At 34.3% G+C, this 144,179-nt stretch overlaps 2 protein-coding genes and 1 long non-coding RNA gene across 5 annotated transcripts; 1 reads left to right on the top strand and 2 right to left on the bottom strand.

The window, feature by feature from the left end:
* Window positions 1-64,708: 64,708 nt before the first annotated feature.
* Window positions 64,709-66,980, bottom strand: LOC144254477 (uncharacterized). 2 transcript variants are annotated; one of them, XR_013343494.1, is made up of 3 exons: window positions 66,594-66,980; window positions 65,481-65,553; window positions 64,709-65,108 (listed from the first exon to the last, which is right to left on the bottom strand). It is a non-coding gene; the product is annotated as an uncharacterized LOC144254477 (long non-coding RNA). The 2 variants fall into 2 exon arrangements; XR_013343495.1 differs by having other exon boundaries at window positions 66,872-66,980.
* Window positions 66,981-67,059: 79 nt separating this feature from the next.
* Window positions 67,060-83,838, top strand: Chordc1 (cysteine and histidine rich domain containing 1). Its single transcript, XM_026413882.2, has 11 exons — window positions 67,060-67,256; window positions 70,704-70,753; window positions 72,872-72,928; window positions 73,565-73,722; window positions 75,357-75,460; window positions 75,973-76,031; window positions 78,901-78,971; window positions 79,872-79,977; window positions 81,181-81,300; window positions 81,797-81,859; window positions 82,102-83,838. The coding sequence occupies exons 1-11, from the start codon at window positions 67,193-67,195 to the stop codon at window positions 82,246-82,248; spliced, it is 999 nt and encodes a 332-aa protein (XP_026269667.2). The 5' UTR covers window positions 67,060-67,192; the 3' UTR covers window positions 82,249-83,838.
* An 11,500-nt stretch (window positions 83,839-95,338) lies between these two features.
* Naalad2 (N-acetylated alpha-linked acidic dipeptidase 2) lies at window positions 95,339-138,481 on the bottom strand. 2 transcript variants are annotated; one of them, XM_077797681.1, is made up of 19 exons: window positions 138,206-138,481; window positions 137,233-137,344; window positions 131,703-131,889; window positions 129,571-129,672; window positions 128,638-128,763; window positions 125,965-126,151; window positions 121,405-121,498; window positions 120,316-120,414; window positions 115,401-115,486; window positions 115,038-115,157; window positions 114,869-114,951; window positions 112,700-112,763; window positions 111,703-111,770; window positions 110,746-110,837; window positions 105,459-105,549; window positions 102,495-102,759; window positions 99,179-99,260; window positions 97,789-97,881; window positions 95,339-95,528 (listed from the first exon to the last, which is right to left on the bottom strand). In XM_077797681.1, the coding sequence occupies exons 1-19, from the start codon at window positions 138,291-138,293 to the stop codon at window positions 95,339-95,341; spliced, it is 2,229 nt and encodes a 742-aa protein (XP_077653807.1). In that variant the 5' UTR covers window positions 138,294-138,481. The 2 variants fall into 2 exon arrangements, with proteins under 2 accessions (XP_077653807.1, XP_077653808.1); XM_077797682.1 differs by lacking the exon at window positions 120,316-120,414.
* Window positions 138,482-144,179: the final 5,698 nt, after the last annotated feature.

Here is a 144,179-nt window from a genome sequence, read left to right as displayed (position 1 = left end):
AAGTCGCCCACTCCCCGGGGTACCATTCCGTCCCTGGATTGCCCCATACACCTAGGCTTCCGGGGCCCGGGTCGGGCCCCTGTTTCCGTTTTGAGGGCAGCGGCCAGAACCTGTCCTGTAATATGAGCTCCATCAATATCCTTACAAGCTCGAATCATGTCATCAACACTCTTTGCTCTGGTAGATTTAATGGCATTTTGGCAATAGGAATTTGCATATTTAAGAGCCAATTGCTTAATGACCGGCATGGCTTGTTCCAAGTTAGGGAATATTTTTTCTGCTACCTGTATCAATCAGGCAAGGAAGTCAGAATAAGGCTCAGAGGGTCCTTGAGCAATTTTTGAAATTTTTGTTTTAGCATTTGAAATAAGTAGAGCCTTCCAAGCCTAAATGGCTGCTGTAGCTATCTGAGCATAGACCCCAGGATTATAATTAATTTGTTGATTTATGATAGCATATAGTCCCAAGCCTGTTAACATTTCAAGGTTATGCCGTGGGAAGCCGGCGTCCTGATTGACTCGGGCTAGCTCGCGACACCTCTCTTGATTTTCACTTTTCCACAACAAAAAATCCCCTCCGGACAACACAGCCATGCAAAGCTGTTGCCAGTCACTAGGTGTCGGCTGATTGGCAGGGGTCTGTAATTAGTAACTGCCTCCTTTAGTTGTTTAATATCCTTAAAGGCTAAAGGAACATGTATTCTGGCCGGCTGTCCATCGGCATCCAAGTTTTCAATTACTGGGAAGTTTGGGCCGTCTTAGGCTGCCACTGAACACCCCCCAGCCTTCTGGGGTTGTCCTTGTCCCAATCGGGGTTATAAGGAGGGAGCGTGACAGCGATCGGGGCTGTAGGTGCTTTAAATCTTGACTTTTACAATCGACCCTCCAGTTCCTCTATCTCCCTTTCCAATTCTTCCTCCTGCCAGCTGTTACCATGGAGCCCAGTTAGTAACTCCCTTATCTTAAAAATGTAGTCAGCACTGTGAAGCCCAGCTCAAGGCCAGAGGCCTTGTTACATATTTTTGTGAAAAACTAGTAAGGGAGTGTCCAGTGCCTGGAATGCTGATTTTTTCAGACAGTAGCCAAATAAAACAGGGCAACATGAAAATAGGAAGTTTATCTACATTAAACCTTTTTGTAGAGATTCTTTTGCTGAAAGTCCTAAAATAAGCCATGGTGAATATTCTGGAGAAGGTCAAATAAGACTTTTCTGTGGGCCTGATAGGGAGGGGGAAGATGAGAAGGCGGGGTTGAGAGCGGCTAGGGTGGATCCAATTCCTCAGAACTCTCTGAGCTACTTGTGTCCTTGGGAGTTTTTAACTCAGTCAAGTCCGGATAGAGCCTTCTCCTCTGTTTAACATTCCGTACATTCCCATCCTTCTGAGATATCTCACTTCTTGCCGGAGACAGCCGCCTCCTCCCCTGTTTCATGCTCCGCACACTCCCATCCTCCTGAGATACCTCACTTTCTGCCGTCTCTGACTTCTCCTCATGTAATTGCTCTAAAACTTCCTGTCCTTTAGTAAGTGCTTCCTGACATCTGCCATCTGTGAGGCAACTACGGACCATCTTCCAAAGGGGTATCACCCCACCCTCTAATATGCCCTGCTCAGAAGCAAAGTCAAGGTCTTTGCCTAATTTATCCCAGCTAGGTATAGTAAGGCTGCCCGAGAATGCAAACCACGGTGCAGCAATATCTATCTTCTGTAAAAATCTCTCTAAAGTACTACGTTTCACTTCCAGGCCCTTGGAACGTAACAGGTCATCTAGGGCCAGGAGGAGCGGATTTGAAGACGCAGCACCCATGACACAACAACAAAAGACGCACAAAAAACAACAAGAGATACCACAAAAAACAAAAACGAGATGACACAACAAAAGAAACACAGAAAACAAAAGTGAAAGTACACAGTGCAGCTGCAATAAATATGAGGCTCTCTCTTTCTTTGTAGAGGAGCTGACCCCGCTTTGGACGCGGATCCCACTTACTGGGACTATCCCTGCTTTCATCGCAGATCCCACTTACCTGGGACTAACCGGTGCACCACCCCTGACTGACTGAAAGTTCTGGTTCCCGGGTTTCGGCACCACTTGTCGCGACCCCTTGCCCGCAAGGAAGACGCAACTCGGGAATCTTCTCTCAGCAGTTTATTCAGGTCCTTGATACTTTTTCTTCTCTCTCCTGGATGCCCCTCCCAGCCTTAATAAATCACCTCAAGCCCCAATGCGAAGCTGCCACGTGGACTTTTCTCACAGGGTGCCAAGTCACAGCGTGCCAACTCATTCTGATAAGGAGTTGTTTGTCACAGACTACAGGGGAAACCAGCGCCATCTTGTAATGGCGGCCACAGTTCACAGAAACGGCTCACCACAGTTTTTATCTCCTGGAGAATAATAGGAACATTCTCAATATTTCAAAACTCAAAGCTTCCTAGTTACTTCAGAGATAGAGTTCCATGAGAGAAATACTTCTTTTCATTTTTCAGCACATTCAGAATTGATTGCATAATCTCTGACATTTCAAATAATATCAACATTTTATCTATATTCCCTATTTATTTAAATTCACAGTTTCCTTTTCTCCTTACAGGACTTATGGATCCCTGGATGTTAACAGTGTCACTTGGAAGTCAGCAGGAGGCCTTTGAAAGTTACATGCTCAGCATCTGAGAGATAGATTTTCATGATGTATGAATCATCACACCAACCTTTTCTAGTTTTGAAAATTCTCTGATCTGTTCCAAGAGATTTGGCAGTTCATTCAATCTTTGATTGGGTTGCCTGGAGTGTTACCAGAATTCCTTTTTCAAATATCTCTATAACAAAATGAAACTCAGCTTTATCTTCTGAGGTATTTTCTTCTCCAATTAGTAGTATAAATCACTTGTTTGCTGCTTTAAAGCTGCACATATAATGTTCCAGTAACAAAATATTTGCTCCATTTGTAATAACTTTTCATCTTATAAATCTACTTTATGCTCCTCTGCACGCAATACTTTTTCAAAGTTGCATCCTAATGTAATAATTTTTATAAAGTTTGGGCTGAAATTAAAATTTCAAATTAAATTAAAATTTAATATTTTCTTTGATTACCAATTTGCAAGTTATTCAGCTGAGATAACAATTAGATAAACATGCACTTACACATATTTAAGTTAGTATGCAATGAGGACTTGCCAGTAAATCATTGCTTTACCAAAGTTTTGGCAATGCGTTTGCAAATTTAACATGAATTAAACTACATACTTTAATTTTAACATGTTAAAAAGTTGAGACAACACATTTCTGGACCAAATAAATTGTAGTAGGCCTCATTCAAATTTGCTGATTAAATTAATAAAATTGCAAGGAATTATAGATTTTTAGCAACTTCTTATTTAAGCTATGTAACTTAAAACAATTTTATTATAAATAGCATATTTTTGCTTTTTATACATATATATAATTAAAATTTGTTATACACAAATATGTATTACATGCATATACATGAATAATACTGCATGTGTTATTGAAACTCACCCCATTTTCCTCTGATTTCATTGCTATGATTATTCCTAAATTCCCCTGGAATGCCTTTATTTCTGGTTTTAAAACTACTAAATTACACTGCTTATTTAAAAGATAAAATCTCTGTCATTATGACCCTCAGAATTATGACCAAACATATATTTGTATAACTTTACCATTACATTAATAGTTAAACAGACACAAAAAAATCAATGAGACCATAAAATTTGCATTAGAGTAATTAAGATATTAATCTATAAACATTTGAACTCCGTAGCATTAGTTTTAATGGGGACAAGCACTTATTGAAACACGATAATAATATCAATCTAGTGACTTGAACTTGTAGAAACAGTCTAAATTTCCAAGCAATCACTGAAAAAAAGGTAACAAATTTTATTTTGGAAAATTTTACTCTATAAGTATAAATGGATTTTTTGAAAAACAATAAGATCAATTTAAGCCCTGTTAATTTTAATACTAAACACATAATCAAATTTGGGCACTATAATGGCCAGACATTTTCCCCAAAATTACATAATAAGACAAAAACAGTATGTCAATTTACTGAGCATATTGACAATGGAGTATAAGATGATAAGATACAGCTTATAGAATCAATGACTCAAAGGTGAGCTCTGAAAAGCCAAACCAATGATATAACTTCCCTTCGGAAAAAAAATTATATTGAGAAAGGATAAAAGGAACAGGCTACTGGGTTCAATTGCCTGCTTTGAATTATATTCAGTTTATTAGCCATGAGATAGCAGGAAAATTACTTAAATTTTCTGTACTTTAGTTATTTCTTCTATTAAAAGGGACAAATAATAGTACCTACCCTATAAAGTTTTTTCTATGACTATATGATGTAGTATTTGTGAAGAACCCAGAATAGAACCTGGAAACTAGTAAGAATTTGATAAATGTTAACCACTGATAGTACTTAATGTAAATATCTAATTTCTTAAACTGGAAAAAAAATCTGTTCCAAGTCAAGGAGAAAGCATTCAATTTATTTTTAATTCCAATACTTTAAATGTAATATTTATTCAGGAAAAAGTTATTATATAATAATGCAAAAATACATTGTAATAGATTAGAAGAACATCATATTACTAATTAGATTCTGACAAGAATTCTATGAGAATTCTTCAGAATAATTATACCAAACAATACCTATAGGTTAATTATATACAGTATTCTCATTTTTGTTAATACTCTAGAGTTATGTTTGGGCAGATATTATTATCATAAGAGACTGTGTTGTTACCTTTTAAAAAGAAAAAGATCAAGATTAACATGTTGGTCCATGGACATATTTATGGGCACTATTGTTAACAAAATACTTTTTAGAATGAAACAGACATTATTATTACTGTGTATATATATATGACTGCATGACCAATGTGATGCTGCAACCTGTATACTCAGAAAAATGAGAAATTATATCCCATCTGATTCAAATGTATGATATGTCAAGATCACTGTATTGTCATATGTAACTAAGTAAAACAAATTAAAAAGAATAAATAAATAAATAAAATTCTGTGTTCTCATTTATAAGATAAAATATTTAATATAAAATATAAATTATATATTTACATAAATAAAAATATAAATTATATATATTAGGTCTTCTAAAAGCATCTCAAGTATAAGAATTACTTCATAAATTCAGTACCCATGTTGTGTTTATGAAAATAGTACGAGAGGAAAAAATCAAAGTGATAGAGTGCCAGGGATCCCAGCAGCCTGCAGCAGGGCCCGGAGAGCCAGGCCAACTGATTCGCGTGGCCTGCCCTGCGGCTACAGAAGGCGTGGCGCCTCAGTGAAGCCATTAATTGGCAAGCAGGGAGGTTAGGGAAGGCCATTAGGTGGAATCCCACCAGCCAAGCCCACACGGACCCTTGGGCCGAGCACGGGTTCTCAGAAGGGGAAGGAAGCGGTACAGTCCCATCCCCCACAGCGGACACTCCGCCGAGCCAGTCAGCGGCCACCATCCGGGAAAGCTGAAGGATACACCGCCACTCTCCTTCAGAGTGCGACATCAAAACAGGTCGGTGTCATTCAGCTCACCCCCCAGACAGCGGGAATTCGCATAAAATCTCTCCTAGGCTTGCCGGGAGAGGGAGTATCAAGCTGAGCCTCCATACAGGCTAGGGGGAAACCAGAGACACCTGACCTCCAACCCCTCCTCCCAGTAGCAGCCAAAAAGAAACCTGGCTAGCCAGCGCTGGGGGAGGGGCAAGCAGAAAAAATCAAAGTGATAGAGTGCCAGGGATCCCAGCAGCCTGCAGCAGGGCCCGGAGAGCCAGGCCAACTGATTCGCGTGGCCTGCCCTGCGGCTACAGAAGGCGTGGCGCCTCAGTGAAGCCATTAATTGGCAAGCAGGGAGGTTAGGGAAGGCCATTAGGTGGAATCCCACCAGCCAAGCCCACACGGACCCTTGGGCCGAGCACGGGTTCTCAGAAGGGGAAGGAAGCGGTACAGTCCCATCCCCCACAGCGGACACTCCGCCGAGCCAGTCAGCGGCCACCATCCGGGAAAGCTGAAGGATACACCGCCACTCTCCTTCAGAGTGCGACATCAAAACAGGTCGGTGTCATTCAGCTCACCCCCCAGACAGCGGGAATTCGCATAAAATCTCTCCTAGGCTTGCCGGGAGAGGGAGTATCAAGCTGAGCCTCCATACAGGCTAGGGGGAAACCAGAGACACCTGACCTCCAACCCCTCCTCCCAGTAGCAGCCAAAAGGAAACCTGGCTAGCCAGCGCTGGGGGAGGGGCAAGCAGAAAGAATCAAAGTGATAGAGTGCCAGGGATCCCAGCAGCCTGCAACAGGGCCCGGAGAGCCAGGCCAACTGATTCGCGTGGCCTGCCCTGCGGCTACAGAAGGCGTGGCGCCTCAGTGAAGCCATTAATTGGCAAGCAGGGAGGTTAGGGAAGGCCATTAGGTGGAATCCCACCAGCCAAGCCCACACGGACCCTTGGGCCGAGCTCGGGTTCTCAGAAGGGGAAGAAAGCGGTACAGTCCCATCCCCCACAGCGGACACTCCACCGAGGCAGTCAGCGGCCACCATCCGGGAAAGCTGAAGGATACACCGCCACTCTCCTTCAGAGTGCGACATCAAAACAGGTCGGTGTCATTCAGCTCACCCCCCAGACAGCGGGAATTCGCATAAAATCTCTCCTAGGCTTGCCGGGAGAGGGAGTATCAAGCTGAGCCTCCATACAGGCTAGGGGGAAACCAGAGACACCTGACCTCCAACCCCTCCTCCCAGTAGCAGCCAAAAAGAAACCTGGCTAGCCAGCGCTGGGGGAGGGGCAAGCAGAAAAAATCAAAGTGATAGAGTGCCAGGGATCCCAGCAGCCTGCAGCAGGGCCCGGAGAGCCAGGCCAACTGATTCGCGTGGCCTGCCCTGCGGCTACAGAAGGCGTGGCGCCTCAGTGAAGCCATTAATTGGCAAGCAGGGAGGTTAGGGAAGGCCATTAGGTGGAATCCCACCAGCCAAGCCCACACGGTCCCTTGGGCCGAGCACGGGTTCTCAGAAGGGGAAGGAAGCGGTACAGTCCCATCCCCCACAGCGGACACTCCGCCGAGCCAGTCAGCGGCCACCATCCGGGAAAGCTGAAGGATACACCGCCACTCTCCTTCAGAGTGCGACATCAAAACAGGTCGGTGTCATTCAGCTCACCCCCCAGACAGCGGGAATTCGCATAAAATCTCTCCTAGGCTTGCCGGGAGAGGGAGTATCAAGCTGAGCCTCCATACAGGCTAGGGGGAAACCAGAGACACCTGACCTCCAACCCCTCCTCCCAGTAGCAGCCAAAAGGAAACCTGGCTAGCCAGCGCTGGGGGAGGGGCAAGCAGAAAGAATCAAAGTGATAGAGTGCCAGGGATCCCAGCAGCCTGCAACAGGGCCCGGAGAGCCAGGCCAACTGATTCGCGTGGCCTGCCCTGCGGCTACAGAAGGCGTGGCGCCTCAGTGAAGCCATTAATTGGCAAGCAGGGAGGTTAGGGAAGGCCATTAGGTGGAATCCCACCAGCCAAGCCCACACGGACCCTTGGGCCGAGCTCGGGTTCTCAGAAGGGGAAGAAAGCGGTACAGTCCCATCCCCCACAGCGGACACTCCACCGAGGCAGTCAGCGGCCACCATCCGGGAAAGCTGAAGGATACACCGCCACTCTCCTTCAGAGTGCAACATCAAAACAGCGGACACTCCATCCAGGCAGTCAGTGGCCACCATCCGGGAAAGCTGAAGAATACACCACCACTCTCCAACAGCTTGTAACATCAAAACAGCCAGCAGCAGGACCCCGGAGATCCAGGCCAACTGATTCGCGCGGCCTGCCCCGCAGCTACAGAAGGCGTGGCGCCTCAGAGAAGCCATTAATTAGCAAGCAGGGAGGTTAGGGACTGCCATTAGGTGGAATCCCACCAGCCAAGCCCACCGCCCACGCCCGGAAGAGGCCCAGCGATCTGCCAGCATTGTAGTCACGACACCCCAATTGGAATAGGGACAGAGCAGAGCCGCCTTCCACTCCCGGAACAGGCCCAGAGAGCCGCCAGCGTGATAGACACGTCACCCCAATTGGAGTAGGGGCACAGCCGCCGCCCGCACCTGCAAGGGAGACTTTTCAAGTATACAAGAGCAACATAAATAAATAGGGGGTAAATTTCAAAACACAACAGTTGCACCAAGCAGAAAGAAACGCGGGCAGTATGAAAAGACAAGGAAAGAAAGGACCACAAGCAATGCAGGTCAACTCAACTTTAGAAGAGGTAATAGCTGCAACAGATGGAATATCAGATAAAGAGTTCAGGATATATATGCTTCAGATGATCTGGAGTCTCAAGGAAGACATGAGACAGCAAAATCAGACAATGAAAGATCACATTGACAAACAAATCCAGGAAGTCAAAGATCAATTTCACAGGGAGATAGAGGTAATAAAAAACAAACAAATTGAAATTCTAGAAATGCAGGAAACAATAAACCAACTTAAAAACTCAATTGAGAATACTACCAGCAGAGTAGATCACTTAGAAGAGAGAACATCAGACAATGAAGACAAAGTATTTCAACTGGAAAAGAACATAGACAGCTCAGCAAGTCTGCTAAGAAACCATGAGCAGAACATCCAAGAATTATGGGACAATATCAAAAGACCAAATTTAAGAGTCATTGGGATACAGGAAGGCACAGAGCTCCATTCCAAAGGAATAAACAGTCTATTCAGTGAAATAATACGAGAAAACTTCCCAGAATTGAAGATTGAGACAGAATCCCAAATCCTAGAAGCCTACAGGACGCCGAATGTGCAAAATCATAAGAGATCCACACCTAGACACATTATAATGAAGATGTCCAACATACAGAATAAGGAGAGAATTTTAAAAGCTGCAAGAGAAAGAAAGCAGATTACATTTAGGGGTAAACCAATCAGGATAACAGCTGATCTCTCAACACAGATTCTGAAAGCTAGAAGATCCTGGAATAACATATTTCAGACACTGAAAGACAATGGGCTCCAACCAAGAATCGTGTATCCGGCGAAATTAAGCTTCAGGTTAGAAGATGAAATTAAAACCTTCCACAATAAACAAAAGTTAAAAGAATTCGCAGCTAGAAAACCATCTCTTCAAAAAATCCTTGGCAAAACATTACAGGAAGAGGAAATGGAAAACAACATTGAAAACCAACAATGGGAGGTAGGACAGTAAAGGGGGGAAAGTAGTCATAGAGGATAACAAATCAGGTTTAGTAACATCAATAAACAAATATGGATAGAAGAACAAACCATATCTCAATAATAACCCTAAATGTTAATGGCTTAAACTCACCAATTAAGAGACACAGGCTAGTAGAATGGATCAAAAAACAAGACCCAACAATATGCTGTCTACAGGAGACGCATTTGATAGGAAAAGATATACATAGACTGAAGGTGAAAGGTTGGGAAAAATCATATCACTCATATGGACCGCGGAAACAAGCAAGAGTGTCCATACTCATATCTAATAAAATAGATTTCAAGCCAAAGCTAATCAAAAGGGATATAGAAGGACACTTCATACTGCTCAAGGGAACCATACACCAACAAGACATAACAATCATAAATATATATGCCCCAAATAATGGTGCAGCTGTATTCATCAAGCAAACTCTTCTCAAGTTCAAGAGTCTAATAGACCAACATACAATAATCATGGGAGACTTCAACACACCTCTCTCACCACTGGACAGATCTTCCAAACAAAAGTTAAATAAGGAAACTATAGAACTCAATAACACAATTAACAACCTAGACTTAATTGACATATATAGACTATACCACCCAACATCAAGTAGCTACACTTTTTTCTCAGCAGCACATGGAACCTTCTCAAAAATAGACCATATACTATGTCACAGGGCAACTCTTAGACAATACAAAGGGGTAGAGATAATACCATGCATCTTATCTGATCATAATGGAATGAAACTGAAAATCAATGATAAAAGAAGAAAGGAAAAAGCAAGCATCACCTGGAGAATGAACAATAGGTTGCTGAGTGATCAATGGGTTTTAGAAGACATCAAGGAGGAAATTAAAAAATTCCTAGAGTTAAATGAAAACACAGACACAACATATCGGAATCTATGGGACACATTGAAAGCAGTTCTAAGAGGAAAATTCATTGCTTGGAGTTCATTCCTCAAAAAAAGAAAAAACCAACAAATAAATGATCTCATACTTCATCTCAAAATCCTAGAAAAAGAAGAGCAAAACAACAGCAAAAGAAGTAGAAGGCAAGAAATAATTAAAATCAGAGCTGAAATTAATGAAATTGAAACAAAAGAAACAATTGAAAAAATTGACAAAACTAAAAGCTGGTTCTTTGAAAAAATAAATAAAATTGACAGACCCTTAGCCATGCTAACGAAGAGAAGAAGAGAGAGAACCCAAATTACTAGCATACGGGATGAAAAAGGCAATATCACAACAGACACTTCAGAAATACAGAAGATAATCAGAAATTACCTTGAATCCTTATACTCCAATAAAATAGAAGATAGTGAAGGCATAGATAAATTCCTTGAGTCCTATGATCTGCCCAGATTGAGCCAGGAGGATATAGACAACCTAAACAGACCAATAACAATAGAGGAAATAGAAGAAACCATCAAAAGACTACCAACTAAGAAAAGCCCAGGACCGGATGGGTATACAGCAGAGTTTTACAAAACCTTTAAAGAGGAACTAACACCAATACTTTTCAAGCTATTTCAGGAAATAGAAAAAGAGGGAGAACTTCCAAATTCATTCTACGACGCCAACATCACCCTGATTCCGAAACCAGACAAAGACACATCAAAGAAGGAAAACTACAGACCAATATCTCTAATGAACCTTGACGCAAAAATCCTCAATAAAATTCTGGCGAATCGGATTCAAATACATATCAAAAAAATTATACATCATGATCAAGTAGGATTCATCCCTGGGATGCAAGGCTGGTTTAATATACGGAAATCAATAAATGTTATTCACCACATCAATAGACTTAAAAATAAGAACCATATGATCATCTCAATAGATGCAGAAAAAGCATTCGACAAAGTACAGCATCCCTTTATGTTCAAAACGCTAGAAAAATTAGGGATAACAGGATCATACCTCAACATTGTAAAAGCAATCTATGATAAGCCACAGGCCAGCATCATTCTGAATGGAGAAAAATTGAAGGCATTCCCTCTAAGATCTGGTACAAGACAGGGATGCCCTCTCTCACCACTTCTGTTCAACATAGTCCTCGAAACACTGGCCAGAGCAATTAGACAGTCAAAAGAAATTAAAGGCATAAAAATAGGAAAAGAAGAACTTAAATTATCACTATTTGCAGATGATATGATTCTATACCTAGCAGACCCAAAAGGGTCTACAAAGAAGCTATTAGAGCTAATAAATGAATTCAGCAAAGTGGAAGGATATAAGATCAACACGCATAAATCAAAGGCGTTCCTGTATATGAGCGACAAATCCTCTGAAACGGAAATGAGGACAACTACTCCATTCACAATATCCCCCCAAAAAATAAAATACTTGGGAATCAACCTAACAAAAGAGGTGAAAGATTTATACAATGAAAATTACAGAACCCTAAAGAAAGACATAGAAGAAGACCTTAGAAGATGGAAAAACATACCCTGCTCATGGATAGGCAGAACTAACATCATCAAAATGGCGATATTACCAAAAGTTCTCTATAAGTTCAATGCAATGCCAATCAAAATCCCAACAGCATATCTTGTAGAAATAGATAAAAGAATCATGAAATTCATATGGAATAATAAAAGACCCAGAATAGCAAAAACAATACTAAGCAGGAAGTGTGAATCAGGCGGTATAGCGATACCAGACTTCAAGCTATACTACAGAGCAATAGTAACAAAAACAGCATGGTACTGGTACCAAAACAGGCGGGTGGACCAATGGTACAGAATAGAGGACACAGTAACTAATCCACAAAACTACAACTATCTTATTTTTGATAAAGGGGCTAAAAGCATGCAATGGAGGAAGGATAGCATCTTCAACAAATGGTGCTGGGAAAACTGGAAATCCATTTGCACCAAAATGAATCTGAATCCCTATCTCTCGCCGTGCACAAAAGTTAACTCAAAATGGATCAAGGAGCTTGATATTAAATCAGAGACACGGCATCTGATAGAAGAAAAAGTTGGTTATGATCTACACGCTGTGGGATCGGGCTCCAAATTCCTCAATAGGACACCCATAGCGCTAGAGTTAACAAATAGAATCAACAAATGGGACTTACTCAAACTAAAAAGTTTTTTCTCAGCAAAAGAAACAATAAGAGAGATAAATAGGGAGCCTACATCCTGGGAACAAATCTTTACTCCACACACTTCAGATAGAGCCCTAATAACCAGAATATACAAAGAACTCAAAAAATTAGACAATAAGATAACAAATAACCCAATCAATAAATGGGCCAAGGACCTGAACAGACACTTCTCAGAGGAGGACATACAATCAATCAACAAGTACATGAAAAAATGCTCACCATCGCTAGCAGTCAGAGAAATGCAAATCAAAACTACCCTAAGATACCATCTCACTCCAGTAAGACTGGCAGCCATTAGGAAGTCAAACAACAATAAGTGCTGGAGAGGATGCGGGGAAAAGGGCACTCTTGTTCATTGCTGGTGGGACTGCAAATTGGTGCAGCCAATTTGGAAAGCAGTATGGAGATTTCTCGGAAAGCTGGGAATGGAACCACCATTTGACCCAGCTATTCCCCTTCTCGGTCTATTCCCTAAAGCCCTAACAAGAGCATGCTACAGGGACACTGCTACATCGATGTTCATAGCAGCTCAATACACGATAGCAAGACTGTGGAACCAGCCTAGATGCCCTTCAATAGATGAATGGATAAAAAAAATGTGGCATTTATACACAATGGAGTATTACTCTGCATTAAAAAATGACAAAATTATAGAATTTGGAGGGAAATGGATGGCATTAGAGCAGATTATGCTAAGTGAAGCTAGTCAATCTTTAAAAAACAAATACCAAATGACTCCTTTGATATAAGGGGTGTAAACAAGGACAGGGTAGGGACGAAGAGCTTGAGAAGAATATTTACAGTAAACAGGGATGAGAGGTGGGAGGGAAAGGGAGTGAGAAGGGAAATTGCATGGAAATGGAAGGCGATCCTCAGGGTTATACAAAATGTCATATAAGAGGTAAGGAGGGGTAAGTCAAGAGAATACAAATGGAAGACATGATTTACAGTAGAAGGGGTAGAGAGAGAAAAGGGGAGGGGAGGGGAGGGGAGGGGAGGGGGGATAGTAGACAATAGGACAGACAGCAGAATACATCAGACACTAGAAAGGCAATATGTCAATCAATGGAAGGGTAACTGATGTGATACAGCAATTTGTATATGGGGTAAAAGCGGGAGTTCATAATCCACTTGAATCAAACCGTGTAATATGATGTATTAAGAACTATGTAATGTTATGAACGACCAATAAAAAAAAAAAAAAAAAAGAAAATAGTACGAGAAATGTTACAGGATAAGAAGAAAAGAAAATTGTATGTAACTAATGAATTTGCAAAATTAACTCCAAATCATTATCAATATGTTCAATGAGTAATGAATTCAAAGGAGTCCAAGCAGCAAAAAGTATAGAGAATTCAGTCATCACACAGTCATATCAAATCAGTCTGATCATTTTCATCTTAACAAAGTAATTTATTTTTATTGACACAAAATAAATTTCATCAGATTAATATTATAAAATTAATTTTACTTGTATTATAGTTTCACTCACAAAAATTTATATATTATATATAAAAGAAAATTATACCAATATTTGTTTTTACATATTTAAGTAGCACTATAGTAAAAGTAATTTAAATAAATAACCCTAAGAATATAAAATCGTGCTTTCCCTTTAAAATGGTTTTATATATTATTCAGTTGAGAAATAATGACTAAAATGATAGCAAAGTCATTAGCATGTTAAATACTACAATGCTAGAAGGAATTTAGTAGTATTTCCTAAATATCTAATATTTTCTTGATAATGAAATTTTACCTTAATTCTTACTCTTTTCTTCAGAGGAGGGATTTGGAAACTGCAGCCTATAGTACATTTACAAATAAAGTGTAATTGGAGTACAATAACACCCTTTCATTTAAGTATGGGTATGACTGGTTTTAACAGAATTGTGACAGAGACCACAAAGGCAAAAAATATTGGCTATCTGAACCCATGCAGAAAAAGTTTACTGACTTCTGTTCTATAATTCTACCTTTCTTTTCTTTAACATACCTATATCTTGCTGGGCACTGTGGTGCACACCTGTAATCTCAGCGGCTCAGGAGGCTGGGGTGGGAGGGTCTTGAGTTCAGAGCCAGCCTCAGAAACTTAAGGCTCCCTAAGCAACTCAGTGTGACGTTGTGTCTAAATAAAATACAAAAAAGGGCTGGGAGTGTGTCTCAGTGGTTAAACACCCCTAGGTTCAATCCCTGGTACCAGTAACAACAACAACTATATCTTAAAATATCTTTACATAGATAAATGGGACATAAATACACATAAGTATGTACAACTGTTTTTTTTTTTTTGACAAATATATAGATGAAATTCGGTGGAGAAAGGACAGTCTTTCCAACCAATGATAATAGAGCAATTAAACATACATAGGCAACCCCCCCCAATAAAGCAAATTCAATCTAGACCTCTTCTTTTCATACAAAACCATTCAGAATAAATCACAACTTAAAGGTAAACAGAAAACTATAGACTTTGGTGAGAAAATAGAAAATATATATATATTTAAGATGTAGAGCTAGGGGAAGAATAGTTAATGTTGACACCAAAGGTAAAACCTATACAAATTGCTAAATTGTACTTCATCAAAATTAAAAGTTTGTCTTCTGCAAAACACTCTACATTAGTCCATTTTCTGTTATTATGGGAAAATATCTGAGAAACCAAATAATGAGGAGGAAAGGGTTATCTCAGATCATGGTTTCAGAGGTCTCAGTACATAGCAGGTTGGCCTGTTGCTTTTGTTCCTGTGACAAGACTCTACATTGCAATAGAAGCACACGGTAGACAAAGGTGTTCAACTCGTGGCAGCTGGTAAGCAAAAAGAGAGATAGAAAGGGCTCAAGTCTCAATACCCCCGCTTCAATTGCATACCCCCACAAAGGCTATAATTTCTCCCACTAGGCCCCGTTTCTTAAAGGTTCTACCACCTCCCAGTGGTATCTTTAATGCATAGACCTTAGGGGGACATTTATCCAAACCATGGCAGTCCCTCTAAGAGTACTAAACAACAAACTGCAGATTAGGAGAAAATATTTACAAAACATGTGAAGTACTAGTATCTAGAATTATATAATGGACAAATATCTGGGACATGTAAAGATTTCTCAAAATTCAATAGCATAGAACTATCTAATTAGAAAAATGAGTAGAAGATATGAATAGACATTTCAAAAAAGGTAATATATAAATGGCATCCGAAAAGATGTTCAGCAGCACTTGCCATGGAGAAATGAAAGCTAAAACCACAATAAGATATTACTACACACTACCAGAATGGTGAAACTTAAAATTAATTACAACATCAAATGCTGATATAGTTGTATAGAAACATTCACTTATACATTGCTGGTGGAAATGCAAAACCAAAGAGCCACTGCAAACCAATGTGGCAGTTGTACAATTACCATGTACCCTATCATTTGTACTTTGAAACATTTGTCACAGAGAAATAATCCTTGTGCTCATGTAAAAACATATAGACAGATGTTCATAGCAGCTTTATTTCTGATAGCTAAAAACTGGAAACAACTCAGATGCCCTTCACTGAGTAAAACTTTGGACAAATGGACATATCCATACCATAGAATACTGCTCAACAATACAAAGAAAGTAATGAAATATCAACAACCTGGATACATTTCCAGGAAATTAGGCTGAGTGAAAAAAAAAGGTAATTCTAAAAGGCTACTATTATTCTATTTATATAACATTCAAAAATGGCAAATTTTAGAGATGAAGAACAGATTAGTTATTGTGAAGTGTTATGGAAGTAGGGTTGAAGTGTGCAGGGAGATGGTTAGGGTGCAAAAAGTGCAAGAATAGGGACCCTTTTGGTGATATTATTGTTTTACATCTTGGCTATGATAGTTATATGAATTTACATAAGTGAAAAAATTGCATGGAACTAAATAAATAAGTACACCACATAATCATTTCAGTCCATGATGTAACACCAGACAGTGGTCCCACAAAAATAATAATGGAATTGAAAATTTCTCATTTGGAAGTGATGTCATTGCCACAGTAATGTTGTAGCACAACATATTATTCATGGGTTCTGTGGTGATGCTGTTATAAACAAACCTGCTGTGCTGCCATTTATATAAAAGAATAGCACATGCAAAAATTATGACATACATAACACTTGGTAATAAATGCTACTGATTTGTGTGTTTATTATACTATACTTTCATCATTATTTTAGAGTGAATTTTTCTTTTTTTAAAAACGAAGTTTACTATAGAAGATTATGTTGTGTTATGCCAGAAGCAGCTTCATGCATCTCATGTTTACTGTGTTTCCTGATTGCATCATTTTTCTTGTGCTGAATTTAATCTCATGTTGTTTGAATATTTTGGCCCCAGGATCAACAGGCAGTTTTAGATAAAGATATAGATATTTTGATATAGATATGTGTATATCATTTATTGAATAGCCTAGGTGTGTAGTAGGTTATACCATCTTGGCTTGTGTAAGTACACTCTATGATGTTCTTACAATTAAAAAATAGCTAAACAACACATTTCTCAGAACATGTCCACATCATTAAACAACTCATGACTGAACGTGTAAAACTGGGGAAGTATGACTATAATGAGTGCATTGAATTAATGTCAATTTCCTCATTATGGTAATTATACTGTAATCTAGCAAGAAGTTACCTTTGGGAAAAATCATGCAAATGATAGACCGAATTATTATTACAGTTTCTTCAGAATTGCATATGACTCTTTAACTACCCTAAACTGAAAGTTCAATTAATTTTTTAAAAAATATACTCCATGAAATAAAAGTAATTTTTCAAATACTACACCCACTTTTTTAGACAAGTTTCTCATATGTACTAGATATCCACCATATAATATAATGGTATCACCAGTAGTATAATTATAATATAATGGTGTTAGTATAATTATACCAGTCACTTAAAAATGAAAGACTAAACTTTGGCTACTATAAGACACATAATGAGTAGATCATATTAACACATTTCCACCAGAAAGCATCTTTAAGTTCATTATGCAAGTTACTATAAAATGCACTAGAACTCTTTGGGGCTAATTCTATAATTCTCCAAATATTTGATAATAAGCATATTTAAAATGCTTTGATCACTCCTCATTAAGTACATGAGCAATGAATTTAGAATGCCTATTTGAATCAAGTCTTTATGATCAACCAACTATGATAACTTATTTGAAACCCTTATGCCTCATCTTCCTTACCTAAAATAACTGGAATAATTAGGTATTCATGTAAGTTTTTATGAAAATTTAAATGCAAAGAACCTGGAAACGAGAAAGCACTGAATTGTTCTTGTCACATATAATACAAAACAACAGAATGATCCCAAGTTCTCAGCTATTATTAACAATACTGTAAGTAATATGGTTATATATTATTTCTATAATATATAATAATATAATTAAAAGATAATTCCAGATGGATAGTGAATATAAAATTAGACATTTTAGCTGACTTTTTAAAGCATCCTGAACTATTTAATATTTTTAAAAAGAATGAAATCATATAATTTTATAGTAACCTATATTGATTAAACTACTCTTTATTTTTTTGGAGTTATTGTTTACATCATTATCTTTTGTATATATTTATCTATTTCAATGACAAAAAGGTGAACAAATAATGACAGAGGTATTCAAAAGTTCAACCAATGAACTATTCATTGTGTGAGATCTTAAAACTTACAATGCTACCAACATTTAGAAAAATAGAAAGTAAATTTTATGCTTCTTTAACTCTAAAAGAGTTAAAGACAAAACATCTGGCATTTCCCTTTATTTTGTGTGAACAAATACTCATGAACTGGTCCTATTAGAGCCTGATGCCCTTTAAAGTATTTAGCAGATGTTTTCTGCTTTCCCTCTTATTTGTATTTTTTCTTTCTGTTATATACACCCTCTTTCTTTCCCACTTTTCATTTTATAGAATTGCTTTCCCAGAGAAGTAATATGTGTGAATAAAAAATGTAATAGAACCTAACAACACTTCATAACACTTTTTATTTTCAAAATTCTTTGAAAGTCATCATTACTTCTATTATTTGATAGGTTAGTAAAATGTGGCTGTATTTTATTAAAGAATCATATTAGCTGCACTAGTCACATCATTTTTTAATTTCTACTTTCTAATGGCAAATACTACATAAAATTGGCATTGTATTTCAGTCATACAAAGCAGATATGGTAAAAGCCTATTAGGCTCCTGGTCAACTCAACCACTACGTTATATTACTCCCAAGAGCATATTCTTAATGCTGATCCCAGGCTGCTCTGGAATAACAAGTTTTCACACTTCCCATGGGAGAACATTTCATAGCAAAATTTTAGTATTAGAACATTGTCCTGGAAAATATTTAATTTAAATTTTTTCTTTCATTGTGATATTATATCTATTCATTCCTTTAAACTACTCTACTTTTGTTTTCATAAATCCTTCATTCAGTTACCTTATGACTAACCAATAAGCATTCTATCAATACAATTTCCCACAAATAATTTATATTAACTCAGCAATTCAAAAAAATGGAAAAAAGCCTAAGTATGTATTATTCAGAACCACAGAAAAGTGACCAAATACATGATAATTAAAATTTATTTACATGATATGTATTAAGCAGACTTATTTTGCATGGTTCTAAAAAAGAAGAGGTACATTACAAGTAAAGTAAAACAAAAATTAAATTGAATCTGAAGCATTTCTATGAAACATTGTGTTTGAAAAAATTGAAAAATTGACTTATTCATACAACAAACCAGCCCTTCTTAACACAATCTTAAACTATCTGAAGGCAATTGTTATATATTTTCCCTAAGATTAGCTAAGAAATAAATATAAGTTTTCATTATTTAAATTGATGAATATGACAAACAAGCAAGGGGAAATAAATTGGCAAACAGTTGAAATGTAACATCTAATATTAAAATAAATAAAATTTCATCCGACTACACTGGATTTAGTAGAAATAGTAGTCATCAAAAAAAATTTGCAATACTAGCAGTTATAAATGACAACATTCTATAGAGACAAAGTGATCAATATATTAAATTTTCTTAGCTAAAAATTTTCAAGAAAAAATTGTATATTGATGTAAATAATTTTAAAAATAAAAAGGAAAAATTGTGAATTGATAACTGAAGAGAGAAATGATCAAAACATTAAACTGACACAATGACATTTATGCTCCCAAATTTTTTTCACAAAAGAAAATCAATAATGTCATGTTTATAATTAAATATATAATATTCCTGAGCAAAAAAGAAACATGATCCTAAAATTTAAAGTTAAATACCCATTAGCTCAAGATGCTCAGGTCAAAATAATCTCTTTCTATATTTAAAACATGTAATAAAGACCCTATGATGTTTGAAATTAAAATAAATTATTTTGAAATGTTCTATTATTCACAATTCATTTATTTAGCAAACATTTACTGAGGGATTACTTTGTATGGGGTGGAGGCATTACTAGGGAATTGAATCCAGGGCCTTGCATAAGCCAAGCAAGTTCCCTAACACTGAGCTTCATCCCCAGTCCCTTCTATTTTTTATTTTGAAATATAATCTCACTAAGTTGCCCAGGCTGGCCTCCAACGTGTGACCCTCCTACATCAGCCTCCTAAGTAGCTGGGATTACAAGCATTTATCAACAAGTGGATATTGAGGGACATTTAATTTTCAAATTGGGATTACTCATGTGGAGCAGATTCCTGTGTAGGTGGAATTTAACATCTGTGAAACTTGTAGAGAATTGCATATTGTAATTATAATGACACTTTTTAAATAAAAAGCAAGATATAGTTTAATTAAAATGCTTTTAAAAAGTTTACTAGTATTTTTATAACTGTGGTTTACAACATATTTCGCACAAAAAGAAAAAGGGGGAAAAAACAACAACTTTTTCAATGGACACACCTCACAATGTTAGAAAGCATGTGAGCCAGAGAGGTACGTATATTCTCAAAACTATACACTTGTATTCATTGGTAGGTTGTAAAATAAATTATACCTCTTCTCATTTTCCTTTTTATAGTAATATATGAATGCTTTTATTATGTTTTCTAATTTTATTTTTTATATTGATAAAAAGTCATATACTTCAGCATTACCATTGGGAAACTTAAACAAAAACAAAAATTAAATAAACATTTCCTCAACGACAAAACAAAGCTATTATACATTTTCCTTTTAATTGTAAGAGAGAAGGCATCAGCAAGGTGAAGAAGTAAGACAAACTAACCTTCATCCCCTTTTCCAGTAACAATAATCAGACAGCTGTCCATCAATGAAAATAAGAAAATTGCTTTAAGAAAATTTAGGAGCCCCATTAACAAACTGCAGCAACATAAAGGAGAGACAGAGAGATAGGGTAGCAAAAAAAATAGTTTTATTTGTGTGCTTCAACCCATTTCCCAGGTGTGCACAATTCAGCACCAAGAGAAATCTGGACACCTGAATTTTCCATATGGGCAAAGTAAGTGCGTAGCTTCCCCATGCTTTCAGAGCACTACTGAGGGGTGACTTCATTCATAACACCAAGATTGCTGCAGAGATAACAATTTCCATCAAATCTGGAGCTAGGAACCATAAAACCATAAGAAGTACAATGTCATTGGCAAAGGCAAATAGGTAATAAAATACATAATAATATAACTATGCAATTAAGTTGCACAACTTAGTCTTAATGTAAAAGATAACAACATTAACTACAACCACAGACATATGGTAATCAACTTATAATATATACAAGATTTTAAAATGAATAGAGTGGAGTAGAAGTTAAAAGTGTAGAGGTTTTATGTACAACTAAGATTGTCATCAAATTAAAATAGACCATTATGAACAGGAGAGTCTAGAAGTAATCCCACACATCACATGAGAACACACATTAAAGAAAGGGTAATCTTCAATAAATGGTGCTGGGAATACTGGATACATGTAGAAGAATGAGACTAGCCCTCTCTCTGTCCAGTAACAAAAATCAACTAAAAATGAGTAAAAGATCTAATGTAAACCTAAAATATATTTTTATCTAAAAGCACAGGAATGCTTCAGGATATTGGAATAGGTAAGGATATTTTGACTAAGACCCAAAAGCACAGGAAACAAAAGCAAAAATAGACTTATGGGACTACATCAAACAAAAAATTTCTGTACAGTAAATAGATTATCAATAGTGTAAAAGGACTTGAGAAAATGAGAGCAGTTATATATCTGACAAAGGGTTAGTATTTAAAATGCCTAATGAATTCAAACAAATCAAAAACAAAGAAGAACAAAACAGGGGCTGGGGATGTGGCTCAAGCAGTAGTGCACTCGCCTAGCATGCGTGCGGCCCGGGTTCGATCCTCAGCACCACATACCAACAAAGATGTTGTGTCCGCCGAGAACTAAAAAATAAATATTAAAAATTCTCTCTCTCTCTCTCTCTCTCTCTCTCTCTCTCTCTCTCTCTCCCCTCTCTCACTCTCTCTTTAAAAAAAAAAAGAAAAGAAAAAAAAAGAAGAACAAAACAGAAATAATATTAAAAGTAATCTGATTTTAAATGGGCAACAGATATAAGTAGACAATTTCTAAAGGAAGACATAAATATGAAAACAAGTATATCAAAAAATGTTCAACATCACCAATCATCAGGGAAATACAAGTAAAAATCACAATGATGTGTAATCTCAAGTAAGAATGTCTATTATCAAAAAGAATAAAGATAATAAAGAAAAGGGAACTCTTGCACACATGGGTAATTAATTCATCTTCTTATGGTGAATTAATATAGCCATTATGAAAAACAGCATGGAGGTTCCTCAAAAAATTAAAATTAGAAATACTATATGATCCAGCAATTCCACTCCTGGATATATGTGTAAAGGAAATGAAATGAGTATGTCAAAGAGACATCTGCACTTCCATTTTCATTGTATCACCATTCACAATAATCAAGAAATGGAAAAAAAAAAACTAAATGTCCATCAACTGATGAATAAACAAGGAAAATCTGGTACATAAACACAATGGAATACTATATAGCTATAAGAAGAATAAAATCCTATCATTTGCAATAAAAAGGATAAAATAAGATCATTTTATTAAGTGAAGTAAGGCACAGAAATTTTAGTGATATATGAATTTACTCATATGTAGAATTTCTAAAAGTTTATCTAATAGGAGTTGAGAGAAGAATAGTGGTTGTCAGAGGCTGAGGGTGAAGGTTAGGGAAAGATTGATTATCAAGTATTAAGTTATAGGTAGAAAAGATAAAGAATTTCTATTCTATTGCACAGTAGGATAGGTATAGGTAATAATATTGTACTATAGTTCTTTTAAAAACTAACAAATTATTTTGAGTGATTTCATCACAAAGACATGGTAAATATTTAGGGAGATAGATATGTTTACCTAATTTGAACCTCACACAATGTATGTACACATCAAAACATCACAGGAGGGGCTGGGGATGTGGCTCAAGCGATAGCGCACTCGCCTGGAATGCGCGAGGCACTGGGTTGGATCCTCAGCACCACATAAAAATAAAATAAAAAGATGTTGTGTCCACCAAAAACTGAAAAATAAATATTAAAAAATTCTCTCTCTCTCTCTCTCTCTCTCTCTCTCTCTCTCTCTATCTCTCTCTCTCTCTTTAAAAAAATCACAGGATATCTAAATATATACAATTTTATGTCAGTTTAAAAAATACTAAGATAGACCATTATAAGTACAGAAAAATGTATACAATTTTCATGGTAGCCATAAAGGAAAGGTACACAAAAGATAAAGTGAAAAGAATCAAACCAAATCATTCCTAAAAAAATCATGAAATACCAAAAGAAAAGAGCAAGAGAGAGAGTAAAATAAAATAGCAAGACAGACAGAAAATAATGAAATGGCAATAGTAAGTCCTTATCTATCAATAATCATAACAAAATGGAAATAGTTGTGCTTATATAATAATCACTTTGCATTACAATGAATTAAACTACCAATCAAAAAACATACAGTGCCCAAATGGATTAAAAAAATATCCAGCAATATGAGGCATATAAGAGACTTACTGTAAATATAAAGATATTCATAGTCTTAAAGTAAATGATACCTAAGAGATCAGAATGGACATACTTATATAAAAAAATAGAATTATTCAAGTGAAAAGCATAGTCACTAGAGAAAAAAAAATTATATAATGGTAAAAGTTTTGACTTAACAGAAAGATATACCAATGATAATACATATCCATAGAACATTAAAACACTAAAATATACAAAACATGGACAGAGCTACAGGGTGAAATTGATAGCAATGAAATAATAGGAGACTTCAATATTACACTTAAAATAATGGATGAAAGAGTAAGAAGAATTTTGAAAGGAAAGAGCTAACTTAAACTAAGCTCTAGACTTAACAGACCTAACAAACACATACAGAACTGCTCCCCAACAACAGCACAATACAAATTTTTCTCGAACACAGTGGAACATTTTCCTGGATAGGACACATGTTAGTTCACAGCATAAAACTTAATAGTTTTAAGAAGATTGGAATTATGCCAAGCATAATCTCAGATCACAATGTAATGAAAGTAAAAATAACAAAATCACAACTGGGAAATTCACAAACATGTAAATTAAACAACATGTACTTGAATAACCACTGAAATAAAGAGGAAATCAAAAGGGAATTTTAAAAGTTCTTCAAACAAGTTTGAAAATCCCAAACTTGGTGATTCAGTGAAGGCAGTACTAAGAGGGAAGTTTATTGGGTTAAATTCCTACAACTAATAATAAAGATCTCAAGTAAATTACCTACATTTATAACTCAAGGAACTTTTAGAAGAAGAATAAACCATACCCAAAGCTAGCAAAAAGAAGGAAATAATAAAATTCACAGCAGAAATAGAGAATAGAAAAATAGAAAAAAAAACAATAAAACTGAGTTGATTTTTTGAAAAGATAAAGTTGACAGGCCATTAGCAAGACTAAGGGGAAAAATACCTCAAATTATAAAATAAGAACTGTTAGAAAAGACAAAGCATGGATTTTAAAAAGATGATAAAGGACTATTATGAATAACTATTCACAAAAATTTAGTAACCTAGAAAACAGATGTTTTCCTAGAAACATAGGACCTACCAAGGCTGTATTAGAAAGTAATAGAAAGCCTGAATAGACCAAGGAGGATATTGAATCAGTAATCAAAAGCTTCCAACAAGAAAAAGCTCAAGATCTTATGGCTCCCTGGATAGATTCTAACAAATGTCCAAAAATTAGAAGAGACAATACTTCTAAATTCATATTATAAGGTCTGCATCACTGACCCCAAGCCAGCCAAAAATACTTCAAGAAAACTACAGGCCAATACCTCTGGATGAACATACACATGAAAAGCCTCAATAAAATATTAGTTAAAGGGCAGAAATGATCATGCACCACAGTCAAGTGGAATTTATCTCTGAGATGCCAGGATAATTCAACATGAGAATCAGTCAAAGTGATATACAACATTAATAGAATGAAAGGAAAATTAAAACCCATGATCATCTCACTAGATGCAAAAAAATTGTTTGACAATTCAACATCTTTTCATGATTAAAAACTCATTATATATATATATATATATATATATATATATATATATATATAAACTGAGTTTATACTTGGCATAAAACAGATATAAGAGAAACTTACCTTTACACAATAAATTCCATATATGAAAAACATATACTTAACATCATAATCAATGAAGAAAATCCATTTTTTTCCCTCTGGAACAAAGCAAGAATGCCAACTCTCATCATTCCTATTCAGCATAGCACTAGAAATCCTAGCCAGAACCATCAGTCATGAAAATAAATAAATAAATAAATAAGCAAGCACCTAAATTCAAAGGAAAGAGGTAAGATTACCTCTGTTTGCAGATCACATGATTTACTTGCAAAATCCTAAAGACTATACAAAATTGCAAGTATTAATAAAACAAATTTAGTCAAATTACAAGACGCAAAACCAACATACAAAAAAATCAGTGGTGCTTTCTTACATAAACAGTAAAATATCTAAAAGAGAAATTAAGAAACAATACCATTTATATTAGCAACAACAAATGTACTTACAAATAAATTAAGAAGATGAAAGATTTATACACTGAAAACTATAAATCATTGATGAAAGAAATTTTTAAAAGGCAAATTAATGGAAAGCCATCCTGTGTTCATGAATTTAAAGAATTTGCATTATTAAAATGTCCATATTACCCAAAGCAATCTGCAAAGTCAATTTGATACATATCAAAACTCCAATGGCATTTTTTACAAAAGTAGAAAAAAATCCCTAAAAATCATAATGAATCACAAAGACCCTGAATAATCAAAGCAATATTGAGAAAAAAGAAAGCTACTTTATAATACAGTTATAATACAGACTAGAGAACCCAGAAATAAACATATATATTTTGTGGTGTGAGGGATACCAGGGATTGAACTCAGGCACTCAGCCACATCCCCAGCCCTATTTTGTATTTTATTTAGAAACAGGGTCTCACTGAGTTCCTTAGTGCCTTGCTTTTGCTGAGGCTGGCTTTGAACTCATAATCCTCCTGCCTCAGCCTCCTGAGCCATTGGGAATATAGGCGGCAACCCATCTATTTTTGGTCAACCAATGTTTTACAAGGATATCAAGAAAACACATGTGAAAATGATAGTCTCTTCAACTAATAGTGCTAGAAAAACTGTATATGATGTGATGGAAAAAAAAAAAGAAAGAAAAGCTGGGCACTGTGGCACATGCCTGTAATCTCAGCAGTTTAGGAGGCTGAAATAGGAGCATCTTGAGTTCTAAACCAGCCTCAGCAAAAGCGAGGTGCTAAGCAACTCAGTGAGAATCTGTCTCTAAATAAAATACAAAATAGAGCTGTGGGTGTGACTCAGTTGTGAAGTGGCCCTGAGTTCAATTCCCAGTATCCCTCAGAGAGAAAGAGAGAGAGAGATAAAAAATATAAAGGAAAGAAAAAAAAGAAGAAGAAGAAGAAATTGAACCACTATCACATATCATACACAAAAATTAACTTGAAATGGATTAGAGAATTCAACATAAAACTTGTAACTGTATAAGTCCTAAAGGAAAAACTTTTTGGCAGTGATCTTGGCCATATATTTTTTGTATGACACAAATAGCACAGACCACTAAACCAAAAATCAGTAAATGGTATTACATCAGACTAAAAACTTTGGTATAGCAAAGAAACAAACAATAAAATAAAAAGGCAACCTAATTGATGAGAGAAAGCATTCGGAAACCATGAACCCGGTACAAGATTAATACCCAAAAATACAAAACCAAATACTTGATGCCAAAAACACAAGTAGTTGGATTGGAAAATGGGCAAAGAACATAAATAGACATCTCAAATGAATATAAATTCAGATGGCAAATAGACATATAAAAAATTGCTCAACATCTCTAATCATCAGGAAAATAAAAATCAAAACCACACAGATATATACCTCATACTCTGTTAAAATGACTATTATAAAAAAGAAGTGGTGAGAATGTGGGAAAAGGAAACTCTTCTGCACTATTTTCAAAAGAACCTTCCCAGTTCACTAGTCCTTTCTCTGCTTCCCATTGTTTTAATCTATGTCAGATTTCCACCTACTTGAGACCACTAAAATTGCTCAGGTCACTATCTAGGATACTAATTGCCAAATTCAACTGGATATTCTTACTTCTTTTATCAGTCAATAACTCTGCAGCATTTGATTATATTTTTTAAAGTTTTTCAGTTTTTATTATATATGGCTATTTTCTCCTGATTCTAATTCAAATTACTGACAATTCCTTTTCAATCTCATTTGTTGCTCTCATCACATCTTTCTTCCTGATTTATTGTCAAGTGAAACATAATTGCAAAAACAGGATGCATATTATTGACTCATTTCTGATCTGTAGAAGGATATATATTAATCTATTTGGTACTGGGAATTGAACCCAGGCTCTTTTTACCACTGAGTTATATCCCAGCCCTTTAAATATTTTATTTTGAGACAGAGTCTCACTAAATTGCTGAGGCTGGCCTCTAACTCACCATCCTCCTTGCCTCAGCCTCCCGAGTTGGTGGGATTACAGGCATGTGCCACTGCACCCAGCTATTAGGTATGCATTGATAGACATAAATATTCAAAGTATACTCATGTAAATTGTATTATAAGTTTGAAAAAGATTATGAATATCAAAATATATTAGGAAGCAGTAGCGATGTTCTGGGTGAATTTAGTTCAATTCTATAGTTTCTAAATGTTCTCTTATCTGCCACATATGACTTTTAAAACTAGAGAATCAATATATTAAACAATTATGCTTATATATTTCTCAAATAGACTTACATATTAATTCCCAAACTGCTCTTCAAGCCCAGTTCTTTTCCATGACATGGATGTCCCAGAGTCAAATTCACTCCTCACTACCATTCCTCTTTTAATCTCCGAATCATACTTTTCCCTAGATAAGTACTTTGTTACTGCTATGTCTTTACAAATGTAGAGTTCCCAAGTGGAATGCTTCATAAATTATTCATGTTTCTATCCCTGGCATAAAGCATGCATTATGTCTTATAAAAAAGTTACTGATATTATTTGAGTGAATAAACTAAAGGCATTAATTTTTATTCCTTATGTTTTAAAGAATTATTAAAGTTTTTTAATTGGATAGTAACATGCTTGGATTTATAATTTAAGTTTAATCTCCATGTATAGTCATATTCTGTTTAACAATGCAGATACATTCTGAGAAATGTGACATTAAGTGATTTTCTTTCTGTATAAATATCATAGAGTAAGCTTACAAAGATCTAGATGGCATAGGGTAATCACTTGAAGTGGCCTCTGAGTGGAAACAAGAGACATAATAAGAAATATGTGAAGCGGCAGCTAGTATAAAATGGCATGAGTTTTATAGTAAACATGTTTACAAGTAGAAATATCCTGTAAAACAACAAAAAGTAGAACAGTGAAGACATAAATCAATAGCATAGCTACTTATTGTCAGTAAGTTCTGTACATAATTGTATGTGCTACACATTCATTCAACTGGCAGAACAGAATCGTTTGTATCACCACCATAAACACATGAACAATGCATTGCACTAAAATGATAGGGGTAGAATCTTTTCAGCTTCACTGTAATCTTGGTGAACCACTGGAGTATTTGTTGTCATTGACCAAAACATTGTTATGTAGTCATTATTTTAAAAATGAAATGAAAACACAGAGTTTAGAAGACAGAAGTATAAAAAGTCACAAAAATTAGCATCAATGGTAGACACTTTCTGATGCAGTTGGTTCCTTAAGGAATAGCAAAACAAAAACCCACATTCTTTATACACTTGCTTTTTTTAAAAAAAAAATATTTATTTTAGCTTTATTTTATTTATTTGCTGAGGATCAAATCCAGGGTCTCACACATGCTAGGTGAGCACTCTACCACCAAGCCACAAACCCAGCCTTATACTTCTTTATTTTTTTTTAATTAGTTACACATGATAGTACAATGTTCTTGACATATCATACATTTGAATCAAATTGGGTATAATTTCTCATTTTTCTGAGTGTACAGGTTGCAGAATCACATTAGTTATACAGCCATATATATACATACAGCAATACTAGTGTCTATTTTATTCTGTTGCCCTTCCTTTACCCCATTCCCCTCCCCTCCCATCACTTCTCCACATTATTTAGTATGACTGGTTTTTAGTGATTCTAAAATGAATCTTTGCTGCCATCTTGTGGAAAGAAAACAATATTTAGATTTTTATATCACCGGGTTTTTCTGGGTTTTTTTTCTTTTCTTTTTTTTTTTCTTTTCTTTTTTTTTTTTTATTGTTGGTTGTTCAAAACATTACATAGTTCTTGATATATCATATTTCACACTTTGATTCAAGTGGGTTATGAACTCCCATTTTTACCCCATATACTCAAGAGTTACAGTCTATAGTTATCTCTATTATTTATGTTCTTCATTATTTAAAAAGAAATTTGAAAATTAACACAAACATCTAAGAGCATTCCTTCTGCTGCTTTCATGATAACTCAGTACTTTTCTACAAAGCCTTTTTATTTATATCCTTTTGAACGAATATTATTTTATAATTTTAACATAAATATTTCTAAGCTCATTTTTGTTCAGTTTTGCTCCAAATGCTACAGGTTAAAGAAAAACTTCGATTATATTTGTGAATTTACTTATCAAACTCCTTTATTATTGAATACATATAAATTCATTTATTCAATATATATTTATTAAATGCCTATTTTATGCCTGTCTTTGCTATAAGCACTCAAGATATAAAAATCTAATAATAGCAAAAATAGAGAGAAAAATACATGTCTTTTAGAACTAATAATTTAGTGAGACATATGAGGTAGATTTCCATGACCTTATATGCTTTTAGAACTTTCTTGTTTGGGACTGGAGCTGTGGCTCAGTGGTAGAGCATTTACCTTGCATGTATGAGGCGCTGGGTTTGATTCTTAGCACCATATAAAAATTATAATAAAGGTCCACCAACAACTAGTAAAATATTTTTTTAAAAAAAACTTGCTTTTTCCCACAATAACAAATTGCACAAGTTCCTAGTATAGAATAAAAATATAGAAAAAATGCCTATAAAATAGGACTTTTTTGAGACAATATAGTTTAGAATTCTCAAAAACCAACATAAAATATTGCAGAAAATACAAGTGTTAGTGATTTTCAGTATTGACAGGACTATAGAAAATATAGTATAACTAAATGAATCAGCAATAAATTTCAATAATTTGGCTCATTATTTCAATCTAAAGAAAACAGGCCTTTGACATTCATATGTACCATCTGAAGAACTATGGCATAATGAAGATTGAAATGGTTTAGAATAACCAGGAACACTAACTTGGCAGAGGATTGTACCATTTTATGTTTACTTCTCCTCCTCTCACTTCCAGTGTGATAATTATTAGAAAGATTTGAGAGAAGACGGCGGGCTAGAGGGAGACAGCATTCTGTGTTACTCCATGATCCAGATCTCACCTAGACGAAATACTGCATCTCTGAGAGTGTTAGAGGACCCCTATACAGCTGCTTTCAGGAGATATCACAAGCGCTATGACCCCTGTGCAGGGCTCTGAGCCTCAGCATTCAAGTAGGACTCTGGAACTCCTGGCTCCAAAAACCCAAAGCCCGAAGTTCTAGCTCACACAGGACTCACGAGCATCTTAGCAGAATCACCTATCAGAACCTCTACAGAACTCTCTGACTTCACTCCACTCCTACACAGGTCACTCAGCTGCTACTTACCCACAGCATAATGCCTCCATCTGGGATCACTTTTCTTGCCATATTTGGTGGGGGCAGCTCCAAGATCGGATCTCCATCTGGCCAGGTACCAGTTTTCCAATTCCCCCTCTCCCCAGCAGCGATAACTCAACACACTAACTACCCAACACAAAACAGCTCTCAGTTGGACAGGTGTGCAGTGCAGTGCGACCAGGGCACTGGCCACCTGGTGTGAGCTATGGTGTGAGAGGTCCCGCAATTGCAATTGGGAACTGCTAAGGGAGAGGGAGACGGGGCTAAAATTTGGAGCACAACAGAGAGACCAGGAACTGGGCAATCACCAGGCAAGATAGGGAGACAGTACCAGGCACCCCAGTCACACAAGCAGTCCCAAAAAGAATGCCATGAGGTGCAGTGTCCCTGCAGGGACTGGCAGATGCCACTCCTCACTTCTAGAAGCCCTACACTAGGACCAGTCTTCCTACCATTGTTACCTCCACCATCCTGAGGGCAGAGACACCAGCTTACAACAGAAAACACCACCTACTGGATGAGAAGAGAAACAGAAAAGATACATATCTCCAAAACTAGCAACAACCCTGATTTCTTCCTTTGAGTATTTTTTTTTTCCTCTTTCTCTTCTACACCTCTATCCTCCGGCCGTCACATCCCCAACATCCCAACATATGTGAAACTGAGAACTTTGCATGAAATATGACTTTGAGGACTGAGTCATCTGAATAACAGAACATAGAGGTGTTGAATATGCCCTTTTTTTCTTCTTTTATTTTTTCTTCTTTCATTTTTCTTTCCCCCTCTAAATTTTACTATTTTAACATCCTGCATTTTTCTAAATACATATGTGTGTTTGTTTTATGTACTCTATTGTCTTCCCATGTACTTGTCTATCCCAAATTACTTCCTGTCAATTCTCTTGCTACTAACCCTCTTCATCAGATTTCTCTTTTACACTTCCTAAGATATATTAACTCTATATCCTATCATTCTACCTTCTCAGCATATCATCCTATATCCCACCCCTAGTTCATTGTCAACCATCAGAAACTGTAAACATTTTTACAAAACTACTGATTATATTTTAGATAATAATTTAATCCAATATTTCTGTACATTAAGACTAAAGTGTAAATGTCTTAATAGCAACAGATTGTTCATAGGTGGTATATTGTTGATATTGGGAACTGTTAACATTGTCCTCCCCAAAAAGGAGGGATCTTGGCACCCTACAATAGCACTAAAATCTATAGGATAAAACCAATAACATCCCAGACCCACAGAGCTTGAAAGGAAGACACATGAGCAACATGAAAAGAAAAGGGAACAAAGTGTCCAAAACAAATCAAGACAACACATCATTACAGTCATTGGCAGACACAGCAGAAGAAATGACAGAGAAAGGTTTCAGGATATACACAGTTAAAATGTTCTGTGAACTCAAAGAAGATACAAGAGAGCAAATACAGGCAGTGAAAGATCACCTCAACAAGACGCTACAAAAATTACAGGAAGCAAAAGATGACCTCAACAGGGAGATTAAAAAAAAATCACAAGCTCAAATGAAAGCATCACCAACAGACTAGACCATTTGGAAGATAGGACATCAGACAATGAAGACAAAATATATAATCTTGAAAAAAAACATAGACCACAGACTGGTAATGGTAAGAAACCACAAGCAGAACATTCAAGAAATATGGGAGAGCATAAAGAGACCAAATTTAAGAGTTATTGGGATAGAGGAAGTCATAGAGGTCCAAACCAAAGGAATGAACAATCTATTCAATGAAATAATATCAGAAAACTTTCCAAACATGAAGAATGAATTGGAAATACAAATTCAAGAAGCCTACAGGGTGTTGAATGTACAAAATCACAACAGATCCACACCAAGGCATATTATAACAAAAATGCACAACACACAAATAAGGAGAGAATTTTAAAAGTCACGAGAAAGGAATCAGTTTACATATAGGGGAAAACCAATTAGGATAATGGCAGATTTTTCAACACAGACCCTAAAAGACTAGAAGATCTTGGAACAACATTTATCAAGCTCTGAAAGAAAATGGGTGCCAACCAAGAATTTTGTATCCAGCAAAATTAAGCTTTAGATTTGAAGATGAAATAAAAACCTTTCATGATAAACAAAAGGTAAAAGAATTTATAACTAGAAAACCAGCACTACAAAACATCCTTGCAAAAATATTCCATGAAGAGGAAACAAAAAACAACAATGAAAAATCAGCAGAGGGAGGTAGTACCCTATAGGAAAAATTAATCAAAGAAAAAAATCAAGTGAAGTTAAATAACAAAAATAAACAAATATTGCTGGGAATACAAACCATGTCTCAATAATAACTCTGAATGTTAATGGCTTAAACTCACCACTCAAAATACATAGACTAACAGATTGGATTAAAAAATACCCAACAATATGTTGCCTCCATGATATTCATATGATAGGAAAACACATACAAAAACTGAAGGTGAAAGGTTGGGAAAAATCATAGCACAGACATGGACTGCAGAAGCAAACAGGGGTTTCCATCCTCATATCAAATAAAGTAGACTGCAAGCCAAAGTTGATAAAAAAAATAAATAAAGATGGAAATTACATACTGCTCAAGGGAATCTTACACCAATAAGACATAACAATCATAAATCTATATGCCCCAAACCATGGTGCAGCTACATTCATCAAACAAACTCTTCTCAAGTTTAAGAGTCAAATTGACCACAACACAATAATCTTGGTGACTTTAACACACCTCTCTCACCACTGGATAGATCTTCCAAACAAAAGTTGAATAAAGAAACTATAGATCTCAATAATACAATCAATAACTTAGACTTAACTGACATATATAGAGTATTTCAACCTGCATCAAGCTGATACACTTTCTTCTTAGGAGCACATGGATCCTTCTCTAAAATAGAACATACAATATGCCGCAAAGCAACTCTTGGTGCTTTGAAAAAATAAATAAAATTAACAGACCTTTAGCTATGCTAACAAAGAGAAAGAGAGAAAAAACTCAAATTACCAGCATACATGATGAAAAAGGTAATATCACAACAGACACTACAGAAATACAGAGGATAATTAGAAATTATTTTGAAAACTTGTACTCCAATAAAATAGAAGACATTCTTAAGTCGTCATTTGCCAGGTTTGAATCAGGAAGATATACACAATTTAAACAAATCAATATCAAGTAATGAAATAGAAGACACCATCAGAAGCCTACCAACCAAGAAAAGTCCAGGACTGGATGGATACACAGCCAAGTTCTACAAGACCTTTAAAGAAAAACTAATACCAATACTCTTCAACTTATTTCAGGAAATAGAAAAAGAGGGAGCACTTCAAAACTCATTCTATGAGGCCAATATCACCCTGATTCCAAAACCAGGCAAAGTCACATCAAAGAAAGAAAACTTTAGACCAATATCTCTAATGAACATAGATGTGAAAATTTTCAATAAAATTCTGGCAAATCCAATAAGAAACATATCAAAAAGATCATGCACCATGATCAAGTGGGATTCATCCCAGAGATGCAAGTTTGGTTCAACATACAGAAATAAATATAATTCATCTCATCAATAGACTTAAAGATAAGAATCATATGATCATCTCAATAGATGCAGAAAAAGCTTTTGAAAAAATATAGAATCACTTCATTTTCAAAACACTAGAAAGACTAGGGATAACAGGAACATATCTCAACATTGTAAAGGCTACCTATGCTAAGCCCCAGACCAACATCATTCTCGATGGAGAAAAATTGAAGGCATTCCCTCTAAAAACTGGAACAAGACAGGGATTTCCTCTTTCACCACTTCTATTTAGATCTTGAAACACTGGCCAGAGCAATTAGACAAAAGAAATTAAAGGGAAATGTATAGGAAAAAATAACTTAAATTAGCACTATTTGCTGACCATATGATTCTATACCTAGAAGACCCAAAAACTCCACCAAAAAACTTCCAGAACTAGAAAATTAAATCAGCATAGTAGGAGGATATAAAATCAAGACCCATAAATCAAAGACATTTCTGAATATTAGTGACAAATCCTCTGAGAGAGAAATGAGGAAAACTACCCCATTTACAAAAGCCTCAAATAAAATAAAATACTTGGAAATCAACTTAATGAAAGAGGTGAAAGATCTATGCAATGAAAACTATAGAACCCTAAAGAAAGAAATCAAAGAAGACCTTAGAAGATAGAAAGATCTATCTTGCTCTTGGATGGGCAGAATTTGTATTATCAAAGTGACCATACTACCAAAAGCACTATACAAATTTAATGCAATTCCAATCAAAATCCCAATAGCATTCCTCATAGAAAGAGAAAAAGCAATCAGGAAATTTATCTGGAAAAATAAGAGACCCAGAATAGCTAAAGCAATCCTTAGCAGGAAGAGTAAAGTAGGTGGCATCACTATACCAGAACTTAAACAATACTACAGAACAATAGTAACAAAAACAGTATGGTATTGGAACCAAAACAAACTGGTAGATCAATGCACAGAATAGAGGACACAGAGACTAACCCACATAATTACAACTACCTTATATTATACAAAGGTGCCAAGAACATGCTTTGGAGAAAATGGTGCAACAAATAGTGCCGGGAAAACTGGAAATCCATATGCACCAAATGAAATTAAACCCCGTCTCTCACCATGTACACAACTCAACTCAAAGTGGATCAAAGACCCAGGAAGTAAACCAGAGTCTATATGTCTAATAGAAGAAAAAGTAGGCCCTAGTCTTCATCATGTGGGATTAGGCTCCAACTTCCTTAATAAGACTCCTTTGGCATAATAATTAAAATTAAGAATCAATAAACAGGATGAACTCAAACTAAAAAGTTCCTTCTCAGCAAAAGAAACAATCTGTGAAGTGAATAGAGAGCCTACATCTTGGGAGCAAGTATTTATCCCCTCACACATCAGGTAGAGCACTAATCTCTACGGTCTATAAAGAACCCAAAAAGCTAAGCACCAAAAAAATAAATAACCCAATCAATACGTAGGCCAACGACCTGAACAGACACCTCTCAGAAGATGATGTATAATCAATCAACAAATATATGAAAAAAGTGTTCATCATCTCTAGCAATTAGAGAAATGCAAATCAAAACTACTCTAAGACTTCATCTCACTCCAGTTAGAATGGCAGCTATTAAGAATGCAAATAACAATAAGTGTTAGGATGTTGGGAAAAAGGCACACTCATACATTGCTGGTAGGACTGTAAATTGGTACAGCCAATATGAGAAGCAGTACGGAAATTCCTTGGAAAACTGGAAATGGAAGCAACCACAACTTGACCCAGCTATCCCTCTCCTCAGTCTATATTCAAAGAACTTAAAAACAGCATACTAATGGGACACAGCCACATCAATGTTTATAGCGGCACAATTCACAATAGCTAAACTGTGGAACCAACATAGATGCCCTTTAGTAGATGAATGGATTTTAAAAATGTGGCATTTATATACAATAGAATATTACTCAGTAATAAAAGAGAATAAAATCATGGCATTTGCAGGTACATGGATGGCGTTGGAGAAGATAATACTAAGTGAAGTTAGAAAATCCCCCAAAAACAAATGCTAAATGTTTTCTCTGATATAAGGAGGCTGATTCATAGTGTGGTGGGGGCGGGGAGCATGGGAGGAATAGACGAACTCTAGATAAGGCAGAGGAGTGGGAAGGTAAGGGAGGGGTCAATGGGTTAGCAAGGATGGTGGAATGTGATGGACCCATTATCCAAAGTGCATGAATGAAGACACAATTGGGGTGAACATAATTTATATACAACCAGAGATATGAAAAATCGTGTTGTATATGTGTAATAAGAATTGTAATGCTTTCTGCTATCATTTATTTTTAAAAAATCAATTAAAATTGTTTAAGTTTAAAAAAAAGAAAGAAAGATTAGATGTACCAGGCATTTAACATGTTGATACCTGAAAAGCCTGGGAGTAGAAGGAGAAATGTACATAATACAGATAAAAAGAGACAGTGTCACATACACTACACACTTACTATTGGAAAATAGTGACCAAGAGCATATGGGGCAAAAATTCTGTATGATCCTCACTTCTTTTGTGGAGCTATTAAAATAAGAAGATCATCTTAGATGGAAAATAAAATTTTAAAAAAGCAAAAAATGAGACTTTTATCATAAGAAAATATTTTACAATTTTAATATGATATTTTAATGAATTATTTCTGTAAGTATTTCTGACTGTTGAGTAAGTTCATATATGGATAATGTGGACTCTATGGGTAAAATTGTACTATGCAAATAACTGCCTATATATGCTTATATGTGTGTACATGTACATGTACTAAAAAGCAAAAATATACATATGTGTTTTTTAAATATAGTTTATTGTTACCAGTATTTATTTTTACTGTTTATGATTTAGTTTTTTTCTTGGTTTCTAGGGAAGTGTTTAAATGCATTGTTTGTATTTTTTTATTTTTTTAAAATTGAAAGTCTAAATATTTCAAAAGCTAAGGCAATCCAAGTTTCTTAATAACTTTGTTTCAAGATATTGATTTTTTTTAATATGAAAATTTTGGTAGAACAATTTACAAGATACACAAGAATACTAATAGCCCAAGAAACAAAGGACCTAAATCCACATTTCTCAAAGGAAGACAAACAAATGCCCAGCGGATGCAAAAAGCACAATAATTAAAATCAGCCTTACTCTCATCAGGAAATGCAAATTGAAACCACAATGTGGATGTGGTATCACCTCACATTTGTTAGAATAAGTACACTTGTACACACTTGTAGACAACAACAAAGGATAACAAGTGTTGATATGGTTTTGAAAAAAGTAGAACCGTTGTATACTATTAGTGGGTATGCAAACTGGTATAACCACTGTGAAAAACAATATGGAGATTCCTCAAAAAATTAAAAATAGGCCAGGCCCAGTGACTGATGGCCAGTAATCCTAGCAGCTCAGGAGGCTAAAGCAGGAGGATGATGAATTTGAAGCCAGCCTTAGCAACATAGCGTGACCATGTCTCAAAATAAAAAATAATAAATGAGTTAGGGATGTAGCTCAGCAGCTAAGCACCCCTGAGTTCAAGTCCCGGTTCAAAAGCAAAAACAAAAAATTTAAAAAAGAACTATCATACTATCCATAAACCCTTCTGCTGGGTATATATACAAAGAAAATAAAATTAAGCATATATACACTACCATATTAATTGTAGCAAAATTCACAATAGCCAAAATATGAAAACAAGTTGTGCCCTCATCAACAAATGAACACAAACAATGTTTGAGATTTATATATACACACACATTAAACTATTATTTAGTCTTTAAAAAGAAGAAAATCTTACTACTTGAGACCACATAAATGAATTTATAGACTATTATGCTAAGGGAAATAAAGAAGTCAAAAAGACAAACACTGGTGCTGGGAATGTTGCTCAGTGTAGAACATGTGTCTAACATGTGCAAGACCATAATAGGTTCAATCTTCAGCACTGGGAAAAAAAATAATTACTGCATAATTTCACATGTAGAATCTGAAATAGTGGAACTCTTAGTAGCAGAAAGAAATAGAATGGTAGATATCAGGGTGAAGAAATGGCCAAACAGTACAGTTCAAATATGCAAAATTAATATCTTCTGGAGAACTAATATATAACATGGTAACTATATTTAAAAATACTTTATTAAATAATTGAAATTTGCTAAAAGAGTAGATCCTCATTGTTCTCACACACACCCAAAAGGTAATTATGTGAAGTGATGATAGATATGATAATTAGCTTGATTATGGAAAGTACTTCTCAGTGTAGTGATAGAACCTTTCTGATGCAGTTGGTTACTTAAGGAACAGCAAATAACAAAACAGAGAAGAAAACCCAAATGTATATTGATATATACATTTGACATGTATTGAAAATAGATGTATATTGGAACATCATGTTGTTCACTTTGAATATATGCAATTTTTGTTAGTTAATTATGCCTTAATGAAGGTGGGGAAAATCTTACAAAGTAAACTTCAGACCCAGAAGGCTCCACTAGAAATTTTACAAAACATCTAAGAAAGAGTCAAGGGCACTGTGCTATGGGTTCCTCTCTTACCCTTGCAAGAGTTCTGTTTCTATCTTCACACTTGAATAAATCATATTCCTTTCACTCTTGCAAAAAAAAGAAAAAGAGTCATTTTTTATTAACTTTTCCAAAATTGAAGATAAATGAATACCCATTTAGAAAAACAAGAGACATTATAAGAAAACTACAGATCAATCTCCCTCATGAACACAAATACAACAATTCCTCAGAGTATGTGAGCAAATCAAATTCAGCTATATATAAAAAGGTAATATCATGACCAAGTGGAGTTTATCCTAAGAATATAAGGTTGGTACAACATTCAAAAATCAACATTTAATTCATAACTAATGAATTTGAAAAGAAAATCCATATGATCATCTCAATATATGTAAAAAAGCATTTTACAAAATCCAATATACATTCATGATAAAATGTACTGCCAAATAAGAACTGATGAGAAATTCTTCAGCTGGATAAAGTACTAAAATCTTAAGAGTAAAAATGATAGTTAATAGTGAAAGACTAAATGTTTTCCCTACAAAGCAAGTATATCAGCCCTCACTACTTCTATTTAATGTTATGATAGAGATTCTAGCTAGTGCAACACTAAGAAAAGAAATAAGACATCCATATTGGAAAGAAAGATGTTAAACTCTCTCTGATCTCAGAGAGCATGATTATCTATGAAGAAAACCAAACACAATCTACATAAAGTACTTGCCACTGATGGGTGAAATGAGGTTTGGGGATAGGAGATCAAAACACAAAACTCAATTGCATTTCTGATGCTAGCAACAAATAGAAATTACAAAAATTGTATCTTTATAATCACATTCAAAAATTGGGATATTCAGGAATAAACTTTACAAAAGATACACAAGATTTGTAAAGTGAAAGCTTCAAGATGTTTCTGAGAGTAATTAAAGATCACCTAAATAAGAGGAGAAATATAGTATATCTGGTGGGAAATTCTCAATGTTTTTATGGTTTTAATTCACCCCAAATTACACCAAGATTCAACACAATGCCAATCAAAAATCTTAGCAAGCTATCTTTTAGGCACTAAAAATCAGATTCTAAAAACCCATGTGAAAATGCAATGAGTGTAGAATAGACAAAACAACTTGATAAAGAATATTAAAGAAAAAATAAAGGATTCAAAATTTATTATAACTGCATATCTATCAGAATGACTAAAATTTTAAAAGTATTTTGAGAATATAAAATGCTGACAAGGATTTGAAGAAATAAAATCACCAACTCATTGCTGGTGGGAATATAAAATGGTATAGCACTCTACAAAAGAGTGTGGCACTATCCTACTTAACTAAAACATGCTAACCATTTGATCCAGTAACTGCTTTCCAGGCCATGTATCCTGGAGAAATGAAATCTTATGCTCACACAAACACCTGTCTGTGAATGTTCATAGCAATTTTACTTATAATTCAAAAACCTGAAACCAGCCCAGATATTTTTCTACGGATAAAACAAAACTGGAGTTTGTATTTAGTATAAGATATACACTTAGAAATAAAAATACACAGACACACAAGTTGGGTCTACTCCAGGGAATTAAGTTGAATGAAAAAAATCAGTTCCAAAAGGTTAACAACTGCATAATTGCAAACATTTTGAACTCCATTTTAGAACATTAAATTTTAAAATTTTAATAGTGGAGAATAGTGATTGCCAGGGACTGGAAACCGGGTGTAGTGTGGGGAAGTAGTTAATGGAGTCACTCAGTATTTTGACTATAGTAGTAAAACTGGATAAAACTTAATAAACTTACATACACATGTATAAGTAAAACTGGGAGAGATCAAATAGCATCAATTTACCATGCTAAAATCAAAATCCTAATTATAATATTATAGTTAGCAAAAATGTTGCCATGGGAAAAAACTGAAAAGTATACAAAAGATTGCCCTGTTTGTTTCTTTTAATTGCATGCAAATTTATAATTTTTCAATACAAATTCAATTACAAAAAAGTCACTTGGTTATAGTAATAGTGTATACTTCATTTTATATGCCTGTCTAAATGTAGACAAAAATAAATCAATAGAGTTCTTAAAATACAGCATATATTTTATCTATAGTTAATTGAATTAGTGGTATAACTTTTACAGCTTTAATTACTCTTTATAATAGTAATTAAATAGTTTCTATTTGCCTCACCCAGTCTAGATTTTATTTTCTTCTTTTTCTTGCATTCTTCTGATTTTTTAAAATTATTTGGTTTTCCCTCTCTTAGTTTAGAAGTTATATATTATACTTCTGTTAGTGGTCACCCTAGAACCTTTATTCCCAACGTTTCAATCTCAAACTAATAAGTGCTTTCTGTATATCCGGAGAATGCAATGACCTGAGAAGATTATAATTCCCTTCCAGTGTATATTTTATTGCTATCTCTAATATGAATTCAACCAACATAGTTACTTTATTCTCCACAAGATCATATTATTATTTATTTATAGGTCAATACTCATTTTTATTTACTCACATAATTATAATTTTTATTGTTCTTCCTTCTTGATGCAGCTCTGACCTTCCTCTGGGAATATATTTTGTATGAAGAACCTCCTTTTCTTTTATTTTCTTTGATAAAGATCTGTTTTGGGGAACACATATTTGTAGGACACTAATAACATTTGTTACATATCCTATGGATATAATTTTATATTTTCAGGTTTTTCTGAGGAACACTAGATATGGAGTTGCTCTGTGGTACTGTGTCTTCACCTTCAACATAATTACAATGTCAAATACTTTTGAAAAGTTCTTATATGAATTTCACTCCTGCCAATATCATGTTGTTGATACATATTCTCATTATATCCTACCTAATAATACTATAAGTTTTAAAAATTGTTTTTAATCACATAGGTGCAAATCAAATTAATGTGGTTACAATTTCTCTCTCTCCCTTCCTCTCTCTCTTTCCCCAAACCCCCTTCTCCCTCTGTATCTCTTTGTGGAAATAGAGATAGAACCCAGGGTGCTCTCCCACTAAGCTAACAACCCCAGCAACCCCCTTTTTTGATACAAGATTCTCTTAAGTTGCTTAGTGCCTCGATAAATTGCTGAGACGGACCTCCAACTGTGATCCTCCTGCCACAGCCTCCAGAGTTACTGGGATAACAGTTATGTACCACCATGCACAGCACAATTTCTCTTGCTATAGATGAAGTGAACAACATTTACTTGACTAACTTTTGGCACTCGTTATTATGAATCACTACTCATAGGTAGACAATCTGCTCTTTCAAGGTGCTTACAGTCCCTTCCCCCTTTCTGACTTAGGGAATTTTTCTGGGATTATAGTTTTCAGCTTTACTTCTATTCCCCCGTTTGGGTTTTAATCTCCAGGAACATTGTGCTTAACTTTAAACGTTCAATCTCAAAATCCTTTGAATCTTTTCATTCCTTTCTGATATTTTAATTGCATCTTATCACCTTCTATTTCTATTCAGGCATTATTGGTTGTGCTTATTTGCTTATGAATTCCTTATCTTTAATGTATTTTGTTATTGTTGTTATTTTGGGCTTTTTTGAGGTACTAGGGACTGAACCCAGGATTTTATGCAGGCTAGGAAAGCATTATATCATTAAGTTACAACAACACCTCTCATTAAGTGTCTTTTTAAAAAATTCTCTTCTATCAAATTGGCATATTTTTACTAGTGCATTATAGTTACACATAATATTTGGTTCATTTTTGGCACAATAATACAAGCAGGAAATATAATCTGCTCCATTTCAGCCCCAAATACTTCCCTTTTCTCTCTCCTCTTCCCTCTCCCTGTTTCCTTTTCTCTGCTGAACTTTCTTCTATTTATTTATGTTTTTTAAAAGTAGTATATTATGGGTATATAAAAAGATGAAAATTCACTGTGGTTTATTCATATTAGGACACTGGAAAGTTTGATCTGATTCATTCCAAGTTTCTCCCTTTGCCTATCTCTCCTCCCTCTCTCTCAATCCTCTTCCTTTACTACACTAATGTGTCTCCTATTTTCATGGGATTCCCCCTCCACACACACACTTTTTTTTTCTTTTTCCTTTTTATTTTCCCATTATCTTTATCTAGCTATCACATATAAGAAAAAACATTCAGCCTTTGGCTTTGAGTCTGGCTTATTTCACTTAGCATTAAGTTCTCTAGTTCCATCCATTTACCATCAAATCCTATAATTTCATTCTTCTGTGTGGCTTAGTAATATGTATGTATACCACATTTTGTATTGTGTATGTATACCACATACACAATACCATTGTGTATGTATACCACATTTTCTTTATTCATTTATCTGTTGATGGGCACCTATACTTGTTCCACTATATATATTGATATGGCTACATCACTGTAGTATGCTGAGTTTAGATCACTTGGATATACACCGAGGAGTAGGATAGCTGGGTCACATGCTGATTCCATTCCTAATTTTCTGAGAAATATCCATACTGCTTTCCAGAGTGGTTGTGCTAATTTTCAGCCCCACCAACAATGTATGAGTATACCACTTTCCCCACATATTTATCAACATTTATTATTATTTATAAGTTTTAATAATTGCTTTTCTGACTAGAATGAGATGAAGTGTCAATTAGTTTGATTTGGATTTCTCTGATTTCTAGAGATATTAAACATTTTTATACAATTATTGGCTGTTTATATTTCATTGAGAAGTGCCTGTTCAGTTCTTTTAAACATATATCGATTAGATTATTTGGGTTTTCTGGTGTTAAGTTTTTGAATTCTTTATATATTGTGGATATTAATCCCCTAATAGGTGATAAATATCTTCTCCCATTCTATAGGCTTTCTCTTCAGGCTCGTTTCCTTTGCTGTGCAGAAGCTTCTTAATTCAATGCCATCCCATTTACTGATTGTTGGTTTAATTTCTTGTGCTTTAGGAGTCTTGTTGAAGCAGCTGATGCATGTGCCAATGTGTTGGAATGTTGAAGCTACATTTTCTTCTAGCAGTTAAAGTTTCTAGGTCTGTTTCTAGTTTAAATTCTAGGTATTTGATCCACTTTGTATTGATTTTGTGCAGAATGAGATCATATTTCATTTTTTTATGTATAGACATAAAATTTCCAATTTTCCCAGCACCATTTGTTTAAAAGGCTATATTTTCTCCAATGTATGCATTTGACAATATCTGTGTGGGTTTCTGTGTCTTCTCTTCTGCTCAACTGGTCTTCAGGTCTGTTTTTGATGCCAGTACCATGCCATTTTTGTTAATATAGCTTTGTAGTATAATTTAAAGTCTGGTATTGTGATGCCTCCAAGCATTGCTATTCTCAGTATTGCTTTGTCTAGGGTTTCTTGTTTTTCCAAATGAATTTTAGAACAAATTTTTCTAGTACTGTGAAGAATGTCATTAGTATTTTGCTGAGGATTGCATTGAATCTGTATAACACTTCTGGCAGTATGGTCATTTTGATAATATCAATTCTCTTTATGCAAGAACATAGGCCTTTCCATATTCTAAGGTTTTCTTCAACGTCTTTCTTCAATGTTCTATAATTTTTATTATAGAGATCCTTCACGTCCCCTGATTAGTTCCCAAAGGTTTTTTCTTTTTGGTTTTTATAAATGGGACAGTTTTCCTAATTTCTTTTTCAGCAGATTTATTATTGGAGTATAGGAAAGGAATTGATTTATGTATTTTGCACTTGTGTCCTGCTATTTTACAAAATTTGTGTCAGCTCTAGAATTCTTCTGGTGGAACTTTTGCATCTTCTAAATATAGGATCATGTCATCAGCAAACAGATAAAATTTCACCTTTTCATTTCCTATTTGTACCCCTTTAATTTTCTTCTCTTGCCTGATTCCTCTGGCTAGTGTTTCAAGGATTATGTTAAATATGAGTGGTGAGAATGGGCATCCTTGTCTTGTTCCTATTTTTAGAGGAAAGTTTTTCATTTTTCTCTGTTAACTATGATGTTGGAATTGGGTTTGGCATATATAGTTTTTACAATGTTGAGGTAAGTTCCTACTATCCCTAGTTTCTCTAGTGTTCTAAACATAAATGGGTGCTATTCTTTGTCAAATGCTTTTTCTTCATTTATCTATTGATTTATCAATAGATTCTTGACTTTAACTCTATTTATGTGGTGAATTACATTTATTGATTTGCATATGTTGAACAAGACTTGCATCCCTGGGAGGAAACTCACTTGATCATGGCCCACTATACTCTCACAGTATTTCTGAATGCAGTTTGCCAATAATTCATTAAGAATTTTTCCATCTATATTCATCAGGATTCAGCTGGTTCCCCTGGGTTCTATTTTCCACTGCACAAGATTGTGAACCTTGAGTGCTATTCCCCTCTGCTGACTGGAAAAGAGATAACATCATGCCTGTCAAAGCTCCCACTGGCTACTTCCATGAATCATAGGAAATGCCCCCATCCACTGCTGGACAGATATAGCCATCCTGCCCATAAACAAACTCCTGTTGGCTATGGACATGAATCCAGTTGCCATCCCTCCTTGCTGCCCTAGAGAGAGACTGCCTTTCTGTCTGGTTCTGTCTTGTTTCCTGTGGCCATGAATCATGGGATTCTTTTCTATCTCTGCTTGGACTCCTATGTTGTGTGGAGTACTGGGTTAGGCTAGCACTTCCAAGGATGGGTCTATTCCACCCCATTACCCTTGTTCATGGTGAGGGTGAGAGGATTTTAGCAAATTTTGGCTAATAGCAATCCCTCTACCAGTTCCTTCTAAAAATATTTTTGAGATATCCCACAACAGTGGTAATTCCTCTGGTTTAATTTGGTGCTATCTGGAGGCAGAGAGATCCTATATTGATTTAATTTCTTCTAGAGCAGCTGGCCAATTGTGGGCTCTACAAAATGATTCCATTCACAGCATGGCTTTCTGCCAAATTTGGGTTAAACTGATCTTCAATGACCCTACTGTTCCTGTTGCATTTTAATTTGGTCTGCTTTTCTTTCTACCTGTTCAAGGCATAAGCTTGTGTGCTTTTCCTTTCCCTCTTTCTCTCTGTTGCCTCCCCCTCCCTTACCCCAACCTGGGTTTGGGATTAAGGAACTCTGTCTTTATTTTCTGCTCCAGTAACCAAACTTCAAGTCTTTCTGAGTCTCAGACTAATATTAAAGCATTTATTCTGTCATTCACCTCTCTGATGAGTTGTTCTTTCAGGGATCACCAAGCTCTGCTCTGCCATATTCCCTTCTTTTTTTGTATATTATTTTCATTTGTTAAGTTATGCTACTTAATTTTTTTGTATGGATTCTGATTTTTGTTGTATTTTGTGTCTTGAATGTGTTATTTTTTAACCCATTTTAAGTATTATATTCAAGTTTTATTTATTTTTTCCATTTCTCAAGTATATTTTATTTCTATTACTCCATAGACATATTTTGTTTCTTATTTATTTTTTTCCTTCATAGTAACTTCATATGGGATTTGACCTTGACAGTTTGAGTATCTCATTTTAATATAAAATTAGTGTTCCTGAACTGTGAGCATTGATTTAGAAAATTTTTGTAACTTTATTATTTAGTTTCTTCCATTATTTTTCTATTACTGAAAAACTGACAGTTTAGTATTTGGAATTCCCCACCTCTAACACTTTTATCTGGACCATCTTCTTCCTCTGTTCTATCATTCTTGCATTCAATTTTGATTCCACTCCAAGCAGTCTTCCTCAAATTTGTGCCATGACCTGGAAGGAGAATTCTTGGTTCTGTTTTAAAAACTAATAGAGAATAAACAGCCTTAAGCCCAGTGCCACCTATGGTGCATGCCTGTACTCCCAGTGGCTCCGGAGGCTGAAGCAGGAGAATCATGAGTTCAAAGCCAGCTTCAGCAAAAGCAAGGTGCTAAGCAACTCAGTGAGACCCTGTCTCTAAATAAAATACAAAATAGGGCTGGGGATGTGGCTCAGTGGCCAAGTGACCCTGAGTTCACTCCCCAGTACAAAAAGAATAAATAAAATAAAATAATGAGAATAAACAGCTTTAACTCCTTAAGGTCTTATTATACAGGTCCCTTGCACTCAGTCACCAATAAGTTGTAGTTCTACATTAGTATACCAGGTTTTTCAACAAATTCATGCTACCATTCTTGGAGTTCTCCCACTGCCCTGTATCCATGTGGTGATTTAGAAAGACCCAAAATCCATCCTGCAACTGATGCTATCATATTCTGCTAATCCCTCTATTCTTCATTTTTGAAAGGTTTCCCATTTCCTTTGACTACTTTAAAGATATCATCATATTATTTTCTGACTTACATTATTCTGTTGAAAAACTACACTGAACACCAAATTGCAAAGAGTTAACTACTGTAATCCAATTGTGTATTTAGCAGGTTCAGGGATATAAGTAGACAACTGACAAATATTTCAAGAATACATCTTGATTTGTGTTTCTAGTTTATTTGCTTTCATGACCTTTCTAGTTATAGGACTTTGAGTCACAAACATTGTAAGATTTAGGGAACTCTTTACTCAGCCTTTCTGGTATAGTTCCAAGATTCTTATGCCACCTTATCTTGTGCACCTTAGGAAAAATTGGATGTTTACCTTTTTCTTCTCGCCATTCCAATTTTCATACCATACAGAAGCTTTTAAGAATTCTGCTTATTCATTTATTCGCTTATTTATACCTAGTAGAGTCTCTCTGCTGCACCCAAAGGGAAAAAAAGATTAATAACTCAACAAGGAAGAGTTCTTCTGTCTTAAAATTTTAATTTATATAGGCTCATTTGATTCCACACCTTTCCATTGTTTTTTAAAAATATAATCATATTACTTATTCCTTTTTATATTTGTTGAAATAGAAGAAATATCTTGCCACTATTATATCTACTACAAAATAAGCAATTTCTATGACTATCTTTTTGGAAATGTTATATTTTTCTCATTAGTGTGTATCAACTTACATAAAAATGGTGCTTAGTGTGAGATTTCAATGAATGTATACAAGATTCTCTCATCAACTTACCTTCGTCCAACATTTTAATGCCCCCACCCTCTAGTAATCACCATCCTACTATTTATTTATGTAGTAGTACTGGAGATTGAACCTAGAGACTCCCTACCACTAACCTATATCCAGCACTTTTTATTTTTTATTTTGAGATATGGTCTTGCTAAGTTGCTCAGGCTGGCCTCAAATTTTAAATCCTCCTGTCTCAGTCCTCCAGGGAACTGGACTTGGAAGCATGTGCCACTATCCTAGGTACCATTCTACCTGCCTGCAATGACACTTCCACCAGTGAGACACACACTCCAGCCACACCACTGATCTCCAACACAAATAAACTTTATATGCAAGTAGCTTTTGTAAATTTCTCACCTTTTTTTCTTTTTTTCTTACTTTTTTTGGGGGGTGGGTGGGTAGGGAGACCTAATAAAAATTTTTCCTTGCCTAAATATCCTTGAATACATCTATAGCTTACTATGACACATATATTTCCACTGAAATGCTCTGTTATTCCCAAATAGACTTATTAATCATGGGAGACTCTCTCTGAATGTTATTTAGATTGACACAATGGTTATTATAGTCTTAATGAGGGATAAGGAGGAAAGAAAAGGAAGGGCAATATACACTTATTTTTATTGAGTTTTATATTTTTAAAAAAAGTATTTTGTTTTTCCCATTTAACAAAGGAAGGGAGAAAAAACTGTCTCAAAAATTCCACCTTGAGCAAACCCTGGAATTTTTCTTTTTTTTGGAAGGGTAGCATAACTTTTATTTATTTATTTATTTTTTTATATTTATTTTTATTTTATTTTTTTATTGGTTGTTCACAACATTACAAAGCTCTTGACATATTTCATACATTAGATTGAAGTGGGTTATGAACTCCCAATTTTACCCCAAATGCAGATTGCAGAATCTCGTCGGTTACACATCCACATTTTTACATACCCTTTCCTATCCCCTACTATCCCCCCTGCCCTCCCCTCCCATCTTCTCTCATGTATTGTAATTCATTTCTCTCCTTATTTATTTTCCCATTCCCCTCACAACCTTTTATATGTAATTTTGTATAGCAATGAGGGTCTCCCTTCATTTCCATGCAATTTCCTTTTCTCTCCCTTTCCCTCCCATCTCATGTCTCTGTTTAATGTTAATCTTTTCTTCCTGCTCTTCCTCCCTGCTCTGTTCATAGTTGCTCTCATTATATCAAAGAAGACATTTGGTATTTGTTTTTTAGGGATTGGCTAGCTTCACTAAGCATAATCTGCTCTAGTGCCATCCATTTCCCTGCAAATTCTATGATTTTGTCATTTTTTATTGCTGCATAGTACTCCATTGTGTATAGATGCCACATTTTTTTTTCCATTCATCTATTGAAGGGCATCTGGGTTGGTTCCACAGTCTTGCTATTGTGAATTGTGCTGCTATGAACATCGATGTGGCAGTATCCCTGTAGCATGCTCTTTTAAGGTCTTCAAGGAATAGTCTGAGAAGGGCAATAGCGGGGTCAAATGGTGGTTCCATTCCCAGATTTCCCAAGAAATCTCCATACTGCTTTCCAAATTGGCTGCACCAATTTGCAGTCCCACCAGCAATGTACAAGTGTACCCTTTTCTCCACATCCTCGCCAGCACTTGTTGTTGTTTGACTTCATAGTGGCTGCCAATCTTACTGGAGTGAGATGGTATCTTAGGGTGGTTTTGATTTGCATTTCTCTGATTGCTAGAGATGGTGAGCATTTTTTCATGTACTTGTTGATTGATTGTATGTCCTCCTCTGAGAAGTGTCTGTTCAGGTCCTTGGCCCATTTGTTGATTGGGTTATTTGTTATCTTATTGTCTAATTTTTTGAGTTCTTTGTATACTCTGGATATTAGGGCTCTATCTGAAGTGTGAGGAGTAAAAATTTGTTCCCAGGATGTAGGCTCCCTATTTACCTCTCTTATTGTTTCTCTTGCTGAGAAAAAACTTTTTAGTTTAAGTAAGTCCCATTTGTTGATTCTTGTTATTAACTCTTGTGCTATGGGTGTTCTATTAAGGAATTTGGAGCCCGACCCCACAATATGTAGATTGGAGCCAATTTTTTCTTCTATCAGACGCAGAGTCTCTGATTTGATATCAAGCTCCTTGATCCATTTTGAGTTAACTTTTGTGCATGGTGAGAGAAAGGGATTCAGTTTCATTTTGTTGCATATGGATTTCCAGTTTTCCCAGCACCATTTGTTGAAGATGCTATCCTTCCTCCATTGCATGCTTTTAGCCCCTTTATCAAATATAAGATAGTTGTAACTTTGTGGATTAGTCTCTGTGTCCTCTATTCTATACCATTGGTCCACCTGCCTGTTTTGGTACCAGTACCATGCTGTTTTTGTCACTATTGCTCTGTAATATAGTTTGAAATCTGGTATCGCTATACCGCCTGATTCACACTTCCTGCTTAGAATTGCTTTTGCTATTCTGAAACCCTGGAATTTTTCACTTTTTTCCTGCTCACTGTGAAAACTGAAGCTCATGATCATCTCAAGCAAAGATCATTCCCAGCTCTGGAAATGCGATTTTGTATTTTCACATAGATTTTGTCCTATTGGTATTTCTGATGATATTGCATTTATGATAAGTTTTAAAGAATTGTATCCTGTGTTTATAATTGTTTTCCATGAGAAGGTTGGCCAGCATACCTAATCCAAAAAGAAGGTTATGATAGGAAAGTTAGTAACATCTTTAACAGAATTATTTAGAAAAACTCTACATGCATTCAGAGAAAAAAAAATCTACAGAGAAAAATTAGTCTAGGTTCTAACTTCTCTTTTGCAAGAGCAAATAACAGGAAATACTAGAGTTATAACTATGAGAAAAACTTAGGAAAGGGTGTTTGGCTCCAAAATTTAAGACCCAGGTGAGTTGTCATCCCAAAAAAGACATCATAGAACTTTCAGAATTCAGATCCAGGTGCAGTGGTGCAAGCCTGTAATCCTAGTGACTTGGCTGAGGCAGGAGTATTGCAAGTTCAAGGCCAGCCTCATCATCTAAGCAAAGACCTCTGTAATTTAGTGAGACCTTGTCTCAAAATGAAAAATAAAAAGGTCTGGGGAGGTATCTCAGTGGTACAACACCCCTGGGTTCAATCCCTAGTACCAAGAAAAAATAAAAAGAATTAAGAAAATATATTACTTTAGATAAAATTAAGAAACTAAAACTTGGTAAAAGTATGACAGGATTATCAGAGTAAAACATTCAGAATATTATGTAGAAATAATGCAAACATGGTCATAAACTGAAGATAAATTTCAAAAAATATGACTGGAAGAGATATATGACATGAAAACTAAAGGTTTAATACTAATACTGTGGTTTTTAATTCTCCTCTTTATATTATTAACATCTGAGAAGTAAAAGAGATATCAGAGAAAACATGAATTTCTATTATTTAAGTTCTCACTGGCTGAAAATATTACATATATACATTAATTTATTCTTCATGACATCCCATTAAGTAAGCATATTGATTTTTTTCTTCTTACTCCAAGAAATTACCTCAATCACAGTGGCTTGAAAACACACAAATTTATTACCTTACTAGAGCTCCATATTACTAGAGCTCCATGGTCCAGCACTCACTAACATTGATCTCATTGGGCTCAATTCAATGTGTCAGAGAAACACACTGAATTCTGTGAACACACTGTGTTCTTTTTTTGAAGTCTCTAGAGGAAAATGTTTCCTTCCCTTCTTAACTTACAGAAACTGCCCACAGTCCTCAGATTATAGACTCCTTTCTCCATACTCAAAGTCAGCAATATCAGGTAAAATTCTTTTGACATAACATCATTAATTTCTGGCTCTTCCACTTTTTAGGAAATTTGGGATGACATTAAACCTATCTTGCTATCCCATGTAATATCTATTTTTCTTTTTTATGCTTTTATTAGTACATTATAGTTCTAGATTATGACCTAATCGTACATTCATGGAATTTTACTTTATTTCAGTTTCATGTCCCACTTTTCCCTCTCCTCTCTCCACTCCCATTTGCCTTGCTAGTCTTCCTTTCATTCACTAATTTTTAATTTGTGCTTTATAGATATATATATAAAGGTGGAATTCATTGTGGTGTATTTATACATGCACATAGTATAATTTTGCCAAATTCATTCTACATTTTTTTCCTTTTCCTATCCTTCCCCCTTCCCTCTCAATTTCCTTCTATAGCTCCACTGATATTCCCTATATCTTTATGGGTAACCTCTATTTTAAGGTCAGCTGATTAAAAATTTTAAGTCCAGAGAAACCATAGAAAAGGAGAAAATCTTTGTCACATGCAACTCAGATTGAGCATTAGTCTCCAAGATATATAAAGAACTCAAAAAACTTAATATCAACAAAACAAATAACAATAAATGAGCAAAGGAACTGAACAGATACTTCACAGAATAAGAAATATGAATATTCAACAAATATATGAAAACATGTTCAACGTCACTAGCAATTAGAGCAATGCAAATTAAAACTACAATGAGATTTCATCTCACTCCAGTCAGAATGGCAATTTTCAAGAATACAAGTAAGGGGGGCTGGGGATGTGGCTCAAGTGGTAGCGCGCTCGCCTGGCATGTGTGCGGCCCGGGTTCAATCCTCAGCACCACATACCAACAAAGATGTTGTATATGCCAAAAACTGAAAAATAAATATTGAAACACTCTCTCTCTCTCTCTCTCTCTCTCTCTCCCTCTCCCTCTCCCTCTCCCTCTCCCTCTCCCCTTCTCTCTCAAAAAAATATTTTAAAAAAAAGAATGCAAGTAAGGGCTGGGGATGTGGCTCAAGCGGTAGCATGCTCGCCTGGCATATTAAAAATTCTCTCTCTTTAAAAAAAAAGAATACAAGTAATGGGGCTGGGGTTGTGGCTAAGTGGCAAAGTACTTGCCTAGCATGTATAAAGCACTGGGTTCAGATTCTCAGCACCACATATAAATAAATAAAGGTCTATCAACAAGTAATAAAATAAGAAAAAATAAAGAATGCATGTAACAGTAAATGTTGCCAAGGATGTGGGGAAGAAGGTATACTCATACTTTGCTGGTGGGACTGCAAATTGATGCAAATACTCTGGAAAGTAGTATGTAGATTATTTAGAAAACTTGGAAAGGAACCACCATTTGACCAAGTAATCTTACTCCTTGGCATATACCAGAAGAACTTAAATCAGCACTATATTGATGGAGAGGTAGCTCAGTGGTACAGCACCCCTGGGTTCAATCCCTAGTACCAAGAAAAAAAAGAATTAAGAAAATATATCACTGTTCATAACAGCTCAATTCACAATAGCTAAGCTGTGGAACTAACCTAGGTTCACTTCAATAGATGAATGGATAAAGAAAATGTGATACATATGCACAATGGAATATCAGCAATAAAGGAGAATGAAATTAATGCATTTGCCAGTAAAGGGATAGAAGTGGGAACTATCATGCTAAGTGAAATAAACCAATCCCAGAAACCAAAGACAGAATGTTCTCTATGATGTGCAGATACTGACTCACAAGTCAGGGCTGGGGAATAGAGGTTCACCAGATTGGACAAGGGGGATGGGGAGAATGGATGGGGGAATGGGAATGGAAGAGACAGTACAATGAATCAGACATAACTTTTCTAAGTTATTATATAAATACACGACCTTTATAACTCCACATCATGTATAACGACAAGAATGGGACATAATATCATACTATGACATGTCAAAATATATCTATATTCACATAAAACTAAAAGAACAAATAAAAAAGAAGGAAAAAAAGATTTTAAGTCCATCTGCAACCTTAGTTCCCATTTAACATGTAACTAACATACTAATAGTTCCAGGAATTAAGATGTGAAAACCTTTAAAAATGATTATACTGTCAAAGACTATCCTCTGTCCTCCTAAAATTCATGTCACTCAATGTTTACACCATCTTACAGTCCTCAAAATTCTGTCCACATTACAACATTAACTTAGAGTTCAAAATCTCATCTAAATCCTATTCATTAGCAAACATAAATTTCCTAAATTCCTTATTTTATAATTAAAATCTCAAAAGTACTTATTTTGTAGGGAAATAGATCAAATAAAGAGAAAGGCTTTAAATATTTATATTTATATTTATATTTATATGATCCCAAAGTATATTAAGCCAAGAACAGATCTGGGTAAAAACAATCTGATGGGACACATTTTCAACTCCATCAGACAATCATAATAGTGATATTACAGTATGCAAAACAATGCTCTGCCTTTTTAAGATGCCTACATACTTGAAAATTGTAAAAATTATTTTCTAATTCTTTGAAGAATTATGCAAAATATAAACTTTTTGGTTGATAATGGTTTTCATTCATTACTTTGTTTTTTTTTTTTTTTTTTTTTAGAAAACAGAGATAGTGTATTTGACAATTCACCAAAGGACTTCATTGCTGGAATAGACAAATACCAGTGACCTTTTATTTGTTTCTTAAAAAAAAACCAAAAAAACAAAAACATGATCCAGGGGATGGAACGAAGACAGGTGAGCTGACTCTCTTCAGGCAGTAGCTGGCTGCAACTGGATTATTCCCTCTCTCTTATTATTATTCTCTCTTCCTTTCTGCTCTCTTTTTTTTGCAACTACATTTCCTTTTATGCATGTCCTAGTTGTCTTCTGCATTTTCCATTTTAGAGGTCTTTTATTGGGTGCCTGTAAGACCTTAGATTTCTTCCACTCCTTTAACCAATTCTATTTGATAAAGATGCCCTTCTGTCTAATGTTGCTTTTTCTTTCAGACAATGAAAATAGCACGAGCTTTGAAATTTTATTAACCTAAGTTTGAACCACAATTCTGTTGCCAGCTGTGTGACCTCAGGCATGTTCAAAATCTCTCTCAAGCAGACAAGTAGATAAATGAGAACTCACTCCATTGAGTTACCATGAGGATTTTAATGATGAGCTGCTATATGCATTAGCATGTAATCCAGTAAAGTCATTCATTACTTTGAAAGTGTCCAACTATTAATTGTTGGCCTCCATATTTATCTGCCACTCTTAAGACTTCTTTGTACATGATGAGTCATTTCATTCTTGTCTGCTTCTAAGATTTTCTTATTGATTTTTGCTTTTGACACTTTTATTATGTATATCTGTTAATACCTGAGTTCATCCTAATTAGAGTTCAATGAGTTTCTCAGATGTGTAAATTAATGTTTTCACCAAATCTGAGAAACTTTCAGACATTTATCTTCAAATGTTCTTCTCCCTTTTGTCCTCTCTCCTTTTCCTCTGGAATTCTTGTTATATGTATGCTGGTAAGGTGTGATAATGTTCTACACATTTGAGATTCTGGTTATTTTTCTTCATTTTTTTACCTTTTCTATTCCATAGTCTGGATAATGTCAATTGACCAATATTAAAATTCCCTGATTCTTCTTGTGTAAGGCCTACTCTGTTGTTGAACTTCTGTAGTTAATCTTTCATTTGACACTGTACTTCTCCATTCCCTAAGTCTTTTTAATTGCACTCAGGGGCACTCAACCACTGAGCCACATCTCCAACCCTATTTTGTATCTTTTTTAGAGACAAGGTCTCACTGAGTGCTTAGCACCTCATTTTTGCTGAGGCTGGCTTTGAACTCAAGATCCTCTTGTTTCAGCTTCCCAAGCTGCTGTGATTACAGGCATGCGCCACTATGCCTGGTCCAGTCTCATATTTTCTTTTTATTGTTTAGACATAGTGTTATGGTTTGAATCTGTAATGTCCCCCAATGGCTCATGTGTTGAAGCCTTGGTCCCCAGTGCAGCAAAGGTTCAGAAGTGAGCTCTTGGTAAGTGATTGAATCATGAAAGCTCTGACCTCATCAATGGATTAAACTATTAATAGGTTCATAACTGAAGTGTAGATTACTGGAGGTTGGTATGCATGATATATAGAAATCTTCATTTAACCAGTAGCTAAACACAAAGCTAACAGCAGGACCTACATATAATAGGGATTGAAGAATTTGCAGAATTAGTCAAGGAAATAAAATTTTTTTATTTTTATTTACTATTATTCATTTACTGAATAGCTTATTCTTCATATGCACAAAATCCTGTTCATGCCATGTGGCTTTTTTAGAGTTCCTTAAGACTTTCTGTGGTTTTGACTCAGCAATTTCACAGTTCAGGTCTTCTGTTAAAGTTTTTATTCTTATATGCTGCAACTGGTACCACCTCCTCAGGCAGCTGCCATATAAAACTATCATTGCTGATTATTTTCAGCAAATATTTTGAAGACAAGATTTTTCCCAACAAGTAAATTTTGAATAGGTCACATAATCCATAACCCATGAAAATGGAGCTCTTTCAAGGAGCTGCCAGAAAGATCAGTAGTGCCATCAAACTGATAATGGGGATTTTTTTAAAATTCCAAAATGATGCTGCCCTCTGCAGTTTTAGACTGCTGGATTTCATAGCAACCATTTAGCCAGTGAGAATGAAAATAGAGCAAATTAAAATGCCACACAGCTTGATGTTCTAAGCAACATTTAGCTCTTTTATAGAACAACTACTTTTTGGATTATTGCAAGGCTGGCTAATTTCAAGAGTTCTAAAAAAGTTTACTTAGTAAATTTTGTCATTGTTTTCATGGATGAGATCATTATTTTTTTTTTGGGGGGGGGGGTCCTTACTCTACCATTCTGGAGTCCTAACATACATGGTAAAATATTTTGTTATTCCTCAGTGCTCAAGGTTAGAGGTCCAAACTCTATCAGTCTCCAAAGTTTCCATATGGTTTGGTCAGAGAAATGCTGAGAGCTTTTAGCTTTTCTTTTGTGTAGATAAGTGGCAAAATGTTTTTATGTTTCACAATATTACCTTTAAATGGATTAGATTCTCATTATCTTTTAAAAATGCATTTAAATTCCAATTTCAGTATGAAGAGTAACACAAAATTGTATATATAACTTACTGACAACAGCTTACTTTATCTAGCTATCTAACATTAAATAATTGCTGCCTATGGCTTTTTAACCCTATTTTCCCCTGTTAGGCCAGGTTTGGATACAGGAAATTATGAAACATTATCTAGCTATAAAACATTAAATAACATGAATAAATATCAACTTAATTTGTTATTTCTATATAAATCTGAGACTTACAATTTAGGATTCAGGGTGTACAGTAACAATAATTATGGGTCTGCATGGGTTAACAAAATTAAAGAATAGCCTTAAATCTCTTACACATTTAGAAAACAGTGTTAATGATCAGAAATTGACTTAGTCTAAGTAAATAAATATAAGAGAGATCTTTAAAATAACAATGTGGCCTTTGAATGACCATACACAAAAGAGAGCACTTACTGGTTATCTTGCTAGTAAATTTACATAAACTTTAATTTTATAAATTTTATATAACACTTATATAAGCCTTAGATGGATATAGTAATCAGATGTACACATATACCTAGTCACTTATGTTTCTGGTGTCAACTATACCTATACCATTATAATCTAAATGACAACTATTTGTTTAGCCAGTTATAAATTAATCATTTAAGACTTTAAAACAGGTGCAAACACTAAATTCTTTAAGACTTAGTTTCACTAAGTAATGAGACCAAACAAATGCATATATAATGAAATTATCTTCATAGATAAGAGTGAACCAATGTTTTAGATTTTTACTTCATGTCAGTACACCAAAGTTGAAATAACTGACTGTGCTAACAAAAGACCCAGGAGGAACACAAACTTCAAAATCCAGCTCAGGTCTTTTCCCTGGTTTGCGAAGTTTGCTGAGTACGTATCCAATTTATGTTAAAATTGATTTACTCATTTTTAATTTAGGTTACCTATGAAAACCAAGTTTAGTTAACATTATAAGTCATTTTTTTCTGTTGAAGAAAAATCCTAGAAGCAGCAATGAACATTAGAAGCAATGGACATTGTACTTAAAATATTTAATAGAAAAGGACATTTCCCATTATCTGATCATCTGGAAAAACAATGTGGATTAGTGATTTTAATGGCTTCATTATCTTTCTTTACCCAATTTAAATTGAAGTTTTAAATCACATGAATCAAAGTTATTTGGATCAATATTTTTGAATTTTGAGCACTTTATATGTTGATTCTGATATACATGTGTAAACAAGACAGTACTCAGAACAAATAAGTAAAGGCCTTATAAGTTTTAAAACTTATTAAAAGTTAACCCTTGTAAATTTTCCTCTGAATAAAGCACAGTGTAAAAAACTTTTAGGGCTAAGGATGTGGCTCAAGCGGTAATGCGCTCTCCTGGCATTCTCGGGGTGCTGGGTTGGATACTCAGCACCACATAAAAGTAAAATAAAAAATGTTATGTCCACCAAAACCTAAAAAAAACAAATATTAAAAAATTCTCTCTCTCTCTCTCTCCTTAAAAAAAATTAAAAAAAAAAACTTTTGTAGTTGGATAAAATAGGTCTGATCAGAAATTTTAACTTAGGTGCAAAGAATAAAACTCATGAGCTCAGAATTTTAAAAACAAGAGTCCTAGAAAAAAATGATATGGCCATGAATTATTTTAGTAAAGCAACATGAGAGAAAGAGGAGAAAGAGAGAAAGAAAAAGAAAGAGAGAAAAAAAGCTCTAAAGTTAAAGAGACATCTTTTTTTTTTTTTTTTAGTCTTAGGCCCCCTGTTGAGTCTGCCATTTTGCATTCCTGTGCTAGCTTCCTCTTGGCCTTGGCCTGGGAAATTGCTGCCTAGGGCTTTTTAGCCCTTAGGCCAGGTTTGGATACAGAAAATTATGAAGATGGCAGGGTCAAAGAACAATTGGGCCTTAGAATTGGTGGTACTGACAAGTTAAAGGAGAGAGGTATTGGAGTTGTTTTGTGTGTGTATATATATATATAAAGGCCATAGAGGAGGAGAGGGTTCTCTCCTAGTTGGGGACATCCCAGCATTTAGGAAGTATGGAGAGACAGAGAAGTGAGGAGGCCCAGAGAACCTGAGGGTTCTGAGAAGTCTGCTTGGGGTTTTGGACATTGTTGAAAAGCAAAGGGTTGAGACCTTGGTGAGGTCTAGGTGTGTGAGGAGAGGTCCAGTGATTGGTGGAGTCTTTGTAGAACAAGAGGTTAGCGTGATATTTGTAGGTATGATGAAAGTCTGAAAGTAGGGATTAAGTGGCTGTATATGTGTAAGGAAGTGCTTGCATCAGGCCATAAGGTGCACAGGTAATGATCCAGCACAGCTAGTCATTTTTAGTAGTGAGAAGCATAGCCAGCAGATGGTTTTATTTTGTTTCAGATATGTTTGGTTAAGGAGTTTGTAAGTAAGGTTGAGAGTGTGGTACAGGTGGTCAATGTTAAGTATAGTGAAATCAGAAGATCCAGAGGGAATAAAGAAGAGTGACATCATTGGGAGAGCAAGGGGGAACAGGAGCAGGCTGGGAAGATTGGGAGACTGTCCATGAGAGCAGGTATGTGGAGGACTAGGAACGTCCAGATTGGGAGAGCTATGGGGTGCCGGAGGTGCTGGGGGTAGATGTGGGGCATGAGCTGGGATGAAAAATAGGGAGGAGACTCATTTGCTGGATAAAAACGTGGGAAGCCTTGGGATCATGGAGTTAAGAATGGTCCATAGAGGGCTTAGTGGCCAGGAAGAGTTGAGCAGGTAAACAGGAAGAGCAGAGGGAGGATCTGGAGCAAAAGAACGAAAAGGGCTGAATATAGATAAGTTCCCTCCATTTTCTGGAGCGCTCACAGAAGTTATGTAAGTCCCCAAGAATGGTTAGTCAACCAATTAGCACCATTGTCTAAATCATATTGAGGCCTTGCTTGATTGGAGAGAAAAATGAGTTTTGTACCTTCTTGTCCAGGGCCAAATGGAGAGGCCTAAGCTGAGTTAATAAACATCCCAAAGAGAAGTGGGACAGGTATTGAATGGACTTATTACCATGGTGAGTTTACTAGAGAAGGCAAAGAGGCAAGTGTCTTTGAGTCTCAGGCTCCCAGTAGAAATTAGAGGAAGAAGCCCAGGGAGGGTCATCACCCCATCGCTGGGAGTTCCAGACTAACCCCAGAGGAAGAGGGTTCCAGAGGGATAACCGACATGGAGGTCTAAACTTGGTGCCAAGAGAGAGGAGAGAGAGAGAAAACAAAACAAACAACAACAACAAAAAAATTAGACTCCATACCCAGGGGGAGAATCACCAGGGGATAGTCCATCTGGGGATCAATTGGCCCATATTCAATGAATGGCTGAGGTGCTCCAATTAAAAAGGAAGATTCCTTGAGAGATTTGAATGTTCCATTTTGATTGAGGGTTCACCAAAGCATGTCAGATCCCTAGAGGGAGAGCAGGGTCGATGGTGAAATGTCCCCCATCTGAGTCACATAATGTTAGGACAGAATGCTCAAAGAATCTCTCGAGACAGAGTTCATGTTTAGAAAAAAAGTTTATTGACAGGTAAAACATGCCAGGTTGTCCATAGAGTGGTACAACAGCCAGAGTTATTTGAATCAGGTTTTTATATCTTTTTTTTTTTACCAAGGAAAAAGAGCAAGCTGGAAATGGCCTTGAGTGTAATAAGCTAGAATTGGCCTTGGGTATAGGTGGTCTGGTAAAGTTAATTCCTGTATTTAGTAACCTTGGGTGGGGGCGGGACATGGAAACAGGGCATCCCAAGTTTCTTTTTCTTGGCAGCTCAGGACCCTGTCCCAGGCAAAGATGTTGTTCCAGAACCAAAATGGAGTCACTATTGTCCAGGATATCCCATTAATTAATCTTCACAATATTATTAACAATCACTATTTTTAATAGATAAGAAAACTAAGGACTATAGATGTTAAATAACTTACAAAGTCATTAATATGTTCTGGGCCGCTGTGGGTACTGAACTTTCTCAATTAGTAATCAGAAAGGAAAAGATTAAACTTCTTTACAAAATTTAAAAAAAAAAAAGATTCTTGGATTGGAGTCAATAAAACAATAACAAGAAGCAATCTATCTGCTGTTTATTAAAGAAACAACCAAAACAAAATGACTGAGGTTAAATAAGAATGAATGAATGACCTGAGGTTTATTAGGCAAAAACAAAGAAAAACAACAAAAGCTAAAGCATTAACATCAAGGCAGATTTTAAGGCAAAAATGCTAAATGATACAAAGAAGCATTTCTTATACTAAAAGCATAAAATAAATTAGGTAGATTTTATAAAAAGACATGTACCTTTTCAGGATGAATAATACAAATTCAAAATGCACAAAATCCTCAAAATATAATTATAATAAAATTACACATTTTTCTGAGTATTAGGTAGATCAAATAAAATGTCATAGAAAAGTCTGTTCTTCACATTAGTTATATCAAAGATATACACATACTTTAAAAAACATATCTACGAATAGAATAAAAACCAAAATATTATAAATCTTTGTCTTTATAGTCACTCTTTTCAATGATTAATGCATCATATTTTCTTCATAGCAAAAGTTATTTTCAATGATAAATAATTATCCTCAATGACAAAATTAAAAAGCAGCCTAACTTGTGTAATCCTAAATGAAGGTACTGTGTGGTTGGTCCTTCCTACTGAAGTACAAGTAAAGCAAACGCATTTGTGAAGGGACTATTTCTCGGCCTTTCTTTCTGTGATTTTTAATGTATATTCACTAAATATAACACTCAACAATGAAAAATTTAATCCTCTAAACTGTTTTTAGCTAACATTAGGCCAGTATTCAGACTAAGTTAATATCCTCATAAAAGGAGGAAAGGGGGAAAGATGAGTTAATGGTGATGCTTCTTTTTTTTAAATAGAAAGAATTTTTTAATATTTTTTTTTTTTTAGTTTTTGGTGGACATAACATCTTTATTTTATTTTTATGTGGTGCTGAGGATCAAACTCAGCGCCCCGCACATGCCAGGAGCTCTTGAGCCACATCCCCAGACTAAATTGTGATACTTTTATACTTCTTCCTAGATGAAGCCATAAGAGAAGGACCATTAAGTAGGAGGGGTGTGTGTGTAGATGTGGGTATGTGTGTGGAAATTTCAAATTTTCTTTTTTAAAATAATGGTTTGCTGCACAATTCAGTTAACCCTAAATCTCCCAGACTTGTTCCTAGTGGAATTTCCTCTGTTACAGGGTCTGGCCAACGTGGATGGCCCAGGGGGGAGGTTGTTCAGTTGATCAGATCTTCATTTGTCTTTTCTACTTTCTGTGATTCTGTCTGTCCCCTTCATCTTTCAGTTTTGAACATGGTGAGAGAGATGCTGCTGATGGTGGTGTTCTGTTTTCTGAAGGTTTCAAGAAAAAGCAACATCAAACAAATAAGCAAACAGTTTCTGCTTCCCAACTCTGTAGGACTAGGGGAGATCCCAAAGCTGTTTTGAATGATACAGATGCTGATGTCTCTGACACTATTTTAGGTGTGGGATTGGCAGTGGGTGACAGAAGTAAATGAAAGGCAAGAAGAAGAGCCAAGCAAAGGGATCTTGGGTCGCTGTTCCTTCTACCATAGTTGTTTTAGAAATCCCAGCTTCTAGCCAGACAATCCCATAATAACTCTATCAGTCTCAGTAGTTACCTTGGGCCAAATGTGGGAAAAGATGCTGAGAAAGGTAATGTCTTTTTATTGGGTCTGACACACAGTAGAATCAACAGGTAGGGAGAAGTACATCATGACAGAGTACAGGAGATCCAAAAGGTTGTTTTCAAGGTCAGAAATCCAACACAGATCTCACTGGGTTCAAATCAAGGTTTTGGCAGTGGTGCATTCCTGTCTGGAGGCTCTAGTGGATCATCTGCTTCCTTTCTTTTCCAGTTTCTAAACACAGTCCATTTCCCTTGGTTGTGGCTCTTCCTCCCTCACCCCCTTTTTTATTTATTTTTAATTTTGAGACAGGGTCTAAGTTACCCAAGCTGGCCTCAGACTCAAAATCCTCCTGGTATTATAAACATCTACCAGCATGTATACTGAGCAATATTTTGGCCCTCTCAGAAATCTTGATCTCCTGCTTGATTTCAAATCTCAATTTCTCTCTCTCTCTCTCTCTCTCTCTCTCACACACACACACACACACACACACACACACTATATTCATAATTGCTTTTGTACCTATCTTCCCAGGTTAATCAACCTTTCTCCAATAGTATCACATAGTGTTCTAAAGGCTTATCGAAATTTATTCACTCAATTACTATAAAATACTTTCTGAATAGATAACGAATGGAAGGATATTTCTGTCTAATTCAGTATCCATTAGCAACTTGTAATTATTGAGAAACTGAAATATGGCTAGGCACATGCCTATAATCCCAGTGACTATAGAGGTTGAGACAGAAGGATGACAAGTTTGAGGCTAGACTCAGCAACTTGTTGAGACTCTGTCTTGACATAAGAAATTTAAAAAGGCTCGGGTGTAGCTAAGTAGCAGAGCATTCTTGGGTTTAATCTTTAGTATTGGGAAAGAAAGAAAAAGGAAGAAAAAAAAAGAATGATAGAACTGGATAAGATGGCACATGCCCGTAATCCCAAAGACTTGGGAGGTTGAGGCAGAAGAAATACCAAGTTCAAGTCCAGTCTCAACAATTTAGTGATGACCTCAGCAACTTAGCAAGACTCTTGTCTCAAAATAAAAATAAAAAAGGGCTGTGGCTTTGTGTTAAAGTACCCCTGGGTTCAATTCCCAGGCTGGGTCAAGCTGAGAAATGTTCTAAATTCAAAAAAACAGACACTTTGGACACTGCAAAAAAAAAAAAAATTCTCAATAATAAACTTTATATTGAGTATATGTTGAAATGATAATATTTTAGATACACTGGGATAAACATAATTGAAGTTAATTTCATCTGTTATTTTACTTTCTTTAGTGTGGCTATTATTAAATATAAAATTACATTAATGTGATGTCATCATTATACAAAATACATGTATGAAGATTTGAATTTGGTATCAATATACTTTATATACAAACAGAGATATGAAAAATTGTGGTATATATGTGTATTAAGAATTGTAATACAAAAAAGAGAGTTCATGTATAATGGCATAATTTGGTGTGAACATACTTTATAGAGAGTTATGAAAAACTGTGCTGTAAATGGGTAATAATGAGTGTAATGCATTCCACTATTGTCATGTATGTATATTTAAAAAAGGATGGATCAAAAATATATAAATAAACCCTAATTTTTTGTATTTTGAAAAGGAAGATTATAAGAAAAAAAAGAAAATTTAAAATGTCCTCACGTTTCTGGCTCATACTATATTTCTATTGAACAGTACTGTTCTAGGGATAACTACATGAACGTGAACAAGCAGTCCTATCTTTCAAACTGATTTTAGTCTGGTTAATAAAAACAACAAACAAAATCATATACATAAACATACAGACACACATGAACATACTCATACATGAATATTGTATATAAACCTAGGGAAGAAGAGTAGTGTAAATCTTAATTCAAAATTATTATTTCCATATTGATGAAAACTTTGCTTATAAAATACTGCCACAAAATTTAAATGAGGTTGAATGATTTTTACAGATATATACAACTTTTTCCCTTACCAAAAATTATTTGAGAAATATTTCAAAATGTAGAAAAGTAATCAAGAGTATTAAAATAATAGTTATTTTCCACCAAAAAGAACTGATGGTAGTTTTATATTAACTTATTTAAGTCTTTTATTAATAATAAGATAGTTTAAGTTAAGGTAACTTTGTATATGTTTAGGACTGGGGAGAGGGGAAAGCTGGATGGATATAGGAAGGTTTGTATATAAACTCTACATGTAACTAAGAGTTTCTTACTTTGTGGTTAGCACTAGACTAGGAAAGGAGTTGAAATCTGGAATAGAATGGACTGTACTGTTTCTGTACAGATTTTTTTAATCACAAGAAAAATTAAATTTTACCATTTATTAAAATACCCAGAGTAAGAACATAAGGTTTCCACATATTATAACTCCATTCCTTCTTTTATTCTTTGTTTTAAACATCTGTATTTATAAATGCCTTGGAGGGGGGGACATTGAACAGAAATCTTTAAAAGAATTATTTTAGTAATTCAATATTAATTGCTGAGTGATGCAACTATTGTCGACTTTGTTATTTTGTTCTTAATAGGCTTCTGCATTTTCAAAGAATCTATTATAAGCCAGGCATGGTGGCACAGGCCTGTAATCTCAATATCTCAGGAGGTTGAGGCAGGAGAATCACCAGTTCAAAGTTCAGTAGAAGAGAGGCTAAGCAACTCAGTGAGACCTTGTCTCTAAATAGAATACAAAATAGGGCTGGGGATATGGCTCAGTGGTCGAGTGCCCCTGACTTCAATCTCTGGTGCCTAAAGGAAAAAAAAAAATCTATTATAAGCAATCATTTTATAATTGTAATGCTATGAGTAGAAAACAACTGGCACTAAAAATTAAAACTATTAAAGAGTGAATATACTAATAATCCTAGTAACATTGCCATGCTACTAAGATACTCAGACAATGACTTTGGTCAAGATGAAAAATTTTTTAAGAGTGCTTGATCTTTTCATTTCTAATTATGTATGATTAATTTCTATGGTCTATTATATCCATGGCTGGTAAAATTTTTAAAAATGGCACTGTCTTTGGAAAAAAACTGAATGTATATATTATCTTTAAAATATTAAAATTACTTAAAACGGCTTATATGGGCTGGGGATGTGGCTCAAGAGGTAGCGCACCCGCCTGGCATGTGTGCGGCCCAGGTTTGATCCTCAGCACCACGTACAAACAAAGATGTTGCATCTGCGAAAACTAAAAATAAATAAATATTAAAATTATATAAATAAATAAATAAATAAATAAATAAATAAATAGAACGGCTTATGCCCTTTACCCCAGTATTGCCACTGCTCAAACATTTTCCCAAGAGGGGAAATACATGTGTGTATGTGTGTGTGTGTGTGTATACACACACACACACACACACACATATATATATACACATATATATAAAAAATTGATCATTGAATCTTAGGTACAATTGAGAAAGTTGGTGAGATTAAAAAAGAAAAAGTTAAACTACAGTGCATTGTAAAAAGTATAATAAGGCATTCATAGGTGCATGCAAACAATGCTAATTCTAACATATATTTCCCAAACTTTGGATGCTATTCAATAAAACAGCTCATCTTTGTAACAGAAATTATGAAACAAAATAGACAAACACTTATGCAAGGCTAGGTGAAGGATAAATTTCGTGTGTTTATGCCATGATTATTACATGAAAAGTTAATATTGTTAAGTATAAGGAAAGTAAGAGAATACGTGAAAATGAATAGCCTTTTTTAACTGGGGTAGGAGGATTGAACAACTCTCTCATGAACAATCTTGGGATCGACGGAGGCATTATACAACTTTCTACTTTTACTTTCTAGCTACCATCATTTTAAATTATCCAGTATTATGTCATCAAAAGCATTTTTTTCCCAAAAGCCCCATCTGATAAATACAAATTAGAACTAGTGTTGTTTGTAAGCACGCTATTACTGTCCTTAATATTTAAAAAACACTTGAATTTTTTCCAGAAGTTCCAGAATTAGAGAACTGAGTACCTGCAAAGGGATAACCAGAGGCTAATTTGAAATAGCAACCAGTATCCTAGGGTCTTGGAGAAATAGTAACCACTTCTGGCATTGTATTTGATCCATAATTTTCTTTATTAATCTTAAGTGCTTTCTACTTCCAAAGTGATTTGACCGCAACTGTTATTAGAATTGGCCTAGACGCCTGCACTTCCTCAGTGCTGCCCACAGCAACAGAGTGAACACGGATGGACACTGACACGCACTTACAAGAAAAGATTCCTCCACTCTTCCTCTCATTTACTCACTACGAGATCTGCGCGGGGTCGGTGTGTGGAAATACTGTAGTATTGTGTATGCACTTTGAAGCAGTCAAGGGGTAAATAAATATCAAAACTGAAGTATAACCCAAAAAAAAGGACGCGGGGTCGTGGAGGAAGGCGGAGGGGGCGAGATGACCAGCTCGCTGCAACAGAGACCACGGCCAACAAGGACCACGGCCAACAAGGCGCGACTCCATCGCGGGCAGCCCCTCAACCCCCAGATACCTTCAATTTCTCCTCTTTGCGCTTCAATCTACACTTGCCCAGCATACACCTCCGACCTCCGCTTACACTCGCGGGAGCCTGACCTACCCGCCCGGCCTGCAACAAGAGATCCCGCCTCCTCCTCCTCCACCTCCGCCTTTTCTCTTCTCTACTGCGCCTGCGCGACCGGAAAATTCGCGAAGGTTCCTGAAGCGGAACCGGCGGTTTCCGGAAGCCGGCAGCCGCCCTAAGATTCAGGTCAGCGCTTGCTACAGCAGAGTCTGTCGCACTGTCCTGCGGTTCCCGGTGTTTGGTCCTTGCCTGTAACGGTGGGAGAAGAAGATGGCCCTGCTATGCTATAATCGAGGCTGCGGCCAGCGCTTCGACCCCGAGAACAATTCCGATGGTAAGAGAACCGCGCTGCCAGCTCCCCCTCTCGCCACCCAGCGATCTCGCTGGAGGCCTCCGGGTCCTCCGCGAGCCGCGGTGGCGCCGCGCGGGCCGGCGCCCCTCCTGGGCCTCCGCAGCTGCTGGAGTCCCCTGCCGCCTTCCCCCAGCTCGGCGCCTAGCGAGCGCCAGCATCCGGCAGCCTTCTTGCACCGGCGAAAACCCTGCTCCGTAGCTCCGACTGGATCCACGTGTCTCCCGGTCGACCCTCACTCTCGTATTTCGCCTCCAGTTTTGAACGAACACTCTTAACCTGCGTTCCCGCAGTCTCCTTGGGAAGTTAAAAGTTAAGGAGCCCTGCTAGCTTGCTTTGCGGTTCCCCTAGTATTGTTGACCGTGATTTCTTGGGGAGAGTGCTGGTATAGAGAGAGAGCAAAAGGAAGAGCGATGGGCAGCCGGTTAGCCTAGCATTTAAGTTTTGCCTCATTTTTAGTAGAGAAGTTTGTCTTGAAAGTCTGCTCTACCAAAAAGTTTTCTTTGGTTAGAGAAATTGCTTGATTTTTCTTCTCTGAGTTTTGACACAGCCGCCGTGGTGGCACATTTCATTATCCTTTGCAAAAGAATTTGTATATTCTTTGCAATGACCTCTTCGTTTTAATATGCCATTTTCAAAGTGCCCTAGCGAAGTATCCCTACAGCGCTTAGGTGTAGAGTTCCAGATGTAAAATGAAAGCAACTACACTAGGTTAACGCTGGGAAATAACCACCGAATCTTAATTTGATTCTTAAATGGAAGAAGGAATTAAGCTGATTCCTTGAATATTATAGGAAATGATAGTACTTTCTTAAATTCAGCTAGCATTTATTGTGTTTTTTTTTTTTTTTTTATCCCAGACATTAGTCTGTCACTTTACCACAGCAACTCTGTTAAGTATGTAGTAATAGAACCATTTAATAGATCAAAGGAATTCAACATGACAGTAACGAGGTTCGGCTTTGTGAAAGAGATTAAGATATTTGAAATATTTATCTTGGCAGGCAGGTGAATTGGTGACATCATTTAAAATAAGATCATTGGTGCAAGCTTTTAAGGAAAAGATAAACCCAGTTTATGTATACTCAAGTTACTGTCCTTGACATTTTTATAATATAAACGTGATATTACCCAAAGGGAATGTCAAGATGTTTCAGTGGGTAACAAACTTGAGAAGAGGAATTTTTAGTGTCTAATGTTGGTAATGTTGATCGCCTTGTGTAAAAAATGAATGGTGTTTTTAGGAAGTTATCTTTGGATCTTCAGCTCAGAGGAGTTAAAACTTTTTGTTGGAAGTCAGTGTGTCCATGTGGAAATGGTGCTGTTCCTGAAAAAGAAGAGGGACCAGGAAAGCCAACGGTGTAAACAGCCCCATGGATTGGTGGTCAACAGTACTAGATGCAATAGGAAATTCCAATAAGATTGGTGAAAGTTTATTCACTTAAGAAAAGTGGGAATTATTTTTAGAGACTTTGGATAAATAGGCTAAGTAAATTGGTTGAATGGAAGATCAAGGAGATGATAGTAAGGATTAGAAGATAACTAAAAACACACTGTAGACATGATTAGGAGAGACTTTTTATAGAATATGAGAGGATTGACCTTGTACAATAACTAAAATGGCATATTAAATGGGTAAAACTGAAGGTACAAGCAAGTTCCAAGTTATCTCTTGCATGGAGCTAGATGGCTGGTTCCATCATTCTTTAAAAAATCTTAATCTACACTCAGTACTTTGTTTCTTGGTGGTGTGGCATAATTATCATACTTATTGATTTCTCTGAAGATTTTTTCCCTATGAACAAAAATCAGACCCTATTCTAAGATGATAGACATTTTAGTTTGTAATACAAATTTAGCAGGTGATTAAGTAAAAAAAGACATGGTTGGTGACTTGCATATATTAAAATACTTTAGGGAAAAGCAAAACTTTCAGATAGTATTTTATTTAATCCACACATATGAAGAAACTGAAGAGCAATACAATGAGAATTTTAGCCAGGGTCAGACCCAATGTGAAAAGCTCTTGATAGTTAACCACTGTGGTGTTGTAGGTTCTTAATCTATAAAATTTGATTTAAACAAAACTGGCAAGCCTGATAAAAGCTAAAGAAGAAAATGTCCATCTGCTTGTTACTAGCTTTTGTAAACAGTGATTTTCTAATTTTGTCCATACTAGTTATAGGATTAAGATCTGAGTCATTCCTGCTGCGATTCTGCCAGAACTGACCATTGTTAAGAGGACTATTGCCTCAGACAATTTATATTATACATTGTAGACTTTATGTCTGTACATTAAATTTAATATTAGACAATACCATATTTCTTCTCTACTTCTACTCCCCTTTCAATTTCCTGTCCTGCATACACATTTCAACTGCCAACTTTCTTTTTCATAATCTCTTCCTAATACATGGGCTTATTTGCTGTACTAGGAAAATACCTAACACTTTCTGACCACATTAGTATAGTATTTATATAACACATGGTTACTAATTAAGTAATATTGGATAAGGATAATTAATTCAGGATAAGGAAATTGCTCTGGGTACAAGGAATTAATAATTTTAAGGTAACACAGGAATCAGGTAGAGGATGGAAAGATAAACAGACTAAAGAGCTTGAGTGAGGTAGCCTCATGAGAAAATTACAGAGGTGCAAGTTGACAGTTTCTCTAAGTTCATTTGCTATCTAGCCTGAGAATAAGTGTGTCTATATTATCTATTTTTTTTACAAAATATTCTACATTGCTAATTGTAATAAATAAAATTTTTTAAGAGAGTTAAGTAAAGATTGGTGGCATAATGGGGTTGGGAAACAGAAGCACTGAATGATCATGACAACCCCAATGAGTGTAGGATTTACACTTCTTTTTAATGAGGTTTGTACCTAGGAATTGATAACCTGTTTAGGACAGTTAAATTAGTAGTTAGATATTACAAGTTGTTTAAAATGTGGATCCTGTTCTTCCAAAATATGTTTTGGGGAAATCTCTTGAGCAACCTTTATGGATCAGGGCATGTAGGTACACTTAAGTTTAATAATATTTTTGTAAAAACAGAATAGAAGTATGTTCATAATCTTAGGCATTGAAGTTTGATAATAAACAAAGTTTACCACAAAGATTAGAAGAATATAGAATATATAATGTTATTAATCCTTAAACTGTTCTGTATTTGCTTTTTTTCCCCCTCAGAATTTTTATCTATGGGCATCATGCTCTTGAATTAAAATCTTAACAGTTACTTATATAATATAAGGCACTTTGTGCTGTGCATCAACCAAGCATTAGTGAATTTTCAAGGATCTTCAGTGTTATGTACATTTGGGAAAGGAATTAAATCTTAGCAAACTGAAGGAAATAGTGTTGTATGCATTTTTTCTACATACATTGTAAAGAATGCCTTATTTTTTCTTTTCATTTTTGACCAGATGCTTGCACATATCACCCAGGTGTTCCAGTCTTTCATGATGCATTAAAGGTAGGAACTATATATATTTTCAGTTTCTTCCTATTTGTATAATACATTTAGAAATGTAATAGTAAATATTTTCTCATCTTTTTTTACTGGCATGTCTGCTTTTCAAATGACCATTGTGGGGGGCTTTATGTGTGTATTCCACTAAAAGCAAAGAAGACAGTGAATAATGATGTTTACCGGTTATAAAATATTTTATTTGCAGTCCAAATCATTTTCCTAATGATTTCTTTACTTTCTAATTTTGAAGGGAAATCGAAGCAGTTATGATGAATCTCGGTCTTTCGGTTTATCACTGTTGGCCAATAAAAAAAGCTATGAACTTTAGGAATGATTGTTACAAACATGCTAAGTTTAGAATATGTTTACTGAAGAGAGAGATTACCAGTTTTTCACCTGTATTTCCTTAATGTTCTGGAGAATTACCAGAAATAATAGAGTGTTTTCTGACCATATTTTTTATGATGACTTTAAAAAAAATGAAAAACGGATACATTTGAGGAGTTTCCTTTGTGTATCTAAAAGAAAATGCTTCCTGGTGGCTGTCCTGGTTTTAGGTACTACTGCTTTTATGCTGAGGAACATAAATAACCTTATATGTTTAAATGTTGTTGATTTCTTTTGAATGTTCTGTTGATCTTCCAGAAAGCAGTTGGACTCTTGGCATTTAACTGACGCACAATCAAATTCAAAGTTGTATAGTGAATAACAGTTTTATGTTAGCTTAGTTCTGAGTGGGGAGAACAGAACTTCATTAGGGCACTTTGAGATTTAACTCTTTTTACAAAACTTGATGGGGATGAAAACTGTGTTTCTGTGGGGATATTTATTTTGCTGGTGGGGGAAGGAAATGGGGATTTTTCTCTTTTCTGGATTGTCATTTATTGATTATTTTTCTTTTATTTCTTTTCTCCCTATACTATTTCCTCCTCTCTGCTAACAGTAGAAATACTTGACTTTGCAATCTTTAGCTTCCTATTTTTTCTCATTCTGTTTATTTGCTCTCCAATGTCACCTCTGGGCTAATGATTTTTGTAGCATATCTCCATTCATGTATCTGTTCAGCAAGTTTCTAAAGTGAAGTAATTTTTCTGTTTCTCAGTTTTGTGGTTGTACTGTTTATTATTATCTCTGCGATATTAACGCTTTTTGTGGACTTAAACTTTCAAAGATTATTGGATTTCACAACCCAGACTGTTTGGGTGAAATTTGTGCATCAGTATAAAGTCACTAGTTTTCTATTTAATCAAGTAGGAAATTAAACTTGTAAAAGATAGGACATTTTAATGCTAGAAGAATATAATACTCTAGGAAAGTTCTTCTCAAGAAAAGACAGTTAACAACCTTATGCTTTATATTGATCCTTTAATTATTTTACTGAGGACTAGCAAAAGACCCAGAGTAGAATTTGAAATAGCTACCTTGTGTCATATGTGTATCCCAGTATTTGATTTAATTGTGTATATATGGTAAGACATCAAATCTTTCTGACAGGATAACTGTTTTGAGATAACGCTATCAATGCTATTAAACAGTCTAAGGTGGTGGGAATTGGTTTCCTACATCTCTATTCAGAGAAAATAAAACTTAAAAGGAAAATTGGGTTATAGGTGCTTAAAATTTTCTTCAAAAAAAAAAAAAAGAAATCTGAAAGTACATGTTGTGTAAAAACTCAATACCAAATTCTTTATGTAGTTGAGCATATACAAAGTTAGTCCCTAATCCAAATTTGGGGCCTCTCATGTCTTGAGATTTCTGCCTTTCTTTTCCCTACTCTCTGTAATACGTTAGTAGAGATGATAACTTCACAGCCATTTTTTTAAGGCACTTGATATTTTGTTCAAAAATCACATAGTGTAGTACAGCGTAAAATGTTTTTCTTCTGAAAATTAGGAACTATTCTTAAAAATAAGCAATTTGTTTTAAGGTGCTTTCTTTCACGATAGGCCATAATACAAATCACTGTTTTTTTTTTTTTTTATCAAAATTTGAAAAAAACACTTTAAAGCTGTAAAATATGGAAGTTACTTCAGGATTCAAGGAAATAAGTATAAGAAGAGTGTTTCAGTGGGTTGTGCTTTCCATAGAAATAGTTTTTAAGTTTTTTCTTATGTTTTATAGGGTTGGTCTTGCTGTAAGAGAAGAACGACTGATTTTTCTGATTTCTTAAGCATTGTGGTAAGTACTATTTTTTCCCTAGATTATCTCCCTTAATGTACATTTTATGGAAGCTCCAGATTTGGGTAGTCCTGTTATCTATTGACTCATCCTCATCAACTATCAGATAGCACTTTACTTTTAAAATGGAGTTCACCTTCCTTCCACAGCCTTTATAATAATTTATCTGCTTAGGAAATAAGATTTTAAGATATTAATTATTCATTGGTTATTTTATGTTTTTGACGTTAGCAGTATTAAAAGAACATCACAGAAGAAAGTGAGTGGTGGGCAACCATTTAAAGTATTTTCAGTTAGGAGAAATAAACTGTTATGATATATAAAGATACCATTGAGATATAACATTATTTTATATTCTACTAATAAAAAAAAGTTCAGTATTGTGGCCTGTATTTTACAGGTAAGGAATAAGATTTTGAAAGATTATCTTGCTTAAGGTCATACAGCTTTTAGGTAGAACTGGTACACAAATTGAGATCTTGAGTACAAAAACTTTGCATATAAATATTTAGAGGTACAAACTCATTTTCAAATTTAGCAAATATATTTAGTTCATTAAAATAAATCAACATAATAAAAGTGTTTCTATTGTGGCATATGACAAGATAACTCTTAATGAATGCCTTTCACTAACAGGGCTGTACAAAAGGTAGACATAATAGTGAGAAGCCACCTGAGCCTGTCAAGCCTGAAGTCAAGACTACTGAAAAGAAAGAACTATCTGAATTGAAACCCAAATTTCAGGAGCACATAATTCAAGCCCCTAAACCAGTAGAAGCGATAAAAAGGCCAAGGTATACCTTTTATAGTTGCTTATTTTTGTCACACTTGAATAATAGCATTTGTTCATGATATTTCTATTTATCATTTTGCATGATAGCATTTTTCTCTTAAATGAGCCTTTAATTTTATCCCCACTCAACTTGAGGCATGTACACAGTGAAACTTCATTGCAGATTTGTTTGTCATACCATCAAAACTACAGATTTATCTATTACCAGGGTAAGGGATTCACACTTTTTTTTTTTCACTTGGCATGTGTCTTCATTGTGGCATGGTGAAGTTCTGTGAAGTGGTTGTTCTTGTATGAATTCTGAGAACTGATGGTATTCCTAACTTTTTCTCTATTGATCTTAATCTTAAACATTAATCCAAACATTAATCTTTACTTTTAGATGCCTAAAAACTGTTGTTACTAATACTGAGGAATATTTTAATGCATTTGATTCTGAAGGCATATTTCTTTAAAGTCTCTTAATCTAGCTTTTGCTCATTTTTAACTAAAATTCAGTTCTTCATAATCATTTTCTAATCAAACAGACGGCATATTGGGTTTACTTTTGTTAGGCTAGGTCTTCATAATGCACGTTAAGTACTGAATGTTTTAGAACCAAACTACAGAACTCTAAGTAGATGGTAAAATTTTTTTTTAAACAGCTCTGAGAAATAATTGACAACACCTATTGAAATATGTGTTCATACTGAGAACTTACAGTGTTCCCGAAGTTTTCTCTATTGATCTTAATTGAACATATTTATAAAGTATTGAATAATATGGGACCAAGATCAGATCCCCAAGAGACTTTTAGTGTTTGCTCATTAGTATTCTTGAGTACAGACCATTGTTAAACTATTCAGTAAATTATTTTACTCCAACTCCATTTATCCATAATCCTGGGATACTTATCAAATTCCTTGTTAGCCAATTTGAAAAATTACTGGAAAAAGATAAGGAAACATTTTATCCTAATTAATTTGATGATACTACAGAAATTATGAGGATAAAGATTTTTATGCACTTGTTAATGTCAGTTTTTTTCATTGTGGGTATAGCATGAATAGAATTTTTACTTTTATTGCTTTATTAATATTCTTGATATTTTTGAATGGACTTAAAGTGGAAATATAAAACTTAACCATTATGAAATGTTACGAGGATTTTGTTTTTAACCTCTTCCCATACAATTGTATCTGAATTTATAGTTCCATCTACCAGTATCCATATATAGTAAACCTCCCTACTGGCAGAAATGAGTATGGATTCACTGCCTGTATGTTGTGTGCATAGCATTTTACTTGGGCATGAAACGTAGAAGAATTCCACAGCCCCTTCCTCGGAGTTACTCATCTTGTCAAACATAGATTCCTAGTCTTTACTCTCTTTCCACTGGTCCTGATGATTATTAATTGAATGTGCCTACAATAATGTAATTACTTGAGACTTAATGTTTTAACATAAGAAAGATCTTTTCTACTAAAATGTAGATTGTAAAATATAGCAACTATTTGTAAGATACTTCTTATTAAGAATAACTGGATTCATAAAGCATTTAACATCTCAAAAAGAAGGTTTTAAGGTTTTTTTAGTTTGATTACAAGGACATATTTGGTACATTAATAATAGTAACAGGGTTTCAAAATTCTCCAGCCCAGATGAACCCATGACAAATTTGGAATTAAAAATATCTGCCTCCCTAAAACAAGCGCTTGATAAACTTAAACTATCATCTGGGAATGAAGAAGATAAGAAAGGTAAGATTTTGTTTTATTGTATTATAATTTTTTCTATCCAATAAACTTTCAACCAAAAGTTTACTAAATATGACCAATTGACACATTATAATAAAAATATTTTTCCCAAATGCAAAATAGTAGCTCAGAATAAATGTGTAGTTTATTCTATTAAATTTGAGAATCTACTTAGTTTTTCTTTCTCTATGGTTTATTATTTTTTAATAGTTTAATTTCTTTGATAATCAAAAATGTTTCTTTGTGTATGATGTAAAATATATTTAATGTTCTATGTCATATACCTAATACTGTAGGACAAAATTATCCTTTCATAAATTCTCTTTGACGTGGTTATTAGATAAGTAGTACGTTATAGAATAAAAATACAACATATATCCTTTTGACACTACAGAAGAAAACCTAATTATAGTGGATGAATATTATATGACTTTTTGTAGAAAAGTTGCATCTTAAGAATGGCACTGCAGTGAACTTCTGTTATTTATTTATTTATTAATTTATTTTCATTTTAGAAGATGACAGTGATGAAATTAAGATTGGGACCTCATGTAAAAATGGAGGGTGTTCAAAGGTATGTATTATAAATCTTATTATGTTATGAAGTAGAATTTTAATTTTGAAGAAAGAGGGTGCAGTTCATTCTCAATTTAGAAATTAGTTGTGTGCCTGTTATACATTTGGCAGTATGCTGAGGAGTAGGGCTGTAAACATGGAATACAGACTAGAATCATGTGAGTCTGTCTAATCACCATTTATAAGCACTTTCTATGTGCAGTACGTTGTAGAGGTGGGAAATACTGGTTATTACCCAAAAAAATCTCTTTTTTATGGAGCTGGTATTCTAGTATGGGCGCAAATACCAAAAAAAAAAAAATGTTAAATATGAATTCAGGTAGATATGAAACAAGTAAAAAGAAGGAACTAGAGTGTTTGGAGTTGGGAGTTATCATTTAATAAAATTGTCAGTTATGTTCTTTTTTACATGGTGACAGAATCAGAATTCTTTATAATATAGTAAATGAGTTGTATACCTGGGGGAAGAGTGCTATAGATAGAGCAAGCAGCATGAGTAGAGGTGTTAGAGCTTGGCTATTCAAGGAATAACAAATTCAGTCAAGCGAAGTGTGATGGAAAATTACCTATCTTAGGAGTTACAAAAGGATGTCTGTGACTAGTGAGTAGCCAATATATGCTGAAGAACCGCAGTGGAATTGGAAGAGAAACCAGCTTGGATGCTATTATGGACAGAGAGATTAGAGTTTATTGAGAAGTTGTTATGTATGCAATATGATCAAACATCTCAATGAGACCTTATCCTGCTTACTTTGTAAACATTTTCTCCCTCTCTTTTTCTCTCCATGGCCTTTAAAACTTTATGTCATTTCACTACTATCTAACTTGTCCCACCACTCATCTAAGGTTTATAATGTTTTGGTTTGTTCTTTTTATCTCTTGATGCTTTGAACAGTGCCTGACATGGCAAATACATGTAGAATGTATAGTATAATTGGAAATATTGGTAGCACTTGCTAATGAATTGCATGTAAAAGGAAGTTGGGACTTGAACATCTGGGTGATTGCTGTTGCCATTAAATGAAAAAGTGAAGATGATGAGAGGCCAGGTCTTTGTTTTTCTCTTCTGTTAAGTTTAAAATCAGGTTGCTGATTAAGGGGTGGAAATAAAATTATTCATATGTATATGAGGTAGAAGTAGTAGATAAAAGGAAATTATTAATTCTTGGAGTGAAGGCAGTACAAATAGTAGAGTAATGGAAGAAAGAAGATCAAAGAGAAAGTGTTAGGTGAGTTTTGAAAACAATGAATGAGAGTTATGAAAATATGGGGGCAAAATGTATTTTAGTAGCTGTGATAGCAATAGTATAAAGAGAACGTTGAGTAATAGGAATGTTATTCAATTTGCTATTGTGGAATTGAGATTAAAAGAGGTTAGTAATAGTAATGGTCAAATCTTAATAGTGCTGGGAAGTAAGACCTTACTTTAGATTATGGAGACCATTATAGAAATTTTAAATCTTTTTCATGGAGGTATATAACAGAAATTTGTTAAATCATGTACAAATACAAGTTTATAGCTAAGGGATTTTCAGAGGAAACACATCATCATGGTAGAGCACTCTTACCATTCATTTTTCCCTTCTGCAAAGGATACTGCATTTTTCTATCAACATTAGTTGTGCCAATTTTTAAATTTAATATAAATAGAATCATAGAGCATGTACTTTCTTTTTTGTCATCTTTTGTTTGGTAGGTTCATGTTTGTTGCATATAGTCATGGCTTTGATATTTTTTATTTTGTTTCATTTTGTTCTTTTTTGAGTTGCCATGAATATTTTCTCATACAGGGGCACATTTAAATGTGGAAAGCACCTGGAGCTAATTATTGTATTAGGTGTGAGGTAAATCACTCACACTTTATAAATTAAGAAAGTGATAGTAATTAGATATTTTACTGAGATAGCAGAAATCAAAGGATGAGAAATGAGGTAGTAGAAAACTTCGTATAGTGTAATTACCTAAAGTCTGCTAGGTCATGAGTAGGGCTAGGAAATTAAACCAATAGATTTTTTCAGAGTAACAGGATTTCATGATAGACTACATGTAGGTGGACGGAGTGGAGAAACTAAAGAGCACTTACAGATATTGATTTTGAGAGACTACTTATGATGCCATCATATAAGATGGGAAGAATAGACATGGGGAGTTATGGTGATAAGTTTAAAATCTAACATACTGGAATTTATGTGCTCACATGATAACTTAGGAAATAAACACGCTTAATACTTCAGATTTACAAAATGTAAACATCAAATTTTATGTTCTGTTCATGTAGCTAGTTACTATAAATACAAAAGTAGAGAGAAAATAGGCTGCTGGCTGCTTCCATGTTTTATTAATCTAACTTGTGAATTCATCTGTAGAGATTTTACATATAGCAGTTTATGGGGCCTAGATCATACAAACAAACCATGAAGAGATCCATAGATATAAATATAAGTACATCTGCAGCTCATTTTACCATTTGAGGGAAGAGAAATAACCAGCACTATAGAATTTCCAGAATTATGTATTAGATTTCTGTTAGCATTATCAATTTGTTAATTGATAATGCTAACAGAGTTTGTTATATACCTAATCATGCTGTATCTCTTTCTGATGAAGATTCTAATCTATTTTGAATGTTTCTGTAAATTTAAATACATGAATATGGTTGAATTTCAGGCTATGAAAACATTTAATATGTTATCTATTGCCTACTTTTTTATTTGCCTTTTCACAGGAGCCTAAAATTTAACCATATGTAAAATGGAATAATTTTTTATTTCTTATTGGAATGGCCTGCAATGGAGTACTAACAAATATGTGTAAGATACAACTGAGAGATAAGGCAGCTAAATTTGTTTTTTTCTTTTCTCTTTTAGACATATCAGGGTCTACAGAGTCTAGAAGAAGTTTGTGTATATCATTCTGGAGTACCTATTTTCCATGAGGGGTAACTTATGCATGACTAATTAAAATACCTTATGGTAGAGATTAGAAACTTAAACCTTCATATATTTAGGTACTTACCATGCAGTGTTATTAAGTATTCTACTTAAATTGCTGTTTCATTTTTATAGTAACTTAAAAATACGGGATTTGTCTTAACAGAAGAAAAACAATATTACAGTTATTAAGTGGCCATTGTGATTTAAACACTGTATTTTCCATTTCAATGTGATGCTCTTCTTAGTTGGGCTAAATTCTTTTTTGTTTGAAAGACTGTCTGACATTTGGCAGCACATTTAGAATTTTGGCTCAGGGGCAATTAAGGCATTACTACCCAGGAAAACTCCTATTTTTCCAGTCTTCAATTGAGAGGTTGTCTGTAGTTTAAAGAAATAGGAGTGCTTTCAAAATCTTCCTCTGTTTCCTTATGTTTCAAGACTCAAACCTGAAACTGTTGCAATTTTAGCTTCCTGTGTTAGATTTTTCTTAAAGAATGATAATTTTCTTCTACTTTGAGATTGACCATCACAGGTTGTGTAAACATTAGTTGTTAATTTCATAGTCTTTACCAGGTTATTGAAATGAAATGATTATAAATCTTGTTGTATCACTTTTTGTTAGCTTCATGAGGACACTGGAGTGCAGGCTACCAGTGGAAAATTGATTGGAATTTTGTGATAGTTTTTAGTCTATGCTCAGGAGCTTCAAATTTACATAATAAGTGGCATTCTCCTTTTTAAATTATTGTCTTTTCTCATGTGTGTCCATTTTTACTGTAATGTAACTTAAGCACTGGTAAATACTAAAGTTGCCCTGATTTTTAAATTATACTTGCACTATAATATTTCTATATTTAATTGATTGTGAGGTTTTACTTCTGAAAATTTTTTATAATTATTTGAAGGATGAAATATTGGAGCTGTTGTAGAAGGAAAACCTCTGACTTTAATACCTTCTTAGCCCAAGAAGGCTGTACAACAGGGAAACACGTGTGGACTAAAAAGGATGCTGTAAGTAACCTTTTCAAAATAATGACACTGAATTGTGTTTGAGTCATTTTTGAGAGATTTGAAAATCTTTCATTTTATATTTATAGAGGAATTCTCACCCTCACAAATATTTTATTAATATTTTGTTAATGTATCCTTCTTTGTTGTCGTCATCACCTTCATCGTGCCCAACCCCTACACCACAGAAAAAACTGGTCTGAATCAAACTCTCAGCACTGCCTGTTGAGCAAAATAGCTGTTGCATATGTTGGTGTAGGTATATGGGTTTTTGTGAAATACTAGAGCCTGTTAAAGTGAAGCTTATTATGAAAATTAATTTCAAATCCTGTTCCCACATTATGTTTTGTTGTTGTTTTTGGCCACTTAAAACTTTAACCATTTACAGATGCACAAATGCCTCATCTAGTGGCCAAGGAGTAGATTGCAGACTTGTTTCAGTAGAATTCTTCTGAATTCCTTTGCTTACTCTGGGGAAATATTAATTAATCTTTCATGCTGTACTGACACTAATAAACTCCAAATAATGACCCTTTTCAGTTCAGATGGACACAATAATATCTTTATTTTATTTATTTTTATGTGGTACTGAGGATCGAACCCATGCGAGGCAAGCGTTCTACCTCTGAGATATAACCCCAGCCCCAAAATTGTACTTTTTTAAAAAAACTTTTTCATACTGGGGATTGAACCCAGGGATGCTTAACCACTGAGTCACATCCCCAAGACAACAACTTAACTTCAAATATAGAAACCTTTATTTTTTGTATTGAAAAATACATAAGGACAAGAGGATTATGTGCAAATGGTCATTTTTTCTCCCAAATTATTATTACTTGTAGAAAATATATTGAAGGTTTCCATATTTGAAGTTGTTGTCTTGTTTATCCCACTGAAGCTTTCTAATTTTCAGTCTTCAAAGAATGTTTTCTAATGTTTTCATGCTTTCTAATTTTCAGTCTTCAAAGAATGTTTTAAAAGAGGTACTTAGTGGATAATAGGATTTAACTATTAAAATACTCTTGTATTGTGTTATTTTATAGTTTAAACCTCTTGGTGGAAACTTTGGGAGTTGATTGTCCTAAAAACATTATGTTCTTAATTTGCATAGTAATTTTCCTCTACTTTTCATGGGTCAAATTCTTCTTTTGAACAAGTTAATTATATGGTGCTTTTTAAACTTATAAAGGTCTTCTTACATTTCAGGGGAAAAAAGTTGTTCCATGTAGACATGACTGGCATCAGACTGGAGGTGAAGTCACCATTTCAGTATATGCTAAAAATTCACTTCCAGAACTTAGTCGAGTAGAAGCTAATAGTACATTGGTAAGTACACTAAACAGCTGAATCTAACTTGTCTTGCTCACATTGTTTTGACATTACTGCATTATGAAATACTGTTCTTATTTCAATGGATTTTAAAATCTTTCCCATATAAACTGGGCATGATGACAATGCCTGTAATCCTAGCATCTGGAGAGATGGAGGCAGGAGACTCCCAAGTTCAAGTCTAGACTCAGAAACTTATTGAGATCCTGTCTCAAAATAAAAAATAAAAGCTGGGAATGTAGTTCAGTGCCCAAGTATCCCTGAGGTTTCAATTCCCATTACCAAAAACAAAAAGTCTTTTCCACATCAAAAAATAATTTTAAATTATATTCATGGAAACTTTTATGAATGAAAATCTAAAATTTATTATAGGGTTTTTTCCTAAAGCATATTGGAGATAGAGTAGCTTATAAAACTTGCCTGATAATGTGGTATTTTTTCATCCTCAGTGTGAAACTTCAAGTAAATTTTTCTCTTCTATCTTTTTTTTTAGTTAAATGTACACATCGTATTTGAAGGAGAGAAGGAATTTCATCAAAATGTCAAATTATGGGGTGTAAGTATTATGAACCCATCAAAATTTCGGGTACCATTTGTAGAATAAAAGGCAAATACTTTAATAAGTGAACTACAGATCTGTAACTTTATTGTCCTTCAAAAAAATCTAAATATTGGTATACATTTAAATGGCCTTAGAGGCTTGAGATTGGGATTTTTAGAATAAGGAAGACCAATATTTTCCTCTGGACTAAATGAGACCCAAGTTTATTTACTCTTACGCTCCTTGATATGTTACAGGTGATTGATGTAAAACGAAGCTATGTAACTATGACTGCAACAAAGATTGAGATCACCATGAGAAAAGCTGAACCTATGCAGTGGGCAAGCCTTGAACTACCTACAACCAAAAAGCAGGAAAAACAAAAAGAAGACATTACAGATTGAAGTTGGGGGAGGGCTGTTGCCTATTTCAGAATTCTGAATGTGTGGTGAAGTGGTGGCTTGCTGCTGTAACTTTTTGTTGTTGAATCAGGCATTTCAGGGTCATATTAGGTTTTTGTTTTTAAAAGCCAAAGTCAATTTACCTTTTTGTGTTGCCATATTTTGCGTTCCATAAGATTGATTATTCATATCTTCTCATTGGTAGAACCATAGTTATGTCCCTTACTTGAAGAAGCTGGAAAATAGCTCGAGTGTAATTGCAGTATTTCTTAGTGTATTATTATTATGTTAAACAAAGAAATAATAAGGGACATTTGTTTTTTATACTTCTGTTATCTTATAATTATTAAAGCAAGATGAAAATGTCAACTTTTTAATCATTTTTTTTTTTTTTTCCCTCTTTGTGGACCTTTTGTTCCTATAATACTTGAAAATCTTCAAGGAAGAAATGAAGTTCTGCATTGTTTTTGTTTGTTTTTGTTTTCCATGTGGGATAGTCACTTTTTCCAAGAGGACTATCCTAGGTAAAGTGGGGGCAAAATATATGCACTGACCAACAAATTACAGTTTATTCACGGTTAATTTAATTTTAAAATTACATCATTACCTATATTACTTGCCAAATAGTATGACTTAAGAGTAAAGGAAACAAGACTGGAGAGAGATCAATTTGGTTAAAATTCACTATTTTTATAAGACTTAAGCAATAATGTTAAAAATCTTTTCTCCTGATTAAGGGTCTTTATATGATGTTATGACTAAATGGTACCTGATTTTTCAGTCTAAACCCTCTTAAAACCTTCAGTTACCTATAAAAAAAAACAAAAAACTATCTGGCCTTATTGATAGAAAAATACCTAAAATTATATCTTAAAGGTTTGTGGAAATACAATAGAAAATGAGAAAACTAAATACATAAACTTTGCTTTATGCCTACTATTACATGTAAAATAAAATAGCTTAATTCTCCCAGAGTCATTTTTTTTTAAAGGCTTTCAAGTAGAGCTTGACAATTATAGTAATACAATGTTGATCGTATATTGTATTGGTATTAAATATATGTAATACATGCTTTGATTTATTTATGCTTCTCAGACCATTAGTGAATAGATCGCTTTTTGAGGTAATACAGAGTTCAAGAAGGAAATTTTAAAGAAATGTTATGCCATTCAAACTGGCATACCTTAATAAATTTGGTTATTATTTAGGCTTATACAGATAAATGAAAGTCAAAAAGTTTTCCAAACCCCTTGAGTATATTCTAGGTTAATAGAACTCTTGCAAAGAAAAGTGTGCAGAAGTACTATTTTAGTTCATAAGAGGTTTATATATATAATTCTGTTACTCTTAGCAAATAACTAGTAGATATATTAGTTATAATAATTATTTAAAGATCTAGCTCTGACACAGTTTTACAAAGTTTGGCACCCAGGCTTTGTTGACATTAAAACAAATGGCAAGAAATTTGGGGCAATGAAAGTGTGATCCAGATAGAGAATGTAACTATTAGTATTGAGAGAAGTATTTAAAGTTTTGACAACTTGTCTTTTTGGAATTAGTAACCTGTGTTCTTTGTAGACATGAACCTTGTTTGGAGAAAGAAATTGATTCGTAAATTTGATTTAAAGTAATTATCATTATACCTTTTGTAATGTTTTCTTCTTGAGTCTGTTTTCTCCTACAAAATGTCTTCATTTTTTAGGATTTAAATATTATTTAAAGCAGGTGAGAAATTCAAACCTCAGACTTAGTTACAAAGCACTGATTATTTTTTTTCCTTTTTGATACAACTATGTAGTCTAGTTACATTAGTGAAACTCATAAAAGGATAGATAGGTAGAGTATGTTTTACTCTATCAATTTTTCAAAAAAGTTAATAAAACTTGTTAATTTACTAAGTCATTTGTCTAGAATTATGCTATGTCTTTCTTTGCATTCAAAGTAATTAATATAACAAAGCAGTCGAAAGCTGGGTATGTGAAACATTTGGTAACTGACTTCAACACAGGAAACTTGAAATGCCATTTTTATTGCCTAGCTAGCACATTTGCTAATATAAAGAAAGTAATGTTGAGCTTTTTTAACCTCTTATTTTGAGATAATTTTAGATTGAGTTGCAAAAAATAGTAGAAGTTCTTTAAATATCTTTCTCTTATGTTAAAATCTTACATAATCACAGGACTTTTATACAGCTAAGAAGTTAGCCTTGGTACAGTAATGTTAACTAAAATAGAACATTTAATTTTAACCAGCTATTTTTAGTAAAACTCTTAAAGATCTATCCTATTCTTGAGTCCTATTCTAGTTGTAATAATTTTAGTTAATATAAATGATTAAAAATATTAACAAACGTTTACAGACTGATGATGTAACTTCTTGGTGTACCTATACATGGCAAAGGGCTGATTTTACTTTATAATTTCATTTTCTGCCAGAAATTTTAATTCTTATTAAGTATAAATTGTTCAGTTTTCTTTAGACAGTTCTTCAAGCTCCAAGAATGAAGAGAACCTTAAAGCATTCTTGCACATATTTTAAGGGGCCTTAAAGCTATTGTTTAACCCATCCCCCACATTTAAGAAAACAACAACATTCATTTCTAAGCCTGTAAATGGAGGCCTTGAATACACAAACAACATGTAAACTTTGAAAAATTCATTCATGAGATCTGGTATCCATTTTAGGGCTGTTTGAATGTTAAAAGATTATTTTTTGTTGTTGTTTTATTGCAAATTAAAGTCCAGCTTGTTTTAGTGTTGTTTTGATAGATTTTTGTTTTTCCTTTCCTTGTTTGTTTGATAGGTGAGAAGTTGTTTCTCTTCTAGCTCCTTCCCTACATTCTTAAAATTTAAATTCATCCGGTGTTGCCTGGCTTGCCTTTTCTAAATTGATTATAGATGCCTATGGCTTTGTGCATGTGGCATTGTCCCTAAAACACAAGGCTTGAAAAGTTTTTTTTTTCTGCAGAGCATTGCTTAATTTTAAGTTTTCATGGTGTTTGTTGATGTAGTTTCTCTAAGAAAGTTTTCTAAAGATTTGTCTTTTCACTAAATGCTTAATTAATGACTTTTTTTAATTCTCCAGTTTAGTAGGACCTCTTTAATGTACAATAAAATGAAATAAAACAACAGTTAAACGTTTTTATGTTGCTTAAAGCTGCATGTTAAAATAGTTTGTTATTCCTTTTCCACTAAGCAGATATCCTGTTTAGATTGTTAAATTATTTTTTTAAAGAGATTTTGCCAATTAAAGTAATATTAGTGATTCAGCTTAGAAAAGACAAACCTCCCTAAATGTACTTCACTTCTCCAACAGAGATATTAAGTGAATGTATTAGTTTTATTTATTTATATTAATTTGTTATTACCTGTGTCCTTTTCAGACTGCATGTAATCTTAACTGGGTGTTTTGACCATCGGTATTTCTGTTTTTTAGTAAAGTACTTAGCATATTAGTTGGTTCTTTAAAATATCTTACATGCAGCAATAGTGGGCTACTCACTATTCAAAGAATTTAAATGAGTATGAACATAGTCATAATAAGGTAGTTTCTGTTGATATATTTCAATTGGGGAATATAACAATTATGAGATAGTTTCTATTGTTATATTACAGTTGGGGAAACTGATTTATTGCTCTGGTTCAGCAACTTAGAGTTTAAACTAGTGAGTTGGGGAGTAAAGATTTCAGACTTAGGCAGCCTGACTGTACTCTGTGCTCTTAACCACTATTGTGTGCTGCTTTTATTTACCCATTGAATGCATAAGCTTTGCAAAACATTGACATATAGCATGGAAAATTATTAACAGTATGTTGATAACTAGGAACAAATTTTTTGTTAGATGTGTTTGGTTAGAAAATAAATTTATAAAATAAGTTACACAGTCCTTTTGCCTGGATGGTTTGGTTTTAATAGCCTATTAAAAACTTATCACTTGTTATTTGACAACTTTTAGAATAGTCTCAGAATCCTCAATGCAAAATACCATAAAAGTTTCCATTGCCATTTTGTTAATGACAATACATCTTTTAAATGAGAATTAATATTTCTGCATTAATGAAATGGCATAACTACTGAAGTATAATCAGGTTCTTTGTTTAATTTGGAATGTCTGGAACATCTAACTAAGAATATCGGAAGATAGGATTGTAAACATGGGGACTAAATAGTAAAGGATCATTTGCATTTTGACTTCATCATCAGGCCAAGATTATCAGAATACCATTTCTAGACAAACTCTGTCACTATCAGTAGAAACTTATTGGAAATGCAAATTATCAGGTCCAAACCTAGACCTACTACATCAGAAACTGGAAATAGGGTCCAGGATGTGCAGAATAATTTCTGGATTCTGATAAACAGTAAAATTTTCAAAATTTTAAAGCCACTAAGAACATGGTAATCTCAGTAGGCTTATGTTTTTTTAATGAACTTTGTCTTAAGAAAATTTGGGATTTGTAGAACAAAGGTGACGATATTACAGAGTTTCTATGTACACAACTAATTTCACCCTTCATTGACATATTAGTGTAGTAAAACCCATTACAATTAATTGAACCAGTATTGATTCATTATAAACTATAGTCCATGTTTTATTCAGATTTTCATAGTTTTTGCCCATTGTCTTTTTTCTTCAACTGTTTTGTCTAGGAGACCACATTATATTTAGTCATTATTCCTCCTGTGTTTCCCCTTGTTTTTTAGTTTCTTAAACTCAAACACTGACAGTTGGTGTGGAGTATGCTATAGAATGTCCCTCAATTGGGATTTGTGTAGCTGCTTTTTTAAAGATTGCACTTATTTATATGTTTGGGAAAGAAAAAACACAAAATTAAAATGCCATTCTCATCTTGTGATATCAAGGGTATACAAATACTGTCAAAGTCATTTGAGCAACTGACTTGCTCTATGAAGATCTCTTTTATTCACCCTGTTGATCTTCCTCCTACTGTATAGTTCATATTCATGAGGGTGTGGGGAGTTATTTTCTTCCATTTCCTTTGGGACAGAATATAGAAGCCTCTGCACAGATCTTTCTTTTTCCATTAGTCATTCATTTGTATTAGTATTGACTCATAGATATTTTATATTTGTGGTTAAAATTTAATGCTACTTTTTTTTGCTTAATTTATTCCAAGTTATTAACAGTTTTTTCAGTTGGCTCCTATTTTAAATTTTTGGCATAGTTGTTTCACTGTTGGGTTTTATGTGTGTTTATGATTTTTCTTTTAGTGTTTGTGTGTGTTTGAACACTTATTTTGTGGCATTTCAAGATGTTCTGAGCTCATTTTGTGTATTTACTATCCAAATTGAAGAGTCAGCCATTTCTTTATTGGAGAATAGTTTAAAAACCAGCATCTAAGTACTAGGCATGTTTATTGCAATTGGAATATTTTTGCCCTTAGGCAAGGAAACCTGTTTTTACTAACTTGCGTGTTTCTAATCATCTGTATCTTTGTTAAGCTAACCATGAACTCATGTCTCTTAATTCATTACTACATATCATTCCAACCTTCTTCCCTTGCTTATCTGTAACTTCCCATGGGTTCCAAATATACTATATCCCTTTGCTTAATTCTAATGTAACATATTGCAGTGTTGGTATTGTTAACCCAATTGCCAATGGGAAACAACTTTATCAACTACAGTGTGTGCATGTAATCTTTAGTTTTAAAACATGTCTAGATACCTGCATATTCAAAAAGTTGAGCACTTCTTCCTTTCATCTCTTTGTTATATTTGTAATACAGTGTGTATTTTATAGAAAGATCATTTTGATAAAAAGGAGCATTTAGAAATGGTATAAAGATCAGTTAGGATCAGGGCATAAAATACAGCAGGAACCAGCAGTAAGAGGAGATATATGAGAGACTCGGTGTCTTGAAATGGAAGGAATTTGGTACTAGAGAGAAACTTGAAGATAACTCCTAGGTATGAGAATAGAACAAAACAGAAAATCTAGACAAGATTTTGGAGGAAGTGATTTTGTCAATAGGACTGTAAAGTCAAATCTTTACAAGTCAACATAAGCTATCTGGGATGACAACATTAAGGTCTGAAGCTTGCAGTGAGGGATCTGGCTCTCAGAATTTGGAAATCACAACTAAATAGGCATAATGTAAATGCATCACTTAGCTTTTGGGAATGCAAAGTTGATGCATTGTGAACTTTGAGGGTATGTTATTCTCATTCAAAAAAAACTGATAATTCTGTTTTTGAGTATTATGTAGTACACAAGTGTGGAAAAAATAAGTAAATCCAATATAGAATCATATAGGTGTATGCTAAATATTGATAGTATGCTACCCAAACTATCTGAAATGGGTCCTCCATATGAAAGAACTTTTTGTTATCAGAAGAATGGGAAAGGAAGGCTGAGTGAACAGAAGCAACAAAAGTCCATTACAATAGACCTTGATCTTGTGTGTAGCAATGATAAAGCAACTTAGCCACTTAGAGGAAAGTGTCAAGTTTTATGTGTCAAGAAAAGCCACATTTAAAAAATGTTCATTACTTTAGTCTTATTATAATTAATGAGACCATTATAATTACAGTTCTTTGTAAAACTTTAGGTTCCCCACTAAAGAAGTCTGAATTTTAGTAACCGATCCCAGACTACTAGAGACCAACTTTGTCCATTTTTGATGCCTTAAAGAATTCTTTAAGTCCCTTTTGTTTCCCAATAAGGTTACTAAAATTTATCAGCACAAATGATGAAGTAGGAGGCAGAGAAAGGAAACAAATTTGTAAAGCCAGAAAGCCTATGAAAATGGATAATGGAAATCAGAATTACAAGATGGTTAGAGGAAATCTAGTCCCATTTTTTTTTTTTTTAAGGTAGGGAATTAAATCTTTCAGGAAAAGTAGGTGTCTAATTACTTCAGTAGAGTAGAGGGCACTTCAAAAATTACATTAGTTGTCTAGGCTTAGAAATTTGAGAAGTATTTTTCACAAGTAGTAACTTGAAGCTGCAGACTTGATAGCTATTGCACAAATAAAATGTATCGAGCACTTTGCTAAATATGTCAGGTTTTGATTTACTCTTAACACCATTCCATGAATATACTGTGTTCTGTTATCTACATTTAGAGACAAAAGAAACCTTCATAACTTGCCTCAGATGGAAAATGGTGAGATTCTGTTTCAAAATTAGTGACTTATGGTTTAGACATTAGGTGTCCCCCCAAGATAATTAACACAAGAAGGTTTAGAGGCAAAATGTTTTGTTTTTTTTTAAGATATGAGGGCCTTAATGTAATCACTGTATTGATTAACTACAGGTGGTGACTCAGGTAGAGTTGGTTGGAGGAGGTGGGATGATGGAATGGGGCCAAGCATCTTGGGATTTGTATTTTGTTCCTGGTGAGTGGAGCACACTCTGCTTCTTGGTGGCCATGTCCTGTCCTGTTTTCCTCCACATACTTTTGCCATGATTTGTGCCTAACCTCAATCCCTGAGGAATGGAGCCAGATATCTATAGACTGAGACCTCTGAAACCACGAGCCCCTGAAATAAACTTTTCCTCCTCTAAAATTGTTCTTGTCAAGTCTTTGTCAGAGCAGTGAAAAAGCTAAATAAAACTTTTTTTTTTTTCCTTGACTCCAAGGCCTTAAATTTTGGACAGTGAGACAAGACATCCAAGTCAACATGAAAAACCAAAAAATAGACGGCCATATCTTAATGAAGTTTATCCCTGCCTTTTTTAGAATCAAATAACTGAATTATTATATAAAGAATGTGCTGTCAGTTTTTGCAATAGTCAATTGAGCCATTCACTTTTTAAAAAAAAAAAAAGAATTTTTTTTTATTGGTTGTTCACAACATTACAAAGCTCTTGACATATCATATTTCATACATTAGATTGAAGTGGGTTATGAACTCCCAATTTTACCCCAAATGCAGATTGCAGAATCACGTCGGTTTTTACATAATGCCCTATTAGTAATTGTTGTATTCTGCTACCTTTCCTATCCCTACTATCCCCCCTCCCCTTCCCTCACATCTTCTCTCTCTACCCCATCTACTGTAATTCATTTCTCTCCTTGTTTATTTTCCCATTCCCCTCACAACCTCTTATATGTAATTTTGTATAGCAATGAGGGTCTCCCTTCATTTCCATGCAATTTCCCTTTTCTCTCCCTTTCCCTCCCATCTCATGTCTCTGTTTAATGTTAATCTTTTCTTCCTGCTCTTCCTCCCTGCTCTGTTCATAGTTACTCTCATATCAAAGAAGACATTTGGTATTTGTTTTTTAGGGATTGGCTAGCTTCACTAAGCATAATCTGCTCTAGTGCCATCCATTTCCCTGCAAATTCCATGATTTTGTTGTTTTTTAGTGCTGCATAATATTCCATGGTGTATAAATGCCACATTTTTTTTTTTATCCATTCATCTATTGAAGGGCATCTGGGTTGGTTCCACAGTCTAGCTATTGTGAATTGTGCTGCTATGAACATCGATGTGGCAGTATCCCTGTAGCATGCTCTTTTAAGGTCTTCAGAGAATAGTCCAAGAAGGACAAGAGCAGGGTCAAATGGTTGTTCCATTCCCAGCTTTCCCAGGAATCTCCATACTGCTTTCCAAATTGGCCGCACCAATTTGCAGTCCCACCAGCAATGTACAAGTGTACCCTTTTCTCCACATCCTCGCCAGCACTAGTTGTTGTTTGACTTCATGTTTAAAGAGCCAGTGAGCAGTTAACAAGAATAGGGATGGATACTGCAGGACTGAGTGAAAGTAAAAGTCTCATGGCTATGAATTTGTGCCCTACAGGCATTTTGTTCTAATAATCTGTACCTATAAATAGCCTTGGGCTGATCATCAGTCGGAGTCACTTTTCTTTACATCTCTGTGTTAGGTGTAGACAATTAGAAGGCAATGTACATAGATGGTTCTCTTTGAATTAGTAAAAGAGAAGCAATATGTTAAAGTTATATAGTATATGAGGCACACAAAGTTGAATCATTTCAACTTGTGTAAAACCGAGGAAAGATAGGAAAGATATCCCATCACATTACAAGAGAAAGAAATTTAAGAAAAAACAGTTCCTGAACTCTTGGTGTTTTAATGAAGAACCACATATAAAATTGTTATTGGACACGTCTGCGTAGTTTATCTACTTTTTGTATTTATGTTTTGTCAAACTCTTGAAGTGTTGAGATTTCTGAGTAGTTTTTTTCTCTCAGAAGAACTGCTTTAATGGATGTGAAATTTTAAGTTTTACTTATGTTTTTAATAAGATGAAAGTGTCTCTTTAATAGTGTAGTCATCGCTTTGCTTAATTAGTTTTCATCAACAAATGATCTTTGGTGTGCTGGGGATAAATGATCAAATAAAGACACTTTACTTTCAAGCAAGATTCCAAAAAGAAAAACAAGATCATTAAATAAAAGTATGCCAAGCTGGGCATGGTGGTGCCTGCCTGTAATCCCAGTGGCTTGGGAGGCTGAGGCAGAAGGGTCACAAGTTCAAAGCGAGCCTTAGTAACTTAGTGAGAACAGTGTCAAAAATAAATAAATTTATATATATATATATATATATATATATATAGAGAGAGAGAGAGAGAGAGAGAGAGAGAGAGAGAGAGAGAGAGCGAGCGAGCACTGGGGGTGTGGCTCAGTGGTTAAGTGCCCCTGGATTCAATCCCTGGTACAAAATATATATATATATATATATATATATATATATATATATATATATATATATATATATATATATATATATAAATGAAAGAGTGGCTGTGGAGCATATTTGGTACACTTTATAGAAGTACAGACAACAAGAGTCCTGAACAGAGGGGAGGGAAGTTCATGAAGATGAGAATGCAAAAAAACCTAGAGTGGAAGGATGGCATGGCTACTACCCCTTGCACCAGTTCCTAAGCAAATGTCAGCATTGGATTGGGACTTCTCTTAATTCTAGTACAGCATTGCAGTTAATACAGCCTTCAAAAATCTCTGTTGATTATCTCCTAAATTAAGGTGGCTCAGTCCATGCCAAGCCTGAACTTTAGCCTAATGCTTAGAATTGGAAAGAAAACAGTTGGTGATCTCAGTTATCCAAGTATTCAGAGATGGTTAGCACCTCTGATTTTCAGTGCTTCCTTAGTTCTGTGGAATCTCTGAAAATATCTTGAGAAAGTTTAAAATATGAAAGTATTTCTAAAAATATTTGTTGTCTCTAAATATATTCAATCCAATTTTTCCTAGTTGTAACTGGAGCAGTTGTCTGTCAGTTACTACAACATCCCCAGGAATGAAACTCCCTATTGAAGAGATTTTAAATAGTGCATGTATACTTACATTTAGGAAGATCATTCTAAGTATAATTATGGATATAAAGGAGAAAAGGAAGTGGAATGATCTCAAGAGAAGTCATCATTTAAGTGAAAGATGGCTTCTCTGAATTTAGATTAATTAGGTTGGAAATTAGAATATAAGAACTATTGAAAAGGTAGAGGTATAGGCATGGTGGTGCATACCTATAATTCCAGGTACTGAAGCAGGACAGACTGTCAGAAAAGAGAATATAGAGCAAATGACTTCATTGTTAGAAAGCAACAACAAGGGAAGGCTGTCTAGCTTTTACCTATGTAGCACTATCATTTATTTGGAGGTGACTATTTTACCCTAAACTAATTTCTACACTTAAAAGCTCAAGGATCAACTAATTGATGTTCTTTAAAGTATGAACTTTGGGAAAATATTCAGATGGCCAGTGTGTGTATATGTAAATGAGTATTACTTATATCCTCAGAAGAACTGCTAAATTAGAAACCTGGAAGAGGATTTATATTTGTGAAGTGTATTGCATCCCATAAATTCATATACTTTTTCCTGTTCAAAATGAAATTTTTTATTTTACCAATTATAAAAGGAATATATCCTGATATTAAAAACTTAAGCAACCCAGAAAAATACTGAGTCTTGCCACCCCAAAGTAAACACTGTTGACATTTTGTTGATATTTTTATATTTAGATTTATCACTTTTTTTTTTTGCAACAAAAGTTACGGACAATTTGCCATATGAATTAAAATGTATATATCATCAGTTTTAGGATTATACAGTAAGTTAATCAGTTCTCCATTGAAATGCTGCAGTAAACACCCTTGTGTTATATATTCTGTTCAATTTCTCTACAGAAAAAATTTTTAGAATTTCTAAGTGTGTATATATATATATATCTTTCACATGCCTATAGCTTAGTGGTCTACTTTAATATTATGTAACTTCTGATTGTATTAAACATGTTTAATTTTTTTAGATGACTAAAGTAAATTACTGTAGTATAATAGGAATGTATTGCTTATTTAACTTTGATTTTAAAAATCATTCATAAATCAGGCAATACATACTGACAATATATTTCTTTGTTATTATTTTCTATGTATTCTTAAAAGAAATAATCGTTCACTCGGGGGAATAATGATTAACAGCTCAACTGTTAATGAAATGCTCAGGAAGAAAATTAAAAAAAAAACATTCAAATGTGTAATTAACATGGGATAGCACATACCCTACATCCAGTATCATGGACTGATTACAGTGTTTCCCACATAGCTGCTTGTTCTGATCAATTGTTGATGAAAGATGAGAAAAACAAAATAACTTGCCAATTAAAGGAACAGTAAGTTGCAAAGATTAATACTTTATTCCAAATACATATTTCAAGTCACATATGCGGGTTAGCCTGTGTATTTCTTCAAAAAAAGCTGCCAGCAGGAATAATACCCTTCAAGAGATTTCCAAACTTTTGTGTTTTGTCTCCTTTAGAAATGATTTAATAGAGTTAGAAGGAACTGATGTCCAGTTATATATAATTGACTCAGTTGGATAGTAGAAATGTATGACTCATGGGTATTAATTCTCTCTTTTCTACAACACAGTGCCTCCCCATGCATGCCAGGCAAGCGCGTTACCGCTTGAGCCACATCCCCAGCCCCAACTTGTTATCTTTTTAAAGCAGAAGACTTTGTGGTATTTTTCATAGAATAAGTGGGACACAAAATTTATCTTGATGACTGAAGATTACTGTTACACGTGTGCTTATTTTATTATGGGGAAATGGTGAGATACCCTGTAGTAATGTTGAGTTATAAAAGTAATGTCTGTTTCTAAATACCCCAACTCTTTGTTATATTAAATCACATTGTTGGCCTTGTAAGGAGTGGCAGATGTAGTTTCTCCTTGCAGTCAAACTTGGAGTTGTCCCTATTTTACCCTAAACTAATTTCTACACTTAAAAGCTCAAGGATCAACTAATTGATGTTCTTTAAAGTATGTGTGCCTGCCAATAAATCCATTCTAATTTTTGATTCTCAACTCTTTTTGGTAACATGGTTGAACAGTCAAGCTAACTGAAACTTAATTATGTTCACCTGTAATTCTGTGACTTCATAAACGCTTCCAGATGCTGATATGCTTTATAGAAGCTAGACTGGAACTTTGGAGCAGCTACCTCATCACCTATTAGATTTATGTATTTATTCAATAGAGTTGAATTTATCAAAAGTTTAGATACTATTGACTTTTTCTGACAATTGGCACTACATTGGTAATTTTACAAGAGAAGATGTGCTATCCCAGTTTTTCTACCAGACCTTTATTTTTTTGTAGTCAAATTTACCAGGGCATAATTTTCATACAGTAAGATGTAGACATTTTTAGTTTGATGAGGTATGGCAAATGTGTACACTGCTGTAACAGCTCAAGATACAGAAAACGCATTTATCCAAGAAAGATTTTCCATACATCTTTGTGACCATCCTTTCCCTCCAGTCGTTTGTCCAATCACCAGTTTATATCTAGTTTAACACTTCTTCATGTAAATGGTTTTGCCTTATGTACTCTTTTATGCCTAGCTTCTGTCACTCAACAATGTCTGCCAGTAGCATTGCTTCCTTTAATTTTACTGCTGAGTAGTATTCCCTTACGGATATGTATTCCCACAATTTATCCATTTATCTGTTGGTAGACATTAAAAAAAATCAAGATTTTAGAACACTCTGGCTTCACAGGCCATCAAAAAGACTAACTTCATCCTCAGACTTTCAGCAACACTTTTAATAGTTATTCACGTAGCTGATGCCTTCTTATAACACTTCTTTCAGTGTTCCTGCTGCTGCTTGAATTGTGAAAACTGCAATAGAAATATGTTTCTTTACTTCTGTCCAAGCCAAATGAGGGTCTGCTTTATTTTCAATATCAAACATAGCATCATAAATCCCAGGAAATGATTCTCCAGCATATTTGTTGTGGCTACTTGGAGCAAAAATGATGTGCCTAAAAGAAAATATTCTTATTATTTAAAACAAATGGAAATGAATTACTACCATAACTATATTCACTTCAGAAGTTATGTGGGAAAGTGAAAGGGTGCAATACGTTATATATTCACTTAATAAAGTAACCTTTACAATCATACATGGAAAAATTATTCCTATACCACTGCAGTAGACAAACTCCCTTATGTAACTACTTTAGAATATACTTTTAATATTTAGTTAATAGTCAAAAATGTATTTTAAAAATACAGTGTAGGCCAGTCACAGTGGCATATGCTTGTCATCCCAGTGATTCAGAGGCTGAGGAAGAAGGATCATAGGTTTGAGGCCAGCCTCAGCAACTAAACAAGAACCTGTCTCAAAATAGTAAAAGCACCCCTGAGTCCAATCCCCAGTACCAAAAAAATAAAATTAAAAAATCAATGTAATTTTTTTGGAGATTAGGTTGTAGTAACCTCATCAAATTTTAAAATTTATTGGTCCTTAGACCCTGAAATCCCAAGTCCTAATTATGGAGATAGTAAATGTTCAAATAGGACACAACAATGACATACTTCCATATATATTTATTATGTCCTATAGTAATAAATAACTAGGAGAAAAGACTCAAAGTGGTAGAGTGCTTGCCTAGCACAAGTGAGGCACTGGGTTTGATCCTCAGCACCAAGTAAAGGTATTGTGTTGTGTCCATCTGCAACTAAAAAAAAAAAATTTAATTTAAATAAGATAAATTATAAAATGTGAGCCATATAATATAGTAGTAGGCTGCAGATGAAAAGAGCAAAACTATACAGTAACATAGAAAGCTAAAAGAGATTATTAAGGGAAAAAATATGTAAACTCCTATATGGTTCCATTAATCTTTAAGTAAAGAAAGGTTCATATTATAATATGTGCATGTATATGTATACAGACAATATGTGTATTATAAGTAAATGTATACATATATGCATGAATACAATTTATGCATACTTACATGTAAACAATATATACCGATTATAATGATATACATTTTATATATTCATACATATATATATATAGATAGATAGATAGATAGATAGATACACGTGTGTGTGTAAAGAAATTCCCAATAAACACTGAATTTCTCTGAAAATAGTGGGACTGGGTGAAATATAGGAGGGAGTGATGAAAATGCCTTGTCTCTTTTTTTTCTATATGCTCCCATAAAGACTGATATTTTTATATTTTAAAATAATAGATGTTTGATTATAAATAATAGAAATTTAAAGAGATTAATAACAAGACTATAGATATTGTTTTTAACTTTTTGATTTATATACTTAACTAATTGCCCTATTTCATTTGCATGAGTAAACATTTATGTTCTTATTTACAATTTATAAAACTAACTGCCATGTACTGAGTGTATGCTTCTTTAATTTTGCCTCGATCACACTTACTACATGACAGAGCTGGGCTCCATAAACTTCTTATAATTACTTAAATGTTAATAATAATCACTGACATTTAGGAAGGTAATGTATACAACAATTTTTGGCATGTTATTTGTTGATAGATAGCCTTAGCAATTAACATCATCTTAATTGAGATAGGAAAGCCATGGAAGCCACTTAAACTAAATCTCACATCTGTAAGTGAACTTGATCATATATTTTATGACTTTACATTTTAGGACCTTTCTAATTTCCATAAGAAGCCATAATTTACAAAGGAACTTGAGAAAACATGACTGATATACAAAAAGAAAACCATTATATTTCTTTATAGGAACATGGCAGCCATCTTTAAAAAACCTAAAATGTTATATGGAAATGTTACTCTACTTTGGAGAAAAGATCTGGGCCAAAGGGAGAACATTACAGAATAATAGATTTCAGATCTTTATGAAGAAAGTTTTGTAATAATGAGACCTTCTCTAACAGACTGAACTTCCTCATGAAGTAATCTTCCCATCCTGTATGTTAACTGAGAGTCTGTAAGGATTCATGTAGATAGTTCAACTAGCTGAACTCTCCAAGATCTCCTTTTAAATTCTATGGCTTGATAATTTTGTTAGAAGAGTTCTTATTTAATCCTCACCATTTGTAGAAAAATGTGTAATTTTTTGGTATTATACTAGTATTAGATGCATAATATGCCCATGTTTCTTTCAGTATACATACCCTCTATTCATTTAATAATCACAGTTTACAACAGACTTTGGGTATTTTTTTTTCTTGTCAAGTGAGGTATTTGGTACCCTTTAGTGGATTCCCTACAAATAATGTTTTCCTTACCTATAGAACTGTCTCCCTGGTAAACCAAGGGGATCAATGAATGCTCTTTCCAGAAGCATCAATTGGTCATTCATAATTCTCACTGCAATAGGACTTTGAGAACAAGAAATATGTAATTAAAACCTTTACTATAGAACCATATTTAAAATAATATTAAATAAAGATGACATGGAAAAATAATTAAAATCAATATATTTTTCTTTTAATCAAAAATGCATATTAATCCAGTACTGCTTTACATGATAAACTACATAGCAAGGTCATCATTCTGGCATTTATAATAACAATCCTACTGGTAATGATTTGTTTTTCAAGGCCACAGATGATCAAAAAGAACTGGAAGACAGTCAGCTAGGCATTTTGGATAGTACAGGGTGAACTACCAAGTTGTTTCTGACAAGTCACTCAGCCTACTATGGAAGAAATGAGCCAAATAAAGGCAGAATAGCAAACAATGACTGAAGGTTTTAGGAGTCCACAAGAAGGGAAGGAAACAGTGGGCTGGGAATTCCTTTTGCACTTGAAATTTTCAGACTGTCATCTTGAGTTCCCTGGGCACTCCTACAATTCAAAGGAGAAGAAAGTCTCCTTAAAATGACTGACAAAGCCAGGTGTGATGGCTCATGCCCTTAATATCAGCAGTTCAGGAGGCTAAGACAGGAGGACTAGAAGTTCAAAGCCAGCCTCAGCAATTCAATGAGGCCCTAAGTAACTTCAGGAAACCCTGTCTCTAAATAAAAACACAAAAAAGGACTGAGGATGTGGCTCAGTAGTAAAGCACCCCTAGGTTCAATCCCAGGTACCAAAAGAAAAAAAAAAAAAGACTGGCAAAGCTTTCTGTTTTCTGATTAAGTCTGAAAACGTAATGTCATGGACTATAATGTGTGGAGCAATTTATGCTTATTACATAATGTTTTACTTTGAATATAACTTTTAAACTATTTTCAAGCTAAAACTGGCAACAAGTTACATGAATTCGATAAAGAAAGAATTATAAATTGATGCATAGAAGTGTTGGAAAAGGACTATAATGAAATAGAGTACAAATGCACTTAAACCCATAAATCTATGAATGAATAGCAGCTAAACAACACAAACTCCTAAAAACACATTTCTGGCCCTTGTATTGAAATGAGTGTTTAGACTTCCATTTACAACAGTATCTCCTAAATCACCTGAAGTTCTTTTTAAAAAGCAAATTTTAATTCTCTATGTCTTGGGTGGGCTCTGATTTCTGCCTTTCTAACAAGCTTGCAGGTAATGGTGATGCTATTGATTTGCAGACCATAATTTGAATAGCAGTGATTTAGAGCTGAATGCTTAAGGGAGTGAAAACAATTCATTCTTTCAACCAGATTATTCTTCAAAACAGTAGGCATCTGAAACTTACTTATTAAGATCAACTTCTGTGAGTCTTCTATGAAAATCTGAAGCAGCCTCTGAGAAGTTTTTTACAGCAGAAAACAAGGAGTCTTTTTTTAAGTAGAAAAAAGAAATTACAGGCATTAGTGAGTCATATTTTAATTTCATTTTTCTGTCCTCTCCACACTAATGTGATGGACTAGATGCTGAAACTATTTTGTTACTGAACCTTCTTGTAGATTCATGAAAAGTATTAGAATATATCACCAAAAATATTGTATGAAATTTTTTAAATGGCTAAAATTATTCTTAAGGAAATTACCACTCAAAAATTTAGAATATAGATAATTCTTTGACCTATAATTTACCCAAATCCAATATTCATTCCTTTATATATTCATTTAATACATTTTTATTAGGACAATTACTCCACATAAAACACTGAATATATAGCTATAAATAAATGATAATCCCTGTAATTGTTACTGGATTAAAACAATAACAATTTTTTTTTTTCCTGGCACCAGGGATGGAACTCAGGGGTACTTGGCCACTGAGCCACATCCCCAGCCCTATTTTGTATTTCATTTAGAGACAGGGTCTCACTGAGTTGCTTAGCGCCTTGTTTTTGCTGAAGCTAGGTTTGAACTTTTGATCCTCCTGCCTCAGCCTCCTGAGCCACTGGGATTATAGGTGTGTAACACTGAGCCTGACTCAATTTTAATTTCCAAGCAGTACATTTAAGATCTTACTCAAAAGACAACCTGTGACAAACTGATAGATCCAGACTCAATGATCAGTTTTGATGGGTTAAACTATTCTTTAGTTTACAAATTAGGTTCTCAGGACTTTTTTAATGCTACAATTTATTGTTTTTCATGTTTTCTAAGCAGGAGTTGATTGATGGATACTGGGAATTGAACCCAGTGTTGCTTTGCCACTGAGCTACATCCTCAGCCCTTTTTATTTTTAATTTTGAGACAGGGTCTTGCTGAGTTACTGAGGCTAGCCCCAAATGTGTGATCCTCCTCTCTCAGCTTCCCAAGTGTCTGGGATTACAGGCATACACCAACCACTGCACCCGGCTTCTAAGCAATACATTATTGTTTTGCTATTTGCATCATTCTGTTATGCAGACATAGTATAACATAAAGTATTCATTTTATAGATACAGCATGTACAGCTCAGACAACAGGATTTCTATTAGGTCACTCTGGTAATTGGTACCTTCAATATGAACACATTTAAAATGAAAAACAGGGTCTTTTCATCCTAGATTTTCTTCAATTTTACTTGTGTTTTAAATCTTGCTTAAATAATAACAGATGTGATGGAAACTGAGGGAAGAGAGTATTGAAGTTTTTAATTTTAACTGTAATAACAGAAGTTACAAGGCACAGTGGCACATGCCTGTAATCCCAGTGACTGAGAAGCCTGAGGCAGTAGGATCTCAAGTTCTAGGCCAGTCTCAGCAACTTAGACCCTAACTCAAGATAAAACATCAAAAGGACTGGGGATGTAGTTCAGTGGTAAAGCTACCTGGGCACAATCCCCAGTATTGCAAAAAAGAAAAAGAAAAATGTACTGGAGTCAAGATAAGAATGGAAATGTTTTCCTAGAATTTAGTGACTCAGGTCAATGACAATTTCGGCAAAAGCCACTTTCAGTAGATAAGATAGCACAATGAATTAATTTGTGTGGCATGGAGAACTGGAGACAGGGAATGCCAATTTTGTGTTCATTCATTTGGTAATTCATCAGACCTTTCTTCTTCATTGAAAACATTTTCCAAGATAATGTTTTTGACTGGCACTAAATGAAGACTTTCAATAGTGAAAGAAGTAGTACACATCAAAAAAAGAAATACTGTTGAAAGATAGGAAAATATTCCATCTGAAGGATAGTCACCAATGAAGAAATTACTAAAATAGAGCAGAGCAAGGCATTGACAGAGCAGACCAGGTCCCAAACACGGTAAGCTGGTAGAAGAATGAATAACATTTAAAGGGAACCCTTCTGTTGAGCTTGTGTAGTTTATGCCTCTTGATTGGACCCTGAATTATACAAATGGATAAGACATAATTCCGCCAAAAGGAAATCGGGGCACTTATAAAGGCAACTGTATGCTAAATAGCCAAAGAAATATATCAAGGACTGTCTTCCTGTTAACTCTGCTTATTTCTCTAATTTAATCTCTTCATTTCCTTCACCATGCAGAAATACCCCAATCATTTATATAACCACAATTCTCTGTATTTTCTTTGCTTTATTTTATTTCTATATCAAAATACCTCTGTTCTTTGTAACTTCATAAAGATTACTAACACTTATGTAATAATACTTAAAATAACATATGACCACTCCATAACACTTTTTTGTGCTATAGTACTCTGTGTACCCTCTAATTTCCTATGCATTTTGTCTTCTCCTTGCCCACATAAGATTTTAATCTTTGAGTATTTCACTGTCTTATAATACAATCTATCCAAAATAACAGCACTTTTGACAGAGTAAACAGTACATATTTTACAATTTTGTTATATAAGAATAAGTCCCCCTGAATAATAAAAGAAAGTGATAATAAAATAGTAATAATAGGCAGCATTTATTAAGCACAATGCTAACCACCACTGCTTTTATATTACTTAACGATCTCCACAATAATCATTGACATATTATAGTCTTTCATTTTATTGTTTCACTTCTTGAAAAAAAACTGGGGCATAGAGAAGTTAAGTAACTTTCCAAAGAACACACAGACTAAATGGTAGAGCTGGGATCTAATTTAGGCAATCTTCCAGACCCAATACTCTATGCTACTATTCTACATTATATTTTAATCCCTACTTTATAGGAGATATATGAAGTAGAACCAAAACTGAGTGACCAGTTATAAAAAGAAAGATATTTACATAGTTATAACATATTTACATAGCTTATAACTATGTAAATAATTCTTCATTTACACAAACACTAATGGAAATATTCAGTGATAAGAATGTTTAATACATATATGTAGTAGAACTGGTGGTCTACTCTAATTTTTCAATATTTTTACAATTTCTTCACTTTGCTTTTGTAAAAGTGAAAAATGTTCTTAAAGGCAGTATAGTATAAGGAATATTTACCAATCCACTGCTTGTAGCACTAACTCAGCCATAATGGATTCATTCTAGACACATCAGATTAAATTAGATTCCTAATTAAGTAGATGTTCATTTTTGTGTAAAAGAATTAGTTAGGCAAAATAAGTAATTATGACTAATTCTAGAATGAAACAGTATCTATTGATCATAAAAGATAATATCATCAAGCACTACCTTAAAGATTATAAAATGTCTTACCAAATGATACCCCCTCGTCTTTCAATTGCTGGTCATATTTCTTGGATAAATTGAAGATACTTGCTGCATAGTTTTCCAAAGCTGTTCCATAGTCTTGAATATTGAAAGGAATGATTATAGATTCTGCAAGCTCATATACCAGTGCTCCTCGTAATTGAGCCACAGAGAGCTGTTTCTTAAATGTGGGGTCATAAAAATTCTCTACTAATTCAAATGTTTCATAAATTGTGTGATATATAGGGTAGCTGCTGTATTTATCTGTTTTCTAAAAAAGAGAAGATTCAAGTGTAAAATAAAATTGGATATTTATTCAAATTAAAATATTTTATGTAATCAAGAGAAGTGACTGAAGAATTAATATGTATCCCGAGTTTTAACACAATAAAGCAAAAATATTGAAATTTACTTAACTAAAATATTGCAACCAAAAATTCACTGATTTAAAATTTTACCTTTATTCATTTTATATTCACGCAGCTTTTATTCAAAATGCCGCTGCTTGAAGTTTTTCTTTATTGTATTTCTAATAACTAAAATTAAGGAATATATATTCGATCTGCACATTAGCAGTTTGAAATTATCAATCAATTGGGAATTAAAGGTGCTTGGTAGCTAGGTATTTATTCAACTGAACAATGGTGTATTTGATGTCTTCCCTCCCCAAGAAGTGAATAACCAAATCATTTAACCTTTATTACATAATTAAGAGCTACTATAATGAACATTAATTATGGTATAATAGGATTGTATAAGAATATATATATATATAAAATTTTAGTTCTTAGATCTACCTATCCTAAGTTTAGTTTACCACCTGCTACCTTGTAATAGGGTTATCATTCATATTATCATTCTTATTTAGTCTCACTAGAAAAAAATTTGTCTTGGTCACTCTCCTTCTAATCGTCTGTTTCTAATCTGTAGTGGTCTTAGAAACTACATAACTGCTCAAATTGATGACAGGGTACAAAAGTGAAAAGGCCTTGAAAATGAATTAAAAGCCCACCTTTTATGTACAGTTGACCACTAAACAACATTGGTGTTAGAGATGCTGATTTGTCCCCACACATATATTTCAAAATTCAAGGATAACTTTTGACTCACCAAAAACTGAACTACTAATATCCTGTTATTGACAGGAAGCCTTACTGAAAACAACAACAATTATCATATATTTTGTGTGTAATATGTATTTTATATAGTGAAAATATGTGAGAATCAGAAAACATTACTTTTTATTATGCTATGCAACTTACTGGAGAGACAACTGATAATGCAAGGATAATTAGTGTCATATGGCATTTGAAACAGATACTCGCAACACTTAAGCTCACCACAGTACAATAGAACACAGCTATGAAATTATTATAGTAGTATAGTGTAGACTATAATTAATTTTAATACTTCTTTACATGTTTATATTTCTTTCTCCTACAAATGATACCAGGTCTCCTTAAGCATTTGTGTGTAGGTTTTGATAAATTTTAAATAGTTATAATAAACTTTCCTGGTAGTAAATAATAACACAGACTATTTTTTAAATACATTTAATGTATTCATGACATACCTAATCTTTTATGTGTATTTTTTGACAGGGAGGCTACATTATTCATCTGTACATTTTTCAAATTGTAGTGAATCTCCAAAACAAATCTACATATAAATGAGCCCATTCAGTTCAAACCCATGTTGTTCAAGGGTCAACTGTATTAAGTATAAGGCATATTAGTTTACAGAATTTATACATCTATTTTGTAATATTCTAGAACTGTTCTAGCTTAATTCTTTGTTCTTAATTATATTTTGGACTGTCAATTGGATACATATTATCAACATACAAGATGTTGGTGTGTTGCACTTTTGATTTGAAAACTGATTAAAAGCTGTGAAAATCTGTGTTTACTAATGAAATCTTCAGTGTAATTTATGATTTAATTTATAATATAGACAAGTCAATATGGTATGTTGACTATATCCAAGTTAACTAAAGTTAACTATATAATCTGGGTGCTTAGGTGACAAGGATGCAAACTAGACACTGCAGAACAGAAGAATATCAAGTTAATAATTAAGAGAAACTTGCTGTTCTTTACTCAGAAGTCCTGGACTCATGATAGGCAGGATTTGTAATATGAAGAGGGGCTACTGAGAATAGACAATACTAGTGTACCCCTCAAACAAAATACATCCTCCAACTGCATTTTCCTCAGGAAAAGGACATCAGAGTCTACAAGATGAGGCTAGGAAAAAATAAATAAAACTAGGCTAGAAGATGAGATTTTTTCCAACTTACCCTGAATCAAGAAAAGAATATGAATTACCTACTACTGATAACCATGTGGCATTACTCTATGAACTGCCATTTCAATGAATAAACCTAGTAGTGAAATACTCACAAAATAATCCAAATTACTTCCTGGTTTATCTAAAAGAGCAGGCAGTCTGTCTGCATCCCTGGAGTTCTTCCCAGGCCACATGTCTATCTAGTGCCCAATGCCAAACAACTCAGAAAACAGTTCCTCACCAATGGAAGGTGGATTCATTACATTGTTGCTATAGTTTAGAACCGAAATGTCCCCCAAAGTCCCATGAGTTAAAGGGTTGGTCCTCAGGTTGCACTACTAGAAGGTAGCCGAACTTTTAAGAAGTAGGCCTTGTGAGAGGTCTTAGGTCTTTGGGGCATGATAGCCTGGAAGGATAGTGGCAATACTTCTTATTCTTATTTCCCTCTTGGCTTCCCAGCTATAATTAGGTCAGCAGCTTTCCTGCACCATGTGTTCCCCAGAAGATGTGCTTCCTCAACCAGGCCCAAAAGCAATGATGCCACTGACCATGGACACAATTCTCCCAAATGCTGAGTCCAAATAACCTCTCTCTATCAGTTGTTCACCTCAGGTATTTGTTACAGTAATGGAAAGCTGACTAACACAAATGCTATATATTGAAAATAATAAAGTGGCTTACCCTGTTCTTGGTGTAACGAACTCTGCCTGAAGCAATTCCAAGTCTCTGAAAATAAGCTTCAAAATCACTTCCAGATCCCAGCTTGTTGATTCTAGATGTAAAATATGGAAAAATAAATAAAAATACATACATACATGATATATAATTAGATAACACAAAGTTAAGCAGATGATTAATGAATCCTGCCCCAAGAGTAGTAAGAAATTACATAGTGTATGTACTACAAGGATTAGTACAAGCTAATAGCCTTTGAGGTAATTTTTTCCTAGCATACATTGGAAAATTACTGTAATAAATTTATAAATCTGCATTGAAGACAACCAGAGATTGGCAGAGTCATCAAAACTTGTAGCCTAGTGATGAAGCCATCTTTCAAATTTTCAGCATCTAAGAAATGTAGATGCATCAAAGCAATGTAGCTATGTTGCCTACATCGGAGAACTATAGTCCAATATGAAATTTGCCACAAGGAAATCTATATTTAAGATCATGAAGAATCTATGTGTACCTCATTTCATTCCAAAAACAAATCTATTTATGATATATTTATTTGCATATAATTAAAATCACTGTACATATGCACATGCATATATATGCATATACATACATGATCTAATGATGTGAAATTTTTTTTGAACTAATGGTGAGTCAGTAAAGCAGAATGTAATATTATATTTGCATTAAGAACTGTGCCTAATAGAAGAAAAAGCAGGCCCAAATCTTCACCATGTTGCCTTAGGAGATGACTTCCTTAACAAGACTCCTAAAGCACACACACACACACACAAAAATCAATAAATGGGATGGATTCAAACTAAAAAGCTTTTTCTCAGCAAAGGAAACAATCAATAACATGAAGAGAGAGCCTAAAGAATGAGAGAAAATCTTTACCACATGCACTTCAGATAGAGTACTAATCTCCAGGATATATAAAGAACTCAAAAACCTTAACAGAAAACAAACAAACAAACAAATAACCCAGTCAATAAATGGGTTAAGGAACTGAACAGACACTTTACAAAAGAAAAAATAGAATCGATCAACAAATATATGAAAAAATGTTCAACATCTCTAGCAATTAGAGAAATGCAAATTAAAACTACTCCAAGATTTCATCTTACTCCAGTCAGAATGGCAATTATCAAGAATACAAGCAACAATAATTGTTGGTGAGGATATGGGGAAGAAGGTACACTCATACATGCTGGTAGGACTGCAAATTGTGCAAGCATTAGGAAAGCAGTATGAAGATTCCTTAGAAAACATGGAATGGAACACAATTTGACCCAGATATCCCACTCCTCTGTTTATACCCAAAGGACTTAAAATCAGCATAATACAGTGACATAACCACATCAATGTTTATAACAGCTCAACTCACAATTGCTAAATTATGGAACTAACCTAGATGCCTTTCAACAGATGAATGGATAAAGAAAATGTGGTGTGTATACACACACACACACACACACACACACAATGAAATATTACTCAGTCTTAAAGAATGAAATGATTGCATTTGCTGGTAAATGGATGGAGCTGGAGAATATCATGCTAAGTGAAGTAAGCCAGTGGCCCAAACCAAAGGCAAAATGTTTTCTCTGATATGCAGCTGCTAATTCAGAATAAGGCAAGCAGGCAGCAACTAGGGAAGAGTTACTTTGGATTAGGCAGAGGGGAGTGAAGGGAGGGGAGAGGATACAGGGGTAGGAAGGATAAGAGAATGAATCAGACATTATTACCCTGTATGCATAAATGACTACACAACCGGTCGTGTGATTCTATATTGTGTACAATCAGAAGAATGAGAAGTTATATTGAATTTATGTATGATATGTTAAAGTGCATTTTACTGTCACATATAACTAATTAGAACACATTTTAAAAATGCCAAAAGAAAAAGAAATTGTATATTTCCAAACTACTAGATTATTAGATGTGTTTTGAGATTGAGGCCTTGGATGCTCTTAAAATATCTTTTGTATTCTACTCTTTGTTGAACAAGGATGTGAAACTTTTATGAAAGAAACACATTTAAGCTTTCAAAAGACTGATTTGGGATATGAAATGAGGCTATTAACTTCCACCTTCATTTACTAGTATTAGAAATAGCACTGTAGTAGAAAATAAATATACAATAAATTCAAGGAAGCTGCTATTGCATGAATGAAAAGGGGAAAAAATTAACATATTATATATTATACAAAATCTTTATATATAATCTGTGTATATGTCCTATATATATAAATCTGTATATATTATATATAATAATATTACATAGATATAACATATATATATAATCTAAAATAATTACAGGTCAATACAGTTTGGTGGTTGCTAACATGCCTCTTAGTAAATTTACAAGCAAATAGTCCATTATTTGTTTTTCTTCCCTTCATCAATATCATGGGAAGTTATATTTTTATTAGTATATCTATACATATTGGAATAAAATTTTATATAAGAATACCAAATAGTGACTAATAATATAGCAAAAACATTTTGATTAAAAATTTGCAAAATTACATCCATCTGTGCTCTATTATAGGTTAAAAAATATAACCTATAATAGAGATTATAGCTCTATGGCTATGCTGGATGATTAGCAGAACAAAACCTGGGAGAAGAAAGCTTTTATCAACTTCACTCCATGTCACCAAAATAGACCTGTCACCAATGGTACAGAATAGAGAACACAGAGTCTAACCCACAAAACTTCAGTTATCTTATATTAGACAAAGGTGCCAAAAACATACATTAGATAAAAGATAGCCTCTTCAACAAATGGTGCTGGAAAACTGAAAATCCACATGTAACACAATGAAATTAAACCTCTATCTTTTACCATGCACAAAACTCAACTCAGAGTGGATCAAAAACCTAGGAATTAAACCAGAGACCTTGCACCTAATAAAAAAAAAAGTAGAGTCAAATCTCCATCATGTCCATTTAGGCCCCAACTTTTTTTTTTACTAGTTGCTCAAAACATTACAATGATCTTGACATATCATATATCATACATTTGATTCAAATGGGGTATGGGGTATGAATTCTTACTTTTCCCATGTGTACAAATTGCAGGATCACATTGGTTATACAGCCACATTTATACATACTGCCATACTAGTGTCTGTTGTATTCTGCTGCCCTTCCTATCCCCTTCCTATCTCCCCCCTCCCCTCCTTTCACCTTTCTCTACCCCATCTACTGTTATACATTTCTCTCTCTTTTTTTCCCTTCTCCCTCACATCATCTTATATGTAATTTTGTATAACAATGAGGGTCTCCTTCCATCTTCTTTGCAGTTCCCATTCTCTCTCCCATTCCCTCCCACCTCTCGTCCCTGTCTAATGGTAATCTTCTTCTCATGCTCTTCCTCCCTGCTCTGTTTGAGTCGCCTCTTTTATATCAAAGAAGACATTTGGCATTTGTTTTTTTTAGGGATTGGCTAACTTCACTTAGCATAATCTGCTCTAATGCCATCCATTTTCCTGCAAATTCCATGATGTTGTCATTTTTTAGTGCTGAGTAATATTCCATTGTGTATAAATGCCACATTTTTTTATCCATTCATCTATTGAAGGGCATCTAGGTTGGTTCCACAGTCTAGCTATTGTGAATTGTGCTGCTTTGAACATTGATGTAGCTGTATCCTGTAGTATGATCTTTTTAGGTCTTTTGGAATAATCTGAGAAGGGGAATAGCTGGGTCAAATGGTGGTTCCATTCCCAGCTTTCCAAGGAATCTCCATACTGCTTTCCAAATTGGCCACACCAATTTGCAGTCCCACCAGCAATGTACAAGTGTACCCTTTTCCCCACATCCTTGCCAGCACTTGTTGTTGTTTGACTTCATAGTAGCTGCTATTCTTACTGGAGTGAGATGGTATCTTAGAGTGGTTTTAATTTGCATTTCTCTGATTGCCAGAGATGGTGAGCATTTTTTTCGTGTATTTTTTGATTGATTGTATGTCCTTCTCTGAGAAGTGCCCAACTTTCTTAATAAAATTCCTGTAGCACAAAAATTAAAATCAAGAAAAAATAAATGGGATTCATTCAAACTCAAAAGCTTCTTCTCAGCAAAAGAAACAATCAGTGAGGTGAATACAGAGCCTACAGAATGGGAACAAATCTTTACCACAAGCACATCAGGGCACTAATCTCTAGGACATATAAATTCTTTCCCCACAAGCACATCAGAGCACTAATCTCTAGGATATATAAAGCACTAAAAAACCTTAACACCAAAATAACAAATAACCCAATCAATAAATGGGCCAAGGAACTGAAGAGACACTTCTCAGAAAAGGATATACAATCAATCAACAAACTTATGAAAAAATGTTCAACATCTCTAGCAATTAAAGAAATGCAAATCAAAACTGCTCCAGGATTTTGTCTCACTCTAGTCAGAATGGATCTATTAAGAATATAATCAACAATAAGTGTTGGCGAGGATGTGGGGGAAAAGGTACACTCATACATTGCTGGTGGGACTGCAAATTAGTGCAGCCGATATGGAAAGCAGAATGGAGAATCCTTGGAAAACTGGGAATGGAAACACCATTTGACCCATCTATCCAATTCCTAGGTCTATTCCTAAAGGACTTAAAAACAGCATATTGCAGGGACATAGCCACATTAATGTTTATAGCACCACAATTCACAATAGCTAAATTGTGGGACCAACTTGGATACCTTTCAGTAGATGAATGGATTGGGAAATTTTGGTATATATACACAATGGAACATTACTCAGCAATAAAAGAGAATAAAATCATGGCATTTGCAGGTAAATGAAGTTGGAGAATATAATACTAAGTGAAGCAAGCCAACACCAAAAAACCAAAAGCTGAATGTTTTCTTTGATATGAGGATACAGATGAATAATGGCAATTGGGGGAAGGAGCATGGAAGGAATGGAGGAACTTTAGATAGGGCAAAGGGGAGGGAGGGGAAAGGAGGGGGCAATGGGGTAGGAATGATGGTGGAATGAGTTAGACATCATTACCCTAAGTACATGTATAAGACATGAATGGTGTGAAAATATTCTGTGTACAATCGGTGTCTTGAAAAGTGTGCTTTAAATGTATATTATGAAATGAATTGCATTCTGCCATCATGTATAACAAATCAGAATAAATAATATATATATATATATATATATATATATATATACATTAAAAAATTCACTCCAATTATTGATGATACATCTGAGGATTACATGTTTGGGGAAATGTGGGGCAGAGGGGAATTTATGGAAGAAAAGATGAATGTAAGTGATTTACCTAGGAAAACCTTTATTTTCAGGTGAAGGGTCTTTTTCCAGCCAGCTTTCATAAAGTGATTTACTCTCAAAACCATCATCTGGGCTAGACATCTAGAAAGATAATCAAATAGTGGTGATTAAGAACAGAAACAACTAAATTTATTCCATTATAAAACTATATATTTGCTGGGCATGATGGCACAAGCCCATATTCCCAATGGCTTGGGAGTCTGAGGCAGGAGGATCACAAATTCAAAGCCATCCTCAGCAACTTAATAAGGCCCTATGCAACTCACTAAGACCTTGTCTTTAAATAAAATAACAAAAGGGGGCTGGGGATGTGACTCAGTGGTTGAGTGCCCCTGGGTTCAATCCTCAGTACCAAGTCCTCAGGTTAGAAACAATCTGGGGTCCAGGCACAATGGTATTCCTACAGTTCTAGCTTCTGGGGAGGCTGAGACTGGTGGACTGCCCAAGCCCAGGAGTTCAAGACCAGCCAGGGCAAAATGGTGAGTCTGTGTCCTCTCTAGCTTTCAATGTTTTTAGTTTTGATGGTCTTCTACTTTTATCATTGTTGCTGCCAAACTTTATCTTATGAGACCTGACAAAGTAACCACCCAATTTATATTTGTTGTATGAAAGGAGTTGCTGGGAAACACAATTTTTTGAACTCTGAGATTTTTCTGTAGCAGTTCAATGTTCTTTTCAGTGTAACAAAATGCTCTGTCAGATTAATATTGAGCCTACTATACATTATAAGTTAGGATACAATTAATAAGCATTATTATTAGAAAGAACAGACTGGAAATACTATCTTCACATTTATGTCACATAGTAAATTTCATATTAAAAGTTTTGTTTTTATTTGTCCTTTATATGAGTCAACCAACTTAAAATTAAGTCCACTAGCTTAAGGGAAAAAGTGTTATTCATGTATCCATTCATCAGAAAACATAGTAAGACAGATCTTACATACCTCTTTTGTCAGTTTATACATCAACTGGTAAAGAAGGGGTGTACAGTCAACTCTGAGAGTATAATTGCCTGAAAAATAAATGAAACTACTATTTCATACTTCCAAATGAAACTTGAATTGTGCTTAATTCTTATATTATTTTAAAATTTTAAATAAGATATAGCAGTCTTTATATCAAATGCATCATTCCTATGGAATAAAAGAGGGTAGAATTTTCTCTCCAGGAATAGGAGAATCTGCCATACATATTTTGGGCTGAAATGGCCTTAGGTGTCTGAGGCAAGAGCTCTCACACAATTCAGACCTCATCCTTATGGCAGTATCTCTCTTAGGCAAAAGCAGGATATAGCTACAGAATTCCATCTGTATTCACTCATTCATTTCAATTTTTTATATTAAGATATTAGAGTATGTATGTATGTATGCTCTGACATTCATCTAGAAAAATTAAAATTCAACAAAAGACTAGGAACATACATATGTCAAATTCAAAAGGAAAGAGTTTGTGCATATTCCAATAAATACAGGAAATATTCCTGTCTTTTCATACTTTTTAAGAAACTGTTTTAAAATAGGAAATATATCTCTATAAAATATTCTGTAAATATTATTACAGGAAATATTTCTGTATGAAATATTCTGTAGAATATTTTTACCAAAATTTATTTAATATATCCATAGCAAAAATGTGGTTAATACTAGAGTTTAAGTAGTAGACCATGATAGACAAATAAATATGGTAAATATAACAAAGAAACTAAGAGCAATAGGTTAGTTATGATTCCCAATAATTGATATGAATCATTATTTTCTCCGTGGTAAAATAGAAAATTAAGTTATTACTGAGAAGTCTCATAGGAACAGAATATCTGAAATAGATAAGAAGTTGGAATTTATAGACTTAAAGGACACATAATGCATAATAACCATAAAGGAAAATTACTCTAAGTAAAATTTACTTTCTAAACATCTTACTTAAAAATGAAATAACATTTACCTTCTATAGATGAATCTGAATTGATATAAGCAACACTTCTCTCCTGGAGTATTTTTACATTCTCCTATAGTTGAAGCAAAGTTGTTAATTCACAGTATTTACTATCATAAAAATATAAACAAAATAAGCACAATAGTTTTGTGGAAGAGTGATCTGCAAATATCTTTATAACCAAATACTTACACCTGCCTGTGACCATAGCTTCTGAGATAATATTGATAATTGGTTGGTTGAAAACATTATGCAATTAAAACAAGAAAGAAGATTACTATGAATCAGTAGCCAATATATATAGTAATAGCAGAGAGCCCCAAAGGAAAAGAAACATTTTCAATATGTGGTTCTTTGATTCCCTGAATCAATAGATGTAGGGATGAGGTTCCCAGATTCTGGGGACTCAGCCCCGATACACTAAATCAGAATTGCTCAATGTGAGGCCTGGAAATCTGTATCATCAGGTATCCCTGAGGATTAATCTTCACTCCTGTTGAGATTCACTAAGAGTGAATACCCATGTAAAGTTAACATTTTAAAAGCAAAAATAGAAAATTTTCATACTATGTTAATAAAAATACAAAGAAGTGAAAAATAAAAAAGAACAGAGGAAAAAATAGTAGAAAGAAGGAGTAACAAGTTTGAACAAAAGTAATTCTGCCATACACACACACACAAACACAGAAGGGAACATGCTGAGAGAGCCTTTTACCTCTCTTTCAAGCTTTCTTCCTCATGAGAACAAGTTATAGTAAATATATTTAAGGCGGTATGGCTAGGCCCAAATAGCTGTCACCTCTTTGCTCTTGCCTACAAAGGCAAGATGATAGCTGCCTTTTCATTACATAGAAATGTACTTGGAGCTTCCACTATAACGGGTTTATAATGGAAATAAAGAAGATTTCCCATGTGCATTTATAAGTGTTAAGTATGCTGTTGAATATGATAAAGAGTCTGGTAATAAACTAGGACAAGTATTATTTCTTAATCGCCATTTACATAAGTTAATGCAAAACATATTAATCACTTTCTGTTGTAAATTTGTTTACTCTGAGCTTCTGAAATTAAAGAAACAGACATGTGTATTTATGTATATATGTATCATAAGAAATTACATATTTCTAAAAATAAATTCTTAATTAATATTTGATTCATCTAAAGTAATGTTCTTCCAACATGTCTTCAGAATACTAATGTAAAAATTAAAATCTACAACATACATATGATCAACAAAGCATAAGTGATATCAGATAAGTATCTCTGTGCATGATTGTATTCTCATGATTACTTGATTTGTATTATTTTCATAAATTTAAAGTAATGCAAGAGGAAATGAGTCAAGAGGGAGGCATTTTTTTTAAACTAAACACAATGCAGAACACATATGCATGCTTCATAAGAACTCCATACAATCTGAACTGACAAAAGTTAAATACAGGGTAGAAAGATAGCAAGTACTTTCACAGTGCACCTAAATTTATAAAAATGTATGAGCTCACCTCAAACACAGAAGAACTTAGAGATTACTCAATAGGGAGGCATAGGAAATAAACAAAAGAAAGGAGCATATGACACTTAGAGAATTCAGAGCCAGTTATGAATGAAAATCAATCATCTCTCAAGGAAAAATGAACCTGTGAAACTACACAGTAAATTGATTTATTAAAGTAATCCAAGTTACAAAGTTATCATTTTATATATATATATATCCTTTTACAACATATATATCTTTAGCAAATGGTATATATGTTATAAAAGGCAAAATGTAACTATGGTTGCTATTTTATGTGGAATTTGTAAATGTGAAATAATTATCAGAATATAATCATCTTAATTAAATAAGCTTTCCCAGAAGACCTCCAAGGAAACTTTAAAAATTTGAAAATTAGTTTCAATTTACATGTAAAAAATGCTTCCTAATGTTGAAGTTACTGATTTTATTTTCACAAAACAAATGCAAATAGATTTGAGTGGATTTGTTTGTTGACTAAGAGGCTATTCTGTTTTGCCAAACTAATAAGAAAGTAAAAACAAATTCTATTTCTTAAATTCTGTCCAGTCATTCTCCAAATTAAAACCATATAAAGTAATGGAGTCTAGCTGTGCTCATCCTGAGTTATATATTTGTTCTTTGTTGATCAAAACAATAACAAGAACCTTGGCCATCTTATTTACCTCAGCCCATTCTGTAGAACCCAGCAGTCCAAATTCTTCTGCATCCCAACTGGCAAAAATGATAGTTCTCCTAGGTCTCCAGCCTGTAATCATTGTTAAAATACAGAGTTAGGTACACCTGCCTAGGAATAAAGGAAATATAAGGAAGTCACATTCTCTTATCACTTACCTCTTCTTATCAATTTTCCAAAACTCTGAGCAATTTCTTGCAAAACGGCTGTCCCAGTAGTTGGGTCAATACCTCCAAACACCCATGAATCACGGTGCCCTCCCAGAATAACATACCTGTCTGGAAAACAAAAACTTTGAATACATTATAAATATTTGTAATGTATGTCTTCAAATTAAACTTCCTCCTGCTTGAGTTTCTCCCACAAAAAATAATCAGCAAAAAGTAAAACCTTTAGAGTTGTACAATTTTCCCCAAATCTAGTAGTTGCAAATAAGTCAGAAAATATCAATTGATGACTGAAATTCATATTTTCTTAGACTTAATCTCTGTAAAAACTGCTAAAAGAACTTGATGACTCACCAGGTTCTACAGATCCTCTAATAGTTCCAATTACATTGTAAATCCTTGTAATTTTATTGGTGTTATGAACTTGCATTCTAACTTTCCTAGAATTTTAAAAGGAATGAATTACTTCAAATGTGGTATTATATTTACAGTTTTACAGTTTTCTTCCAACATTTTTTTTTAGTTGTCAATGAACCTTTATTTTACTTAGATATGTGTGGTGCTGAGAATTGAACCCCGTGCTTCACACATGCTAGGCAAGTGCTCTACTACTGATCTACAATCCCAGCCCTTCTTCCAACATTTTATTATGAAAAATCACAAAACTACAGAAAATTATACAAGAATAAAAATACGTATATCAATCACCTAAATTCAACAATCTTTAATACTGAATGCTCTGTAAGGGAGTTTCTTTGTAAGGAAGTTGCAGACATTGTGACAATTTACACCTAAGTATTTAAGCAAGCAATTTGAAGTCAGTTTTTCAAAACTACCTAATATTTATATTCTTCCTTCTCAGAGCTGTATTATGGATACTTATTTACAATTCTAAGTAGTCTATTAAATATCTTTGGCATTTATTCAAAAAACTTTAAATACATCTTACTTTAAGTATTAAAATATTAATGAAGACATCCTATTATTAATTAATAAACAGAAGGAACATAAGCCTATTATTTGAACATTTATCTTTATAATCTATGATGGTGGTCCCATAAGATTATAATACACCTGAAAAATCCTTATTGTCTAGTAACATTATAGTTGCTGTAATGATATAGCCTAACATAGTAGTCATACATTTGTGGAGATGCTGCTGTCCACTAACCTATTGCACTGCCAGCCATATAAAAGTGTAGCATGTGCAATTATGCATAGTAAATAATATTATTTTTATCACTTCTTTATAGTACATACCTTCTATTTATTAAAAGTAAGTTGGTTATAAAATACTATTCCATGTTACACTGGCAGAAGCCTCATAAATCTTGTATTTAATGCAAATCAGCTAGGTTTGTCTAAGTACATTCTCTAATGTTCAAGCAATAATGAAATTGATAATATGCATTTTTCAGAACATATTCTCATATTGAGTGATGAATGACTGTATTAATTATATTAACTCCTACTGTCCAATAACTTTCTTCAAGACTATGAAAGTAATCCCTAGGTACACAGTTGAAGAACTGCCTGAGTGCTGCCTGTGAGAACCATGATAAATTCTGTTAAATGACAACTTGTGAAGCTCCTGCTAAAATGCACAATTACATAATAAAAAATTTTCAGACTCTCATTGTTGATTCTGATTTTAAATAGTCATTCATGAATGTAAACTAACCAAATTAGAAAAAAAGCGAAAGTACAATCAAGCTCTGCCAGATAGGAAAAAAAAAAAAAAAGTTTCATGAATCCAGAATGACATGGGAAAATGTTGAGCCATTTTTTCACAAGAGAACATAATAAGCCTTTATTTATTTTGGGGATGGAGGCACCAGTTGGTTTCAATTTGTGATTATTTTTATTTTATTACATTTATATTTATTATATTGTGTCCCACCAAATTACAGTGTGTTTCAGAATACACAATTAATCCACATGCAGCATTCAACTAAAAGTACCATGGAGAGAAAACTATTCAATGGTTTTTACATTTCAAGGCATTAAGTAAATTATTTTTGCTACTGAGAGATAAAAATTCATAACACAGCTGGGGTGCAGCTCAATGGTACAGCATTGCTTAGTATGAGCAAGCTCCTGGGTTCAATAACCAGCATCAAAAATGATAATGAGGATGATGATTATGATAATATATAAATACAGAAATATTGTTTAGCATGTTTCTAAAAATATGATCCTAAAATATATGACTAGTAAGAAGCTAAAATTTATTGATATTATGTCATTAAACTAAGATAATTAAGAGTTAATGTAACAAATGAGAACTGAAGAAAAATGTTAGTCCAAACATGAAAACAAACATAGACCATCTGCTCAGACTCTCAAAGAATCTCATTTAAGTCTTTAATCTTTACATCTTTTTTTATTTTTAGTAGTTTTGACTTCCAGAGATATTCAAATGAATATCTGTGAGCCAGGCGTGGTGGCACACCCTTGTAATTCCACCAGCCTTAGCAACTATTGAGGCCCTAAGCAACTGAGCAAGACTAAGTCTCAAAATAAAAACTTAAAAGGGCTCAGGATGTAGCTGGGTTCAATTCCCAGTACCAAAAAAAAAAAAAAAAAATCTGCATGTTTATCCTATCATCACTGCAAACTCAATGCATCCCAAACAAACTGATCTCTGGGATATAGGCTCCATAGGATAGGGCTGTTTGCCTCCTCTGTTCACTTCTGAACCCCAAGATCCCAGAATGGCACCTGGAGTTTAGTAAATGTTCAATAATATTTGTGAAATGAATGAATATACTCCTGTAAGGGAAAATTGAGAAAGATGCTATATCACTCATAATGAATTCCTCTCATTTATTATCTTCAACTAGACTTCAACTCTGTACCACAAATAATTCATGTCCAATGAATTGGTATCTAGTGAAGTTTCATCTGAATCCTCCCTTATTATGAAATATGCCAGCTTTCCTACTAAGTATATTAATTATTCTTGATTAAATTTGACATTCCTGATGAACTGATATATTTTGGTATTATCTGTAAATTCTTCTTTGAACCCATTCTTTCTTTTGGAAGGGTACCAGGAATTGAACTCAGGGACACTTAACCAGTGAGCCACATCCCTACTATTCTTTGTATTTTATTTAGAAACAGGGTCTCACTGCGTTACTTAAGGTCCCACTAAGTTGTAGAGGCTAGCTTTGAACTCAAAATCCTCCTGCCTCAGTCTCCAGAACCTCTGGAATTAGAGGTGTGCACTGCCATGTCCACGTGAACCCATTCTTTTTTAAATTTATTTCAGTACTGGGGACTGAACCTGTGGCCCTGGGCATGCTAGGCAAGTTCTCTACCACTGAATTATCTACTTGGCCTTTTGAACCATTTTTAACATAATTCTGTATTTTTTTTATTAACTAAAGTTAAATGAAATCTATAATACGTGTTCATTTACATCCATCTAATAATCAGTTTTTAAGTTATCCTTCATTATTTTAGAGGTCCCTTTGAAACAAATGGTAGATTCATCTTGAAGAACAGATGTAGTCAGTTGAAACTCATTCTTCATATTTTCTATGGCTCTCCCAACTTTGTTGACATGCCATATGTCTAGTTTTACTTTTTTCCTTACTGGTTTTGTGTTTTGTTTATGTTTCCTCTTTGCTTAGATCAGAATAAGCTATTATTCACTGGTAGCAGCAATGATTAGAAATCTCACTTTATGTCTTATCATTTGGTTATCTAAGTGAATCAATGAATTCTGAAAATCTCTGTGGTAGGAGAGATAGGAAAGAATCTAGTTTTTAGGAATTTTTAACATTGTTCATTGTGCATTGTAAACTCAAATCCATCAAAAATTTTGTATCCACAGTAGAAAACAGTGTATTTGATATCTAGACCTGGGATTTCTTATGTTTTTGAGTTTACTCTTGAACTATGACTGAAATTATAGAACTGAACTTATGTTTTGTGTCTATCTACTCTGGTTTATAAATCAGATAGATTTTTACTTTTTGTTATATTATGTGTTTTTTTTTTTCCCTTCAGAAGACATAAATAAATAGTCTCTTAAATTAAAGGAACTCTATAGTGATTGATTATAGAGATTAAAAACACAGAAACTGAATGCTTCTGAAGTTCCTATCAAGGAAGGAAGTTGAATTTAACCTAGTACTTTAACCTTTCTGAAATAAAAACAATTTCAAAAACTAAAAAACATTCTATCACACTGGTCATGGTGGTGCACTCCTATAATCCCAGTGACTCTGGAGGCTGACACAGGAGGACTGGGAATTCAAAGCCAGCCTCAGCTACTTAGCAAGGCCCTAAGCAACTTAGTGAGGCCCTGTCTCAAAAATTAAAAAAATAAAAAGAGTTGGGGATGAGACTTGGTGGGGTAGTTAAGTGCCCCTGGGTAGAATCCCTGGTACTAAACCAAACCAAACAAAACAAAAAACAAAAACAAAACAAAAAACAAACAAAAAAAGCAAGCTATGGCATTTCTGATTTACCAGTGACATTTCCCTCTCCTGCAACATTTTAAGTGAATCAAACTTCTTAGTTCTAATCATGCAGGGTCATTCCACAAACTCTCTCCAAGTTCACACGGTAGCTAGCATTTTCTGCCTGCCTTGAGCCATTTGGAAATTTTTATTCTTTCTGTAGATCTAACTCAACAGATACATTCCACAACACTCCTCCTCTAGAATGATGCTTTCATGTGTTCAAAACAATGAGTCTATTGCGCTTTATAGTAGCTACATGATCTATTCATTTAAACTCACTTAATACACAGTAAATAACCAATAATTGTTGGCTTCTTTCTCTGTTCTCCAATATTCCCTTCCTTAACATAACCTAATGTTTCACATACATATATAACATTCTGAAAGTTATTGGAAATTTTTTTTTAAACTTTAGGTGAAAGGAAAGTTTAAAAATTATTACTTGAATTGTTAAGTCTATAATTCAAATACAGTAATTGATGAAATTCTGAAACTAATGCTGAAATATTACTATAAAAATTCATTGATTCATGGTGCTAGGGATGTGGCTCAGTCATAGAGTGCTTGCCTTGCATGTGTGAATCCCCTTCAATCCCCAGCTGGGGGGGGTAAGGGGGGGGAAGGAATTCAATGGTTCATTCTGTAAGTTCTTCTTAAGTGATACAAAATGATAAATTTTTCACTAGTGACAATAAGAAAAAGATATAAGCAAAATATGCCTGGTGGAACAGTTATCTTCACATTTCCATTGAAATATAAAACTTTTCCAAGTTATTAAAGTAATATAAAAATACCTGAAAGACTCATTCCCTGTAAAGCCAGGTCCTACATTGTAACTCACATTAAGAGCTCCCTTCCAGTTCTTATCTGGTGGAGCAGTTCCTCCCAAGTGGCTGTCAAGAGAGAATGAGATGACAGAAAAAGGCTGAGTATCACCATTTCCATGAAAAAAAAAATCAAGAAGTTCATGCTGAGGTAATATTTCACTCTACAACTAAGAATTATTTATTGACCAACTTGTCCATACCCCTTTTATTCTATATTCTGAGGAGCTTTTATTCTAATGAGAGAGCTATAACTGGAGAAAATAAGTAAAATATATAATATTTTGGTGCTAAGAGCTGAGGAGGAAAAACATATAATAGTGAAGGCAGTTGGGAAGCAAAATTCTCCTCACCCTTGATCTTACTTCCGTGGGGAAACAGTGAGTGCAAGATATCCAACATTAGGAAATTCATAACTGGGTTAGGAAGAAATGAATTTTAAAGAAGCTGTCAACTATGTAGTGTGTACCCATAAAGAAATCAAGAAGTTGTTCTGGCAGAAACATTTAAACAATGGGTTGGGAGATATGTAAAGAAACTTCAGTTACAGAATACAGTATGAGCAAACATTAATTGGTGTTTACTATATTCTAGACTCTATGCTAACTAGTATAAATTAATGACAACCCCATCAGGGAGAAAATTTACTGTCCTTGTTTTATAAATAAGCAAACTGAGTCAGAGAAGAATCAATTGGTCCAAGATCATACATCTAGTAAGTGGCAAGCATGATCGTATTTCTAAACTACAGGTTGGGTATAAATAAGTATTTATTGATATCTAAGCAAATTCAAATACCTGAAAATAAATCTCAAACCAGTATCCATTTTTATCTGTAAACATACCTTTGCATTTGAGAATTTCATTTAGAGCAACCAGAGCAATGTTTTATTATTTCCTAGTCACTAAACTGACTGCTCCTGTTATGGAATATAATTCCTACTTCAGGAATTATTTTGATACAAGACTTTACTTTTAACACAATTGGGTTTTTATTGGTTTTAGATGAGAAAATGACAAAATGTCTTCCTCTCATATCCAACTAAAAAAACTATATACCGTAGTAATATTTCTGCATCATTATGTCCAATAGGATGTACAGGTATTTTCGGGATTCCAACTCCTTCTTCAATATTTAGTCTGAAAGTATAATCTGCAAAATCAAGTGCATAAATGAAAACAATTGAAGAATCTGGGCAAAAACTATGTAGGAAATATTTGTATTATTATTATAGCTTTGCTTGCTATACACATTGTTTTCTCAGTACTGGGGATTGAACCCAGAGCTTCACCCATGATAGGTCGGCCCTCTACCACTGAGTTATATCCCCAATATTTTTCTCATTTTATTTTCAGACAGGGTCTACCTATGTTTCCCAGATTAGCATCAAACTTTTAATCCTCCTGAGTAATTGGGATTATAGGCATGCACCAACATGTCCAGCCAATTTTGCTAGACATTTGCAATTATATAAAAATTAAAAGTCCCGCCCCCAAAATCAAGCTATTGTTTTATTATGGCCTATTAGATTCAACAGTAAGAATTAAGTTGTTTACATTTTAAGGTAAAACTAATTGTAGGGTTTATAGATTCTCGATTTTGTTTTGACATTTCACCTAATCCTCTTTAACTTACAAGAATTTTCTTTAATTTCCTGAAGGATATTTTGAATCCTTCTTAGAGAAGTTTCAGTTAACTAGATGCCTAGAAAATGTATCTCAGATTCTAAAACTACAATTATTGGGAAAAATTGAATTCATAAGGTCTTGGGAAATAAGAACAAATATTTTATTCAAACAGTAATGCATTATTCTCTTCAAAGAAAGACAGAAAACTATTGAAAGCCTTAAAACCATGTAAGAACTTTTGGCTTTCAGCCAAGATTGAAGAAATGTTTCAAACAATGTAAAAATGACAAAATAGATGAAATGATTGTTTTGCCAAACAACTATTTCTTATTAGATATAGTAATTGAGTATTGAAACAAGAAGTTTAACAATATATCTAGAAATTCAGTAAATATATAACTTAAATAGAAGTATCTATCTATTAACTTGGCCAAATTGAAATTTATAGAATACTGTATTCCATTTTTTTCAAATACATATGAAATATGTGTTGGATACACTATATTTTGGACCATTAAACACATCTCAGTATCCATAAAAATCATAAAAGTTATATTCTCTGACCACAGTGAAATTAGAAACCAACATTAGAGAGATACTTGGGAAAACCCTGAATATTTGAAAACTAAATAACACAATAATAAATAATCTATGGGTTAAAGTAGAAATGCAAACTAACATGATAAACTATTTTGAACTGAATAAATAAAAACGGTATATCAAAAGTTGTATAAGACAGAGCAGTGCTTAGTAGAATAATAGCACTAAAACACCTATCTTAGGAAAAGGACAGGTTTCAAACAAATGAAATCAGATTCCAACTTAAAAGTTTAGAAAAAAGAAGAAAAAATTAAAGTTAAAACAATAGGAGAAAGGAAAAAAATTGGAATAAATCTAAAAATATATGAATCAAACACAAAATAATAGATTTAAAAATGACACTGGAAGCTGGTTCTTTGATAAGATCAATAAAACTAATCAATCTCTAATAAGACATATATTGAACAAAAGGGGAAACATAAATTGTTAAATAAAAAATAAAGGAGAAAATATCATTATGGTCCCAGTAGACAAAGTTTAAAAAAATAATATGAGTATTATGAAAAAATTCTATACTCTTAATTGTCTGACAAATTCAATAAACAAAATCCCTGAAATGAATTACCAAATTTCATTCAGGACTAGATAGATAACCTGATCAGTCTTATGCCTACTAAAGAAATTCAACTGGTAGTTAAAACAGAAACAATTTCTACAAATAAACTTCAGGTCCAGAGGAATTATAGGCGAATTCTATCCCAATCTCTATAGACAAAATTTAACCAATTCTATATAAATTCACACAGAAAAATAAGGAAATTGTAAGTGTCCCATTCCAGAAAGGCACAATACTATTACAAAAACATTCACAGACCACTTTACAATATGACCATAAAGAAAATATTCTTAAGAAAAGTTTAGCACACATGAAATAAAATAGAAAAATCAAAATAAATTGTGACCAACTAGTTTATTCCAGGATGGTATTGGATTAGCATAAAAATATCTGCATGGATTCAATGAAAGCATTAATAACATAGGATTGCTCAATATACAAAGAAAAAGCATTTTAAAAAACCCAATATAGTTTACTGACAAAAACCTTAAGCACATAGAAATGACCTCCCTCAGTCCAACAAAAACAATTCATTAAAACCTAGAGCTAATGTCATATTAAACAAAGAGTTGACTAAGTTGGTACATACTTGTAATCCCAGCTACTTGGGAAGCTGAGGCAGGAGAACAGAAATTTTGAGGCCAGCCTAGGCAATTTAGCAAAACCCTGTCTCAAACTAAAATTTTATAAAAGCACTCAGCATGGAGTTCAGTGGTAGAGTGCCTGCCTGGTATGTGAGAGCATCTAAATTCAATCCCCAAAATACTCTGCTACCAGAGAAAGACTGAATGTTTTCCTATAGAACAAAAACAAAGCAAGGATGTCTGCTCTAACAACTGTGTTCCACATTGTAAAGAAAGTGCTTACTGGCCAGTATAATAAGGCAAGAAAAAGAAATGACACATATAAAAATTAGAAACAAAGAAAACCGTATTTATTTGCAAATGATATAATCATCTATGTAAATATTCTAATGATATAATCATCTATGTAAATGTGCTAATGATATTATCATCTATGTAAATATGCTAATGGATTGTAAAAACCTTAAAAATAATTAGTGAATTTAACAAGTTTGCAAGGTAAAGGGTTATTTTTTTCTAGAAATACAATAGCATTACTGTATATTGGTAATGAGCAATAGGACTTGAGATTTAATGTAATTTACAATAATACAAAATTATGAAATGCTTATGAATAAATCTGACAAAAGATGTGCATGATCCATACAGTAAAACTATAAAACATTGCTAAGAGAAATTAACTAGTAAAGAGTTGTACTTTTTTCATATATCAAAAGATTCAAACATTTTAAGATGTCAAATCTCCTCAAATTGATCTACAGATTTCTTTTAAACTCACAGAAAAAAAAAAATGTCTATGGGATTCCTAATTTCTGGGAAATTAGAAACCCAGCTCTAAAATTCACATGGAAAGGACCAAGATGTGACAATAACTTTAAAAATCATGAGTTGTAACTTAGAGGACTTACTTAAAATCCAGAATTAATAGCCACTGCCACATAACTACTGGCAAGGATATAAGAACTGCATTATTAGGTGGAATACAAAGTAGAGCAGTCTTTTTGGAAAACCAATTTGAAAATTTCTTTATAAGTTAAATATCAATCTGCCGTCTTATTCATCCATTCTTCTTCTAAGTATTTACCAAAGAGAAATAAATGTATACACACTGACACTTACTTGTAAACTTGTTCGTAGCACTTTTATATGTAAAAGTTTCTAAAATGAAACAATCCAAATGTCCCTCAAAAAGTAAATGGATAAACCAACTCTGGTATAGCCAGTCAATGCAGAAACAAACTGACAGAAATGCCAACATGGATGGATCTCAAAATAATTATGCTGAGAAAAAGCAGAACAATGGTATTGAGAAGGCAAGAAGAGTAAACAGAGAAAGGAAGAGTTTTAGGGGTAATGAATTTGTAAAGATGGCTTTACAGGGCTGAGGATGTGGCTCAAGTGGTAGCGCGCTCACCTGGCATGCGCGCTGCCTGGGTTCAATCCTCAGCACTACATACAAAGATGTTGTGTCCTCCAATAGCTAAAAAACAAATATTAAAAAATTCTCTCTCTCTCTCTCTCTCTCTCTCTCTCTCTCTCTCTCTCTCTCTCTCTCTCCTCTCTCTTTTAAAAAAAAAGATGGCTTTGCACATGTCAAAACTTCAAAATTGACATTTAAAATAACACTAATAAAAAAACCTCATTGGTATTTTTAAAATACAAGTGAGTGATCTAAAGAAGCATACAATCCTAGATAACTTAGAAAATGTAAATCCTAGTTTGTTAAGAGCAATATTACTTTGGGTATGAGGAGCAACATTTCTGAAACTCTTGTCTAGTAAGGGTAAAAGGAGAATACCAACTGAATATTCCCTTCCCATGCCTACATGTCATGAGAATTCAAACTAAAAAATAATGCAAAGGCCAAGTGCAATGGCACTCACCTGTAATTCTAGTAACTCAGAAGGCTGAGGCAGTAGGAGTGCAAGTTTGAGGTCAGTATCACCAATTTAGGCCTTAATTAGCTTATTGGGACCTCATGTCAAAATAAAAAGATGTGGGAATGTAGCTCAGCAATTGAGTGCCCAGGGTTCAATTTCTAGCCCCAAATACATTCACACATACATACATACATATATACTACAAAGGCAATTATTTTGAATTCCTAATAATCCAAAATTACATAATGCATACATTTTTTAGTTATTTTAATGTTATTCTACAGATGCTTGCTTTTTTCCCCCATCTAAAACAGCAAGGAATCTTTTTGCAAAAATGCTACACTGACAGGCTCTTAGGCTCATCCATTACCTTTTGCTGGATAGCCTGGTGTGAGAGGGTCACCAGCACCATTCAAATTTAACACATTTCCTCTCTGCACTGCAGTTCCAGGAAGGTTCCAGCCTTTGGGATATGGCTGTACCCCAGGGGCAAAGTAGTCAGCTGGATCTGAGTACAAGATGATTCCTATGGCTCCTGCTAACATGGCATTTTTAACCTGTGTGAGGAAGGTACAGAAATGGCAAATTACTATTTATATAAAAAATCATAATGTAAGGAAATTTAGACATTGCACTTGAATATGCCATTACCTATTTAGTTCTCTTTGCTTTGAAGATAGTTCCCCTCTTTGTAGGCCTCACACATGTGAAATATTCTATGGTTTCCAAACCTGAAAAATTAAAGTCTCCTTTCTTCTTTGGATTTATTCTTTGTATATATATTTACTGTAGGGCAGATCATAGTGTATTAAAATGTCTTTTAAATATCTGTCTTCTCTACTGGACTGAGGATATTATTGAGAAAATACACCGTGTCTTAATTTTAAATACCCACCCTCCAAAATCTCACACATCATAGAGTAAGCACTTTACAAATATTGGTTTAATTAAACTGACATAAAATTTTATGCAAAACAGTCAAAGTGTATGAATAACTTCTCAGCCTGTTTCTCAAAAATATTTTGAACAATGTAAATTGACCAACAAATGAAAATCTACCGTTTTATTCAGATTTTTCGATGCTGTGACTAAAGGATTTGACCAGAACAACCCTAGGGAGGAAAAGTTTATTTGAGAGCTCACAGTTTCAGAGGTCTTAGTACAGAGAAGGCTAGCTCTATTCCTTGGGCTTGAGGTGAGGGAGAACATCATGATGGAGTGTGTGGCAGAGGGAAGCAGCTCACATCATGGTGGTCAACAAGCAGAGAGAGAAACCCCAGCTCCAGATACAAAATATATATGGTATAGCCACACCCTCAATTAACAACTTCCTCTAGCCACACCCCACCTGCCTCTAGTTACCACTCAATTAAATCCAATTAATTTACTGATTGGGTTAAGACCTTCACAATCCAGTCACTTCTCTGAAACTTCTTGCATTGTCTCACAGGTGAGCTTTTGGAGACACTTCATATCCAAACCATAACATCTACCCTGCGAGGTACTAAATCTTTCATCAGCAAAAGTATTATAGCAAAAGATGTAACTATCAGTCTTGATTAACTAAAAGAGATCCCAATATTCAGAAATCATTTTGCTGTATCAGTGAAAATATAATCTGTCACAATTTGGGGGAAGGACTGTTATAATTAGCCTGTCAAAATGCTGTACGAAGCTACACTATTATTTAGCCACTCCATTTCCAAGAATCTATACTATAAAAATGTTCATATAGATGTTTGAAGTGTATATGGACAAGAATGTTCACAATAGAATTATTTGTACTAGTAACCAATTCAAGATAAGCACTCGCTAACAAAGAAATGGTTAAATACACTGCTTTTCATTCCTACAAAATAGTATGTTACCACTTAAATTAGTGAGATATTTATTAAGATATAGAAATTACTAAAACCAGCTATTACCCTAAGTGCTATAAAACATAAAGTCAGTTAGCCCTAGTGTGGCAGAGGGAAGCAGCTCTCATCATGGTGAGATCAAGCAGAGAGAGAAAATCCAGCTCCAGATACAAAATATATATCCTATAGCTACACCCCCAATTAACCACTTCCTTAAATTAGTGAGATATTTATTAATTTATTTGCAGCACATGCAAAGCAAGAATTCTACCACTGAGCTAGTAAGAAGATTGTTGTGAAACAATCTGAGTTTCACTTTGAGATTGTTGCTATAATTAACATTCCCATTTTATATATGAGGAAATGTTGGCACAGAGAGGTTAAGGATCTTGCTCAGGGCTGGGGATGTGGCTCAAGCGGTAGCGCGCTGGCCTGGCATGCGTGCGGCCCAGGTTCGATTCTCAGCACCACATACAAACAAAGATATTGTGTCTGCTGAAAACTCTCTCCCTCTCTCTTTAAAAAAAAAAAAAAAAAAAAAAGGATCTTGCTCACAATAAAAGTGCAGGGGCCCAGAGGAGAGCAGACCCAGGTGGTAAGGAAGGACCTATGGACTATACTCTTAAAGACTATGTTACATGACTTTCTGTGTAATGATATGAAAGAATATCCAAGTCATGGCTGAGTGAAATTATAAAGTTATCCAAGATACAGTGGATAATGACCTGTGTTTAATGAATGCTAATTAGATCTATATATATTCTTACATATTATAATAGATATTACTGATGTTATATAATATACTATATATTAAATATAATTACATCCATATATATGTGTGTATAGTAAATATATAGAGGTATGTTTATATATCACAGAATTAGGTTTGGAAAAAGCTATTAAGATTGATTATGTCTAGCCAATGAAGTTGAATAATGCAAGGCAGATTTTTATTTTTTAGTTTGTATGCATTTCTTCAATTAATTTTTTAAAAGATATTATTCCTCTAATAAAACTCTTTTCCTTTATGGACATATGAGGTGAATAAAAAATAAAATTTTCTGGGTACCCATGGCAAGTAGAAAAGAAATTTCAAAGCAATTTTGGAAACCGTGAGGCAAGCTGATCATTTACATCCACAGTATCTGTCCCCGTTCCTTCCCTCTAGAAAAGCTCCACCATACTTTATTTCCTCTGAAGATCTTCCCATATCTTGCAATAACAATCTTTCCAGTGCAGTTAATATTCATCTCTCTTTCTAGTTTGAAAAAGTCTTCAGTACGAGCATAGTTCACATATACGAGATCTCCCTACAGAAAAAAGAAGAAAAAAATACCACTGCTAAAATTAAAGAAAAAAATTTTAAAATAAATGTGTTTCACAAAACTGCATCAGCAGAAGGTTTTTTTTTTTCTTTTTTTGTTTCTTCATTTTTTTCTATACTGGAGATTGAACCCAGGGTCCTGCAGCATATGCAAAGCAAGAATTCTACCACTGAGCTACATCCTCAGTCCTTTTCTTTCTTTATTTGGGATTAATAAACATGCTATTCTATAGAATATTTTAGAGAAACTATCAAAATACTGAAAAGACTGGAGAAAAGGCAATCAGTAAGTCATATTTTAAGTAGTGTGGTTTCTTTTGAAGAGATTATCAGTGTGTACAGAGTCATAAGAACTAGAGTAAATGTCATTTAAAACATTCACAACTATGTTTAATTTCCAAAATAACATTAATTTAACTGCTCATATGGTATGTAAATTCAGATTAAAAACAATGGAAATCAATTTATAAAAACATCTATTGCCCTTGCTGAATTAAAATCATCTTCAGAAGTTTCTTTGTTATTACAGAGTGGCCTCTGCCTTACTGGGGTCTGTTTTTAATGTATTTGTTTTCTTTTTTGTTTTAGGTAGTCTTTTTTTAATTATTATTTTTATTTTGGGGGGCATGCATAGTACTGAACATAAAACAATAGGTGAGTATGTCTAATCTCCAGGTAAATTCCTTGGTTTTATTCCTCTACATAGTTTTTATACAATAAAGAAAGTTTTAAAAGCTTGAATTAAAAATAATAGAGATAAATAAAACTTGAATTAAAAAATGTTTTACTTTACCTCTGGCATGCCTTGGGCTGAGAAAGCATTATAGGGAGGTACAATATTTGTCACATTCTCATATCCATCTGGAGGTGGTTCAAGATATGATGTTTTGAATACCTAGCAAGAAGTAAAGCATGTCAAGCTAGAAGAATAATTCCAGGTTATTATTAAGGTATAATTAATTTTTCCAAGTATAGACTTAATAAGCATCCTAGATTCCATAATTAAGTAGGTAAATTCTACTGACAATAAGAAATAGCTCTATTATTATTATTATTATTATTATTATTATTATTATTTTCAAAATAATAGAAACTTTTATAAATGCATGTAGTCTCAGACAATTAAAAGCTACCATACAGTGTAAAATGACATCAAAGTTGGACAGGGTGTCATGTGCCTGTAATCCTAGCATTCAGAATGATGCTACAGGAGGACCACCTGAGTCCAGGAATTTGAGACCAAACTGAACAACATAGCAAGACTTCATCTCAACAAAACCGAAAAGAGCAGGACTTCAAAGGCAGGACTCTTGGTTGGGGATGTGGTTCAGTGGTAGAGTGTTCATCTATCACATGTGAGCCCCTGGTTTCCATCCCAAGCATGGAAAAAAAAAATTGCTAACAAAGGTAGCACACTTGTGATTTTCATTTCATGACTTTTCCTTTCAGCCTCCTTTGTGGTCCCTTTTTCTTTCATTTTTATTTGAATGTTACACATATTTTATCCCTAGCCCACCACTTGCCTTATTTTATATTCTCTCTCTGTGAGAGTTCATTGACTAACAAAATTTTGCCAACAGCTGTTGTGCTTATGTTGTCCAGACTCATATATTAAGAGCCCAAATAGTCACTTAGCTTTAATGTCTAAACTCAACAAGTTAAAATATGAATTTATGTTCTCCCACCTGTAGCCGGTTCCTGGCTCTGCATCCTCTACTTCCATTAATAGCCTCACTAAGTTAGTCACCCACATCCTACAGTCTAGCAGTTATCCTGAACACTCTTCACTTCTTTCCTCTAAGACACTAAACAAGTCCTATATACTTCCTGTTTCTCAAAATCATCATTCTTCCACACCTGCTAACATGCTAATTCAGGATTTCATCATCTTTCATCTGAACTACTGTCTTTAAATTTTAACTCTAACTCCCTGCCTAGTCTAGGTGTAATCTGTAGACTCCCCCATCTATGTAAAACAGATAGAATTTTGTGGTCACATCCTTCCCATGCTTAGAACTTGCTTTTGTTCATGAGGATCCCTCAAGACTATCTTCTCTGTGAAGCTTGCCCCGTTTATATCATTAAATGAAAGCTGCAAATACAGATGCTTAATAACTTAAATATTTCACTGGTCTACCTCTTACATTAGTCAGTTTGTATTTTACAGTCTTGGAATACATAAAAATCTTAAATTCTACCAATAATACTAAGATAGTATGTTTTCAAGTCTTTGCAATATTTTCTTTCAGCTAGAATTTTCTTACCTTACTTTTTCATATTGTTCATCTCTTGTGCTCTTTCATGACTTATATGTCAACTTATATAGGAAGACTTCTCTAACTCCCAGTGTGGGGGCCAGGTCTTGGGTGTGGGGGTGGGGTGAATGACCCATTTCTGTATAGATAAAGACCCTTTATCATACCATTCATGTCACTTACTATACTGATTTGAAACCCTGTATCCTATTGTCTGCCTCACCTTATTTAAGCAAAGGACCCATGTCCTAATCTTCATTCTTGCCTGAAGATCTAGCTTAGCATCATGCCTAACACATACCAGACACTGACTAGTTTACAACTTATTAACTTTTCTATATAATGTGAGTTCTACACACTATTAACAAATTTATATTTTTACTGGACCTTATATTCTAATCCATACAGAGTGTGGCATAATTACATGAAAAGAACCAACAATTCGGGGCTGGGGATGTGGCTCAAGCAGTAGCGCGCTCGCCTGGCATGGGTGCGGCCCGGGTTCGATCCCCAGCTCCACATACCAACAAAGATGTTGTGTCCGCCAAGAACTAAAAAATAAATGTTAAAAACTCTCTCTCTCTCTCTCTCTCTCTCTCTCTCTCTCTCTCTCTCTCTCTCTCTCTTTCTCTCTGTCTTAAAAAAAAAAGAACCAACAATTCTCTATCACCTCAGTTCCATGTCCATCCACAATCAATATGCAGTTAGCATTTGTCTCATTAGGGTAAGAGAGGAGAACATCATAATGAGCCAAGTCGGCTGAATCTAGTCCAAATTTCTTCCATTGGGCTTGAATTTTTTTGGCAAGTAGTAAATTTTCTTCTGTTCCTGCCAGATGAGGAAGTTTTGTGAAAGAACTAAAATGAGAAAAAAGAAACCAATGAACAAACAAAAAGCAAGTGTGAGTTAAAGAGTACATTCAGCTTGTGTGCCTAAGAAATCTTCTACATGCATTACACATCTTTTACATATTAAGTTATGAATTATATGTCAAAAATACTAAATGGTACAGCTAGAAATAATAATTTATAGATATGCCAATTTTTAAATTACTTATGTACAACTACAATTTTCATAATATTCTCCTTCAGAAAAGAATGCATTCCTAGGTAAAGACAATCAGAACAGATATGAGAAGACACCCTAAAAGAAAGTCATACTGCTATACTAATGGTGCTCCTCCTTGCTGGTGGCTACTTGTTCAGTAGATAGAGGACATTTGGGAAGAAATAATCTCAGTGTTTTCCAGGGACCAGTCAGGCACTTGTACGCTTGACTTAACTATTTCTACTATTGATTATGTCAATATAGTTGCTTGTTTATCTCACGAAGGTTAAGGTCTGTATATTTTGATATTTAAAATTCCCAGGGCTTAGCACTTGTCAGGTTATCATGGAAATAATGACTGATCGAACTGAGTTTAGGCAATGCCACCTTGGTTCTGGGTGTAAATGAGTTATAGCAATTAAATGAACTCACAAATATACTTCTTACTGAGACACATTTTGCTTTAGGTGAATAATGTTTTAAAGTTTCTCAACCATCCCACTTCCCACCCGTGTCAGATGAACGATAATATAAACTTTTATAAATTATTTTTTAAGTTAAGCATAGGACAGCCAAAAAATAAATATGGCAATAAAGGTCAATTAATATTTATTGAAAACTTTCGACATGCTAAGGACCCCACTGGCACTTTCACGTGTGTTATCTCATTCAATCCTTACAACCTTCTACCTTTGTCCCCATTTTACACAAAAGAAACTGAAAAAATGGTTGAATAGCTTCTTTATAATTGCGTAGCTAATAAGTGCTGGAGAAAGAAGCTGAAATTATACTTGTCTGAGTTTGAGAAGTGGTGATATTTCACTATATATCACCTAATCTTATTACCCAACTGCTTACATCCTTGTATAGCTCCCTACATTCTGCATTATCAAATTCACACTGCAATGTGGCATAGGAAGCCCATTGGTGTCTGTCCCATATTTTCAACTTCATTTCCTCCCACTCTCTTTATTAACTGCTCTGGTCTATGTCATTGAGCATACTTCTTTTCTCCCTGAAATGATTATGCTTTCTCTCTCATACCCTTTAGTCTTCACACAAGGTCTTCTCTCAGACATGAATATTGTCTCATCTACTGAATCTCTCTCCATCACCTTTTCCACCTGCAAACTGTTAATGGTTCATGAGGATCCCTCAAGACTATCTTCTCTGTGAAGCCCTCTCTATATCATTAAATGAAAGCTGCAAATACAGATGCTTAATAACTTAAATATTTGTTTTAAAAAGTATAAATGTGTTTAGAAAGAAGTAATTTTTATACATAGGGAAACAATGAGTCTGAGATATTTAATTTTTACTTTACATAATATATTTTCATTTTCTTTTCTGTAATGAGCAGATAGTATCTTACAATTAGGGAAAAATAAATGTATTTTCTTAAATTAAGATGTTGGATTAACCATAAGCTTTTGCCTTTCATCTTTTAGAGAACCCACTGAAATGAAATACAGAAATGAAAAAAAAAATAAGAAAGAGCAGCTGGAAATAACATCATTTACTTTTGAATTTCTCCCTGTGATGTAAGGTGGCCATCATATATTAACTTGGCAATGTTTAAGACAAAAAGCTTCTTTTCAAAACAATCATTGCCCGAAAGAAAGAATTAGAATGACTGGCTTATGAACTAATCAGGAGATCCCTGGGCTGAAAGGAAGGTAATCATTACTGAACACATGCCCTCATGGAAGAAGGGCAGAAGACAAACACAGTTGACATTCTGCCAACAAGAAAGTGATAGGGGAAAATCAAATTGTTCCCACAACTAATTCTTTTAACACAGTCTTGAATCTGTCCTTTCCCTGCTAAACTATTTTTTCTGCATGTATATACATTCCTTAAACTTATGATCAACAATTCCTCAATATCCTCCGCTCCTTCATGAAAAGTTTGCATTAACTACTGGCCTTAACAGGTATCTTCTGAGGACTTTGCTTATCTGCAAACTATTTAATTTCCATGCCCCTATCTTGGAGCAAGAAGGATAACTAAGAGCCCTTCTTATTTTTCATTTTTTTTCTCATTCTTTTTCTTCCTTTCAAATAGCTCTTTTGGTGCTTATAACCAAATGGGTGTTTTCATTTGCAAAACTGTGGGCTATTCCTTTTCCTTCATTAAAGTCATGGACTCCTGGACTGGGGATGTAGGTCAGTGGTGGAGTGCTTGCCTAGCAACACAAGGTGCTGGGTTACATCCTCAGTACTGCAAAAAAGTGAAAAATATTTTTTAAAAAATTGTGGACTCCTAATGCACTGTATTTCCCTCTTTTCCTATTCCTATCATCCTTCTTAGTATGCATTTCTGTATTCAGTCATACACAAAGGAAAAAAAAGCCAGTCTCAAGGATGTTCTTAATCATCATGAAAACCATTAATACATCATTTATCACCATATGTATGGTAATATATCCAAGGTAATATACAGCAATATAATATGGTATATTAACATAATATATTAAAAATACTTTATAGATTACAGCAAAGTAATAGTAATAAAAATTTCAAGGTAAGAGCCAGCACCAAGGTTTACTCCTGATAACTCATGTAATTTTCTAGGTGCTTTCTTTTGGACACTTCATGATATGCGGCAGAGGTCAATAATGTTAACATCTTACCTGATTTTTTTAAGTTATACAAATTTAAACATGTTGTCTCATTTCTTAAGATAGTCTGCATTTTATAGCATTTTACCAAATGAGCAATATAGACTACAAGTGATAGTCATCCCATTGCCCACTCATTCTTTTTCTGTGTCTCCAAAAAAGCATGTCAGAAAAAACATTTTGAATTAGCTTCCTGATATCTGATGTACCTTGGTCATAAATTAGCTCAAATTTCCCAAGAACAGTTTAGCTGTTTTTATTCCTCATTATTGATAATTCTAATTCATCCATGGGAATTAATATGGAATTGTGTGATCTCATTAAACCATAGCATGGACAAGGAGGAAATGTATCATGGAGTATGCACTTCACTCTGCATATTGATCTCTAGGGTTCAATTGAACTCTCAGAAGAAGAGAAATGAAGAATATAGGGAAAAATGTCTTAAGAAATAATGAACAAAATCTTCCTAAGAAGGAAAGAAAAGTCTTTTCAAGAAATTTTGCAGGAATAATTGACTATTTGTATTTAAGATTATCATCAATCCTTAGATCGAACCATATCAAAAATTAAGTCGATTTGGAACATTGACCTTAAATGTGCAAACTACCATTCTAAAACTTCTAGAAGAAAATATTTAAGACAATAGTCTCATAGACAAACTTAGATAAGACAGAAGAAGTAGGAAGCATCAAACAAAAATTGATTAAATGAACTTAATATTGAGATTAGAAATTTCTGATCTTCAAAAACTCCACTATGAAAACAAAGGCCAGCTGCAGTAGAAAATATTTGTAATACATATGATTAACAAGGGACTTAACCCCAGAATATGTATTGGAAAATATATGGACAGAAACTTTATAAAAGAAGATATAATAATGTGTAATAAAAACATGAGAAGATGTTTAATATCATGAGTCATGAAGAAATGCAAATTAAAATTACGATAATATAGCACTATTCAACAATTAAATTGGTTAAAATCTGGACAACTGAAAATACTAAGCATTTCCCTGGATGTGGAGCTACTAGAATACTTACACTGATGGGTAGAAATATAAACTGTATGACCACTTTTGAAATCTCCTTAGCCTTTTCTTAAAAACTCTAAAGGGCTGGAGGTAAAGCTCAGTGTAATAGCACTTGCCTAGCATGTGCAAGACCTTAGGTTTGATCCCCAGCAAAACACACACACACACACACACACACACACACACGAGAGAGAGAGAGAGAGAGAGAGAGAGAGAGAGAGAGAGAGAGAGAAACACAGCAAATGCTTATCCTCCAACCCAATCATTCTAATAGAAATGAAAATATATATCACATGAAGACTTGTAACACTTATCTATATAAGCTTCTTTTACAATAATAAAAAGTAGAAGCAATCCAAATGTCCCTCAAGTACGCATTATAGAATATCTGTACAACGGAATTCTACTCAGTGATTTAAAAAACAAGAAGGAATTAGTGACACATGCAACAACGTGGGTCAATCATTTTTATTTTATTTATTTATTTTTTGGGCAGTGTTGGGGATTGAACCCAGGGCCTTGTGCATGCCAGGTAAGCAATCTACCAACTGAGCTACATCCCTAACCACCTGAGTCACTCATAAAATCATTATTCTGAGTGAAAGAAGCCAGACAACACACAGAACATGCTATGAACACCACATTTATATAAAAATTTTAGGATATGCAAATAAATCTATAGTGATGTAAAACTGAACAGTGATTATGTAGGGTCAGGGGTGAAGGGAAGAACAAACTATAGAGGGTATGCTAGAAATATTTTGTATCGTGATTGAGGCGATGGTTTGTTGCATACCACAGACATCTGTAAAAACTCTGAAGTTGTAGATATTATAGAGATCAAGATTACTTTATGTAAATTATCCTTCAATAAAGCTGATTTTTAAAATATCACTTCTTTGAAACAGCCTGAACACAGGAATAAATGTTATGCTAATTGCTTTCAACAAGTTCACAAATATCACTCTTAGAAAATGGAAGATTGGCACTGATCATATTTTGTTTTCATGTTGTCCTATTTTTGAACCACAAATTTATATTAGCAAGAGAGGATCAAGGTTTAACCTGTGGCAGACAGAATCTGAAAAACTGATCTCCTTTTCACTAAATCACTGAGCAAAGAACAAACTAAGTGAATACAGTGTATAAAAAATTAATAAAATTGCTGATTCAATTCAGGCTACTGATTACATCCACAGTGAGGAACAAAGAATAGCATTCACTTGCAGCCCAGAGCTGCATGAAGTTGAAACATCCCCCAGTAAGCCAACAGATACTTTTCTGGAGGATGAAATTAGGAAGAAAGACCTACTTCTTAACAAGTTATGGATTTCACACCAAGAGTGGTTTAAAGAGACATTTTAACTAACTGTAAATTAATGAGTAATATATAATTTCACACAAAGATTGTTCAACTGAATATAACCAGTTTTAATACACCTATGACTAAATAATACTTTAAATACTATGTTTAGGATAAAAATGCAAAACAAACCTACCGAAGAAATGATCTAATGTTTTCAGCTTTCATTTCTGACAACAGTTTCCCTTGTATACTTTGACCATGGTGTGGTGCACGGATTGTTTCTTTGAGAGGCTTAAAAAACCAGCCTGTGGGGAGGGGGGGAATACATATACACAATTACTTTTGACTTTATTAGAAGTAGAAACCAGCTGTGGTGCAGTGGTGCATGCCTGTAATTCCAGAAACTAGGGAAACTTAGGCAAGAGGATCTCAAGTGTGAGGACAGCCTGGAACACGTGACAAGACCCTGACTCAAAAAAAAAAAAAAAAAAAAAGAAAAAGAAAATTAAAAAGAAGAAAAAAAGCAAAAACCAAAAAAGGCAAAAAGAAAAAGAAAAACTGATGCCTAACAAATAGCTCATAGTGAACTTTTAAAAAAAGACCCATATAAAATGCAGAAAATCTCCACATTCCTTTGTGTGCTGCAATTTTGAGTGGGTTAAAACGGATATTACTTGAGAGATGTGCTTTCCTTTCTTACATGTTTGCATCTCTGAGTTAAGGCCTTTCTCTTATTCTCACCAAGGGATCTAATTTGTACCAGTTCTTGACACACAGGGAGTTTTCCAAAATTTATGTATTTAAACGATAAGAAAAAAGTTCTTTGCAGTGCTTAGTCAATATTAGCTAATAATTTTGACTCATTACTATTACTTGGAAATGCAAATAAATTTTTCATCCCTGTAAACAGTGACAGCCCTAAATTCTCTTTTCAAAGCCCACAATAAAAGCCTGAACTCAGTGAGTTTATTTATTTTATTTTATTTTTTTCTTATTACGGCCACAAATACATACTGTTCGGTTTCTAGTTTGGGTGCAGTTTATGGAGTTAGCCGTGTCGTGAGCCGAACTAGACACTGGCCTGGGACAACCCACTGGCTCCAGCTACAGGCTTCCTCCCTTTACCTCCGCAGAGAGACAGCCCAGAGACTTGATTGTACACTCACCCACCAGAAAGCCCACCAGAAAAGATGCCAGCAGGGCAATCAAAGACATCCAAAGGTACAGACGGCCCCGGCCCCTGGACTTCGCCATGGCTTCTGTTCTGAGATCTGGGCGCCAGCAGCCCTCGCAAAAGCTCTGGGCTGCAGAAGAGCAGAGAGCGAGAGCCTTGAAAGCGGTGACCTCCCAGGCAGCTTTCACCGCCGCTGACAGCAGCTGACCTTCCAAAAGGCGGCTCAGCCCTGCCGGTGGGTCCAGAGACTAACGAACAGGAGCCAGCCCCCAGCTCCTTCTGGCCCCTGAAGTCCCCAGGAACCCTGGCGGGGAGAGAGGAAGCCCTGCAGAGGGAGGAGGCACTCTTCCTGTTGGCCTGCAACTTGCATTCCATGGATCCTGCAGTATCTGGGCAAAGTCGGCTGTGGCAGCTGTGGGAAATGTTCCTGCTGCCTAAAAGACTAGTAGCAGAATACAACAATTACTAATAGGGCATAATGTAAAATTGTGGATGTGTAACCGACGTGATTCTGCAATCTGCATTTGGGGTAAAATTGGGAGTTCATAATCCACTTCAATCTAATGTATGAAATATGATATGTCAAGAGCTTTGTAATGTTGTGAACAACCAATAAAAAAAAAAAAAACTGAAAAAAAAAAAAAGACTAAAGCACTGCTTCTTCGCCAGTCTCATCCCAAGAATTTCGGAATCTTGGCTGCAAAATGTATTTGAGCATTATTTTTCATTCCTTTTTGATTGCTCCAATTCCAGATTCTCGGACCCAATTTCCAACTTGTCAAACTTGGGAATAATCCAGATCCTGACTGCTCCACTGCAACTCACTAATGTCTCAACCATACATCAACACCAAAATGAGAATGAAATTCTTTTGTTCCATCCCCTCACATGAACAAGTCTCCAAATTCGGGTAATTCCTCTCTAACTGAGGTTTTCACATTCCTCACTGGAATGTTATAGATTCAAATTAATACAGTTAGCCATTCAAAGGATCTTGCATTATTACAGTCAGTGAGTTTTGAGCAAATGTCACTGCCCCAGCCCTCATCCTTTCCTTACACTTATTATACATTTTCTTTAAAGGTGTTTAGAAGATTTGCAAACAGAACTCCTGCATCCATCCATCTCACCCAGAGGGAAATTTTAGAAATTTACAAGGGGCGGGCTACTCATATGTAAGCAAAATCATTTTCTTATTTTTGCGTGGGATTGGAAGGAGATGGTACCTCCAGGACTATGCCCTACCTTTGCTGCATTGTCTGCAGTTCTAATGGCCTTAGACAAGGCATATTTCTTCGTTTTTAACAAGTTATTACAAGCAAAAGATTTATTTCACCTCAGTGTCATTGTTGGCTGATATATCTAATGTTTTTTTTTCCTCTTAGAACTTTTGTAAAATCCCTAAAAGTTAACTTTAAAATAAACATCTTTATTGAACTAATTGCTTTTTTAGAATATTTATATATTGTTTAAAGCCCGGCTAACCTCAGCTCCTTCAGCTACTGGCCCCTTACACATTCCTCAAGTGTTTTTTATTTCAGAGACAAACACCTTTCCATGAATATTTTCTTTAGAAAATAAGTTGGTCCCTAACCCTATAGATACACAGCAGCATATACAGCAAGTTAGAATGAAATTATTGATAATGTGCAACAGCTGGTGAAATAATTACCCCCCTCAATCTTGGAGCACCCAGATGTATTTTATCTGTTTTACTAATAAAGAATATAGGGCTTTAAATAACTATCTAGTGTCAAACATTGGGACAAGAGTCTTCTCAATATCTAATATATAATATCTAATTTGATTTGTGCTTCACATAAACATTTTGAGGATCGCTTATGTAATTTGTTAATTTCTAGACCTTTGGCTATTTTTTTCTTCTGTTTTTCATGGAAACTTTGCTATTGCTGTATAGCTCTCAAAAGACATATGTAAATTACCTCTACAACAAAATTTTGTTGGAGAGAGAAGGTGGAAACTAATGATTAAAATAGCTGCTTGTTAAATTAGTTTTTTCCCTACTCCTATCTTTTCTAAAATTTATTTATTTATTTTGATTTTTTATATATGACAGCAAAATGCATTTCAATTCATAATACACATGTAGAGCACAATTTTTTCTCTGCTTGTACATAGTCACATCATTTATGTCTTCATATATGTACTTAGAATAATGATGTTCATCTCATTCCACCAGCTTTCCTACCCCTATGCCCACTCCCTTCCCTTCCCTCCCCTTTGCCCTATCTAAAGTGCCTTCATTCCTCTCATGCTCCCCCTAACCCCCAGCCTTCATTATGAATCAGTATGCACATATCAGAGAAAACATTTGGAATTTGGGTTTTGGGGATTGGTTTACTTCACTTAGCATGATATTCTTCGACTCCATCCATTTACCTGCAAATACCATGATTGTATGCTCTTTTAATCATGAGTAACATTCCATTGTGTATGTAAGTCACAGTTTCTTTATCCATTCTTCAATTGAAGAGCATCTAGTTTGGTCCCATAATTTAGCTATTGTGAATTGTGTTGCTATAAACATTGATGTGACTGCATCTCTGAAGTATGCTGTTTTTTAATACAGTTCTGTGGTGTGCAGTGTTGTGGCTGGTGATAGTCTTCATACCCTGTCCTATGTCCCCAGGTGCAGGCTGTCACGATGAACACTACAGAAATGCAGAAAATAATTATAAATTATTTTTAAAAATTGTACTCCAATAAATACAGTTCTATGGTGTGCAGTGTTGTGGCTGGTGATAGTCTTCATACCCTGAAGACATCAAAGACATAGACAAATTTCTAAAATCAGATGATTTACCCAAACTGAATCAGAATGATATACACAAGTTAAACAGATCAATTTTGAACAATGAAACAAAAGACACCATCAGAAGACTACAACCAAGTAAAGCCTAGGACCAGATGGATACACTGCTGAGTTTTAGAAAACCATCAAAGAAGAACTAATACCAATACTCTTCAAATTATCCCATGAAATATAAAAAGAGGGAGCACTTCCAAACTCATTCTATGAGGCCAATATCACCAATTCGAAAACCAGATAAAGATACATGAAATAAAGAAAACTTCAGACCAATATCTCTAATGAACATACATGCAAAAATTCTCAATAAAATTCTGGCAAATCAAATACAAAAACATATTAAAGTTATAGAGGGGCTGGGGATGTGGCTCAAGCGTTAGCGTGTTTGCCTGGCGTGCGTGCGACCCGGGTTCGATCCTCAGCACCACATACAAACAAACATGTTGTGTCTACCGAAAACTAGAAAATAAATATTGAAAAATTCTCTCTCCCTCTCTCTCACACTCTCTCTTTAAAAATAAATAAATAAATAAATAAATAAAGTGTTAGAGCACCGCGATCAAATGAGATTCATCCTAGGGATGCAAGATTGGTTCAACTTATGGAAATCAATAAATGTAATTCATCACATCAATAGACTTAAAGATAGAAATCATATGACCATCTTAATAGATGCAGAAAAAAGCATTCAACATAATGCAGCACCCTTCATGTTCAAAACACTGGAAAAACTAGGGATAATAGGAACATATCTCAACATTGTAAAAGTTGTTTATGCTAAGCCCAAGGCTTTTTGTCATTCTAAATGGAGAAAAAATGAAAGCATTCCCTCTAAAAACTGGAACAAGACAAGGATTCCCTCTTCCACCACTTCTATTTAACATAGTTCATAAAACTCTATCTAGAGCAATTGGATGAAAGAAATGAAAGGAATACAGATAAAAAAAAGAACTCAAATTATCTATTTGCTTATGACATGATTTGTATGAGAGCAGCTGTTGAAGGTCCTCTAAAAACTTGGAGACAAACAGTGTTTCCACTGCTTGAACCCCAGGTCACAAAGCTACAAAGAACGCCATCTCCCTCTAGCCTGCCATCTGGATCTTCTACTCCTATCTTAATTATACTAACTGAAGTTTGACTAATAGAAAAATTGATGTATTATTTAGCAAAATTTTCCAAATTGGCTAATTTTCCCATATAAAAATTAAATCACTGCTGGGCACAGTGGTACATGCCTGTAATCCCATGACTTGGGAGGTTGAGGCAAGAAGATCACCAGTTCAAGGTCAGCCTCAGCAATTTAGTGAGGTCCTAAGAATTTGGTGAGACCCTGTCTCAAAATAAAAAATAACAAGGGCTAGGGATGGTGCTCTGTGGTAAAGCATCCCTGAGTTTAATTTCTGTACCCTCCCCCAAAAAAGGTTGGTTTACTAACTCAACCAACACTTACTGAAATACTATAGCATGCCACTCATTGTGCTTAATCCTGAAATTAGTATCATTTTATTTATAAAACCTAGAATGCATGAGAAGACAGATAATGATTAAATAATTAAAAGTAACAGTTTCAAGAAGGAACAGTATTTCCTCAAATATGAACATTATTATGCCCCATTAGGCAGTGTTTGTAATCTGTATCTTGACAATTCATTATGAAAAGTCCAGTTAGTTTGTTCAATAAGTCTTTGGCCTTTTGTTAATAATAGAATCTGCAAGCATTCAAAATTCCATTTTAATTAAGCTCATAACAGAAGGGGTCACTATCAAAAAATAGTTTCTAATTATTAACATCTCAACAAATATTTACATCTTGCAAAACACGATTAACAAAGCAACATTGTTGGTTGATATGAACCCTTTTCAGTCTTTCCTTCAAAGCTGGAAAGTGAACTAGAAAGGTATTCTATTGGAAAAAACAATTTCAACAAAACTACTTGACGTGTACACAATATTTTTCATCTTCCTTTGAAGACAATATTGCATTACTGTTGGAATCAAATATTTGTCATTCATTCCCAAGACCTTATAAATTCCATTTTCCCCAATTATTTCTAGTTTTAGAATCTGAGACACAAATTTTCCAGGCATCTGGTTAACTGAAACTTCTCTAATTCAAAATATCCTTCAAGAAATTAAAAAAAGGGCTGGGGTGGTGGCTCAGTGTCAGAGTGCTTGCCTAGCACATGTGAGGCATTGGGTTCGATCCTCAGCACCACGTATCAATAAATAAAATAAAGGTCCATTGGCAACTAAAAAAATTTTTTTAAAAAAGAAATTAAAAAAATATTGTGAAATCAAAGAGAATTAGGTGAAAGGTCCAAACAAAACTGAGAATCTATAATCCCTATAATAAGTTTTTCTTTATAATGTAAACAACTTAATTCTTACTGTTGGATCTAATAGGCCATAGTAAAACAATTGTTTGATTTTGGGGGGAATTTTAATTTTTTATAAAATTTCAAATGTCTGGGAAACCTGGCTGGACATGGTGGTATATGCCTGTAGTACCTGGATATATATTTTAAAGTTTACACTGAATAAAGTTCACACTTATCCTTTTTATAACCATACACACACACACAAAAGCCTTAATTATCTAGGGAAGTGGTTCCTGGCATGAAGTCCCCAGACCAACAGAATCAATATCACTTGGCAACTTGTTAGCCATGCAAAGTCTCAGGTCAATCCTAGAACTAGTAAATCAGAAACGAAGCAATTTATGTATAGCAAGTACCACAAGTGGATTCTGATCATGCCAAAGATTGAGAAACACTGAAATGAAATGGCAGCCTGAAATGAAATGAAATTCTAGCTACTGTGGAGGCTGAGCAGGAAGATCATTTGAGTCAAGCCTTGAGCCAGAAAAGTTGTGACCAACCTGAACAATACAGAGAAATTTCAGTTTACAAACAAAGAAAAAATCTCAGAGATTTGTTTGTGTTTTAGTTATGTGAAGGTTTATTCTGTCATGTTGAAGCCACATTTAAAGTTAAGTAGTTAGTGTAGTTAGGTAAATCAGGTCTAATATCAACTAAGATCCAAAATGGAGGCCATGTTGAGAATGAATTCCAGGAAAGCAGAACAACTCTTGGAATGTTAATGAAGTTCCTGAAAAACCCAAGGCCCAGAGCCC

Source organism: Urocitellus parryii, chromosome 4 (assembly GCF_045843805.1).
Source record: "Urocitellus parryii isolate mUroPar1 chromosome 4, mUroPar1.hap1, whole genome shotgun sequence".
Lineage (NCBI taxonomy): Eukaryota > Metazoa > Chordata > Mammalia > Rodentia > Sciuridae > Urocitellus > Urocitellus parryii.
The sequence above is the reverse complement of the archived record's forward strand: the minus strand, read 5'-3'. Positions and strand labels throughout refer to the sequence as shown.

Excerpts from the sequence above, each read along its gene's own strand:
- Chordc1 (XM_026413882.2), top strand. The coding sequence starts at position 67,193 with ATGGCCCTGCTATGCTATAATCGAGGCTGCGGCCAGCGCTTCGACCCC. Across the intron at positions 73,723-75,356 it reads GAAGCGATAAAAAGGCCAAG|CCCAGATGAACCCATGACAA; the intron begins GTATACCTTTTA and ends AAAATTCTCCAG. Across the intron at positions 81,860-82,101 it reads AAAATGTCAAATTATGGGGT|GTGATTGATGTAAAACGAAG; the intron begins GTAAGTATTATG and ends GATATGTTACAG.
- Naalad2 (XM_077797681.1), bottom strand. The coding sequence starts at position 138,293 with ATGGCGAAGTCCAGGGGCCGGGGCCGTCTGTACCTTTGGATGTCTTTG. Across the intron at positions 128,764-129,570 it reads CAGCCCAAGGCATGCCAGAG|GGAGATCTCGTATATGTGAA; the intron begins GTAAAGTAAAAC and ends TTTTTTCTGTAG. Across the intron at positions 105,550-110,745 it reads GAAAATAAAGGTTTTCCTAG|AATCAACAAGCTGGGATCTG; the intron begins GTAAATCACTTA and ends TTTTACATCTAG.